Here is a 144,179-nt window from a genome sequence, read left to right on the forward strand (position 1 = left end):
CACCCTGTACACACACAGCTCCGCTACATGCTACACTGCTGCATGCACCCTGTACACACACAGCTCCGCTACATGCTACACTGCTGCATGCACCCTGTACACACACACACTCTGCTACATGCTACACTGCTGCATGCACCCTGTACACACAGCTCTGCTACATGCTACACTGCTGCATGCACCCTGTACACACACAGCGCTACATGCTACACTGCTGCATGCACCCTGTACACACACAGCTCTACATGCTACACTGCTGCATGCACCCTGTACACACACAGCTCTGCTACATGCTACACTGCTGCATGCACCCTGTACACACACAGCTCTGCTACATGCTACATGCTGCCTGCACCCTGTACACACACAGCTCCGCTACATGCTACACTGCTGCATGCACCCTGTACACACACAGCTCCTACATGCTACACTGCTGCATGCACCCTGTACACACACAGCTCCGCTACATGACACTGCTGCATGCACCCTGTACACACAGCTCCCTACATGCTACACTGCTGCATGCACCCTGTACACACACAGCTCCTACATGCTACACTGCTGCATGCACCCTGTACACACACAGCTCCGCTACATGCACTGCTGCATGCACCCTGTACACACACAGCTCCGCTACACTGCTGCATGCACCCTGTACACACAGCTCTGCTACATGCTACACTGCTGCATGCACCCTGTACACACACAGCTCCGCTACATGCTACACTGCTGCATGCACCCTGTACACACACAGCTCGCTACATGCTACACTGCTGCATGCACCCTGTACACACACAGCTCCGCTACATGCTACACTGCTGCATGCACCCTGTACACACACTCTGCTACATGCTACACTGCTGCTGCACCCTGTACACACAGCTCCGCTACACTGCTGCTGCACTGTACACTGCTGCATGCACCCTGTACACACACAGCTCTGCTACATGCTACACTGCTGCATGCACCCTGTACACACACACTGCTACATGCTACACTGCTGCCTGCACCCTGTACACACACAGCTCCGCTACATGCTACACTGCTGCATGCACCCTGTACACACACAGCTCTGCTACATGCTACACTGCTGCCTGCACCCTGTACACACACAGCTCCGCTACATGCTACACTGCTGCATGCACCCTGTACACACACAGCTCTGCTACATGCTACACTGCTGCATGCACCCTGTACACACACAGCTCCGCTACACTGCTGCTGCACCATGTAACACACTGCTGCATGCACCCTGTACACACACAGCTCCGCTACATGATACACTGCTGCATGCACCCTGTACACACACAGCCTGCTACATGCTACACTGCTGCATGCACCCTGTACACACACAGCTCCGCTACATGCTACACTGCTGCATGCACCCTGTACACACACAGCTCTGCTACATGCTACACTGCTGCATGCACCCTGTACACACAGCTCCGCTACATGCTACACTGCTGCATGCACCCTGTACACACACAGCTCCGCTACATGCTACACTGCTGCATGCACCCTGTACACACACAGCTCTGCTACATGCTACACTGCTGCCTGCACCCTGTACACACAGCTCTGCTACATGCTACACTGCTGCCTGCACCCTGTACACACACAGCTCTCTACATGCTGCATGCACCCTGTACACACACAGCTCTGCTACATGCTACACTGCTGCCTGCACCCTGTACACACACAGCTCCGCTACACTGCTGCATGCACCCTGTACACACACAGCTCTGCTACATGCTACACTGCTGCCTGCACCCTGTACACACACAGCTCCGCTACATGCTACACTGCTGCATGCACCCTGTACACACACAGCTCCCTACATGCTACACTGCTGCATGCACCCTGTACACACACAGCTCCGCTACATGCTACACTGCTGCATGCACCCTGTACACACAGCTCTGCTACATGCTACACTGCTGCCTGCACCCTGTACACACAAGCTCCGCTACATGCTACACTGCTGCATGCACCCTGTACACACACAGCTCCTACATGCTACACTGCTGCATGCACCCTGTACACACACATGCTACACTGCTGCATGCACCCTGTACACACACTCTGCTACATGCTACACTGCTGCATGCACCCTGTACACACAGCTCCGCTACATGCTACACTGCTGCATGCACCCTGTACACACACAGCTCCGCTACATGCTACACTGCTGCATGCACCCTGTACACACAGCTCCGCTACATGCTACACTGCTGCATGCACCCTGTACACACAGCTCCGCTACATGCTACACTGCTGCATGCACCCTGTACACACACGCTCCGCTACATGCTACACTGCTGCATGCACCCTGTACACACAGCTCTGCTACATGCTACACTGCTGCATGCACCCTGTACACACACAGCTCCGCTACATGCTACACTGCTGCATGCACCCTGTACACACAGCTCTGCTACATGCTACACTGCTGCATGCACCCTGTACACACAGCTCCGCTACATGCTACACTGCTGCATGCACCCTGTACACACACAGCTCCGCTACATGCTACACTGCTGCATGCACCCTGTACACACACAGCTCCGCTACACTGCTGCCTGCCTGTACACACACAGCTCTGCTACATGCTACACTGCTGCATGCACCCTGTACACACACAGCTCTGCTACATGCTACACTGCTGCATGCACCCTGTACACACACAGCTCCGCTACATGCTACACTGCTGCATGCACCCTGTACACACAGCTCTGCTACATGCTACACTGCTGCATGCACCCTGTACACACACAGCTCCGCTACATGCTACACTGCTGCATGCACCCTGTACACACAGCTCCGCTACATGCTACACTGCTGCATGCACCCTGTACACAACAGCTCCGCTACATGCTACACTGCTGCATGCACCCTGTACACACACAGCTCTGCTACATGCTACACTGCTGCATGCACCCTGTACACACAGCTCTGCTACATGCTACACTGCTGCATGCACCCTGTACACACACGCTCTGCTACATGCTGCATGCACCCTGTACACACACAGCTCTGCTACATGCTACACTGCTGCATGCACCCTGTACACACACCTCATGCTACACTGCTGCATGCACCCTGTACACACACAGCTCTGCTACATGCTACACTGCTGCCTGCACCCTGTACACACAAGCTCCGCTACATGCTACACTGCTGCATGCACCCTGTACACACACAGCTCTGCTACATGCTACATGCTGCATGCACCCTGTACACACACAGCTCCGCTACATGCTACACTGCTGCATGCACCCTGTACACACACAGCTCCGCTACATGCTACACTGCTGCATGCACCCTGTACACACACAGCTCGCTACATGCTACACTGCTGCATGCACCCTGTACACACAGCTCCTACATGCTACACTGCATGCACCCTGTACACACACAGCTCCGCTACATGCTACACTGCTGCATGCACCCTGTACACACACAGCTCCGCTACATGCTACACTGCTGCATGCACCCTGTACACACACAGCTCCGCTACACTGCTGCCTGCACCCTGTACACACACAGCTCTACATGCTACATGCTGCATGCACCCTGTACACACAGCTCCGCTACTGCTGCACATACACTGCTGCCTGCACCCTGTACACACAGCTCTGCTACATGCTACACTGCTGCATGCACCCTGTACACACACAGCTCTGCTACATGCTACACTGCTGCATGCACCCTGTACACACACAGCTCTGCTACATGCTACACTGCTGCCTGCACCCTGTACACACACAGCTCGCTACATGCTACACTGCTGCATGCACCCTGTACACACACTCTGCTACATGCTACACTGCTGCCTGCACCCTGTACACACAGCTCCGCTACATGCTACACTGCTGCATGCACCCTGTACACACAGCTCCGCTACATGCTACACTGCTGCATGCACCCTGTACACACAGCTCCGCTACATGCTACACTGCTGCATGCACCCTGTACACACACAGCTCTGCTACATGCTACACTGCTGCATGCACCCTGTACACACACAGCTCCGCTACATGCTACACTGCTGCATGCACCCTGTACACACAGCTCTGCTACATGCTACACTGCTGCATGCACCCTGTACACACACAGCTCCGCTACATGCTACACTGCTGCATGCACCCTGTACACACAGCTCTGCTACATGCTACACTGCTGCCTGCACCCTGTACACACACAGCTCCGCTACACTGCTGCATGCACCCTGTACACACACACTCCGCTACATGCTACACTGCTGCATACACTGCTGCATGCACCCTGTACACACACAACTCCGCTACATGCTACACTGCTGCATGCACCCTGTACACACACAGCTCCGCTACATGCTACACTGCTGCATGCACCCTGTACACACACAGCTCTGCTACATGCTACACTGCTGCATGCACCCTGTACACACAGCTCTGCTACATGCTACACTGCTGCATGCACCCTGTACACACACAGCTCCGCTACATGCTACACTGCTGCATGCACCCTGTACACACACAGCTCCGCTACATGCTACACTGCTGCATGCACCCTGTACACACACAGCTCTGCTACATGCTACACTGCTGCATGCACCCTGTACACACAGCTCTGCTACATGCTACACTGCTGCACCCTGTACACACACAGCTCGCTACATGCTACACTGCTGCCTGCACCCTGTACACACACAGCTCCGCTACATGCTACACTGCTGCATGCACCCTGTACACACACAGCTCTGCTACATGCTACACTGCTGCCTGCACCCTGTACACACAGCTCCGCTATACTGCTGCTGCATGTACACTGCTGCTGCACCCTGTACACACAGCTCTGCTACATGCTACACTGCTGCATGCACCCTGTACACACACAGCTCCGCTACATGCTACACTGCTGCATGCACCCTGTACACAACAGCTCTGCTACATGCTACACTGCTGCCTGCACCCTGTACACACACAGCTCTGCTACATGCTACACTGCTGCATGCACCCTGTACACACAGCTCTGCTACATGCTACACTGCTGCCTGCACCCTGTACACACACAGCTCCGCTACATGCTACACTGCTGCCTGCACCCTGTACACACACAGCTCCGCTACATGCTACACTGCTGCTGCACCCTGTACACCAGCTCGCTACATTTTACACTGCTGCATGCACCCTGTACACACACAGCTCCGCTACATGCTACACTGCTGCATGCACCCTGTACACACACAGCTATGCTACATGCTACACTGCTGCATGCACCCTGTACACACACAGCACCGCTACATGCTACACTGCTGCATGCATCCTGTACACACACAGCACTGCTACATGCTACACTGCTGCATGCACCCTGTACACACACAGCTCCGCTACATGCTACACTGCTGCATGCACCCTGTACACACAGTTCTGCTACATGCTACACTGCTGCCTGCACCCTGTACACACACAGCTCTGCTACACTGCTGCATGCACCCTGTACACACACAACTCCGCTACATGCTACACTGCTGCAGCACCCTGTACACACACAGCTCCGCTACATGCTACACTGCTGCATGCACCCTGTACACACACAGCTCTGCTACATGGTACACTGCGGCATGCACCCTGTAACCACAGCTCTGCTACATGCTACAACTGCTGCCTGCACCCTGTACACACACAGCTTCGCTACATGCTACACTGCTGCCTGCACCCTGTACACACACAGCTCCGCTACATGCTACACTGCTGCCTGCACTCTGTACACACACAGCTCTGCTACATGGTACATTGCTGCCTGCACCCTGTACACACATAGCTCCGCTATACTGCTGCCTGCACCATGTATACACACTGCTGCCTGCACCCTGTACACACAGCTCTGCTACATGCTACAACTGCTGCCTGCACCCTGTACACACACAGCTCTGCTACATGCTACACTGCTGCATGCACCCTGTACACATACAGCTCTGCTACATGGTACATTGCTGCCTACACCCTGTACACACACAGCTCTGCTACATGCTACACTGCTGCATGCACCCTGTACACACAGCTCTGCTACATGCTACACTGCTGCCTGCACCCTGTACACACACAGCTCCGCTACATGCTACACTGCTGCCTGCACCCTGTACACACACAGCTCCGCTACATGCTACACTGCTGCCTGCACCCTGTACACACAGCTCCGCTACATTTTACACTGCTTGCATGCACCCTGTACACACACAGCTCCGCTACATGCTACACTGCTGCATGCACCCTGTACACACACAGCTCCGCTACATTTTACACTGCTGCATGCACCCTGTACACACAGCTCCGCTACATGCTACACTGCTGCATGCACCCTGTACACACACAGCTCTGCTACATGCTACACTGCTGCATGCACCCTGTAGCACACAGCTCCGCTACATGCTACACTGCTGCATGCACCCTGTACACATAGCTCCGCTACATGCTACACTGCTGCCTGCACCCTGTACACACACAGCTCCGCTACATGCTACACTGCTGCATGCACCCTGTACACACAGCTCCGCTACATGCTACACTGCGCATGCACCCTGTACACACACAGCCCGCTACATGCTACACTGCTGCATGCACCCTGTACACACACAGCTTCCGCTACATGCTACACTGCTGCATGCACCCTGTACACACAGCTCTGCTACATGCTACACTGCTGCATGCACCCTGTACACACAGCTCTGCTACATGCTACACTGCTGCATAGAACCCTGTACACACACAGCTCTGCTACATGCTACACTGCTGCATGCACCCTGTACACACAGCTCTGCTACATGCTACACTGCTGCATGCACCCTGTACCACACACAGGCTCCGGCTACATGCTACACTGCTGCATGCACCCTGTACACACACAGCTCCGCTACATGCTACACTGCTGCATGCACCCTGTACACACACAGCTCTGCTACATGCTACACTGCTGCATGCACCCTGTACACACACAGCTCTGCTACATGCTGCATGCACCCTGTACACACACAGCTCGCTACATGCTACACTGCTGCATGCACCCTGTACACACAGCTCCGCTACATGCTACACTGCTGCATGCACCCTGTACACACACAGCTCTGCTACATGCTACACTGCTGCATGCACCCTGTACACACAGCTCTGCTACATGCTACACTGCTGCATGCACCCTGTACACAACAGCTCTGCTACATGACACTGCTGCCTGCACCCTGTACACACAGCTCCGCTATACTGCTGCTGCACATGTACACTGCTGCCTGCACCCTGTACACACAGCTCTGCTACATGCTACACTGCTGCACCCTGTACACACACAGCTCTGCTACATGCTACACTGCTGCATGCACCCTGTACACACCAGCTCTGCTACATGCTACACTGCTGCCTGCACCCTGTACACACACAGCTCCGCTACATGCTACACTGCTGCATGCACCCTGTACACACACAGCTCCGCTACATGCTACACTGCTGCATGCACCCTGTACACACACAGCTCCGCTACATGCTACACTGCTGCATGCACCCTGTACACACACAGCTCCGCTACATGCTACACTGCTGCATGCACCCTGTACACACACAGCTACTACATGCTACACTGCTGCATGCACCCTGTACACACACAGCTCCGCTACATGCTACACTGCTGCATGCACCCTGTACACCACAGCTGCTACATGCTACACTGCTGCATGCACCCTGTACACACACAGCTCCGCTACATGCTACACTGCTGCATGCACCCTGTACACACAGCTCTGCTACATGCTACACTGCTGCCTGCACCCTGTACACACACAGCTCTGCTACACTGCTGCATGCACCCTGTACACACACAGCTCCGCTACATGCTACCACTGCTGCATGCACCCTGTACACACAGCCCGCTACATGCTACACTGCTGCATGCACCCCTTACACACACAGCTCTGCTAAATGGTACACTGCTGCATGCACCCTGTACACACAGCTCTGCTACATGCTACACTGCTGCCTGCACCCTGTACACACACAGCTTCGCTACATGCTACACTGCTGCCTGCACCCTGTACACACACAGCTCCGCTACATGCTACACTGCTGCCTGCACCCTGTACACACACAGCTCTGCTACAGGTACATTGCTGCCTGCACCCTACACACATAGCTCCGCTATACTGCTGCCTGCACCATGTATACACACTGCTGCCTTCACCCTGTAAACACAGCTCTGCTACATGCTACACTGCTGCCTGCACCCTGTACACACACAGCTCTGCTACTGCTACACTGCTGCATGCACCCTGTACACATACAGCTCTGCTACATGGTACATTGCTGCCTACACCCTGTACACACACAGCTCTGCTACATGCTACACTGTCTGCATGCACCCTGTACACACAGCTCTGCTACATGCTACACTGCTGCCTGCACCCTGTACACACACAGCTCCGCTACATGCTACACTGCTGCCTGCACCCTTTACACACACAGCCCGCTACATGCTACACTGCTGCCGCACCCTGTACACACAGCTCCGCTACATTTTTACACTGCTGCATGCACCCTGTACACACCACAGCTCCGCTACATGCTACACTGCTGCATGCACCCTGTACACACACAGCTCCGCTACATTTTACACTGCTGCATGCACCCTGTACACACAGCTCCGCTACATGCTACACTGCTGCATGCACCCTGTACACACACAGCTCTGCTACATGGCTACACTGCTGCCTGTCACCCTGTACACACAGCTCCGCTACATGCTACACTGCTGCATGCACCCTGTACACATAGCTCCGCTACATGGTACACTGCTGCATGCACCCTGTACACACAGCTCTGCTACATGCTACACTGCTGCCTGCACCCTGTACACACACAGCTGCTACATGCTACACTGCTGCATTTACCCTGTACACACACAGCTCTGCTACATGCTACACTGCTGCATGCACCCTGTACACACAGCTCCGCTACATGCTACACTGCTGCATGCACCCTGTACACACACAGCTCCGCTACATGCTTACACTGCTGCATGCACCCTGTACACACAGCTCCGCTACATGCTACACTGCTGCATGCACCCTGTACACACACAGCTCCGCTACATGCTACACTGCTGCATGCACCCTTTACACCACAGCTCTGCTACATGCTACACTGCTGCATGCACCCTGTACACACAGCTCTGCTACATGCTACACTGCTGCATGCACCCTGTACACACAGCTCTGCTACATGCTACACTGCTGCATGCACCCTGTACACACACAGCTCCGCTACATGCTACACTGCTGCATGCACCCTGTACACACACAGCTCCGCTACATGCTACACTGCTGCATGCTACACTGCTGCCTGCACCCTGTACACACACAGCTCTGCTACATGCTGCATGCACCCTGTACACACACAGCTCTGCTACATGCTACACTGCTGCATGCACCCTGTACACACACAGCTCCGCTACATGCTACACTGCTGCATGCACCCTGTACACACAGCTCCGCTACATGCTACACTGCTGCATGCACCCTGTACACACACAGCTCCGCTACATGCTACACTGCTGCATGCACCCTGTACACACAGCTCCGCTACATGCTACACTGCTGCATGCACCCTGTACACACAGCTCTGCTACATGCTACACTGCTGCATGCACCCTGTACACACACAGCTCTGCTACATGCTACACTGCTGCATGCACCCTGTACACACAGCTCTGCTACATGCTACACTGCTGCATGCACCCTGTACACACACAGCTCCGCTACATGCTACACTGCTGCATGCACCCTGTACACACACAGCTCCGCTACATGCTACACTGCTGCATGCACCCTGTACACACACAGCTCTGCTACATGCTACACTGCTGCCTGCACCCTGTACACACACAGCTCTGCTACATGCTGCATGCACCCTGTACACACACAGCTCTGCTACATGCTACACTGCTGCATGCACCCTGTACACACACAGCTCCGCTACATGCTACACTGCTGCATGCACCCTGTACAGTACACACACAGCTCTGCTACATGCTACACTGCTGCATGCACCCTGTACACACACAGCTCCGCTACATGCTACACTGCTGCATGCACCCTGTACACACACAGCTCCGCTACATGCTACACTGCTGCATGCACCCTGTACACACACAGCTCCGCTACATGCTACACTGCTGCATGCACCCTGTACAGTACACACACAGCTCTGCTACATGCTACACTGCTGCATGCACCCTGTACACACACAGCTCCGCTACATGCTACACTGCTGCATGCACCCTGTACACACACAGCTCCGCTACATGCTACACTGCTGCATGCACCCTGTACACACACAGCTCCGCTACATGATACACTGCTGCATGCACCCTGTACACACACAGCTCTGCTACATGCTACACTGCTGCCTGCACCCTGTACACACACAGCTCTGCTACATGCTACACTGCTGCATGCACCCTGTACACACAGCTCTGCTACATGCTACACTGCTGCATGCACCCTGTACACACACAGCTCTGCTACATGCTACACTGCTGCCTGCACCCTGTACACACACAGCTCTGCTACATGCAATATTTACCCCCGTGGTCGGCTGAGAGTAATAAACTCTCAGCCTACTCCCCCTGTGCTGTGAGTCACGGCTGCTGCCTCTGATTGGTTGGAGGGCGGGGAGGGGCGGGGCTAGATCCCACTGCTTGCTGCTGCTTCTAATTGGTTGTAGGGCGGGGAGGGGCGGGGCTAGCTTCCCCTGCCTGCTGCTGATCTGACTGAGCGGCTTCACTCGGATCAGGCAGGTGAACGGACTCCTCCGGTTCAGTGATCTGAATCTATTCAAAAGAACGGTCCGTTCATGATCCGGACATCACTGCTGTGCTCCAGGATGGACCCTCAGGTGATGTGGACTTTCTAGGGAGCTCTGTCAGCCGAGCCTGGCGATGACTGGGGTCACGTCTGTCACTTACCCGTCTCCTCCGCTCTCGCCGTTGGAAGGGCTCTTCATGCAGGTAAGAGGGGCTGTCAGTCACTATCCCGGGGTCCGCCAGACCAGTATGGGGGCCCCTCCATACAGGGTGACCCCATTATCCCTCTCTGCCCAAAACCAGGCTGTCTGTATGTTCTGTATGACGCAGGAAAGTGCACTGTAATGTAGCCACGCCGGCCGGACCCACTGTGTGTGATGTCACTAATCTCCACTGTGTGTGATGTCACTAATCTCCACTGTGTGTGATGTCACTAATCTCCACTGTGTGTGATGTCACTAATCTCCACTGTGTGTGATGTCACTAATCTCCACTGTGTGTGATGTCACTAATCTCCACTGTGTGTGATGTCACTAATCTCCACTGTGTGTGATATGTCACTAATCTCCACTGTGTGTGATGTCACTAATCTCCACTGTGTGTGATATGTCACTAATCTCCACTGTGTGTGATATGTCACTAATCTCCACTGTGTGTGATATGTCACTAATCTCCACTGTGTGTGATGTCACTAATCTCCACTGTGTGTGATATGTCACTAATCTCCACTGTGTGTGATGATGTCACTAATCTCCACTGTGTGTGATATGTCACTAATCTCCACTGTGTGATGATGTCACTAATCTCCACTGTGTGTGTGATGTCACTAATCTCCACTGTGTGTGATGATGTCACTAATCTCCACTGTGTGTGATGATGTCACTAATCTCCACTGTGTGTGATATGTCACTAATCTCCACTGTGTGTGATGATGTCACTAATCTCCACTGTGTGTGATGATGTCACTAATCTCCACTGTGTGTGATGATGTCACTAATCTCCACTGTGTGTGATGATGTCACTAATCTCCACTGTGTGTGTGATGTCACTAATCTCCACTGTGTGTGATGATGTCACTAATCTCCACTGTGTGTGATGATGTCACTAATCTCCACTGTGTGTGATGATGTCACTAATCTCCACTGTGTGTGATGATGTCACTAATCTCCACTGTGTGTGATGATGTCACATAAAAAAAAAGAAAAAAAAAAAAAAATCTCCACTGTGTGTGATGATGTCCACTAATCTCCACTGTGTGTGATGATGTCACTAATCTCCACTGTGTGTGATGATGTCACTAATCTCCACTGTGTGTGATGATGTCACTAATCTCCACTGTGTGTGATGATGTCACTAATCTCCACTGTGTGTGATGATGTCACTAATCTCCACTGTGTGTGATGATGTCACTAATCTCCACTGTGTGTGATGATGTCACTAATCTCCACTGTGTGTGATGATGTCACTAATCTCCACTGTGTGTGATGATGCCACTAATCTCCAGTGTGTGTGATGTCACTAATCTCCAGTGTGTGTGATGGCGATGCCACTAATCGCCAGTGTGTGTGATGGTGATGATTGCCACTAATCTCCAGTGTGTGTGATGGCGATGCCACTAATCTCCAGTGTGTGTGATGGCGATGCCACTAATCTCCAGTGTGTGTGATGGCGATGCCACTAATCTCCAGTGTGTGTGATGGCGATGCCACTAATCTCCAGTGTGTGTGATGGCGATGCCACTAATCTCCAGTGTGTGTGATGGCGATGCCACTAATCTCCAGTGTGTGTGATGGCGATGCCACTAATCTCCAGTGTGTGTGATGGCGATGCCACTAATCTCCAGTGTGTGTGATGGCGATGCCACTAATCTCCAGTGTGTGTGATGGCGATGCCACTAATCTCCAGTGTGTGTGATGGCGATGCCACTAATCTCCAGTGTGTGTGATGGCGATGCCACTAATCTCCAGTGTGTGTGATGGCGATGCCACTAATCTCCAGTGTGTGTGATGGCGATGCCACTAATCTCCAGTGTGTGTGATGGCGATGCCACTAATCTCCAGTGTGTGTGATGGCGATGCCACTAATCTCCAGTGTGTGTGATGGCGATGCCACTAATCTCCAGTGTGTGTGATGGCGATGCCACTAATCTCAGTGTGTGTGATGGCGATGGCGATGCCACTAATCTCCAGTGTGTGTGATGGCGATGCCACTAATCTCCAGTGTGTGTTGATGGCGATGCCACTAATCTCCAGTGTGTGTGATGGCGATGCCACTAATCTCCAGTGTGGTGTGATGGCGATGCCACTAATCTCCAGTTGTGTGTGATGGCGATGCCACTAATCTCCAGTGTGTGTGATGGCGATGCCACTAATCTCCAGTGTGTGTGATGGCGATGCCACTAATCTCCAGTGTGTGTGATGGCGATGCCACTAATCTCCAGTGTGTGTGATGGCGATGCCACTAATCTCCAGTGTGTGTGATGGCGATGCCACTAATCTCCAGTGTGTGTGATGGCGATGCCACTAATCTCCACTGTGTGTGATGATGTCACTAATCTCCACTGTGTGTGATGATGTCACTAATCTCCACTGTGTGTGATGATGTCACTAATCTCCACTGTGTGTGATGATGTCACTAATCTCCACTGTGTGTGATGATGTCACTAATCTCCACTGTGTGTGATGATGTCACTAATCTCCACTGTGTGTGATGATGTCACTAATCTCCACTGTGTGTGATGATGTCACTAATCTCCACTGTGTGTGTGATGTCACTAATCTCCACTGTGTGTGATGGCGATGCCACTAATCTCCACTGTGTGTGATGGCGATGCCACTAATCTCCACTGTGTGTGATGGCGATGCCACTAATCTCCAGTGTGTGTGATGGTGATGATGATGATGATGATGTCGCTCCATCACATCTCTGTGCTATTACACCGCACAACAATCATTTTGCTATTGAGACAAAAACATGTGATTTCTACTAAAATGAGCGCTGATTCCAAAGATGAATTTGCCTGACACATCTAGATTTTAACCCCTTAACCTCAGGTACACCCTGATGTCCTGGTACTTACTGACACCTGTACGCCCTGTGTGTTTGAAATCACTGCAGCGGGCAGTGATCGTAACTGGGTGCCTGCTGAAATCAATCAGCAGGCACCCTGGGTCAATGCCGGGGGTCCTGTGTATCCCCCCGTATTGGCGATTGCTGACCGCGGCATAGAAGGGGTTTGTGTTTGAGTGAGCTCATCGAGAGGGGATCAGACCTCCAAAAGTGAACATCAGAAATAAAGTAAAGAAAATTTTTATTTTTTTTTTGATAAAATTTTATAAAGTAATAAAGTAAAAAAAGATTAAAAAAACGCCCTTTCTCCTTATTTTATAATAAAAAAACAAAACACACACATATTAGGTATCACCGCGTCCATAATAACTGGCTCTATAAATATATCACATGATCCACCCTGTCCGATAAATACCATAAAAAAAATTAAAACGGTGTAAAAAAAAAAGCCATTTTTGTCACCTTACATCACAAAAAGTGCAACACCAAGTAATCAAAAAGTCATATGCCTCCCAAAATAGTACCAATCTAACCGTCACCTCATCCCGCAAAAAATGAGCGCCTACCTGAGCCCAATAAATAAAAAAACTATGGCTCAGAATATGGAGACGCTAAAACATAATTTTTATTGTTTAAAAAATGCTGGTATTGTGTAAAACTTAAGTAAATAAAAAACATATTAGGTATCGCCGCGTCCATAAGAACCTGCTCTATAACTATATCCCATGACCTAACCCCTCAGATGAATATTGTAAAAATAATTAAATAAAAACGGTGTAAAAAAAGCTTCTTTTTTTTTTGTCACCTTACATCACAAAAAGTGTAATAGCAAGCGATCAAAAAGTCATACGCACCCCAAAATAGTGCCAATCAAACCGTCATCTCATCCCGAATAAAATGAGCCTCTACACAAGACAGTCGCCCAAAAAAATAAATAAAACTACGGCTTTCAGAATGTGGAGACACAAAAAAAATATTTTTTTTTTACAAAAATGCTTTGTTATGTAAAACTGAAACAACCAACAAAAAAAGTTGTCATATTTGGTATTGCCGCGTCCGTGACAACCTGCTCTATAAAAATGCCACATGATCTAACCTCTCAGATGAATGTTGTGAATAACAAAAAATAAAAACGCTGCCAAAACAGCTATTTCTTGTTACCTTGCCTCTCAAAAAGTGTAATATAGAGCAACCAAAAATCATATGTACCAACAAAACTGCCACCTTATCCTGTAGTTTTCAAAATGGGGTCACTTTTTGGGAGTTTCTACTCTAGGGGTGCATCAGGGGGGCTTCAAATGGGACATGTCAAAAAAAAGTATGGCGTTCCTTTCCTTCTGCGCCCTGCCGTGTGCCCATACAGCAGTTTACGACCACATATGGGGTGTTTCTATAAACGACAGAATCGGGGCTAAAAATATTTAGTTTTGTTGGGCTGTTAACCCTTGCTTTGTAACTGGTAAAAAAAATATTAAAATGGAAAATCTGTCAAAACAGTGAAATTTTGAAATTGTATCTCTATTTTCCATTCATTCTTGTGGAACACCTAAAGGGTTAACGACGTTTGTAAAATCAGCTTTGAATACCTTGAGGGGTGTCGTTTCTAGAATGGGGTCATTTTTGGGTGGTTTCTATTATGTAAGCCCCACAAAGTGAGGTCCTTAAAAAGTGGGTTTTAGAAATTTTCTGAAAAAGTTCAAGATTTGCTTCTAAACTTCTAAGCCTTGTAACATCCCCCAAAAATCAAATATCATTCCCAAAATGATCCAAACATGAAGTAGACATATGGGGAATGTAAATAATAACTATTTTAGAGGTATTACTATCTATTATAAAAGTAGAGAAATAATTTTTCCCAATTTTTGGTCAATTTGGAATTTTTTTAATAAATAACATTATTTTTTTTTTTTTTTACTCCATTTTTCCAGTGTCATGAAGTACAATATGTGACAAGAAAACAGTCTCAGAAAGGCCTGGATAAGTCAAAGCGTTTTAAAGTTATAACCACATAAAGTGACACTGGTCAGATTTGCAAAAAATGGCCAAGTCCTTAAGGTGAAAAATGGCCCGATCCTTAAGGGGTTAAGGACCCTGGGATTTTCCATTTTTGCGTTTTCGTATTTCACTCCGCGCCTTCCCATAGTCCTGCCTTTTTTATTTTTCCATTCAAATAGCCTTATGAGGGCTTATTTTTTGCGGGACAAGTTGTACTTTCTAATGGCGCCATTTACAGTTGCATACCATGTAGTAGGAAGCGGGAAAAAAATTCCAAATGGGGTAAAATTGGGAAAAAACGCAATTCTGATAAAGGTTTTTATTTTTTACACTGTACACTATGCGGTAAAATTAACCTGTTATCTTCATTCTCCAGTTCAGAACGGTTACAACGATACCACACTTGTATAATTTTTCTTGTATTTTAATACTGAAAAAAAAATTTAAACCTTTTGAGGGAAATATTTATTTTTTATAACCATATTCTGAACCCTATATCTTTTTTGAGGTTATGTGTACGTGGCTGTGTGAGGGCTCATTCTTTTCAGTGATACCAATTTGAAGTGTGTGCGACTTTTTGATCACTTATAAAAAAAAATATTGGGTAGTTGAAGTGACAAAAAATGGATAATTGGCAGGTTTTTTTTTTTTTTCCCATTACGCCATTTACCGTATGTCATTAATATTGTTATATTTTAATAGTATGGGCATTTTCGCATGTGCCGATGCCCATGATGTTTATTTTTTTATTTTAAGGAAAGGGGGGTGATTTAAACTTTTTTATTTTTTTTATTTGCAAAAACTTTTTTTTTTACTTTTTATTTTTATTTATTTTTTTATTCACCTTGGGTGACAATGGCAATCATTAGATTGGCTATTGTGTTCATTGATGTGTATATAGACACCATTGAACACTTAATTTGCACTCTACCGGGGATGCCCAACCTGTGGCTGTTGCAAAACTACAACTCCCAGCATGTCTGGACAGCCTACAGCAGAGCATGATGGGAGTTGTAGTTTTATAACAGCTGGAGGGCCGCAGGTTAAGCATCCCTGCACTATACCAATACTATGCTGCCACCTAGTGACCTGTATTGGTATAGTCATCTAATAGGCACCGAAGCCTGCTTGAGGCTTCAGCCTATTAGATCAATGTAACAGGTTCCACGATCTCAGCCGGGGAACCCTGTCACCGGAGCAGAAGTGCGCAACTTCCGCTTCCGGACTGCGCAGATGCGGTGGTTACATTTGACCTTGGCATCTGAAAGGGAAAATGTATGCGATCAGCCTTATGGCTGATCGCATACATGTGCCGTGGGTCTCTGATATTTAAAATAACAGAAACCCGTGCAAGCGGGAGCCATGTTTGGGGATCGGACTTGTACGGCGGAGGTCCTTAAAGGGTTAAGTACATGCAAAGCCTATTTAGTTATAATATTAATGCATTATATTGGAGATTCCAATGGCCATGTCCGGACGCCCTCAGGCTGATGTCAGCAGTAAGTATATAAGGCAAGCTGGACAGATTTGGATACAGTGATCTGCTATAGTGCTATCAGTTCTGAAACTTAAGATAAATACAAATGTGTTAACGATCCAGACAATTTCTGCTACATATGTGGCAAATACACTACTTATGATCAGCGCCAGAATCTGACAGAGCGAGGGCGTCTTGCAGCTCGGGATGCATTTGTGCTAGTACTTCCTTGGGAACAGACGAGCTGCAGACTCTGCTGAACTAGTGGACAACATGCTAACAGCACATGAACAACTTGGCTGCCGAATGTCATTGCATTTCTTACATTCCCATCTTGACTTTTTCCCACCCAATTTGGGACACGTAAGTGACGAACATGGAAAGCGGTTCCATAAAGATACTGGGCCTCGCTCAAGTCAGAAACTTAAGAGATCCGTTCAGGGCTCTCACAAGCGGCCCAAAACGGATCAGTTCAGCCCCAATGAATTCTGAATGGATAAGGATCCGTTCAGAAAGCATCAATTTGGCTGCGTCTCCGTTGCGTTTTTTAGACGGTCACTAAAATGCTGCTTCCAGCGTTTTGGTGACCGTCTGACGATGCGGAGCCAAACGGATCCGTCCTGACTTACAATGTAAGTCAATGGGGACGGATCCATTTTTCACTGATACAGTACAGTGCAATTGAAAACGGATCCGTCCCCCATTGACTTTCAGTGTAAGTTGAGACGGATCCATTTTGACTTAGACTTTTTTTTTTTTATGAATAATGAAAACGGATCCGTTATTAACAGATACAAGGGTTTGGATTATTGGTGCGGATCCGTTTGTGCAGATGCAAGACGGATCCGCACCGAACGCGAGTGTGAAAGTAGCCTTATTCCATTACATTTTCGTACACTGTTTACTGCGCAAGCTCTGATGTAGATCAGGAAATTGTTGGAGTAAAACTCGTTCTGTTCCATAGGATTCAACGCTTTCCAAGTGCTTCACTCCTGTAGGCGTACTAATGCAGAGCCAAATATCGTGACAGCGCGGTACCACAATTCCGGCTTCGGATATGTAATCCGCACACTCGGTTCAGTATAGGACAGATGGTTTTTGCCCAGTAGCAGACGAATACGTGTTTTTTTTTTTTTTTTTTTGCGTGGTGTTATCTTTCTACTCTTTTTGAACTTATCCTTGTAGGGTTGTAATAGGGATGTATCAGTTTTAGGAGCGGGGAACCTCCACCATCAGGGGGCAGCCCTGGGTGACTCGGACGGTTCACCATATTCCACCCCCCTGACTTCCCTATTACATATGTATATATTATTTGTTTATATATAATATTTATCTCCCCCCACCCCCTTTTTCTTTTTGTGGGAGTTTTTTGTTATAGCTATACAGCAATACGTTTTTAATACGGGCACACCTGTACCCTTACCTGATATAATAAAGGGATTTTTTTTAGACTTTCACACTCTGGTTTATAATCTCCGGTGTGTGATGATGTCACTCTGGTTTATAATCTCCGGTGTGTGATGATGTCACTTTGGTTTATAATCTCCAGGAGGCGGAGCCTGCTCTTGTGCATAGTCTGGGTCGGTGACCACTCTGCTCCTCACATGGTTGTTGATAATGGGGGTGATTGTCCGGCACATTCCTGTGATTGCGGTGATGATGAGACTTCCCGGTAATAATTCTCAGCCGCCCCGTCCACAGCGACGCCTTCCACAGTTTTTTTTTACAGAATGTGGAGAGGATTCTGTTGTTTCTCATTGGACAGCGCCAACCTCCATTTTGGCGGCCATATAGGGAGGGGGACGTTCATCCATTTCTGTGCTAGGTGTCCTGCAGGGGAGGGACTTGTGCTGCTGGTTGTCACTGAGCTCGGGTGCGACCTGCTGCAGCAGAACCTGTGATCTCATGTGGAGAATCCGCGGATCTCTGCCCCTCGTCTCAGCTTTTATAGTATGCGGGAACTTCAACTATATAAACAGGAGAATCGCCTGTCCTCACCGCGGAGGCCACAGCCTGTCCTTACAGCCTGCACACTCCCCTGCACTCAGCGCGGACGCCACAACCTGTCCTCACCGCCTGCACACTCCCCTGCACTCAGCGCGGACGCCACAACCTGTCCTCACGGCGGACGCCACAACCTGTCCTCACCGCCTGCACACTCCCCTGCACTCAGCGCGGACGCCACAACCTGTCCTCACGGCGGACGCCACAACCTGTCCTCACCGCCTGCGGAGGCCACAACCTGTCCTCACCGCCTGCACACTCCCCTGCACTCAGCGCGGACGCCACAACCTGTCCTCACGGCGGACGCCACAACCTGTCCTCACCGCCTGCACCCTTCCCGGCCTGTAACACTACTTCCATGACCTGTCCTCTCCACCAACGCTATCACCTTTCCAGAGCTGTACAGCTGTGACATCACCACCCTCTGGATGTAATTGATATTACATAGGAGGTGACATCACCGCTCTCCAGATATCAGTTATATTATACAGGAAGTGACATCACCGCTCTCCAGATATCAGTTATATTATACAGGAGGTGACATCACCGCTCTCCAGATATCAGTTATATTATACAGGAGGTGACATCACCGCCCTCCAGATATCAGTTATATTATACAGGAGGTGACATCACCGCCCTCCAGATATCAGTTATATTATACAGGAGGGGACATCACCGCTCTCCAGATATCAGTTATATTATACAGGAGGTGACATCACTGCTCTCCAGATATCAGTTATATTATACAGGAGGTGACATCACTGCTCTCCAGATATCAGTTATATTATACAGGAGGTGACATCACCGCTCTCCAGATATCATCAGTTATATTATACAGGAGGTGACATCACCGCTCTCCAGATATCATCAGTTATATTATACAGGAGGTGACATCACCGCTCTCCAGATATCATCAGTTATATTATACAGGAGGTGACATCACCGCTCTCCAGATATCATCAGTTATATTATACAGGAGGTGACATCACCGCTCTCCAGATATCAGTTATATTATACAGGAGGTGACATCACCGCTCTCCAGATATCAGTTATATTATACAGGAGGTGACATCACCAATCTCTAGATGTACATTATATTATTTAGGAGGTGACATCACAACTCTCCAGATATCATTTGACGTCACCATTCTCCATATATGTGATAATTTCTGGACTGAAGAGCTCACGCTTTGCCCCGTCATATTGAGGACATTTGTTTGCAGAGCTGAGCAGTTGTCTGAGCTTCGCCTGTGACGTTTCTGCCGCCTGCGCTGGGATGTCTGGAGGCGGCTGCTGCAGTTCTGTGGGAGGGCTCAGCATGTTAATCACCTATTAGAAGTATGCCAGACGCCAAGCACTACCTGCAGTGTACGGTGCAGAGTATTTCAGGGGAGAAGTTAGGGTAGCAGACTAGCAGCGTCATTGTGGAGGAAGCCAGGGCCCCCAGCAGTACAAAGGATTTCAGGAGATCATCCCTTGGTACTGGATGTGGGCAGTAGATTGTCTCTCGACCAGAGACTGATCGGCTGGACATTATAAAGTCTCCATTGTCCGGACGTGTCCATTCCATCAGCCCCCTATGTTGGTGTGGGCAGGAGCTGGTTAATATTACAGTACAGGAGTCGCCCCTTCATGGCATCGCCCATCGCATTGTATTCTGGTGCGCTGGCTCTGACACTTGGATGCAGCCATACATTATAACGTCAGCAGCACGTGTGACCCGTTCCCCATGTGGCCCTTGCTGCGGACAGCCCAGTACCCACAATCCATCCTCCCCGCAGTAACCTGGTGACCCCATGAGCCATGTGTACAGAAATCCCGCTGCGTTCGGCGCCATTATTTGGCATGTTATGCATGCAGGGCGCAGTGTCCAGCATGGCGGTCCGTTCTTCATGCTGCATGATACTCCTCATAGTTTCCCTGATTCCCATTCTGAGGTTTTATTTGGAGATCAGATGTGTCACCTGACCTCAGAAGGACCATTGCTGGGGTTCACATAATTATTTGTTGTCATTGCCGCCGATGCTCTTGTATGACCTCAAAGTATTGCTAGATAAGAATAGCGGGAGTTGTGTGGACTCCGTGGCCCCAGCAGCCCGTGCATCCAGACAAAGGTCTATTATCTGAAGAGTAATACTTGCCGGCCCATCCTCCACATAAGCGGATAAACCCCACCGTGTCTGGCCATCTTCACCATCTGCCGCTCTTTTGTCTGCGGATCTTCACCCAGCGTCCCAGCTGGACATCTCCAGATAACAATGGTCTCTCTGTCACTGAGATGTGAGCGAGGCGCAACGCTGTGTGCTTGAACTGGGATCTGGAGGCTAAGGGGAAGAGGAAGAAGAAAGGAGGAAGGAAAAATAGGAGGAAGAAGAAGAGGACTATGGAAAAAAAAAGAGAAAGAAGGAAATAAAAAGAAGAGGACTATGAAAAAAGAAGAGGAGGAGGAAAAAGAAAAGAATGGAAGAAAATGAAGAGGGGCAAAAAATAGAGGAGGAAGAAGAAAGGAGGAAGGAACTGAGGAGGAAAGAAGAAAAACAAGAAGAGGAATACATAAGTAAATGAAGAAGATACAGTGGGGGGAAATTGGAGGAGGAGGAAGAAGGAAAAATGAAAAGGAGGAAGATAAACAAGATGAAGAGGAGGAAGAATAAGAGAATAAAATAAAGAAGAAGAAAGACGACTAGGGTCAAGGGGAAGAAGAGGATAAAACAAAAAGAGGAGAAACAAAAGAATAACACAACAAAAAAAGTAAAGAATAGGATGAGGAGGATTGCAAAAAAGAGGAGGAAGAAGAATACGAGAGGAAAGAACAGGAAAAAGAAAGGGGAGAAGAGAAGAGGGGACAGAAAAGAGGTCGCAATTTGCAAATGAACGAGAAAAGAAAAAATGGGAGGAAGTAGAAGAAAAAGAAGACGAAGAGAAGGAGATGGGTGAGCTAGAAGGAGAGCAAAAGGGACTAGAAGAGGAAGGAAAAGAAGAGGAGGGTGAAGAATAGGGAGAAAGGGAGGATTAATAAGATAGTGAAGGAAGATTATAGGAAGGAAAACAAGAAAGGGAAAAGGGAAGGAAAAAAAGGAGATGAAGGCATTGAGGTTATAGAGCTCCGGTTACATGAAGTACATGTGATAACTCCAGTTTCTCTGGTCCCTCTAGTTTCTGTGGTTCATCCTGGGTGGTCATATCTACATTCTCCAGTTTCTCCTGAGTGTTCTCTCTGGCTCCTCCTGGGTGTTTTTTACTGATTTTGTCAGTTTCTCCCGGTTCTTTCTGAACAATTTTTTTCTCGGTACCTCTAAGCCAGTGTCTCTAGTTTCTCCTTTGTATATTTTTATTTTGGATAATTTTGTTTTGATAAGCTAAGTGTCTTCTGTGATCATAAATCCCACATTTCAGCTGTCCCATGTGTATTCCTGAATCTCTTCATTTCATGCTGGATGGTCTTTCTGGTTTCTCCGGAGTGGTGCGCCTAGTTCCCCCAATTTCTCCTGAATGGCCTCTCTGGTTCCCCCTGGGGTTTTTTTTCCATTTTTTTTTTTCCTTATTGTTGTCTCTAGCTCTTCCAGTTTCTAATGGGTGATGTCTATGGTTAGTTAGTCCCTAGTGTCATCTCTGGTTACTCCTGGGCGATTTATCTAGTTCTTCCAGTTTCTCTGGTTCCACCTGGGCGGTGTCTATGGGTACATCTGGCTTGTTTTTGGTTCCTTCAGGATGGTCTTTCATGTTTCTCCTGGTGGTTACTCTAGTTCTTTTTCTCCTAGATGTTGTCTCTGGTTACTCTATGGCGGTGTCTCTTGTTTCCCCTGGACAGCTCTGGTGGTTTCTCAAACTCTTCTAGTTTATCCTGGGCAGTGTCTCTAGTTACAGATGGGCTATGTCTTTGGTTCATTCTGTGTGGTCTCACTGGTTAGTCTTTAATTTCTCCAGTTTCTTCTGGGTGTTCTCTCTGGCTCCTCCTGGATGTCTCTCTGGTTACTTTTAAACGGTGTCTCTAGATTCTCCAGTTTCACCTTGCTGTTCTCTCTGGTTCCTCCTGGGCAGTTGCTCTGGTTCCTCCAGTTTCTCCTGGGTAGTCTGGTTATTCCAGTGTGTTCTCTCTGGTTCCTCCTGGGTGGTCTCTAAGTCCTCCAGTTTGGGTGGTGTCTCTGATTCCTTATGTGTTGTGTCTCTAGTTCTTCCAGTTTTTCTTGGGTGTTCTGTGTAGTTACTTCTGGGTTCTGTCTCTAGTTCCTTCAGTTTCTCCTCAGTTTGATGTCTTATTTCTACCAATTTTGTCTCTGGTTACTGCTGGGTGGTGTCTTTTGTTCCTCCATTTTCTCCTGGGTGTTTTCTCTGGTTACTTCTGGGTTCTGTCTTTTTTAGTTTCTTCAATTTCTCCTAGACGTTCTGTCTTATGCCCCCCACCCCCCACACACACACACTCGAGTCTCTCTAGTTACTACTGGATTGTACCTCTGGTTACTCCTGGGTTGTTTCTCTCGTTTCACCAGGGTGGTGCCTCTGGTTCCTCCTGGGCAGTCGCTTTGGTTCCCCCAATTTCTTATGGGCCGGTGTCTCTGGTTCCGCCTTGGGTCGTTTTCTTTACAATAGGTTATTTTGATAAGCTAAAAATGTCTTCCTGAATCCTAAAGCCCACATCCCCCCTCTCCAATGTGTATTCTTAGATATTTAATAGTTTTTTTTTATCTGTGTTGTAGGTTGTTTTCATGATCTCGAACATCAGGTTTACATGGACCCCATAATTTTAGTGTTATATGTATGTGATGGGTCCTGTGGTGTACATGTGTGTGGTAGGTCCTATAATGTATGTGTCATACCTATCATTTTACATGTATGAGTTGTTACGTCGTATTACATGGATGTGGTGGTTATGTTATATGTGGAGGATCTGATCGTGATGGTTTCTCACATTTCTGTAACTGCTGTACTTGGTGCTGGGGCCCTCCAGAACTGTGGCCCCTAGTTATGTGTGAGGAGCCAGTGTCTGAGGCCTAAGCCTTCTTGTCTCTTCCAGCTTGATTGTGAGAGCAGCGGCTACATCAGCAGTCAGCAGTTCTGGACCCTCCTGCAGAAGCATGGTCCTGAGCTGGACCCCCACAAGCTGGATGTCCTGCTGGCCCTAGCACACAGCAATGCAGAGGGAAAGATCTGCTACCAGGATGTCCTGAATCTGGTGAGTGCCCGCAGCGAGGGCAGCAGGACCTGGTGCCGTCAAGTGACCCCCAGCAACTGACTGGACATTAGACCGTTATAATGCTCCTTCTCTTTGTGTCTTTAGATAGGCAACAGAAGGTCTGACAGCTTCCGCCGCGCCATTCTGCAGGGAAACCGACGCCTGTGCAAGAAGACTCTTCTGGAGGAATCCAGCTTGGATCTCACGCAGCGCCTGATCCGCCATGTTGCCTATGAGACCCTGCCCCGTGAGATAGACCGGAAGTGGTTCTATGACAACTACACGGGGTGCCCCCCTCCCTGGTTCATGATCACGGTCACCATTGTGGAGGTAAGTGCCGCCGAGTTCCTGCTCTCAGACAGAACGAGCCTACACAAGACCACAAACCTCCATCTTAAAAGGGTTTTCTGAGATTTTAATACTGATCGGTGGGGGTCTGACACCCGGGGCCCTCGCCGATCAGCTTTCTCTGTGCTCACCAAGCAGAGCGCCGTATGTTTTATTGTGGCCGCCCTCAGCTCCATTCACTTCAATGAGGCTGAGCTGCTCTTAGGCCACGTGACTGATGAACGTGCTGTCCGTGACCTAGGAGAGTAGGCCACGGGCTCACAGAAGTGCCAGTGCCTTCTCAATACAGTAGACCGCTAGTTCAAAGTCGTGCCTCATAGGCAAAGGCGTTTTATTTGTGTGGGTTCAGTGACGCCTGGTGGATGATGATAGTTGCTCTATCTGTGTCGCAGGTCGCCATCTTTGTATATTATGGCCTGCTGCTGAACCGCTTCGTCCTGCAAGTGACGCATTCTCAGTACCTAAAGAAGAATCCTCTGGTGTACCACCCGCAGCTCAGGGCGCAGGCCTGGCGATACCTCAGCTACATATTCATGCATGCCGGGTGAGTAGTGCCCCCACCCATGACCATCAAAGCAACCCCTGGTACAATTACTCCCAGCTTTTGGGGGATTAATACGCCTGCTATTAACTGCATCTACATGATAACTGCCACTTGCTGAAGTCAGACCCCCCCTTTAATACTGTCTCCTGGCTCTTGCTGGGTAAGGGTCATGCAGAGGTCTCGGGGCCCCTCACCCAAAGTGGGAAGTTATGTGTGGGTTGAGCCCGCACTGTGTGATGTCATCAGTGATTAACACTGGGAGGGGGAGGGGATGTAACAGGCCGCCGCCCATCAGTGGCCCACATCATCCTCTAATATGGGGGTCGTGTCTTCCAGGATAGAGCACCTGGGGGTGAACGTCGTGCTGCAGCTGCTGGTGGGTGTCCCCCTGGAGATGGTCCACGGGGCGCTGAGGATCGGCTTTGTGTACGTTGCCGGAGTCCTGGCAGGTGAGTGTCACGTTGGCTGCTCATTGTTTCGGGGGGTCTGGAGATGTCTGATGGTTGTTCTGGTCTCTGCAGGTTCCCTCGCCGTGTCTGTGGCCGACATGACAGCTCCGGTGGTGGGATCATCGGGGGGAGTCTACGCCATTGTGTCCGCCCACCTGGCCAATATTGTTATGGTGAGCAACAGAGCCACCCAATCCCCCTGTCACTAAGGAAATGAACCCCCCCCCCATTCTCCCCGTCGGTAAGGGACTGAACCCCCCCATTCTCCCCGTCGGTAAGGGACTGAACCCCCCCCATTCTCCCCGTCGGTAAGGGACTGAACCCCCCCATTCTCCCCGTCGGTAAGGGACTGAACCCCCCCATTCTCCCCATCGGTAAGGGACTGAACCCCCCCATTCTCCCCGTCGGTAAGGGACTGAACCCCCCCATTCTCCCCGTCGGTAAGGGACTGAACCCCCCCATTCTCCCCGTCGGTGAGGGACTGAACCCCCCCCCATTCTCCCCGTCGGTGAGGGACTGAACCCCCCCCCATTCTCCCCGTCGGTGAGGGACTGAACCCCCCCCCATTCTCCCCGTCGGTGAGGGACTGAACCCCCCCCCATTCTCCCCGTCGGTGAGGGACTGAACCCCCCCCCCATTCTCCCCGTCGGTGAGGGACTGAACCCCCCCCCCATTCTCCCCGTCGGTGAGGGACTGAACCCCCCCCCATTCTCCCCGTCGGTGAGGGACTGAACCCCCCCATTCTCCCCGTCGGTGAGGGACTGAACCCCCCCCCCATTCTCCCCGTCGGTGAGGGACTGAACCCCCCCCCATTCTCCCCATCGGTGAGGGACAGAAACCCCCATTCCCCCCATCAGTGAGGGACAGAAACCCCCATTCCCCCCATCACAGTGAGGGACAGAAACCCCCATTCCCCCCATCACAGTGAGGGACAGAAACCCCCATTCCCCCCATCACAGTGAGGGACAGAAACCCCCATTCCCCCCATCACAGTGAGGGACAGAAACCCCCATTCCCCCCATCACAGTGAGGGACAGAAACCCCCATTCCCCCCATCACAGTGAGGGACAGAAACCCCCATTCCCCCCATCACAGTGAGGGACAGAAACCCCCATTCCCCCCATCACAGTGAGGGACAGAAACCCCCATTCCCCCCATCACAGTGAGGGACAGAAACCCCCATTCCCCCCATCACAGTGAGGGACAGAAACCCCCATTCCCCCCATCACAGTGAGGGACAGAAACCCCCATTCCCCCCATCACAGTGAGGGACAGAAACCCCCATTCCCCCCATCACAGTGAGGGACAGAAACCCCCATTCCCCCCATCACAGTGAGGGACAGAAACCCCCATTCCCCCCATCACAGTGAGGGACAGAAACCCCCATTCCCCCATCACAGTGAGGGACAGAAACCCCCATTCCCCCATCACAGTGAGGGACGAAACCCCCATTCCCCCCATCACAGTGAGGGACAGAAACCCCCATTCCCCCATCACAGTGAGGGACAGAAACCCCCATTCCCCCCATCACAGTGAGGGACAGAAACCCCCATTCCCCCCATCACAGTGAGGGACAGAAACCCCCATTCCCCCCATCACAGTGAGGGACAGAAACCCCCATTCCCCCATCACAGTGAGGGACAGAAACCCCCATTCCCCCCATCACAGTGAGGGACAGAAACCCCCATTCCCCCATCACAGTGAGGGACAGAAACCCCCATTCCCCCATCACAGTGAGGGACAGAAACCCCCATTCCCCCCATCACAGTGAGGGACAGAAACCCCCATTCCCCCCATCACAGTGAGGGACAGAAACCCCCATTCCCCCCATCACAGTGAGGGACAGAAAACCCCCATTCCCCCATCACAGTGAGGGACAGAAACCCCATTCCCCCCATCACAGTGAGGGACAGAAACCCCCATTCCCCCCATCACAGTGAGGGACAGAAACCCCCATTCCCCCCATCACAGTGAGGGACAGAAACCCCCATTCCCCCCATCACAGTGAGGGACAGAAACCCCCATTCCCCCCATCACAGTGAGGGACAGAAACCCCCATTCCCCCCATCACAGTGAGGGACAGAAACCCCCATTCCCCCCATCACAGTGAGGGACAGAAACCCCCATTCCCCCCATCACAGTGAGGGACAGAAACCCCCATTCCCCCCATCACAGTGAGGGACAGAAACCCCCATTCCCCCATCACAGTGAGGGACAGAAACCCCCATTCCCCCATCACAGTGAGGGACAGAAACCCCCATTCCCCCCCATCACAGTGAGGGACAGAAACCCCCATTCCCCCCCATCACAGTGAGGGACAGAAACCCCATTCCCCCCATCACAGTGAGGGACAGAACCCCCATTCCCCCCATCACAGTGAGGGACAGAAACCCCCATTCCCCCCATCACAGGAGGGACAGAAACCCCCATTCCCCCCATCACAGTGAGGACAGAAACCCCCATTCCCCCCCATCACAGTGAGGGACAGAAACCCCATTCCCCCCATCACAGTGAGGGACAGAAACCCCCATTCCCCCCATCACAGTGAGGGACAGAAACCCCCATTCCCCCATCACAGTGAGGGACAGAAACCCCCATTCCCCCCATCACAGTGAGGGACAGAAACCCCCATTCCCCCCATCACAGTGAGGGACAGAAACCCCATTCCCCCCCATCACAGTGAGGGACAGAAACCCCCATTCCCCCATCACAGTGAAGGGACAGAACCTCCACACCCCCCCCCCCCCCATAAGTGAGGGACAGAACCTCCATTCCCCCCCATCAGTGAAGGAAGTAAAGTGACCATCAGGAGTTCTGTCTGGTGCTTGGGTTTTGCGGTGGGACATGGGGGTGACTGGTGTTTTGGAGTTTGATATCTGAGGTGCCTTGGTTTTGATGTGTGGGGGTTCCAGGGGTTTTGGGGTGTGATATGTGGGGTTTCTTGGTTTTGGGGTGTGATGCACTACTCACAAAAAGTCTGGATGACCCTAAAATGCTTCTAACCTTTACAGGAGAACTAGGGGTTCTGGACTTTGTTTAAACTGATGATTTATCCTCTGGATAGATCATCAGCATCTGATCGGCGGGGGTCCGACACCCGGGACCTCTGCCAATCAGCTGTTTGAGAAGGTAGCGGCGCTCCAGCAGCACCGCGGCCTTCTCACTGTTTACTGCTGGCCGAGTGACGTCATGACTAGTATCACTGGCCTGGGCGCGGCTAAGCTCCATTCCCTTGAATGTGACGTCACTCGGCCGGCGGTAAACACCATTACTGCTTCTACGTAAATGCCCAACTTTTCTTATGTAAGCCGGAACTTCTTAAGTTTTCCTGAAATTTCACCCGAAAGCCAAATATCCCAAATATTTTGTGAGCAGTGTATGTGGGAGTTCCAAGGGTTTTGGCATGCGATGTGTGGGGTGTCCAGGAGTTTGTGGTGCTATGTGTGGGGCGTCCAGGAATTTGTGGTGCGATGTGTGTCGAGTCCAGGGGTATTGGGGTGCGATGTGTGTCGGGTCCAGGGGTATTGGGGCGTGATGTGTGGGGGGTCCAGGGGTATTGGGTTGGGATGTGTGGGGCGTCCAGGGGTATTGGGGTGCGATGTGTGAGGGGGTCTAGGAGTTTAGGGTGCGATGTGTGTGGGGTCCAGGGGTATTGGGGTGTGATGGGGGTCCAGGGATATTGGGGTGTGAGGGGGTCTAGGAGTTTGGGGTGCGATGTGTGTGGGGTCCAGGGGTATTGGGGTGTGATGGGGGTCCAGGGATATTGGGGTGCGATGTGTGGTTGGTATAGGGGTGTGATGTGTGGGGGGTCCAGGGGTATTGGGGTGTGATGTGTGGGGGGTCCAGGGGTATTGGGGTGTGATGTATGGGGGGTCCAGGGGTATGGGGGTGTGATGTGTGGGGCGTCCAGTGATGTGTGGGGCGTCCAGGGGTATGGGGGTGTGATGTGTGGGGCGTCCAGGGGTATGGGGGTGTGATGTGTGGGGGGTCCAGGGGTATGGGGGTGTGATGTGTGGGGGGTCCAGGAGTATGGGGGTGCGATGTGTGGGGTATGGGGGTGTGATGTGTGGGGGGTCCAGGGGTATGGGGGTGTGATGTGTGGGGGGTCCAGGGGTATGGGGGTGCGATGTGTGGGGGGTCCAGGGGTATGGGGGTGCGATGTGTGGGGGGTATGGGGGTGCGATGTGTGGGGGGTCCAGGGGTATGGGGGTGCGATGTGTGGGGCGTCCAGGGGTATGGGGGTGCGATGTGTGGGGCGTCCAGGTGTATGGGGGGGTGATGTGTGGGGCGTCCAGGGGTATGGGGGTGTGATGTGTGGGGGGTCCAGGGGCTTTGGGGTGCAATGTTTTGGAATGACTAATCTTTTCTTTGTCCTCAGAACTGGTCCGGGATGCGCTGTCACTTCAAGCTCCTGCGCATGTCCTTCGCCTTAATATGTAGTGAGTATGAGACACCTAAGCCCCCATGACTGCAGTTTAGGGGTCCTCCATGCACCAGGACTCTGCCCCCCGGCCTCAGCCTGTAGAACATACAGAGATTTCATCATCGTCATCTGTCAGGCGAGATAAGGAGGTGGTGAACCCCATAACTGCTTCATGTCTGACTGGCCCCTGAGGTACCTCCTGGCTGCTTACAGGGGCAGGAGCATATAGCAGAGCTGATTCCGAGCGCTCGCGGCTGCTCCTCCTGCACTGAGACCGTCAGGGATGTCCTGCACATAGTGATAAGAGGGTGCAGCTCGGGAGACGCCTCTTAAATAGACTAAAATACAATAAAAAGCCTGCAACGCCGTTCTCCTGCGCTCCACCTGCTCCTCGGACGCATCTTACTGAACCGTCCTGTGGACAGCGTTCAAAAGCCCAGAGTGGAAAGAACAGACAGTGATGATGGCGACAATGGTGCGGACTGATGGTGATGATGATGGAGACAATAGTGGTGATGATGATGGTGACAGTGGTGACTATGATGATGGTGACGGTGATGGTGACAGTGGTGGTGATGATGATGATGGTGACAGTGGTGGTGATGATGGTCACAGTGATGGTGACGATGATGATGGTGACAGTGGTGACGATGATGATGGTGACAGTGGTGGTGACTATAATGATGGTGGCTATCATGATGGTGACTGTGGTGATGGTGACAGTGGTGATGATGGTGACAGTGGTGACTATGATGATGATGGTGACAATGATGGTGATAGTGGTGACTATGATGATGGTAGTGATAATGGTGACTATGATGATGGTGGTGATGTTGACAATGGTGCGGACTGATGGTGACCATGATGGAGACAATAGTGGTGATGATGATGGTGACAGTAGTGACTATGATGATGGTGACAGTGGTGACTATGATGATGGTGACAGTGGTGGTGATGATGGTCACAGTGGTGGTGATGATGGTCAGTGATGGTGGTGAATATGATGATGATGGTGACAGTGGTGACTATGATGATGATGGTGGTGATGATGGTGACTATGATGATGATGATGGTGACAGTGGTGACTATGATGATGGTAGTGGAAATGATGGTGACAATGATGGTGGTGATGATGGTGACAATGATGATGACAGTGACTGGTGTATGAGGGAAATTGGTCAGAGGGATGAAGAATAAATAAATGCCGGATTATTTGTGTTTTCCTTTTTAACAAAAAAAGTAAGAAAAGAAGAAAACTGCTGAAAACAGTTCTAAGAAGAAGCTGAAAATCCCGTAGAATTCCGTATGGAGCAATGAATATAGAAAACTAGCAGATAAAGGTCTTGGTAGAAGAGATACTTCTGCCAAGCAGATGACTGACTTGTCCGGATGCTGGCACATGGCGTCGCCGGGCTGTGTTTTGGATGTGGCAAAAAAAAAGCTTAAAAAAAACCCTGCATGCACTTTTTGCAACAACGTCCCTACGGTTTTGGGGAGTTTCTTCCTGTAAAGGTAGAACCCAGCGACCTCGACCACCTGAGTGTAGCTCTGCCCTGAGACTAATGACATTCAGTTTTGTTGCATCATTTACTTATTTCCCCTTTGCTGGAATAAAAAGCGCCGTGACCACAGGTACGTTGTTAAAACTGCATGCCTTCTGTCAATGCTTTTTTTGCCACGTCTAAAACATAGCCCTGCCATGGGGTGGGGCAGCACCCTTAGGCCTCTGTCACATGAGTGATCCCGATTGCTTCAGGATCCGTTCAGGAAAGATCTAATGGTTTTGCACACTGGTTGAATCCGTTTTGTCTGCGATTTCTTTCCGGGTGTTTTTTTCCTGTCCGGGATTGTATCCAGATTGCAGCATTTTTCACACGTGAAGAAAAACTGAAGAATGACATCTTCCAGCAACCATCAGTGAAGAACACTGCAGTCAGATGCCTTCCATATTTCACACAGCGCCATTTAGAGCTGTGTGAGCATCTCGTAGAGCATCTCGTATAAGAACTCGTAGAGCATCTCGTATAAGAACTCGTAGAGCAACTCGTAGAGATTTGTCCTGAATGCAAACATAATGCGTGAAAAATGACTGGATGAGGATTCAGTCCGGTTCACTACATGCATTGCATCCAGATGAAGAACCTGCTTGTGTACAGCCACCCTTAGTACAGTAATAAAAAAACCGACCCAGCAATCAGGACCTGCATGCTACTCATCCAGAATAATAGTAAAAACATACCCAACAATCAGGACCTGCATGCTACTCATCCAGAATAATAGTAAAAACATACCCAACAATCAGGACCTGCATGCTACTCATCCAGAATAATAGTAAAAACATACCCAACAATCAGGACCTGCATGCTACTCATCCAGAATAATAGTAAAAACATACCCAACAATCAGGACCTGCATGCTACTCATCCAGAATAATAGTAAAAACATACCCAACAATCAGGACCTGCATGCTACTCATCCAGAATAATAGTAAAAACATACCCAACACTCAGGACCTGCATGCTACTCATCCAGAATAATAGTAAAAACATACCCAACAATCAGGACCTGCATGCTACTCATCCAGAATAATAGTAAAAACATACCCAACACTCAGGACCTGCATGCTACTCATCCAGAATAATAGTAAAAACATACCCAACAATCAGGACCTGCATGCTACTCATCCAGAATAATAGTAAAAACATACCCAACAATCAGGACCTGCATGCTACTCATCCAGAATAATAGTAAAAACATACCCAACACTCAGGACCTGCATGCTACTCATCCAGAATAATAGTAAAAACATACCCAACAATCAGGACCTGCATGCTACTCATCCAGAATAATAGTAAAAACATACCCAACAATCAGGACCTGCATGCTACTCATCCAGAATAATAGTAAAAACATACCCAACAATCAGGACCTGCATGCTACTCATCCAGAATAATAGTAAAAACATACCCAACAATCAGGACCTGCATGCTACTCATCCAGAATAATAGTAAAAACATACCCAACAATCAGGACCTGCATGCTACTCATCCAGAATAATAGTAAAAACATACCCAACAATCAGGACCTGCATGCTACTCATCCAGTGTGATAGTATAAACAGATCCATCAATCAGGACCTGCATGCCGCTCATCCTGAAGAATTGACTAATAAATGGAAAGAGGCTCAAAATAATGGCAGTGAGCAGTTAAATTAGTGGTCATTCATTCTGTGGAATAACAGGTTAATTTTGGCCTTTATTTAAGGCAGGAGCGTGGCGGATGTTGCTCATTTTGGTCATAGTGTATTTCCTTCTAAAATACTGGGGAAAATGTCTAATTGTTCTGATGAAGAACGTACCTTGATTAAAAAGTTGATCGGAGGGAAAAACATGCAGAGAAGTGCAGCAAAAGTGATTTCAGATGCTTGGAAGTGGCAACCAAAACTTAAAGATGCAGAAGGAAGTGGGGACTACTGTACAAATATATGGAAGAATAGCCAAAATGGCAACTTCTTAGCCAATGATTCCCCTCCAGAAAGACGAGAGAAGATCTTAAGTCACCAGTGAGTGCTGCTATTATCAGAAGACAATGAAGTGAAGCCAATTGTCACCTCCAGAAAGATATGAGAAGATCTGAAGTCACCAGTGAGCCCTGCTACAATCACAAGACAATGAAGTGAAGTCAATGATCCTCTCCAGAAAGATTAGAAGATCTGGTCACCAGTGAGCACTGCTATAATCAGAAGACTATGAAGTGAAGCCAATGATCACCTCCAGAAAGATTAGAAGATCTGGTCACCAGTGAGCACTGCTATAATCAGAAGACTATGAAGTGAAGCCAATGATCACCTCCAGAAAGATTAGAAGATCTGGTCACCAGTGAGCACTGCTATAATCAGAAGACGATGAAGTGAAGCCAATGATCACCTCCAGAAAGATGAGGGAAGATCTGGTCACCAGTGAGCCCTGCTATAATCAAAAGCCAATGATCCCCTCCAGAAAGATGAGGGAAGATCTGGTCACCAGTGAGCACTGCTATAATCAGAAGACGATGATGTGAAGCCAATGATCCCCTCTAGAAAGATGAGAGAAGATCTGAAGTCACCAGTGAGCACTGCTATAATCAGAAGACGATGATGTGAAGCCAATGGTCACCTCCAGAAAGATGAGAGAAGATCTGGTCACCAGTGAGCACTGCTATAATCAGAAGACGGTGATGTGAAGCCAATGATCCCCTCCAGAAAGATGAAGGAAGATCTGAAGTCACCGGTGAGTGCTGCTATAATCAGAAGACGGTGATGTGAAGCCAATGATCCCCTCCAGAAAGATGAAGGAAGATCTGAAGTCACCAGTGAGTGCTGCTATAATCAGAAGACGGTGATGTGAAGCCAATGATCCCCTCCAGAAAGATGAAGGAAGATCTGAAGTCACCAGTGAGTGCTGCTATAATCAGAAGACAAATTACCAGAAATAACTCACAGCAAAGGCCCAAAGACATGGGTCTAGTGGCCGCAGACAGTGTCAGTTGTCCCCCGAGCACTGGATTCAAGCCACAGTGCACTGTGAAGACTGTAAAGCATGGTGGGGCAGATATCCTGATATGGGGATGTGTCTCATACCATGGTGCTGGGACTATTTATCACATACAAGGAATACAGTGTGAATATATTAGAATACTGGAGGAGATCATATTGTCCTATGCTGAAGAAGAAAGGTCCTTGAAATGGGACTTTCAGCAACAATGACCCAGAACCCACCAGTGAGAGAACAATACAGACAAACAGGACTGAGGTAATGGAGCGGCCGCCCAATCCCCCAACCTGAGTCCCATATAGGATTTACAAGGAAAAACCTCAAAATGCAGAACTGTGGAATGTAGTCCAAGCCACCTAAACTGGAAGACTTGTTCAGAGGGACAGGAAGTTGGTTGACTCCATGCAATAAATCACAGAAAAAATGCATCACACGGATATGCCACTGACTATACTGGCTAGTCATAAATGCAGATATTAAAAGCTGAGACTTTTGCCAATATATTCCTGTCAGGAAGATATCGGAGCCCACATGCACCACGTCACGGCTCTCAGCATGGCAAGGGGTCCTACCACTACGCTACCTATGGTGTGAACAAGGTCTGAAGGTGATGTAATCCAGCTCACAGCCAAGCTTCCACACAACCGCCTAGCAGGACAACTAGTGCAATGTGAACAAAGCCAGACTGTGAACCACACCCATATCAGACCGTGTAATGGAGGCTACCAGGTGCAAAGGAGAGTGTTAGAATGCCAGGTGAAGGCACATACACTGCATATAAAACAAGACTGTGTTTTTGACTCCATGCAATACAAATATCAGGCAGTTTTCAGAAACTGATTTTTTTTATTTATTTTTTACGGTCACTGCTCATTATTTTTAAACTGAGAGAAGTTTGAATGTGAAGCCTGAATATAATGGGGGTTATTGGGAGCTCCAGATTTCACACCGAGTGATTTCCAACACTAGCTCACAGCGCAGGTGATAATGGAGATCCATCCAGCAGCCTATCAGGAGTCGCCCTGGATATTTGGTGGTTGCTGATCTGTGGAGATATGTGATGACACACGGAGCTGATCTGTGGGGATATATGATGACACACGGAGCTGATCTGTGGGGATATATGATGACACACGGAGCTGATCTGTGGGGATATATGATGACACACGGAGCTGATCTGTGGGGATATAGGATGACATGGAGCTGATCTGTGGAGATATATGATGACATGGAGCTGATCTGTGGGGATATATGATGACATGGAGCTGATCTGTGGAGATATAGGATGACATATGGAGCTGATCTGTGGGGATATAGGATGACATATGGAGCTGATCTGTGGGGATATAGGATGACACACAGAGCTGATCTGTGGGGATATAGGATGACATATGGAGCTGATCTGTGGAGATATAGGATGACATATGGAGCTGATCTGTGGGGATATAGGATGATATATAAAGCGATCTGTGAGATATAGGATGACATGGAGCTGATCTGTGGAGATATAGGATGATCCACAGAGCTGATCTGTGAGGATATATGATGACCTATAAAGCGATCTGTGGAGATATATGATGATACACGGAGCTGATCTGTGTGGATGTATGAGGACACAGAGCGGATCTGTGAGGATATAGGATAATGCACAGCTGATCTGTGTGGATATATGATGACATACAGAGCTGATCTGTGAGAATATGTGATGACCTATATCCTCACAGATCAGCTCTATATATCAAATATCCCCACTGATCAGCTCCGTGTCCTCATACATTCACACAGATCAGCTCCGTGTATCATCATATATCTCCACAGATCGCTTTATATGTCATCCTATATCGCCACAGATCAGCTCCATAGGATGACATGTGGATCTGATCTGTGGGGATATAGGATGATACACAGAGCTGATCTGTGGGGATTTATGAACACATATAAAGCGATCTGTGGAGATATATGATGACAGAGCTGATCTGTGAGGATATAGGATAATACATGGAGCTGATCTGTGAAGATATATGATGACATACAGAGCTGATCTGTGGGGATATAGGATGACATACAGAGCTGATCTGTGGGGATATAGGATGACATACAGAGCTGATCTGTGGGGATATATGATGACATGGAGCGGATATGTGGGGATATAGGATGACATATGGAGCTGATCTGTGGGGATATATGATGACATGGAGCGGATATGTGGGGATATAGGATGACATGGAGCTGATCTGTGGGGATATAGGATGATATATGGAGCTGATCTGTGGGGATTTATGATGACATATGGAGCGGATATGTGGGGATATAGGATGATATATGGAGCTGATCTGTGGGGATTTATGATGACTAGGGTTGAGCGAACCCGAACTGTAAAGTATGGGTTCCTACCGAACTTGATGATTTTTTTGACCCCGGACCCGAACCAAAACATTTCAGTAAAAGTTCGGTGTTCGGCAATTTAATGGCTCTTTTTGAAAAGCTGCAGAGCAGCCAATCAAGATTTATTTTTATTTTTTTGTGGGTGCAATGCAACATTTTTGTACCCTGCCCTGAGCCCAGTGACACAGAAAAATAAGTTTTATCCGTCTGTTAGGTGGGCGTCGGCGGCCATTTTGTGCACCAGCACAGCATATGTGCCAGGGGAAGGGAAAATAATATAGGGAATCGGTCTGGGAGTTCAGTGACCCAGGGGGTGACATATTCACATTTTTTTCTGTAAAGTACAACCCAAGTAAATCCATCTGTTAGATCCTGTGGGGACAAATTAATTTGTTTTCGCTAAAAAGTACATTTGCGCCCTGCACTGTATCTGTGATGGTGATAGAAAATCTGTTAAATCCATCTGTTTGAGTGTGGGTGAAAAAAATCATATTTTTTCCCCAGAAAGTACATTTGCGGCCTGCGCTGCATTTCTGACCGTCCAATACAACCAGTCACTACCGCTGTTACATTGTTGGTTGACAAATTCACATTTTTTGTGACCGTGAAGTAATTGTATAAAATTCGCCTGTCTCACTGTTGTGTGACCTGAAGAAATGTTTCCTCTCTATGACACCGGCACGGCCTTACTATCAGTAATCTTAATTGTTGACTATTGGCGGTTACATTGTCGCCTGACATAAACCATCTGTTAGTTTGGTGGATGAACGCAAAGAATAAGGAGAGCGTCAAATAAGGGACGTAGCCCAGGTCGTGGTGCTGCTGGTGGAGCTCCTGTTGCAGGGAGAGGACGTGGTCGATCTGTGCCAGCTACACGCACAAGTGAAACCCCTTCCTCAGGTGCGAGTAGGCGACAGAACCTGCAGCGGTATTTGGTCGGGCCTAATGCTGCTCTACGACTGGTGAGGCCAGAACAAGTACAGGCGATAGTAGATTGGGTTGCTGACAGTGCCTCCAGTTCCTTCATTGTCTCCCACCCAGTCTCCTGCTGAAAGATCAGAGTTGGCACCTGCAGCCCATGTCCATCAGTCTTTCACCTCACCCCCTTGGAAATCAGTAAAGCAGTCTGAGCCCCAAGTCATGCAGCAGTCTCTTCTGCTTTTTGATGACTCTGTTAGCAGGGTTTCCCAGGGCCATCTACATAGCCCTGCCCCAGAAGTGGAAGAGATTGAGTGCACGGATGCCCAACCACTTATCTTTCAAGATGAGTACATGGGAGGACCATCGCAGCACGTCTCGGATGATGACAAAACACAGGTGCCAACTGCAGGGGCTTTCGAAAGTGTTCAGACTGACAAGGAGGGCAGGGGTGAAGACTGGGTGGAAGATGATGTGGAGGACGATGAGGTCCTCAACCCCACATGGAATCAAGGTCATGTGAGTGACCTGTGTAGTTCGGAGGAAGAGGTGGTGGTCGCACAGAGCCACCAGCACAGCAGAAGAGGGAGCAGGGTGCAAAAGCGGAGCGGCCATCCCCTAGACAGTACACCTGCTACTGCCCACCGCAGCAAGGGACCGAGCACACCAACGCCAGCTCCAAGGAGTTCCCTGGCGGGGCAGTTCTTCAGACAAAGTGCTGACGACAAGACACGAGTGGTTTGCACGCTGTGTAATTAGAGCCTGAAGCGAGGCATGAACGTTCTCAACCTGAGCACAACCTGCATGACCAGTCATCCAAGTGCAAAGCACGAGCTGCAGTGGAGTAGACACCTCCAGAACCAAGAAAGGTCTCTGGCTCCTCCTGCTTCTTCTTCTGCTGCAGTCACGGCCTCTTCATCCACCTCTGGAGTGACAGTGCCACCCCGCAAACAGAGAATCTGCCAGCAACACCGCCACCTGGGTCACCAAGCATCTCCACAATGTCCCACGGAAGCGTTCAGCTCTCCATCTCCCAAAGGCTGGAGAGGAAGTACCCCCCCTAGCCACCCTCGATCCCTGGCCCTGAATGCCAGCATATGGCCTCTGAAATGCTGTCATTCCGTCTGATGGAGACGGATAGTTTTAAAGGCCTGCTGGCGGTGGCTGTCCCACAGTACGTCATGCCCAGCCGCCACTACTTTTCAAGGCGAGCCATCCCTTCCCTGCACAATGAAGTAGGGGACAAAATCGGGTTTGCACTGCGCAACGCCATCTGTGGCAAGGTGCACCTGACTACGGATACGTGGACCAGGAACAGGGCCGCCATCAGGGGGGTACAGCCAATACCCCAGTAAGGGGCCCAGACCCTGGGGGGGGCCCGGCCAGTTCCAATGTAAAAAAAAAAAAAAAAAATTTTTTTATTTATTTATTTTTTTTTAAAAATTTTTTTTTTACCCCTTCTCATTTGTCAGTGACTTGAGTTGAACTTTATTGCATCGCTAGAGGGGGGCAATTGATCATTCCTTGCTAGTGATGTCCAGTTCATGAACGAATCATTCATTTGAATCGATTCAGTTCACTGAACCGATCCGTGTGAAGCCGCTCAGTCTCAGTCAGTGAGTCACACAGCACAGAATAGCAGAGCCGCCGGCAGCAGAGAGGGACTCGGGAGGAGTGTAATCTGATCCTAGAGTGGAAGCTGCTTCTGCCAGCCCCTCCCCTCCCCGCCCACCAACCAATCAGAGCTGAGTCAGTGAGTCACAGCACACAATAGCAGAGCCGCCGGCAGCAGGGAGGGGAGGGACTCGGGAGGAGTGTAATCTGATCCTAGAGTGGAAGCTGCTTCTGCCAGCCCCTCCCCTCCCCGCCCACCAACCAATCAGAGCTGAGTCAGTGAGTCACAGCACACAATAGCAGAGCCGCTGGCAGCAGGGAGGGGAGGGGCTCGGGAGGAGTGTAATCTGATCCTAGAGTGGAAGCTGCTTCTGCCAGCCCCTCCCCACCCCGCCCACCAACCAATCAGAGCTGAGTCAGTGAGTCACAGCACACAATAGCAGAGCCGCAGGCAGCAGGGAGGGGAGGGACTCGGGAGGAGTGTAATCTGATCCTAGAGTGGAAGCTGCTTCTGCCAGCCCCTCCCCATCCCGCCCACCAACCAATCAGAGCTGAGTCAGTGAGTCACACAGCACACAATAGCAGAGCCGGCCGCTGGCAGCAGGGAGGGGAGGGACTCGGGAGGAGTGTAATCTGATCCTAGAGTGGAAGCTGCTTCTGCCAGCCCCTCCCCTCCCCGCCCACCAACCAATCAGAGCTGAGGCAAGGCAAGCACTAGCAGCTCTGAGTCTGAGTCACTGACACAAGTGCATGGAGTCTGAGAAAGAATCGGATGAGTCACAGGTTAAAGGGTTTCTACCACATCGTTTTGACATAATTAGCTATCAGACACTAGCGATCCGCTAGTGTCTGCTCTACCAAACAATCCTAATATAATAGCTTTTGTGCAGCCGTTTCCATAAAAAACTAACATTTATTGATATGCTAATGAGCCTCTAGGTGCTATGGGGGCTTCTTTTCAGCACCTAGAGGCTCGGTCTGCCTTCACAAAATGCCGCCCAGCGCGTCCCTCCAGCCCGCCCATCTCCTCTGGAATGTGATCCTACCTCTGTCTTCGGTGCATCTGTCTTTGGCGCAGGCGCAGTGAATGTCTGACCGCTGCCTGCACAGACATCTCGGTCATCGGCGCAGGCGCAGTGGAGATGTCTGTGCAGGGAGCGGTCAGACATTCACTGCGCCTGCTCCGATGACCGAGATGTCTGTGCAGGCAGCGGTCAGACATTTACTGCTCCGAAGACAGACGCGCACGGCGCAGGCGCGAGAATTCGTCCGCTGACTCAGAGGTAGGATCGCATTCCAGAGGAGATGGGCGGGCTGGAGGGACGCGCTGGGCGGCATTTTGTGAAGGCAGACCGAGCCTCTAGGTGCTGAAAAGACGCCCCCATAGCACCTAGAGGCTCATTAGCATATCAATAAATGTTCGTTTTTTATGGAAACGGCTGCACAAAAAGCTATTATATTAGGATTGTTTGGTAGAGCAGACACTAGCGGACAGCTAAATTTGTCAAAATGATGTGGTAGAAACCCTTTAAAAGAATCTAAAGATCAGACTTAGAAAGAGACTCATTCGATTCTTTGAGTTAAAAGAGCCGCGAGTCACTAGAACAGTTTACACTGAGGCTGAGGCTTTTGTGGCAGCAGTGATAACATTAAAGGGGTTGTCCGGGTTCAGAGCTGAACCCGGACATACCCTTATTTTCACCCCGGCAGCTCTCCTGAGCCTGGCATCGGAGCATCTCATGCTCTGATGCGCTCCAGTGCCCTGCGCTAGATCGCGCAGGGCACAGGCTCTTGTGTTTTCAATAACACACGGCCGGGCGGTAACTTCCGCCCAGCAGTGTGTTCGGTGACGTCACCGGCTCTGAGGGGCGGGCTTTAGCTCTGCCCTAGCCGTTTTACTGGCTAGGGCAGAGCCAAATCCCGCCCATCAGTGCCGGTGACGTCACCGGGGTTCCTGTCAGCCCCATGGAGAGCCCGGTACGTCACCGGAACTCAGAAAAATGCCTTTGCCCTGCGCGATTTAGCGCAGGGCAAAGGAGAGCATCGGAGCATGAACTGCTCCGATGCTCATGTCAGGGGGGCTGCCGGGGTGAAAATGGAGGGATGTCCAGGTTCAGCTCTGAACCCGGACAACCCCTTTAAGGGACAGGAGCAGAGAGATAAGAGAAGGGACAGGTGACTGTGAAGACCACGCGATCTGTTGCTCAGAAGCCATGAGATTGTAAGGCTACTTTCACACTAGCGGCAGGACGGATCCGACAGGCTGTTCACCCTGTCGGATCCGTCCTGCCGTTATTTCGCCGGACCACCGCTCCGTCCCCATTGACTATAATGGGGGCGGGGGCGGAGCTCCGGCCCAGCACGGCAGTGCACGGCGAAAGGCCGCCGGACTAAAAGTACTACATGTCCAACTTGTTGTGTGGTCTTTGCTCAGGGGTAAAATGCAAAGCTGTTTTCTGGATTATCCCACAGGGCCATGATGTTATTAACCCCTCCCTTGCCAGCCCACCCAGCCCTATTTAGCTTTGTGTTCAGCTTTGAAAAAAATGTTTAGGCCATGAAGGGGTTAATTAAGTGTTGGAGGGGGTGGGGGGTGTTATTGTGCATATTGAGTTTGTGATCCATTTAACAAGTTTGACCAGTTGGGTTTGAGAGTGGTTGAGTGTCATCCACAGATCCCTCATAACAGTGCATCACCCACAGATCCCCCATAACAATGTGTCATCCACAGATCCCCCATAACAGTGTGTCATCCCACAGATCCTCATAACAGTGTCATCCACAGATTCCCCCCATAACAGTGTCCATCCACAGATCCCCCATAACAGTGTCACCCACAGATCCCCCATAACAATGTGTCATCCACAGATCCCCATAACAGTGTGTCATCCACAGATCCTCATACAGTGTCATCCACAGATCCCCCCATAAACAGTGTCATCCACAGATCCCCCATAACAGTGTCATCCACAGATCCCCCATAACAGTGTGTCATCCACAGATCCCCCCATAACAGTGTCATCCACAGATCCTCATAACAGTGCGTCATCCAGAGATTCCTCATAACAGTGTGTCATCCACAGATTCCCCTATAACAGTGTGTCATCCACAGATCCCCATAACAGTGTCATCCACAGATCCTCATAACAGTGTCATCCACAGATCCCCCCATAACAGTGTCATCCACAGATTCCTCATAACAGTGCGTCATCCAGAGATTCCTCATAACAGTGTCATCCACAGATCCCCCATAACAGTGTGCATCCACAGATCCCCATAACAGTGTCATCCACAGATCCCCCTAACAGTGTCATCCACAGATCCCTCATAACAGTGTCATCCACAGATCCCCATAACAGTGTCATCCACAGATCCCCCATAACGTGTGTCATCCAGAGATCCCCCATAACAGTGTCATCCACAATCCCCCATAACAGTGTGTCATCCACAGATCCCCCATAACATTGTCACCACAAGTCCTCATAACAAGTGTCATCCACAGATCCCCCCATAACAGGTGTCATCCACAGATCCCCATAACAGTGTCATCCACAGATCCCCCATAACAGTGTCATCCACAGATCCCCATAACATGTGTCGTCATCCAAGATCCCCCATAACAGGGTGTCATCCACAGATCCCTCATAACAGTGGTCACCCACAGATCCCCATAACAATGTGTCATCCACAGATTCCCCATAACAGTGTGTCATCCACAGATCCCCCATAACATGTGTCATCCACAGATCCCCCATAACAGTGTGTCATCCACAGATCCCCCATAACAGTGTGTCATCCACAGATCCCCCATAACGTGTCATCCACAGATCCCTCATAACAGGTGTCATCCCCAGATCCCATCCACAGATTCCCCCATAACAGTGTGTCATCCACAGATCCCCCATAACAGTGTGTCATCCACAGATCCCCCATAACAGTGTGTCATCCACAGATCCCCATAACAGTGTGTCATCCACAGATCCCCCATAACAGTGTGTCATCCACAGATCCCCCATAACAGTGTGTCATCCACAGATCCCCCATAACAGTGTGTCATCCACAGATCCCCCATAACAGTGTCATCCACAGATCCATAACAGTGTCATCCACAGATCCTCATAACAGTGTCATCCACAGATCCCCCATAACAGTGTCATCCACAGATCCCCCATAACAGTGTGTCATCCACAGATCCCCCATAACAGTGTCATCCACAGATCCCCCATAACAGTGTGTCATCCACAGATCCCCCATAACAGTGTCATCCACAGATCCCCCATAACAGTGTCATCCACAGATCCCCCATAACAGTGTCATCCACAGATCCCCCATAACAGTGTGTCATCCACAGATCCCCCATAGTGTCTATCCACAGATCCCCCCATAACAGTGTGTCATCCACAGATCCCCATAACAGTGTGTCATCCACAAGATCCCCATAAACAGTGTGTCATCCACAGATCCCCCATAACAGTGTCATCCACAGATTTCCCCATAACAGTGTCATCCACAGATTTCCCCATAACAGTGTGTCACCCACAGATCCCCCATAACAGTGTGTCATCCACATATTCCCCCCATAAGAGTAAGTCCTCCACAGATTCCCCCCATAACAGTACGTCATCCACAGATCCCCCATAACACTGTAACAGTAAACCTTGTGTTTTTTTTTTTTTTTTTTTTTATGTGCAAGGGGAAGATTGCTGGGGCAGATTAGAACAGGTAGTGCAGTTAATGTTAGTGGAGGGTCCTGCTTAAAAGAGTCTACCTTGTCGTGGTAGCATTCTTCATATTATTTGGTCAAAAATGAATTCCTTACTGAAATCACTGATTATCACTTTTTACTGTCTTTGTAGTTGTAAAAAAATTATGAAATTTGGGGGTAGATCCTTGGGGGTGGAGGGGAGGTGGAGTCAGGATGGATTCTAAAGGGGCGGGGTAGGAGGGGGGGCCCAGGCCTTGAGCTGTGTAAGGGGCCCCAAAATTTCTGATGGCAGCCCTGACCAGGAAGCATGGTCAGGGACGCTATATCTCCATAACAGCACACTGGGTAAATGCAGTGGCGGCTGGGCCTGAGGCGGATAGCAGTTTGCCGCATGTCCTTCCACCACGGAGGATTGCAGGGCGCTTCAGTTTGACTCCTGTTGCTTCCTACTCCGCATCCTCTACCAGCTCCTCATCCGGTCAGCGTAACACCTTCACCACCAACTTCAGCACAGCCAGGGGTAAACGACAGCAGGCAGTTTTATAACTTATCTGTTTGGAGGACAAACCCCACACCGCGCAGTAGCTGTGGACGGGCCTTGAACAACAGACCGATGAGTGGTTGGTGCCAGTGAGCCTCAAGCCCGTCCTGGTGGTGTCCGATAATGGTTAAAATCTCGTAGCAGCTCTGGGACTAGCCTGGCGCATGTGCTGAATTTGGTGGTGAAGAGATTCCTTAAAAATTACCCCGACATGTCAGAGCTGCTGCATAAAGTGCGGGCCGTCTGTGCCCGCTTTTGGTGTTCTCACCCTGCTGCTGCTCACCTGTCAGCGCTGCAGCGTAACTTCGGCCTTCCCGCTCACCGCCTCATATGCGACGTGCCCACCAGGTGGAACTCCACCTTGCACATGCTGGACAGACTGTGCGAGCAGCAGCAGGCGATAGTGGAGTTTCAGCTGCAGCACGCACGGGTCAGTCGCACTACAGAACAGCACCACTTCACCACCAATGACTGGGCCTCCATGCGAGACCTGTGTGCCTTGTTGCGCTGTTTCGAGTACTCCACCAACATGGCCAGTGCCGATGACTCAGTTCTCACAGTTACTATCCCACTTCTATGACTCCTTGTAAAAACGCTGCTGGTGATGATGGAAGAGGATGTGGCACAGGAGGAGGAGGAGGAAGAGCGATCATTTCGTAGGGCTTAGGCCAGTCATTCACAAGTGGCTCAGAGGGTGGGTTCCTGCACCCACAAACGCCAGGTACACTATTGTCCAGACAGGGCACAGTTCTGGAGGATGACGAGATGGAGGAGGAGGAGGAACCTTGTTCACAGCTCATGGCCATCACTGGTGTGTGGCTGGGGGGATACAGAGGACACGGACGATACATCTCCCACAGAGGACAGCTTTTCGTTGCCTCTGGGCAGCCTGGCACACATTAGTGATTATATTCTGCAGTGTCTGCAACGACCGCCGAGTTGCCCACATTCTAACTTGTGCTGATTACTGGGTGGCCACGCTGCTGGATCCCCGTTACAAGGACAACCTACCGTCCTTAATTCTGTCACTGGAGCGTGATCGTAAGATGCGCAAGTACAAGCGCACGCTGGTAGACGCGCTGCTGGTGGCATTCCCACCTAACAGCGGGGGCACAGTGGAAGCACAAGGCGAAGGCAGAGGAAGAGGTCGCCAACGCAGCTGGGGCGCCGCCAGCACCTCAGAAGGCAGGGTTAGCATGGCCGAAATGTGGAAAAGCTTTGTCAGCACGCCACAACAACCAGCACCACCAGCTGATATGGAACGTCTTAGCAGGAGGCAGCATTTCAGCAACATGGTGGAGCAGTATGTGTGCACACGCCTACACGTACTGCATGACGGGTCTGCCCCCTTCAACTTCTGGGTCTCCAAATTGGGCACATGGCCTGAGCTTGCCCTTTACGCCTTGGAGGTGCAGGCCTACACTGCAGCCAGTGTATTATGTGAACGTGTGTTTAGCACGGCAGGGGGCACTATCACAGACAAGTGCAGCCGCCTGTACACAGCCGATGTGGACAATCTCACGTTCATTAAAATGAACCAGGCATGGATCCCACAGGACTTGTCCGTACCTTGTGCAGAATAGACATGTATACCGGCCTTACCCAGCCATTGTTATACTGCAGCGCACTTTGTGTTTGTTTTATTTTTTATATTTCCCATTTGTGGGGATATATGATGACACATGGAGCTGATCTGTGGGGATATAGGATGACACACGGATCTGATCTGTGGGGATATAGGATGACATGTGGAGCTGCTCTGTGGGGATATAGGATGACACGTGGAGCTGATCTGTGGGGATAAGGGATGACACGTGGAGCTGCTCTGTGGGGCTATAGGATGACACGTGGAGCTGCTCTGTGGGGCTATAGGATGACACGTGGAGCTGATCTGTGGGGATATAGGATGACATGTGGAGCTGAGCTGTGAGAATATATGAAGACATGTGGAGCTGCTCTGTGGGGCTATAGGATGACATACGGAGCTAATCTGTGGGGATATAGGATGACATACGGAGCTAATCTGTGGGGATATAGGATGACACACGGAGCTGATCTGTGGGGATATAGGATGACACACGGAGCTGATCTGTGGGGATATAGGATGACATACGGAGCTGATCTGTGGGGATATAGGATGACATACGGAGCTGATCTGTGGGGATATAGGATGACACACGGAGCTGATCTGTGGGGATATAGGATGACATGTGGAGCTGATCTGTGAGAATATATGATGACACACGGAGCTGATCTGTGGGGATATAGGATGACACACGGAGCTGATCTGTGGGGATATAGGATGACATACGGAGCTGATCTGTGGGGATATAGGATGACATACGGAGCTGATCTGTGGGGATATAGGATGACACACGGAGCTGATCTGTGGGGATATAGGATGACATGTGGAGCTGATCTGTGAGAATATATGATGACACACGGATCTGATCTGTGGGGATATAGGATGACATGTGGAGCTGCTCTGTGGGGATATAGGATGACACGTGGAGCTGATCTGTGGGGATAAGGGATGACACGTGGAGCTGCTCTGTGGGGCTATAGGATGACACGTGGAGCTGCTCTGTGGGGCTATAGGATGACACGTGGAGCTGATCTGTGGGGATATAGGATGACATGTGGAGCTGAGCTGTGAGAATATATGAAGACATGTGGAGCTGCTCTGTGGGGCTATAGGATGACATACGGAGCTAATCTGTGGGGATATAGGATGACATACGGAGCTAATCTGTGGGGATATAGGATGACACACGGAGCTGATCTGTGGGGATATAGGATGACACACGGAGCTGATCTGTGGGGATATAGGATGACATACGGAGCTGATCTGTGGGGATATAGGATGACATACGGAGCTGATCTGTGGGGATATAGGATGACACACGGAGCTGATCTGTGGGGATATAGGATGACGTGGAGCTGATCTGTGAGAATATATGATGACACACGGAGCTGATCTGTGGGGATATAGGATGACACACGGAGCTGATCTGTGGGGATATAGGATGACATACGGAGCTGATCTGTGGGGATATAGGATGACATACGGAGCTGATCTGTGGGGATATAGGATGACAATCGGAGCTGATCTGTGGGGATATAGGATGACATGTGGAGCTGATCTGTGAGAATATATGATGACACACGGATCTGAACTGTGGGGATATAGGATGACACGTGGAGCTGATCTGTGGGGATATAGGATGACATACGGAGCTGATCTGTGGGGATATAGGATGACATACGGAGCTGATCTGTGGGGATATAGGATGACACACGGAGCTGATCTGTGGGGATATAGGATGACGTGGAGCTGATCTGTGAGAATATATGATGACACACGGAGCTGATCTGTGGGGATATAGGATGACACACGGAGCTGATCTGTGGGGATATAGGATGACATACGGAGCTGATCTGTGGGGATAGAGGATGACATACGGAGCTGATCTGTGGGGATATAGGATGACACACGGAGCTGATCTGTGGGGATATAGGATGACATGTGGAGCTGATCTGTGAGAATATATGATGACACACGGATCTGAACTGTGGGGATATAGGATGACACGTGGAGCTGATCTGTGGGGATATAGGATGACATGTGGAGCTGATCTGTGGGGATATAGGATGACATGTGGAGCTGCTCTGTGGGGATAAGGGATGACACGTGGAGCTGCTCTGTGGGGCTATAGGATGACACGTGGAGCTGCTCTGTGGGGCTATAGGATGACATGTGGAGCTGAGCTGTGAGAATATATGAAGACATATGGAGCTGATCTGTGGGGATATAGGATGACACGTGGAGCTGATCTGTGGGGATATAGGATGACACACGGATCTGATCTGTGGGGATATAGGATGACATACTGAGCTGATCTGTGGGGATATAGGATGACGTGGAGCTGATCTGTGGGGATATAGGATGACATGTGGAGCTGCTCTGTGGGGATATAGGATGACGTGGAGCTGATCTGTGGGGATATAGGATGACATGTGGAGCTGCTCTGTGGGGCTATAGGATGACATACGGAGTTAATCTGTGGGGATATAGGATGACATACGGAGCTAATCTGTGGGGATATAGGATGACACACGGAGCTGATCTGTGGGGATATAGGATGACATGTGGAGCTGATCTGTGAGAATATATGATGACACACGGAGCTGATCTGTGGGGATATAGGATGACATACGGAGCTGATCTGTGGGGATATAGGATGACACACGGAGCTGATCTGTGGGGATATAGGATGACATGTGGAGCTGCTCTGTGGGGATATAGGATGACGTGGAGCTGATCTGTGGGGATATAGGATGACATGTGGAGCTGCTCTGTGGGGCTATAGGATGACATACGGAGTTAATCTGTGGGGATATAGGATGACATACGGAGCTAATCTGTGGGGATATAGGATGACACACGGAGCTGATCTGTGGGGATATAGGATGACATGTGGAGCTGATCTGTGAGAATATATGATGACACACGGAGCTGATCTGTGGGGATATAGGATGACATACGGAGCTGATCTGTGGGGATATAGGATGACACACGGAGCTGATCTGTGGGGATATAGGATGACATACGGAGCTGAACTGTGGGGATATAGGATGACACGTGGAGCTGAACTGTGGGGATATAGGATGACATGTGGAGCTGATCTGTGGGGATAAGGGATGACACGTGGAGCTGCTCTGTGGGGCTATAGGATGACACGTGGAGCTGCTCTGTGGGGCTATAGGATGACACGTGGAGCTGATCTGTGGGGATATAGGATGACATGTGGAGCTGAGCTGTGAGAATATATGAAGACATGTGGAGCTGCTCTGTGGGGCTATAGGATGACATACGGAGCTTATCTGTGGGGATATAGGATGACATACGGAGCTAATCTGTGGGGATATAGGATGACACACGGAGCTGATCTGTGGGGATATAGGATGACACACGGAGCTGATCTGTGGGGATATAGGATGACATACGGAGCTGATCTGTGGGGATATAGGATGACATACGGAGCTGATCTGTGGGGATATAGGATGACACACGGAGCTGATCTGTGGGGATATAGGATGACATGTGGAGCTGATCTGTGAGAATATAGGATGACATGTGGAGCTGCTCTGTGGGGATAAGGGATGACACGTGGAGCTGCTCTGTGGGGCTATAGGATGACACGTGGAGCTGCTCTGTGGGGCTATAGGATGACATGTGGAGCTGAGCTGTGAGAATATATGAAGACATATGGAGCTGATCTGTGGGGATATAGGATGACACGTGGAGCTGATCTGTGGGGATATAGGATGACACACGGATCTGATCTGTGGGGATATAGGATGACATACTGAGCTGATCTGTGGGGATATAGGATGACGTGGAGCTGATCTGTGGGGATATAGGATGACATGTGGAGCTGCTCTGTGGGGATAAGGGATGACACGTGGAGCTGCTCTGTGGGGCTATAGGATGACACGTGGAGCTGCTCTGTGGGGCTATAGGATGACATGTGGAGCTGAGCTGTGAGAATATATGAAGACATATGGAGCTGATCTGTGGGGATATAGGATGACACGTGGAGCTGATCTGTGGGGATATAGGATGACACACGGATCTGATCTGTGGGGATATAGGATGACATACTGAGCTGATCTGTGGGGATATAGGATGACGTGGAGCTGATCTGTGGGGATATAGGATGACACACGGAGCTGATCTGTGGGGATATAGGATGACATACTGAGCTGATCTGTGGGGATATATGGGAAATTTTATGTGGAGAAATATTTGTGAAAATAAGGAGAGACAAACTGCGGTCGTGCGTTTATTCCGTCTCTCCTCGTATTAGGAACTTTCCGTACTTCACACTCTTTCTTAGTCATCCATTACTCCATTTGGAATTTTGTTATTTTTTTCAGCAATTTCCTGTTGTTGCTTTTTCTTTCTTCGTTAATTCTTCAATCAACACAAAGTAAGAAACTAATTTTTGGCATTTATTTATAAATTATCCTGTCTGATTTCCCTCATACAGCAGTCATCACCATCATTTCATCACGTTCTCCTCGGGGTCCCTTCGTCTTTTTCCTCTACAAGGTCGGGCGAGGTCGGTTCAGTCGGAGGCGCAGCACTGGAGAAATGAGGGTGCAGGTTTTTTACTCTGCGTATTTTAAATATTTTAGATGTGGAGCTGCATTGTTCCCCCTTATATCATAACTTGCTGTGGGATTTATCCCCCCCCCCAGCAAGGCAAGGGCATTACCGCAGACCAAACACACATCCAAAGGTCGCCCCCTGCTGGCCTCTACATGAATGACAGGAGCTGAAAGCACAGCAGTGCTAGAGAAGGATGGTGGAACAATCTGCAGATCTCTAGAGGTGTAATAATCTGCAGGATGTATCGCTGTGTAGCTGTGAGGAGGTAGAGAGGACAGCACAATGCTCTGCAGATCGAGATGTCATAATCTGCAGGAGATAAAGACCTGCAGAATGCCTCTGTTGTCTTGGTCTCTGAGCACTGTAATGTTCTGCAGAACTCTGGTGTGATGTAATGCTCTGCAGGTCTCTGGTGTGATGTAATGCTTTGCGGGTGACCCCCGTCTATTCTCTCGTTGCAGTGAGTCTGGAGTTCGGCAGGGCGGTCTGGCTCCGGTTTTACCCCTCCTCGTACGCCCCGTGCCCTCACCCCAGTTTTGTGGCACACCTGGGAGGAGTTGTGGTGGGGATCACGCTGGGAGTTGTGATCCTCAGGAACTTCGAGCAGCGGCTCCGGGATCGAGCGATCTGGTGGATCCTCCTCGGCAGCTTCCTGCTCTTTGTGATTTTCGCAGTCTTCTGGAACGTGTTTGCATTCAGCATGGCCGGTCTGCAGCTACCACCCCCGCCTTAACGGGGGAGGGGGTGACATGACGAGGCTGACACACAAGGGGCGATGTCATGCGAAGAGGCTGACACGGGGTGGGGGGTGTCACACAACGAGGCTGATACACGCGGGGTCTTCACAAGATGAGGCTGTCACACAACAAGGCTGACCATGGGGTGGGGGGGTGTCACACAACAAGGCTGACCACGGGGAGGGGGGGGTTTGGTGGCCCATGACGAGGCTACACACGGGGGTGTCACATGATCTGCAGTCCTGGCGTCTCCTCACTAAAGTGACCTTTGCTGGCCGCCATCTTGGGATTCTGTTCATGTTCTGGACACAGTGTAAAGGAGAAATCTAAGCTCCACCCCCGAGAACAGCGATAAGACTCTTGGCGGCCCCTTATCTCACCTCCCCAGTGCTTCAGTCTCCATAAACATATTTATTACCAGTTTCAAGATCTCTGCTTGCTGTCAGGGAATAGAAACTTACTTGTTTACATCCAGAAGGTGGAAAATCCATCCTGAATGGGTTGTGCTCACAGCTGAGGATTTGTTACAGTGTATCTGTGCAGATATAATGCATCAGTCTGGAGTCCATGACACTTGCCTAGACAGGTCACATTGCAACAAACCCTCAACCGTAAGAGCAGAAATGGCTCAGAACAGGTTTCCACTCAGTGACAGCAAGCAGGGGTCTTAAGAAAGCATTAATTATTCTAGTTAGGGATGAGCGAATCAGCTTCGGGTGAAACATCCGAAGCCGATTCCCATAAAACGTAGTTTCAATACTGTACGGCGCGAGCGCTCCATGCAGTATTAGAATGTATTGGCTCCGATGAGCCGAGACTTCGCAGAATAACTTCAGAAATTGATTTATACTGTAAAAAAAAATCCCGAACTTGGGTTTAGGAAATGTTTTTTTACAGTATAAATCAATTTCTGAAGTTATTCTGCGAAGTCTCGGCTCATTGGAGCCAATACATTCTAATACTGCATGGAGCGCTCGCGCCGTACAGTATTGAAACTTAAGTTTTATGCAAATTGACTTTGGATGTTTCATCTGAAATCGAGTCGCTCATCCCCAATTCTAGTACGCTGCTGGCAAATAGAATAGCCCCCCATGAATATTAACCCTCTAGTAGGAGAGCTCCAGACCCACAGAGCACCAGTTCAACTTCATATGATATGCTGATCCCCGCCCCAGCCATGATGTATAGCAGTATTTTTCTATGATGTTTGTTTTATAAAAGTGTTGTTTCTAGAAAATACGTGTCCGCTTATCTGCTTCCTGACAACTGGCGCCTCATGCGCCATTACACCTCCTGACGACTAGCGGTGCCGCGTCCACTCATCCGCCATTACACCTCCTGACGACTAGCGGTGCCGCGTCCACTCATCCGCCATTACACCTCCTGACGACTAGCGGTGCCGCGTCCACTCATCCGGCATTACACCTCCTGACGACTAGCGGTGCCGCGTCCACTCATCCGGCATTACACCTCCTGACGACTAGCGGTGCCGCGTCCACTCATCCGCCATTACACCTCCTGACGACTAGCGGTGCCGCGTCCACTCATCCGCCATTACACCTCCTGGACAGGCGGTGCCGCGTCCACTCACCCGCCATTACACCTCCTGACGACTAGCGGTGCCGCATCCACTCATCCGCCATTACACCTCCTGACGACTAGCGGTGCCGCGTCCACTCATCCGCCATTACACCACCTGACGACTAGCGGTGCCGCGTCCACTCATCCGCCATTACACCACCTGACGACTAGCGGTGCCGCGTCCACTCATCCGCCATTACACCTCCTGACGACTAGCGGTGCCGCGTCCACTCATCCGCCATTACACCTCCTGACGACTAGCGGTGCCGCGTCCACTCATCCGCCATTACACCTCCTGACGACTAGCGGTGCCGCGTCCACTCATCCGCCATTACACCTCCTGACGACTAGCGGTGCCGCGTCCACTCATCCGCCATTACACCTCCTGACGACTAGCGGTGCCGCGTCCACTCATCCGCCATTACACCTCCTGACGACTAGCGGTGCCGCGTCCACTCATCCGCCATTACACCTCCTGACGACTAGCGAGGCCGCATCCACTCATCCGCCATTACACCTCCTGACGACTAGCGAGGCCGCATCCACTCATCCGCCATTACACCTCCTGACGACTAGCGAGGCCGCATCCACTCATCCGCCATTACACCTCCTGACGACTAGCGAGGCCGCATCCACTCATCCGCCATTACACCTCCTGACGACTAGCGAGGCCGCATCCACTCATCCGCCATTACACCTCCTGACGACTAGCGAGGCCGCATCCACTCATCCGCCATTACACCTCCTGACGACTAGCGGTGCCGCGGCCACTCATCCGCCATTACACCTCCTGACGACTAGCGAGGCCGCATCCACTCATCCGCCATTACACCTCCTGACGACTAGCGAGGCCGCGGCCACTCATCCGCCATTACACCTCCTGACGACAAGTGGTGCGGCGTCCACTCATCCGCCATTACACCTCCTGACGACTAGCGGTGCCGCGTCCCCTCATCCGCCATTACCCCTCCTGGACAGGCGGTGCCGCGTCCACTCACCCGCCATTACACCTCCTGACTACTAGCGGTGCCGCGTCCACTCATCCACCATTACACCTCCTGACGACTAGCGGTGCCGCGTCCCCTCATCCGCCATTACACCTCCTGGACAGGCGGTGCCGCGTCCACTCACCCGCCATTACACCTCCTGGCGACTAGCGGTGCCGCGTCCACTCATCCGCCATTACACCTCCTGACGACTAGCAGTGCCGCGTCCACTCATCCGCCATTACACCTCCTGACGACTAGCGGTGCCGCGTCCACTCATCCGCCATTACACCTCCTGACGACTAGCGGTGCCGCGTCCACTCATCCGCCATTACACCTCCTGACGACTAGCGGTGCCGCGTCCACTCATCCGCCATTACACCTCCTGACGACTAGCGAGGCCGCATCCACTCATCCGCCATTACACCTCCTGACGACTAGCGAGGCCGCATCCACTCATCCGCCATTACACCTCCTGACGACTAGCGAGGCCGCATCCACTCATCCGCCATTACACCTCCTGACGACTAGCGAGGCCGCATCCACTCATCCGCCATTACACCTCCTGACGACTAGCGAGGCCGCATCCACTCATCCGCCATTACACCTCCTGACGACTAGCGAGGCCGCATCCACTCATCCGCCATTACACCTCCTGACGACTAGCGGTGCCGCGGCCACTCATCCGCCATTACACCTCCTGACGACTAGCGAGGCCGCATCCACTCATCCGCCATTACACCTCCTGACGACTAGCGAGGCCGCGGCCACTCATCCGCCATTACACCTCCTGACGACAAGTGGTGCGGCGTCCACTCATCCGCCATTACACCTCCTGACGACTAGCGGTGCCGCGTCCCCTCATCCGCCATTACACCTCCTGGACAGGCGGTGCCGCGTCCACTCACCCGCCATTACACCTCCTGACTACTAGCGGTGCCGCGTCCCCTCATCCGCCATTACACCTCCTGGACAGGCGGTGCCGCGTCCACTCACCCGCCATTACACCTCCTGGCGACTAGCGGTGCCGCGTCCACTCATCCGCCATTACACCTCCTGACGACTAGCAGTGCCGCGTCCACTCATCCGCCATTACACCTCCTGACGACTAGCGGTGCCGCGTCCACTCATCCGCCATTACACCTCCTGACGACTAGCGGTGCCGCGTCCACTCATCCGCCATTACACCTCCTGACGACTAGCGAGGCCGCATCCACTCATCCGCCATTACACCTCCTGACGACTAGCGAGGCCGCATCCACTCATCCGCCATTACACCTCCTGACGACTAGCGAGGCCGCATCCACTCATCCGCCATTACACCTCCTGACGACTAGCGGTGCCGCGGCCACTCATCCGCCATTACACCTCCTGACGACTAGCGAGGCCGCATCCACTCATCCGCCATTACACCTCCTGACGACTAGCGAGGCCGCGGCCACTCATCCGCCATTACACCTCCTGACGACAAGTGGTGCGGCGTCCACTCATCCGCCATTACACCTCCTGACGACTAGCGGTGCCGCGTCCCCTCATCTGCTATTGCATTACGCTCCCAGCAGCAGTCACTAGGGGGAGCGGTGGCCACCAAGGTTCTCCAGCTGCTCCCCCTAGTGGCTGCCTGGTGTTGTGACCGTCTCCATGACAACACTGCACCTCACAGGAGACCCGTCAGTAGTGCAGCCCACAATGATGAGACTGCACTACAGCGTGTGAAGAACATTACATCCGTGTGCAGCCAGCAGCAAGACCACCGACAGGACATGGATGGGACATGATCTGGAAACCACTTCAGCCTAAGGAAGTCAATAGACGTGTGAATGAGGCCTTACTGAAAAGAAGCTGCTGATTTATACGTAAAGGGTTATTCCTTCCTCATCCTGTCCAAATATCTCATTAAGTCACATCCAGAGCTGCAATCACAATTCTGCTGCATGAGATTATATTCTGCAAGTAGCCATCACCCCTCCTCCAGACCTTTCCACGCGTCTCTACCCCTGAGGCCTTCTCCAGACTCCTCCGTCCGCCAGCAATGGCGTTTCTTCTATGGGGCCAAATGGGTAAAACAAACAGCAGCCCCCCCTCCTCCCCTGCCACTGACTGCTGCTGGCCAGTCCACGAAATGGAGCAGCATCGGGGAGGTAATTATTGTGACTTTTAACCCATTCTGCCTCCCTTTCTTACTATAATAATGCGGCTGAGCCCCGAGTTCCCACAATGCACTGCTAACAGCGTTGTGACTGCAACTCTCAGATTCGACATGACGCAGCAACCCACAGCAGCCGCGCTCAGGTAACACTGGTGCCCACTGAGCCCAGCTCCAAGGAGTAACACTCCCAGCCTCCTCAGTCCCACAAGCTTCATGTGCACACGACCGAACCGGGCGCATGGCACCAAGCAAGTCACATGACCAGTCAGTATACCATACTGGGACAGGGGCACACGTGCCCACTGAGCCAGCTGCATGGGTGCGCAGTCATTGCACCCTCAGATGTTCCCAGACTAACCCCCAGCCTCAGCAGAGACTGCACGGATGATGGGAGTGTGAGCCCAGTGTCAGTCCAGCACAGCAGCTTTATTAATACAGAGCACAGGGCAGTAGTACTGAGGCGGCTGGACAGCAGTAGTGCAGTCTATCACACACTGAGGGGGGCAGGGGACCCCTGAAATGTCTGGAGGATAAAGTGTCTGAGTACAGGGGAAGGAGCGGGTAATGATGGGGGGTGAATTCATTCCACCTCCTCTCTGCCGTGTAGATGACGGCTTTATTCCCCCCCATTACACCTCTGGGCACAACTACAGGGTGGTGGCCACAGCGGGGATGGGGCCACGTGTAAACCGGCCTGATTAAACCTAAAAACGGCCACAGAAATGATTGGGGGGGGGGGGGGGGGGCACAGACAGGACTGTAAACCACAAACAAAGTGCCGAGTGGGGGGATGGCAGAGCCCTGACCACCACATGCGGAGGGCGGGGGTCTCGTAGGTCAGAATTAATGGCATCAGGGGGCAGGACTGTAAACCACACACACTCCTGGGGGTCAGGAGTCACGGACGGGGAAGCCTTCCTCACGAATGAACTCCTCCAGCACCCTCACCACGCTCCGGGCCTCGGGCAGCTCGGCGTGCTCCACCGCCACGATCTGCAGCAGGAGGTCGCCATTCCCACAGTTCTTCAGGAAGTTGTAGCAGCGGAACAGGGCGTAATGGCTGCTCTCCGCCTGGCGGATCAGGCGCTTCAGATTGTTCATGTCTTGAATGACCTGTGAGGAGAGACAGAATGAAACAGCAGCTGGGCTCAGGCTCTGTCCGTCATGCTTTACACTGCGGCTCACATACATTATACTGCACTAGAGAGGCACAAGGTCCGCAGGATTCATTCTTACCTTCAGCTTGAAGTTCTCCAGCTTCTGGCGGAAGAGAAAGGGGCTGCCCCCGTCGTAGGTGTTGATGAAGACCTGCATCCAGTCCTCACAGAAGCGGTTACTGACTGCAGGAGAAGAGCAGCAAAGTCAGCAAACCCCCACCCCAAATCCTGAGGGGTGGTCAATGAGCGGGTGTCACGGGGCAGGGGTCCGCTGGTAGAGGTGCCACACATACAACATGGGGGGGGGGGGGGGGGGGGGGAGGTCTGCTGGTAGAGGTGCCACACACAGAGGGGTCTATATTCCCTCCCCCCTCCAGTTGGCAGTATTCCCTCAGGTTCTCACCTGCATTACCCAGCTGCGGTTGACCGTCACCGGCGTCCACGGTCACAGATCGCTGCTGCTGCAGCTCAGTCATTGCCAGGCACAGGGATGTCATGGTGCCCTCCTGGACTAAGCCCTGCAGACTGGCCGAGGTCAGGAACCTACAGCAGAGTACAAGGGTCAGGCAGGACCCCACTGAGGGGTGCGCGCACAGCGGTGGTCACTTACCTACTGATATCGTTCTGCGTCTGCTCAGTGGAGTTCACAACTTCCACAGGGGTGTAGCTCAGCGCCTACACAAAGGGCGAGACATACAGGAACCATAGGTGAGTGAGCTGGGGGTTATACTCCATACATGTAGAACAGGATGCCCTCTTCCCTATAACCTACACCTTTCATGGTGAAAGCAGCAGAAGGCTGGGGGTTCCAGGAGACACAACGCTCTGCTGGTGCACACTCATGAGGAGAACGTTATCTATAGTTACTCAGGAAACAGTCCTCATTGTCCAAACACTATATTATAACCCCCAGTATCTCACCGCATACAGCAAATAAGCCAGCTTCTCCTGAAAGAGGTTCACCACCCGATGTATGGGCAACACTGAATCTTCAAACCAGGCAACGAGATATGGCCGAATCTCCAATTCCAGGTAACCCATCTATAAGGAGGAGAACAAAGATGACAGAACCGGAGATTATAACCACACGGAGGACATTGTAAGGAGAGAACACTGAAGACTAGAACCGGAGCAGAGGGGACATTGTAAAGAGGACACGGAGGACTAGAACTGGAGGAGAGCAGACAAGGAGGACTAGAACCGGAGCAGAGGGGACATTGTAAGGAGAGAACACGGAAGACTAGAACCGGAGGAGAGGGGACAAGGAGGACTAGAACCGGAGCAGAGGGGACATTGTAAAGAGGACACGGAGGACTAGAACTGGAGGAGAGCAGACAAGGAGGACTAGAACCGGAGGAGAGTGGACATTGTAAGGAGAGAACACGGAGGACTAGAACCGGAGAAGAGCGGACATTATAAGGAGAGGACACAGACTATAACCGGAGCAGAGGGGACATTGTAAAGAGAGAACACGGAGGACTAGAACCGGAGGAGAGGGGACATTATAAGTAGAGGACAATGAGGACTAGAACCGGAGGAAAGCGGACAATGAGCGGACATTATAAGGAGAGGACACGGAGGACTAGAACCGGAGGAGAGGGGACATTATAAGTAGAGGACACGGAGGACTAGAACCGGAGGAGAGGGGACGTTACTCATATCATGAAGGCTTTGGATCTGGTTCTCACCTTTAATTTGCTCTTCAGGCCGTCCACATAATGATCCAGCTCAAGTCTGAAGGTGACAAATTAAGGAAACCTAGGAGGTGACAATACTGGACGGACCAGAGCAGCCATCATCAGTCATCACCTTCATGATGCAGACAGTAGCTCTGGTTTATCGGATATGGGGAGGGGGGACCTCAAAACACAAAATGCTGCCTCCAGTGGAGGAGGATGAACCCCATGATATTATTCTGTAGCATCTTCTACAGAAAGGATAGAATTACATATCTTATACTACAGAGATGGGGGGCACTGGGGTAACAGGGAGGACACAGCCATCTACACAGGGTAATGTGGGGGGCACTGGGATAACAGGGAGGACACAGCCATCTACACAGGGTAATGTGGGGGGCACTGGGATAACAGGGAGGACACAGCCATCTACACAGGGTAATGTGGGGGGCACTGGGATAACAGGGAGGACACAGCCATCTACACAGGGTAATGTGGGGGGCACTGGGATAACAGGGAGGACACAGCCATCTACACAGGGTAATGTGGGGGGCACTGGGATAACAGGGAGGACACAGCCATCTACACAGGGTAATGTGGGGGGCACTGGGATAACAGGGAGGACACAGCCATCTACACAGGGTAATGTGGGGGGCACTGGGGTAACAGGGAGGACACAGCCATCTACACAGGGTAATGTGGGGGGCACTGGGGTAACAGGGAGGACACAGCCATCTACACAGGGTAATGTGGGGGGCACTGGGGTAACAGGGAGGACACAGCGATCTACACAGGGTAATGTGGGGGGCACTGGGGTAACAGGGAGGACACAGCCATCTACACAGGGTAATGTGGGGGGCACTGGAGGTATACTCTGGGTGCACCATCTTAGGCTTTATATACTAGACACTAATGCCTAGGTGTGTACAATGCCAAGTACAGGCATATGAAGGATATAGATCCAGGCCTTTCTCGCTGCCCCCCAGGAAGCAGATGATGTGTTCCGGGGGCGCAGTCGCGCTGCACTCCTCTGCTTTACCTTGTATCAGGCAGTAGTAACAGCCCAGCACATAGTCAGGAGAGCTGGAAAGAGAGGAACACCACAAACATGGTCACACAGCCAGAGACCTGGGGGCCCCTGCAATGCATCATGGTCACACAGCCATCAGAGACCTGGGGCCCCTGCAATGCAGCATGGTCACACACACACGAGACCTGGGGCCACTGCAATGCATCATGGTCACACACACACGAGACCTGGGGCCCCTGCAATGCATCATGGTCACACAGCCATCAGAGACCTGGGGCCCCTGCAATGCATCATGGTCACACAGCCATCAGAGACCTGGGGCCCCTGCAATGCATCATGGTCACACACAAGTTCTTACACAGTGAAGTGACGCTGCTGGTGCGCCCTCCGCTCTGCGCTCAGGACCCTCACTAATCAGGCGACACTTCTGTGTTTCCAAAATGTAAAATTGACACCTGCGCTCCCACTAAGTATTGTGGTGCTCGCGGGGGCTCAGCCAATCAGATGCTTTATTACACACAACTTTAATACGTGACTATCGTATTCAACACCTATCTGTTCTGCCGGAGCGCAGAGGACTTGCAGGGGGTTGTCCTGGTTCAGAACTGAACCTGGACATACCCTCATTTTCACCACAGAAGCCTCCACCTAGCAGTCCCTACGGAGAGCCCAGTCTGTCACCGGATCTCTGACAGCCCAGGGCAAAGAAGAGCATTGGAGGATGAAATGCTCTGATGCTCATATACAGGTGGGAAAGGGGGCATGTCCGGGTTCAGCCCCTTTAACTGTTCTGCCGAGCTGAGGGGGGAGGCCTTCTTCCCCCCCCCCCCCCGATATCTTCTGAATGGTAGCAGCTAGAGGATTGCAACAGGTCTCGTTTAAAAGCTGGCATTCCAAAATGAGAGCATTAGTCCAAGCTAAACAGGAGATATCACTGTTAGAAATCGAGTCAGGAATTATTGCCAGTAAAACCTGCTTTGACGTTCAGCTGTGTTCACAGCACCCCGATTTCTAACAGTGATATCTTCCCATGTACTGAAGATATTGCTGTCATTCGGGTATTGTATGTTATTGGAATGTCAGCTTTCAAACAATATAAAGCCCAGATCTCTAGCTGGTACCAAACCAGAGATATGAGCAGCTACAGCAACCGCCCCCCTCCATGTCAGTCTGGAGGAGGAGGGTGGGCAGAGCTGACAGCCTGCAGGAGGAAAGGAAAAAATCCTGGCGCTCTCATCACTGTAGGGACCCACATAATGAAATTATGGTACTTTTACCACAGTGAACGCCGTAAATAAAGTCCACAAAATAAAAGGGAAAAAATGTATTTATTTTTCCTAATAAAAATAAGAATACAAATTATTTAATACACTATATATACAGTTGCAAGAAAAAGTTTGTGAACCCTTTGGAATGATCTGGATTTCTGTACAAATTGGTCATAAAATGTGATCTGATCTTCATCTAAGTCACAACAATAGACAATCACAGTCTGCTTAACCTAATAACACACAAAGAGTTAAGTGTTACCATGGTTTTATTGAGCACACCATGTAAACATTCACAGTGCAGGTAGAAAAAGTATGTGAACCCTTGGATTTAATAACTGGTTGAACCTCCTTTGGCAGCAATAACTTCAACCAAACGTTCCCTGTAGTTGCAGATCAGACGTGCACAACGGTCAGGAGTAATTCTTGACCATTCCTCTACAGAACTGTTTCAGTTCAGCAATGTTCTTGGGATGTCTGGTGTGAATCGCTTTCTTGAGGTCCTGCCACAGCATCTCCATCGGGTTGAGGTCAGGACTCTGACTGGGTGACTCCAGAAGGCGTATTGTCTTCTGTTTAAGCCATTCTGTTGTTGATTTACTTCTATGCTTTGGGTCGTTGTCCTGTTGCAGCACCCATCTTCTGTGGAGCTTCAGCTGGTGGACAGATGGCCTCAAGTTCTCCTGCAAAATATCTTGATAAACTTGGGAATTCATTTTTCTTTCGATGACAGCAATCCGTCCAGGCCCTGACGCAGCAAAGCAGCCCCAAACCATGATGCCCCCACCACCATACTTCACAGTTGGCATGAGGTTTTGATGTTGGTGTGCTGTGCCTCTTTTTCTCCACACATAGTGTTGTGTGTTTCTTCCAAACAACTCCGCTTTGTTTTCATCTGTCCACAGAATATTTTGCCAGTCCTGCTGTGGAACATCCAGGTGCTCTTGTGCAAACTGTAAACGTGCAGCAATGTTCTTTTTGGACAGCAGCGGCTTCCTCTGTGGTATCCTCCCATGAAATCCATTCTTGTTTAGTGTTTTACGTATCGTAGATTCGCTAACAGGGATGTCAGCATATGCCAGAGACTTCTGTAAGTCTCTAGCTGACACTCTAGGATTCTTCTTCACCTCATTGAGCAGTCTGCGCTGTGCTCTTGCAGTCATCTTTACAGGACGGCCACTCCTAGGGAGAGTAGTAGCAGTGCTGAACTTTCTCCATTTATAGACAATTTGTCTTACCGTGGACTGATGGACAGCAAGGCTTTTGGAGATACTTTTATAACCCTTTCCAGCTTTATGCAAGTCAACAATTCTTAATCGTAGGTCTTCTGAGAGCTCGTTTGTGCGAGGCATCACTCACATCAGGCAATGCTTCTTGTGAAAAGCAAACCCAGAACTGGTGTGTGTTTTTTATAGGGCAGGGCAGCTGTAACCACCACCTCCAATCTCATCTCATTGATTGGACTCCAGTTGGCCGACACCTCACTCCAATTAGCTCCTGGAGATGTCATTAGTCTAGGGGTTCACATACTTTTTCCACCTGCACTGTGAATGTTTACATGGTGTGTTCAATAAAAACATGGTAACATTTAACTTTGTGTGTTATTAGTTTAAGCAGATTGTGATGGTCTATGGATGTGACTTAGATGAAGATCAGATCACATTTTATGACCAATTTGTGCAGAAATAAAAAAAATATAAAAAAATGTTATGACTACTGGAACACAAAAGGGGGAAATATTATTAGTCCTTAAAGAGGACCTTTCACTCGTATACAAACTAAAAACTAACTATACCTGTGGGCAGAGCGGCGCCCAGGGGTCCCCCTGCACTTACTAGTATGCCTGGGCGCCGCTCTGTTCGCCCGGTATAGGCTCCGGTGTCTCAGCTCCGTCTGTTGTATTGGACTGATTTTTTGTAGGAGGCGTGTCCCTTGCTGCAATGCTGGCCAATCGCAGCACACAGCTCATAGACTGGCTATGAGCTGTGCGCTGCGATTGGCCAGTGCTGCAGCAAGGGACACGCCTCCTACAAAAAATCAGTCCAATACAACAGACGGAGCTGAGACACCGGAGCCTATACCGGGCGAACAGAGCGGCGCCCAGGCATACTAGTAAGTGCAGGGGGACCCCTGGGCGCCGCTCTGCCCACAGATAGAGTTAGTTTTTAGTTTGTATACGAGTGAAAGGTCCTCTTTAACCACTTCAGCCCCGCTAGGTGAAACCCCCTTCATGACCAGAGCAGACCTTTTTACACTTCTGCACTACACTATTTTCACCGTTTATCGCTCGGTCATGCAACTTACCACCCAAATGAATTTTACCTCCTTTTCTTCTCACTAATAGAGCTTTCATTTGGTGGTATTTCATTGCTGCTGGCATTTTTACTTTTTTTGTTATTAATCAAAATGTAACGATTTTTTTGCAAAAAAATGACATTTTTCACTTTCAGCTGTAAAATTTTGCAAAAAAAAAAAGACATCCATATATAAATTTTTCGCCAAATTTATTGTTCTACATGTCTTTGATAAAAAAAAAAATGTTTGGGCAAAAAAAAAAATGGTTTGGGTAAAAGTTATAGCATTTACAAACTATGGTACAAAAATGTGAATTTCCGCTTTTTGAAACAGCTCTGACTTTCTGAGCACCTGTCATGATTCCTGAGGTTCTACAATGCCCAGACAGTAGAAACACCCCACAAATGACCCCATTTCGGAAAGTAGACACCCTAAGGTATTCGCTGATGGGCATAGTGAGTTCATAGAACTTTTTATTTTTTGTCACAAGTTAGCGGAAAATGATGATGATTTTTTATTTTATTTTTTTTTCTTACAAAGTCTCATATTCCACTAACTTGCGACAAAAAATAAAAAATTCTAGGAACTCGCCATGCCCCTCACGGAATACCTTGGGGTGTCTTCTTTCCAAAATGGGGTCACTTGTGGCGTAGTTATACTGCCCTGGCAATTTAGGGGCCCATATGTGTGAGAAGTACTTTGCAATCAAAATCGGTAAAAAATGACCGGTGAAATCCGAAAGGTGCACTTTGGAATATGTGCCCCTTTGCCCACCTTGGCAGCAAAAAAGTGTGACACATCTGGTATCGCCGTACTCAGGAGAAGTTGGGGAATGTGTTTTGGGGTGTCATTTTACATATACCCATGCTGGGTGAGAAAAATATCTTGGTCAAATGCCAACTTTGTATAAAAAAAAGGGGAAAGTGTGGCGAAGTGCGTTATACTTCCGGAAACACTCTCCAAAGCATAGGGCAGGGTGGTCCGGACAGTCAGGACAGAAATAGCGGGTGTCACGCCTTATTCCACTCCTGCTACAGACACGACATCTTTTTCGGGGTGACTGTTGGGTTGAGGTACCAGGAACGACATTGGGGAAATGTCGCTCGTGTAGACGGCTAACTACACTGGTGGTTGGGGCCACGGAACCTCCTGGGTACAGGAGGTTCTCGATGATCTCTTCCTGAAATTTGAGGAAGGATCCAGTTCTCCCAGCCTTACTGTAGAGAACAAAACTATTGTACAGAGCCAATTGAATTAAATATACAGACACCTTCTTATACCAGCGTCTGGTGCGTCGGGAAACTAAATACGGAGACAACATCTGGTCATTGAAGTCCACCCCTCCCATGTGGAGGTTATAGTCGTGGACTGAGAGGGGCTTTTCAATGACACGGGTTGCTCGCTCAATTTGTATTGTCGTGTCTGCGTGAATGGAGGAGAGCATGTAAACGTCACGCTTGTCTCTCCATTTCACCGCGAGCAGTTCTTCGTTACACAGTGCGGCCCTCTGCCCCCTTGCAAGACGGGTGCTAACGAGCCGTTGGGGGAAGCCCGCGCGACTAGTTCGCGCGGTACCACAGTCGCCAATCCGTTCTAGAAACAAATGCCTAAAGAGGGCCACACTTGTGTAGAAATTGTCCACATAAAGATGGTACCCCTTGCCGAATAAGGGTGACACCAAGTCCCAAACTGTCTTCCCACTGCTCCCCAGGTAGTCAGGGCAACCGACCGGCTCCAGGGTCTGATCTTTTCCCTCATAGATCCGAAATTTGTGGGTATAGCCTGTGGCCCTTTCACAGAGCTTATACAATTTGACCCCATACCGGGCGCGCTTGCTTGGGATGTATTGTTTGAAGCCAAGGCGCCCGGTAAAATGTATCAGGGACTCGTCTATGCAGATGTTTTGCTCTGGGGTATAAATATCTGCAAATTTCTGGTTGAAATGGTCTATGAGGGGCCGAATTTTGTGGAGCCGGTCAAAAGCAGGGTGGCCCCTGGGACGGGAGGCGGTGTTGTCACTAAAGTGCAGGAACCGCAGGATGGCCTCAAAACGTGCCCTGGACATGGCAGCAGAGAACATGGGCATGTGATAATTCGGGTTCGTGGACCAATATGACCGCAATTCATGCTTTTTTGTCAGGCCCATGTTGAGGAGGAGGCCCAAAAAAGTTTTAAGTTCGGAAACTTGGACTGGTTTCCACCGGAAAGGCTGGGCATAAAATCTTCCCGGGTTAGCGGTGATAAATTGTGTGGCATACCTGTTTGCTTCGGCCACAACTATGTCTAAAAGCTCCGCAGTCAAGAACAGCTCAAAAAATCCCAGGGCCGAACCGATCTGAGCCGTCTCAACCCGAACTCCAGACTGGGCAGTGAAAGGGAAAACTACAGGTGCGGCTGAAGTTGGGGACTGCCAATCAGGGTTTGCCAGCACCTCTGGGATTCTAGGGGCTCTACGGGCACGTCTTTGCGGTGGCTGCGACGGGGTCACTACTGCACGTGCCACCGTACCAGCTTCAACTGCCCTTCTGGTGCTCGCTACTTCACCAGGTTGTACGGCAGTGCTGGTACTAGGTCCAGGGAGGGCTGGGCTGCTGGTGTATGCCTCACCACGTAATCCGACAGCACCAGCCCCACTCTGCTGCTCTTGAAGCGGATCCTGCGGTCTAGCGACACGGGGCCGGGTACGCCTGGTGGTATCAGGGACCTCAGCCTCCTCGTCCGAACTTTGGGTCAGAGAGCCACTGCTTTCTACAGGTTCGTATTCTGACCCGCTGGATTCATCAGATGAGGGTTCCCACTCCTCATCCGACTGGGTCAGAAGCCTGTAGGCCTCTTCAGAGGAATACCCCCTGTTAGACATGTGGGCAACTAAATTTAGGGGTATTCCCTGAGTCTACCCAAGAAAAAAAAAGCAAGCCGGTCTTACAAAGGGGAGGCTAGCGAAGTACCGGAGGCCGCTGCGGTTGATAAAAAATATCAAAACTGATTTTTTTATCGCCGCAGTGCGTGTAAAGTGAATGTGCAGTGATCAAAAAAAAATTTTTTTTTTGTCACTGCGGTGGGGCGGGTGTTGGCGAACGCACGTGTGGGCGACCGATCAGGCCTGATCGGGCAAACACTGCGTTTTGGGTGGAGGGCGAACTAAAGTGACACTAATACAATTATAGATCTGACCGTGATCAGTTTTGATCACTTCCAGATACTATAAAAGTACAAATGCTGATTAGCGATACGCTAATCAGCGAATAACGGACTGCGGTGCGGTGGGCTGGGCGCTAACTGATCGCTAACTACCTAACCAAGGGACCTAAACTATACCTAAAACCTAACGGTCAATAACAGTGAAAAAAAAAAGTGACAGTTTGCACTGATCACTTTTTTCACTTGTGATTGACAGGGGTGATCAAAGGGGTGATCAAAGGGTTAATTGGGGTTCAGGGGGGTGATCAGGGGCTATAGTGTAGTGTTTGGTGTACTCACTGTGTAGCCTGCTCCTCTGCTGGATCCCAGCAGACGTGTCTTCAATGCTAATAGAATTTATTTTGCAAGTAGCAATATGTCCATGAATAGGACGCGTTTCGGCTCAATAGCCTTTCTCAACAGATCTGTTGAGAAAGGCTATTGAGCCGAAACGCGTCCTATTCATGGACATATTGCTACTTGCAAAATAAATTCTATTAGCATTGAAGACACGTCTGCTGGGATTTTCTTTCTACTACATGTGGTAATTATCCTATCCCGTGCGGCGTGCAACCCTGCGTGTGCCGGCCACACTTCCTTCTACCTCTGCTGGATCCAACCGACGAAAAGAACCAGCAGAGGAGCAGGCAGCCATATAACAGATCATATTTACAAATATGATCTGCTATCTGGCACTTTGATTGGATTTTTAAAAAATCAGCAACCTGCCAGCCACGATCATTGGCTGGCAGGTTGCTGACGAAATACTTCTGTGCGAAATGCCGGCGCGAACTGCGCATGCGCGCGCGCATAGTCGCGTCATCTCGCGTCTCGCGAGATGACGCATATATGCGTGACTGTGCGCAGCGCTGCCACCTCCGGAACACACATGTGCGTTAGGCGGTCCGGAGGTGGTTAAGGCTAAAATTAATTCTGTCACTAAGGGGTTAAAAATGCAATAGTGTCCCCGGAGTTGTCCGCCAGCAAGATTTATTGCAGAAACATTAAAAATCTACAAGAACAAAAAAAGTTTTTGGGAAGGTTTACTCCAATTTTACCAGGACTGTTAGGAAATTAAATCACAAGCACAGAGGAAGGACTGGAAATCTGGACGTCACGGTCACAGGGACTTCATCAGCAAATGAGAGCAGAGGAGTACTACAGCATGGCCGTCAGCTAGTGTGTAGAGGTAAGATGGCTCCAGTAATGTGCAATGAACCGTCAGACTGGACGAGAAGATAATCCGTTAAAGAACAGGGACTAATACTCTGCAGGAGCCTGGTTCTTTAGGACAGCCCCCTAGATAGTATTAGTCCCTGCTCTATCACTGCTCCTCTGCTGTACATGCAGGACATGGTGCGGTTCTATAGGACAGCCTCCTGTACGGTATTAGTCCCTGCTCTATCACTGGACCTCTGCTGTACATGTAGGACATGGTGCGGTTCTATAGGACAGCCTCCTGTACGGTATTAGTCCCTGCTCTATCACTGGACCTCTGCTGTACATGCAGGACATGGTGCGGTTCTTTAGGACAGCATCCTGTACGGTATTAGTCCCTGCTCTATCACTGGACCTCTGCTGTACATGTAGGACATGGTGCGGATCTATAGGACAGCATCCTGTACGGTATTAGTCCCTGCTTTATCACTGGACCTCTGCTGTACATGCAGGACATGGTGCGGATCTATAGGACAGCCTCCTGTACGGTATTAGTCCCTGCGCTATCACTGGACCTCTGCTGTACATGCAGGACATGGTGCGGATCTATAGGACAGCCTCCTGTACGGTATTAGTCCCTGCTCTATCACTGGACCTCTGCTGTACATGCAGGACATGGTGCGGATCTATAGGACAGCCTCCTGTACGGTATTAGTCCCTGCTCTATCACTGGACCTCTGCTCCTCTGCTGTACATGCAGGACATGGTGTGGTTCTATAGGACAGCCTCCTGTACGGTATTAGTCCCTGCTCTATCACTGGACCTCTGCTGTACATGCAGGACATGGTGCGGATCTATAGGACAGCCTCCTGTACGGTATTAGTCCCTGCTCTATCACTGGACCTCTGCTGTACATGCAGGACATGGTGTGGTTCTATAGGACAGCCTCCTGTACGGTATTAGTCCCTGCTCTATCACTGGACCTCTGCTGTACATGCAGGACATGGTGTGGTTCTATAGGACAGCCTCCTGTACGGTATTAGTCCCTGCTCTATCACTGGACCTCTGCTGTACATGCAGGACATGGTGCGGATCTATAGGACAGCCTCCTGTACGGTATTAGTCCCTGCTCTATCACTGGACCTCTGCTGTACATGCAGGACATGGTGCGGTTCTTTAGGACAGCCTCCTGTACGGTATTAGTCCCTGCTGTATCACTGGACCTCTGCTGTACATGTAGGACATGGTGCGGTTCTATAGTACAGCCTCCTGTACGGTATTAGTCCCTGTTCTATCACTGGACCTCTGCTGTACATGCAGGACATGGTGTGGTTCTATAGGACACCCTCCTGTACGGTATTAGTCCCTGCTGTATCACTGGACCTCTGCTGTACATGTAGGACATGGTGTGGATCTATAGGACAGCCTCCTGTACGGTATTAGTCCCTGCTGTATCACTGGACCTCTGCTGTACATGCAGGACATGGTGCGGCTCTTTAGGACAGCCCCCTAGATAGTATTAGTCCCTGCTGTATCACTGGACCTCTGCTGTACATGCAGGACATGGTGCGGCTCTTTAGGACAGCCCCCTAGATAGTATTAGTCCCTGCTCTATCACTGGATCTCTGCTGTACATGTAGGACAGCCTCCTGTACGGTATTAGTCCCTGCTCTATCACTGGACCTCTGCTGTACATGCAGGACATGGTGCGGATCTATAGGACAGCATCCTGTACGGTATTAGTCCCTGCTTTATCACTGGACCTCTGCTGTACATGCAGGACATGGTGCGGATCTATAGGACAGCCTCCTGTACGGTATTAGTCCCTGCTGTATCACTGGACCTCTGCTGTACATGCAGGACATGGTGCGGCTCTTTAGGACAGCCCCCTAGATAGTATTAGTCCCTGCTGTATCACTGGACCTCTGCTGTACATGCAGGACATGGTGCGGCTCTTTAGGACAGCCCCCTAGATAGTATTAGTCCCTGCTCTATCACTGGATCTCTGCTGTACATGTAGGACAGCCTCCTGTACGGTATTAGTCCCTGCTCTATCACTGGACCTCTGCTGTACATGCAGGACATGGTGCGGATCTATAGGACAGCATCCTGTACGGTATTAGTCCCTGCTTTATCACTGGACCTCTGCTGTACATGCAGGACATGGTGCGGATCTATAGGACAGCCTCCTGTACGGTATTAGTCCCTGCTCTATCACTGGACCTCTGCTGTACATGCAGGACATGGTGCGGTTCTATAGGACAGCCCCCTGTACGGTATTAGTCCCTGCTCTATCACTGGACCTCTGCTGTACATGCAGGACATGGTGCGGATCTATAGGACAGTCTCCTGTACGGTATTAGTCCCTGCTCTATCACTGGACCTCTGCTGTACATGCAGGACATGGTGCGGTTCTATAGGACAGCCCCCTGTACGGTATTAGTCCCTGCTCTATCACTGGACCTCTGCTGTACATGCAGGACATGGTGCGGTTCTATAGGACAGCCTCCTGTACGGTATTAGTCCCTGCTCTATCACTGGACCTCTGCTGTACATGCAGGACATGGTGCGGATCTATAGGACAGCCTCCTGTACGGTATTAGTCCCTGCTCTATCACTGGACCTCTGCTGTACATGTAGGACATGGTGCAGTTCTATAGGACAGCCTCCTGTACGGTATTAGTCCCTGCTCTATCACTGGACCTCTGCTGTACATGCAGGACATGGTGCGGTTCTATAGGACAGCCTCCTGTACGGTATTAGTCCCTGCTCTATCACTGGACCTCTGCTGTACATGCAGGACATGGTGCGGATCTATAGGACAGCCTCCTGTACGGTATTAGTCCCTGCTCTATCACTGGACCTCTGCTGTACATGCAGGACATGGTGCGGATCTATAGGACAGCCTCCTGTACGGTATTAGTCCCTGCTCTATCACTGGACCTCTGCTGTACATGCAGGACATGGTGCGGTTCTATAGGACAGCATCCTGTACGGTATTAGTCCCTGCTCTCTCACTATTTTATGAGTCCAGCCTGACTGTTCTGAGCAGATTTCTGGAGCCATCTTACGTCTAAACACCTCCCAGCTCGGTACATACCCCAGGAGTCATATCCCCGCTATATGCTGTATACACAGGAGCTCGCCTCATTGTCTCCCTCTTCAGGTGTTGGTTCACATCACTTTTCCTTTCTCATGGACTTACTTCATGGTCCTCCTCTTTCCGTGTTTTTTTGGATGATAGTGTGGTCGCGGTTTGTGCGCGTACTGCCCTGATTGGCGAGGTTTGTCGGCCCAGTGTGACCGTTTTCCTTACTCACTGGCGGCCATGCCATAGTCTTCCTCTGCGCTCATTTGCTGATGAAGGCCTTGCAGATCGGGGCGTCCAGGTTTCCACACGTCATTTCTCTGTTATGATATAAATCGGTGGACTCATCTGGGACACTGGTGGCAAATCACTAGACTATGCCACCAATGTCAGATTGGGGGGGGTCCCACCGCTGAGACCCGCACCCAACTCTAGAACAGGAAGGACAGCAGGCAGGGGCTGTATGCTCTGCATCATTTTCTATGGAAGGACATGAATAGAGGGTGGCTATAGGAGTCTATGGTAGATTGAAATCTACCTCTGGTCACATCAGAGGCGCCATGCTTTATACTGCTCCCATGCTCTATTAAGACACAGCTATCATCAGTGAGTGTAGCTGAGCTGCAGTGTCCATGGGGGATATGTACACCCCTCCAGTCTTATCGGTGGCTCAGGCAGCTTCTTCCACCATGCTTTACACTGCATTCACACCTTCAGACCAACATTAATATGGGTGATCAGAGAGGGTTACTTACCCAAGGTCCACAGATGACACGTTCCCCACACCCTCAAACAAGGCTCCTCGGGACAAGCGCTTTGCTATGAACGTCCGGAGCTCGGGCTCGGCCTCAGCAGCGAGGTTAGTGTCTACCAGAGACAGGCTGTACAGAGAAGCACAGAGACGTCAGCAGAGCAGGAGACTTATAACGGGGGGGTCATGATACACAGAGGACATCACCTGAAATCTTCTCCACATAGGGTGTCTGCAGCACCACTCTCATCATCCTCACCATCTCTATGCTGGGAGTCGCTGCAAGAGAGAATCACATGTCAGCAAAAGAGGTAACAGGGAAAATCACAGATATTGGGGGCTCCTCTCACCCCCCGGCCTGCTGGTACAGGTAGTAGTAGTGATATAGGGGGTATAATAGATATTGGGGGCTCCTCTCACCCCCCCCCCCGGCCTGCTGGTACAGGTAGTAGTAGTGATATAGGGGGTATAAGATATTGGGGGCTCCTCTCACCCCCCGGCCTGCTGGTACAGGTAGTAGTAGTGATACAGGGGGTATAATAGATATTGGGGGCTCCTCTCTCCCCCGGCCTGCAGGTACAGGTAGTTGTAGTGATATAGGGGGTATAATAGATATTGGGGGCTCCTCTCCCCCCGGCCTGCAGGTACAGGTAGTTGTAGTGATATAGGGGGTATAATAGATATTGGGGGCTCCTCTCACCCCCCGGCCTGCTGGTACAGGTAGTAGTAGTGATATAGGGGGTATAATAGATATTGGGGGCTCCTCTCACCCCCGGCCTGCTGGTACAGGTAGTAATAGTGATATAGGGGGTATAATAGATATTGGGGGCTCCTCTCACCCCCCAGCCTGCTGGTACAGGTAGTAGTAGTGATACAGGGGGTATAATAGATATTAGGGGCTCCTCTCACCCCCGGCCTGCTGGTACAGGTAGTAGTAGTGATACAGGGGGTATAATAGATATTGGGGGCTCCTCTCACCCCCCGGCCTGCTGGTACAGGTAGTAGTAGTGATATAGGGGGTATAATAGATATTGGGGGCTCCTCTCACCCCCCGGCCTGCTGGAACAGGTAGTAGTAGTGATACAGGGGGTATAATAGATATTAGGGGCTCCTCTCACCCCCCGGCCTGCTGGTACAGGTAGTAGTAGTGATATAGGGGGTATAATAGATATTGGGGGCTCCTCTCACCCCCCGGCCTGCTGGTACAGGTAGTAGTAGTGATATAGGGGGTATAATAGATATTGGGGGCTCCTCTCACCCCCCGGCCTGCTGGTACACGTAGTAGTAGTGATATAGGGGGTATAATAGATATTGGGGGCTCCTCTCACCCCCTCGGCCTGCTGGTACAGGTACTAGTAGTGATATAGGGGGTATAATAGATATTGGGGGCTCCTCTCACCCCCCGGCCTGCTGGTACAGGTAGTAGTAGTGATATAGGGGGTATAATAGATATTGGGGGCTCCTCTCACCCCCCGGCCTGCTGGTACAGGTAGTAGTAGTGATATAGGGGGTATAATAGATATTGGGGGCTCCTCTCACCCCCCGGCCTGCAGGTACAGGTAGTAGTAGTGATATAGGGGGTATAATAGATATTGGGGGCTCCTCTCACCCCCTGGCCTGCAGGTACAGGTAGTTGTAATGATATAGGGGGTATAATAGATATTGGGGGCTCCTCTCCCCCCGGCCTGCAGGTACAGGTGGTAGTAGTGATATAGGGGGTATAATAGATATTGGGGGCTCCTCTCACCCCCCGGCCTGCTGGTACAGGTACAGGCAGTAGTAATGGCCGCCGGGCCGCTCTCCCTTCCTCTCGTCGCCGCCATCCTCGCTTCTCACATCGTCACCGTCCACGGACTCGGCCAGAGAGCTCTGCGCCGGTAACATCACCACGAATGACAGATCAGCGGTCCGTCTTCATTACCAGTCCCCTAGAGACTCACACAACAGTTCCGCGAAAAAAAAAGGTTCCGACCTTTACAAAGCTGCAAAGACCTGACGTCACCCGGAGACCGGAAGCGGACGGACCCGGGCCTGCGGACGGCCAGGAAGACCCCTGAGCTGTATGACGTCAAACCTAATGAGAAGGAACACTGTGTGCACAAGAGTTCTGCACTAGGCCACGCCCATAACTCCGCCCAAAACATAACTACACACCTAATCCCATTAGTCTAAATCCCCCCTCATGGTAATTAACCCACTTTATGCCCTGATATGTGCCCCTCACAGTAGTTATACCAGATATGTGCCCCCTCACAGTAGTTATTACCAGATATGTGCCCCTCACAGTAGTTATTACCAGATATGTGCCCCTCACAGTAGTTATTACCAGATATGTGCCCCTCACAGTAGTTATACCAGATATGTGCCCCTCACAGTAGTTTATACCAGATATGTGCCTCACAGTAGTATGACCGGTGCACAGTAGTTATACCAGATATGTGCCCCTCACAGTAGTTATTACCAGATATGTGCCCCTCACAGTAGTTATTACCAGATATGTGCCCCCTCACAGTAGTTATTACCAGATATGTGCCCCTCACAGTAGTTATTACCAGATATGTGCCCCCTCACAGTAGTTATTACCAGATATGTGCCCCTCACAGTAGTTATTACCAGATATGTGCCCCTCACAGTAGTTATTACCAGATATGTGCCCCTCACAGTAGTTATTACCAGATATGTGCCCCTCACAGTAGTTATTACCAGATATGTGCCCCTCACAGTAGTTATTACCAGATATGTGCCCCTCACAGTAGTTATACCAGATATGTGCCCCTCACAGTAGTTATTACCAGATATGTGCCCCTCACAGTAGTTATACCAGATATGTGCCCCTCACAGTAGTTATTACCAGATATGTGCCCCTCACAGTAGTTATTACCAGATATGTGCCCCTCACAGTAGTTATTACCAGATATGTGCCCCTCACAGTAGTTATACCAGATATGTGCCCCTCACAGTAGTTATTACCAGATATGTGCCCCTCACAGTAGTTATTACCAGATATGTGCCCCTCACAGTAGTTATACCAGATATGTGCCCCTCACAGTAGTTATACCAGATATGTGCCCCTCACAGTAGTTATACCAGATATGTGCCCCTCACAGTAGTTATACCAGATATGTGCCCTCACAGTAGTTATACCAGATATGTGCCCCCTCACAGTAGTTATTACCAGATATGTGCCCCTCACAGTAGTTATTACGAGATATGTGCCCCCTCACAGTAGTTATTACCAGATATGTGCCCCCTCACAGTAGTTATTACCAGATATGTGCCCCTCACAGTAGTTATTACCAGATATGTGCCCCTCACAGTAGTTATTACCAGATATGTGCCCCTCACAGTAGTTATTACCAGATATGTGCCCCTCACAGTAGTTATTACCAGATATGTGCCCCTCACAGTAGTTATTACCAGATATGTGCCCCTCACAGTAGTTATTACCAGATATGTGCCCCTCACAGTAGTTATTACCAGATATGTGCCCCCTCACAGTAGTTATTACCAGATATGTGCCCCTCACAGTAGTTATTACCAGATATGTGCCCCTCACAGTAGTTATACCAGATATGTGCCCCTCACAGTAGTTATACCAGATATGTGCCCCTCACAGTAGTTATACCAGATATGTGCCCCTCACAGTAGTTATACCAGATATGTGCCCCTCACAGTAGTTATTACCAGATATGTGCCCCTCACAGTAGTTATTACCAGATATGTGCCCCCTCACAGTAGTTATACCAGATATGTGCCCCTCACAGTAGTTATACCAGATATGTGCCCCTCACAGTAGTTATACCAGATATGTGCCCCTCACAGTAGTTATTACAGATATGTGCCCCTCACAGTAGTTATTACCAGATATGTGCCCCTCACAGTAGTTATACCAGATATGTGCCCCTCACAGTAGTTATACCAGATATGTGCCCCTCACAGTAGTTATACCAGATATGTGCCCCTCACAGTAGTTATTACCAGATATGTGCCCCTCACAGTAGTTATTACCAGATATGTGCCCCTCACAGTAGTTATTACCAGATATGTGCCCCCTCACAGTAGTTATTACCAGATATGTGCCCTCACAGTAGTTATACCAGATATGTGCCCCTCACAGTAGTTATACCAGATATGTGCCCCTCACAGTAGTTATTACCAGATATGTGCCCCTCACAGTAGTTATTACCAGATATGTGCCCCTCACAGTAGTTATTACCAGATATGTGCCCCTCACAGTAGTTATACAGATATGTGCCCCCTCACAGTAGTTATTACCAGATATGTGCCCCTCACAGTAGTTATACCAGATATGTTGCCCCCTCACAGTAGTTATTACCAGATATGTGCCCCTCACACAGTAGTTATACCAGATATGTGCCCCCTCACAGTAGTTATTACCCAGATATGTGCTCCCCTCACAGTAGTTATTACCAGATATGTGCCCCTCACAGTAGTTATTACCAGATATGTGCCCCTCAACAGTAGTATTACCAGATATGTGCCCCTCACAGTAGTTATTACCAGATATGTGCCCCTCACAGTAGTTATTACCGATATGTGCCCCTCACAGTAGTTATACCAGATATGTGCCCCCTCACCAGTAGTTATACCAGATAGTGCCCCTCACAGTAGTTATTACAGATATTTCCCTTACGTCCTAACCAGCAGCACATGTGGGGTTTATCCGCCCCAGTGAAACTGGTAGGACAGACAGAATATTTAATGAAGTAAAGTAATCAAATAAATCCACGCCCCCATTACCTCACTATAACAGGCCAAACTCCCCCCCCCCCCCATACATCAGTGTGTTTTTTTCTGTCCTTGGGACTGCAGGACAGACGGGGGCAGCCATTTGGCTGCCGTACTCTTAGATTTCATGCTAACCTTGTGTTTTTCTTTCAGGGTTGCAGCTTATCTGATGGAAGCTGGTACTGCCGTGCGGCGTGGTGGAGGCAGACAAGCTCCTGCTAGGCACGGAGCTCCTGCATTCAGCTTCCTGTTTGGTTTCCTCACATCTCCTGCAGGAGCTTGTGTGCCAGCGCCCTCTGGTGGTCTGTCGGTGAACAACAATGATTAAAGTTTGTTAAAAACCTGGAGTCTAACATCATTCTGGGCGCCAAATTTGAATATATAAAGCCTCCAGTCCTTCCAGGCTGTGCTGTTGCAGCCTTGGGTTGGTTACTGAGGCAGACTACTTTAGTTACCAGCTTTCCTGTGTCTGGTAGGTTTGCTGCTTCTTTGTTTAGCTAATGAATAGACATTGTTCATTCATTTTAACTCTTTCTCTGCAAATAATGTCCTCTGTCGGTGATGGGGATTGGGCTGGGCGCAAGACGTCATCCAAGCGCAAGCATTTGGCGTGTAGGGATTGTGACACCCCTCTAGCGGACTCCTATGAATTTAATAGGTGTCCCTCTTGCCGTCCTCCTCCTCTGCCTCCTGATACGGAGCCTACCATACGGGACGTAGTAGTCTGGGTAAAGGACTTTGTGGAGTCCTCAATGAAAACCCTAAGGGATTCCGTGTCATCCAGAAGATCCGGTGTCCGATCTCCTCTGAGACCCACTCCTGTGCAGGAGGAAGCCTACCATACCGTGGACGAAGTCCATTCCTCTGAGTCTAGCGGGGAGGAAGAAGAGGCTGTAAGGTACTTCTTTCCTGTAGAGAAGACCCAGAGGTTACTTAGATCCATCCGGTCGGGGGACCAGGATGTTGATCCCGGGGAAGCTTCAGAGTCCACCTCTAGGGGGCCAAGGGCCTTCAAAGTGGACGAGACTCTGTCTCGGTTAATGAAGCTAGAATGAAAACATCCTGAGAAGGCAGCGGTCATCTCAAAGCACTTCAAGTCCATGTTCCCGATTGTGACATCCCAATTAGACCAGAGGGGCACTGTGCCCAAAGTTGATTTGGCAATTGCAAAATTGTCTAAGAGGACTCTTGTCCCGGCTGAAGACAGCTCCAACTTACAGGACCCGATGGACAGGCGGGTAGAATGCACCTTGAGAAGATCTTACTCCACCGCTGCTGCTGCATCTGTGGCTATATCCTCTACAGAGGTAGCCGTCTTCCTCCAAAGACGCCTCCGACAGGTGCAGTCGGATATCGACTCTGGCATATCCCGTGATGACATCCTGGCGCAGTTTAAGTCCATTCTACATGCCATGGAATTTCTGTGTGACTCCGGCCCACAGGAGTTAAAATTAGCCTCTAAAGCTATGGCCCTCTCTTCAGCAGGTAGGAGGCCACTATGGCTAAAACCTTGGGTGGCAGAAAATGCCTCCAAGTATAATTTATGCAGCCTCCCTTACGAGCCAGGAAGGCTTTTTGGGGCTGAACTGGACCGCATTATGGAGGGTCTTGCCGATAAAAAAGGTAAATGCCTCCCTCAAACCCATAGGGGTAGGCAGGGTAGAGGGCCCAGACCCTTTCAGGGCCAATCCAGGCCTCAGCGAGGCCGTGGGTTCAGGAGGGGAGGATCATATAGTTCCGGTGGGAACAAAAACAATAAAGCTGACCAGTGACGGCCCTCCCCTTCCGTCAGATCCAGTCATAAATTTGACTCCTATTCTTTCAGACCTCCCAGTCGGAGGCCGTTTAACTTTTTTTCTAAATACCTGGACAGAGTTTGTTCCAGATCCCTGGGTCCTGAATATAATAAGGACAGGGTACAGGATAGAATTTTTATCTGTTCCCCCATAAAAATTTCTTTTGACAAGATTACTTCCACGCGAGAAGCAAACGGTGTTGGACGAGTCTATACTGGAATACAGGCGGAAAGGGGCCTTGGAGGAGGTTCCTCCAGAAGATATTGGATCTGGCGTTTATTCGCCAGTTTTCCTTGTTCCCAAAGCCACAGGAGGTTGACGCATGATCATAGATCTCCGCTACCTTAACCGATTCATAAAGAAAAGGCGGTTCCGGATGGAAACCATCAAATCGGTAATCAGCATCCTGAGCCCAGGGGACCTGATGGTTACACTAGATCTAAGGAATGCCTATCTCCACATTTCTGTGTGCCAGGCCCACAGGAAGTATCTACGAGTGGCAGTGAGTTTCAGGGGGACGGTGAAACATTTTCAGTTTGCCGCGCTTCCCTTCGGCATCACAACCGCGCCTTACATCTTCACCAAAATGGTGATAGCTGTAGTAGCGCCCCTCAGATTGAGAGGCCTGGAGATCATTCCATATCTGGACGATTGGCTTCTAAAAGCCCACTCGGTAGAGACTCTTCATCTTCTGCAGGCTCAGTCCTTCCTCCAGCGCTTGGGCTGGATTATCAATTGGCAGAAGTCAGAGATTTCTCCCTCCACTACCAGGAGGTTTCTAGGGTTCATAATAGATTCTGCCAACATGACGCTCTACCTTTCTCCGGGAAGGAAGTTACGCATTTCCAAGACTGCAGATCAACTCATGGTTCCCCGCCGGGTAACTCAGAGTATTGATGAGGATGTTAGACCTAATGTCAGCAGCCGTGGATGCGGTTCCTTGGGCCTTGTGGCATATTCGCCCTCTTCTAGCGGAAGTTCTGCGTCTATGGGATCGAACTCCCAGAGGGCTAGAGACAAAGTGCTCCCTGTCATCTCAAGCTCGCCACTCACTGAAGTGGTGGAAACAGGTCAAAGATGGGATGTCCTTGATCCAACCTTGTTGGATCCTGTTGACGACAGATGCATCCCTTCTAGGCTGGGGTGCTCATCTAGAGGAACTTCAAGTTCAAGGATCCTGGAGCCCTCAAGGGCGTTTGATGTCATCCAATCTGAGAGAACTCAGAGCAATCCGGATGGCTCTCTTTCATTTTTTTCCCCCCTTATCAGAAACAAGGCTGTAAGGGTTCGCTCAGACAATTCTACTGCGGTATCTTACATCAACAAACAGGGAGGCACTAGGTCTCAGAGTCTACTCTCAGAAGTAGGTCTAATTCTGTCTTGGGCAGATCAGAATCTTTCCCACCTTTCAGCAGTCCACATTCGGGGGTCCCTGAATGTGTTGCGGACCAGCTCAGCAGAGGAGTCCCAGCTCTGGGAGAAATGTCTCTGAATCAGGAGATCTTTCATCAGATCACTCTCCGGTGGGGTCGCCCAGACATAGATCTCATGGCGACAAGATTCAATGCCAAAGTGGAAACATTCTGTTCCCTGTATCGGGAGGACAATCCCTTGGCAGTAGATGCTCTGTCAATTCCATGGGAGTTCAGGCTGGCCTACATCTTTCCTCCCATCGCCATTATACCCAGGGTATTGATGAAGATTCGGCAGGACCAAGCCTCAGTAATAGCCGTGATTCCATTCTGGCCCAGGAGGTCTTGGTTTACCCTGCTCATGCAGATGAGCAGAGGGCAATATTGGAAGCTTCCCCCAATGCAGAACCTGGTGTCCCGGGGCACTCAGCTCTTCCTGGATCCATCCAGACTCAATCTGACAGCCTGGAGATTGATGAGTCCCTTCTAGAGCCTGAAGGGCTATCAGCAGCGGTCTTAAGAACGATGTCTCATTCCAGAGCTCCTGCGACTGTCAAGGCCTACGCCAGGGTAAAGCGCATTTTTCTTCTATGGTGTGCATCTCATCAAGTACCATCTCAGGATCCTACAGTATCAGCTATTCTCCAGTTCATGCAGGAAGGACTAGATAAGGGCCTCAGCCCTTCTACACTCAAGGTACAGATCTCTGCTCTGTCAGCCGCCTTTGGCAGATCTTTACATCAAGACCCTCTGATTAAGAGGTTCCTTAAAGGAGCTGTACATCTTAAGCCTAGCATTTCAAGACCTATACCGCAGTGGGATCTCTCAGTGGTGCTTAAAGGGTTGAGTGGTCCCCCCTTTGAACCCTTGGAAGAAGTGGACTTTAAGATTTTATCCTGGAAGGTAACCTTTTTGTTGGCCGTAACTTCGGCCAAACGCATTTCAGAGTTTCAGGCTTTTTTTACCGGACAGAGTCCTTTTACGTTTTTTACCCACCTTTTTGCCTAAGGTGCCCTCTGTGCACAACATTAATCAAGTTGTGTCTTTGCCTGTGTTATGTTCCTCTTCTTCCTCTGCAGAAGAAAGTTCCCTCCATACTCTGGATGTGGCCAGATGTTTAAAAATCTACATTGAGAGATACCGCGAGTTCAGAGGGTGGGAGAATCTTCTTATCCTGTTTTTTGGCAGAAATAAAGGGAAGAAGGCTTCTAAGCCTACTCTAAGTAGATGGATCAGAGAGGCCATCAGAGAAGCTTCGCTTCCCAGAATAGACCTCCTCCTGCCTTTGTCACTGCTCACTCCACCCGAGCAGTTTCTACTAGTTGGGCCGAAAGGTCTCTTATTCCTCTGGAACAGATCTGTTCCGCGGCCTCCTGGAGCTAACATTCTACCTTTTTGAGCCATTATAGACTCAACCTCAGGGGTTCAGAAGACACTGCCTTTGGGCGGTCTGTTTTGAATTCTATTCAGCATTGAAATCCCTACCCTTTAGGCTAACTTCTTGCTAAGTCCCCACATGTGCTGCTTGTTAGGACGTAAGGGAAGCGTTAATTTCTTAACGATAATTTGTTTTCCCTTAGTCCTAACAGCAGCACACAAATATCCCTCCCTTTGTTTGTTTTTTGAGAGTTTCTTGTTATGACATGTTCAACTGGATCGACACAGCCTTGTATGCAAACAGGGGTGTACCTCCTTAATATATATATCAACAGAAGAGAGCTGGTACTGTTTAATACCCAATAAAATAAATCTTTATTTTGACATAAAAACATAGACAAAAATACATAGATGTAGAGACCATGCAGAGTGCCTACAGAGAGCAGTCCACAATAAACACTGTGGTCACAGATGGCAGATCATTTAGTATTCTACAATTATCGTGTGAGATTCTGCATGTAAAATATATCTAGGTCAGCATATACTTATATAAGCTGTCTCTAGCTGTAAATGCAGTTATCTCTCACTATAAGTGCATCTAGTATAACTGTGACAGGGGTATGGATGGCATCTATATTCAGTGGTTTGTGCCGTATATATATCACAGCATATCGCATAGAGCCTATTGTATTAGCACCAAACCGATCTAAGTTCCTCTCTTACCCGATATCCAGTGATTTTGATGTGGGCTGTCTCTGACTGGCGTGATCCTCGACGCACGTTTCGCTATTGCTTCATCAGGAGGATTTGTTATGACACACTGATGTATGGGGGGTTTGGCCTCTTTTAGTGAGGTAATAGGGGCGTGGATTTATTTGATTACTTTACTTAATTAAATATTCCGTCTGTCCTACCAGTTTCACTGGGACGGATAAACCCCCACATGTGCTGCTGTTAGGACTAAGGGAAAACAAATTATCGTTAAGAAATTAACGCGTGCCCCTCACAGTAGTTATTACCAGATATGTGCCCCTCACAGTAGTTATTACCAGATATGTGCCCCTCACAGTAGTTATTACCAGATATGTGCCCCTCACAGTAGTTATACCAGATATGTGCCCCTCACAGTAGTTATACCAGATATGTGCCCCTCACAGTAGTTATACCAGATATGTGCCCCTCACAGTAGTTATTACCAGATATGTGCCCCCTCACAGTAGTTATACCAGATATGTGCCCCTCACAGTAGTTATTACCAGATATGTGCCCCTCACAGTAGTTATTACCAGATATGTGCCCCCTCACAGTAGTTATTACCAGATATGTGCCCCTCACAGTAGTTATTACCAGATATATGCCCCCTCACAGTAGTTATTACCAGATATGTGCCCCTCACAGTAGTTATTACCAGATATATGCCCCTCACAGTAGTTATTACCAGATATGTGCCCCCTCACAGTAGTTATTACCAGATATATGCCCCCTCACAGTAGTTATTACCAGATATGTGCCCCCTCACAGTAGTTATTACCAGATATATGCCCCCTCACAGTAGTTATTACCAGATATATGCCCCCTCACAGTAGTTATTACCAGATATGTGCCCCCTCACAGTAGTTATTACCAGATATGTGCCCCTCACAGTAGTTATTACCAGATATGTGCCCCCTCACAGTAGTTATTACCAGATATGTGCCCCCTCACAGTAGTTATTACCAGATATGTGCCCCCTCACAGTAGTTATTACCAGATATGTGCCCCTCACAGTAGTTATTACCAGATATGTGCCCCCTCACAGTATGGATAATGAAGCAAAAGAAGGCAGCACTCCAGATGATTGTGAAAGAGTGGACGGTTTATTCACTCATCAGCAACGTTTCAGCTCTCTCTATGGAGCCTTTTTCCAGCTCCATAGAGAGAGCTGAAACGTTGCTGATGAGTGAATAAACCGTCCACTCTTTCACAATCATCTGGAGTGCTGCCTTCTTTTGCTTCATTATCCATACTTGGGACCTTGGTCGCAGGTCCCCTAGGAGGATTTTTTTACACCCACACGTTTTCTTTTTGTGTGCTGCTTCTCTTTTTTCTATTTTGCCCCTTACAGTAGTTATTACCAGATATGTGCCCCCTTCACAGTAGTTATTACCAGATATGTGCCCCCCTCACAGTAGTTATACCAAATATGTGCCCCCTCACTGTAATTATGTCCAGATATGTGCCCCTCACAGTATTACCGTATTTCTCGCCCTATAAGACGCACCGGCCCGTAAGACACACCTTGGTTTTTGTGGAGGAAAATAAGAAAAAATTTTTTTTAACCAAAAGGTGTCTTTTTGGTGGGTTTTTAACTAATGGTGACCTGTGGATGACGCACTGTTATGGAGAGGATCTGTGGATGGCACTGTTATAGGGGGACCTGTGAATGACACTGTTATGGGGGGATCTGTGGATGGCACTGTTATGGGGAGGATCTGTGGATGGCACTGTTATGGAGGGGATCTGTGGATGGCACTGTTATGGAGGGGGATCTGTGGATGGCACTGTTATGGAGGGGGATCTGTGGATGGCACTGTTATGGAGGGGGATCTGTGGATGGCACTGTTATGGAGGGGGATCTGTGGATGGCACTGTTATGGAGGGGATCTGTGGATGGCACTGTTATGGGGGATCTGTGGATGACACTGTTATGGGGGATCTGTGGATGGCACTGTTATGGAGGGGGATCTGTGGATGGCACTGTTATGGGGGATCTGTGGATGGCACTGTTATGGGGGGATCTGTGGATGGCACTGAAGAGTTCTATTACAGTCCAAAGTCTATTTCTTATATAAGCTTATATTCCATCACTATCTATACATTAGTACATCACGCACAGGAACACATAGGGGGCAAAGAGTTCTTGGAAAACTATTACTAAGTGGTTTTGCTCACATATAGCCTTGGACTAAAAGATAAGATAACTGAAATGTGTAGCTGGCTAAGACGTGTGTTACTGGTTAACTTAAACATCATGTCATTAGATTAGGACTATATATGTCTCACGAGATCAATAAAAACGCAGAGTGACTTTGAACTACACAGAAGTGTGTCTTGTGTCAACGTTGCTCTCTCTGGCGCGAGATAAGAATCAAATCAAGCTGAATACTGAAGTCTTGTACCAGGGGTACAAATAAGGGGGAACGAAAAGAATATTCCTTACAACTTGGGGGCTCTTTTCCGGGATCGAGAAGGTCATCCTCGGGTCTGGTGAGAAGAGGCACCTGTCCTCTCGCCAATCCGAGGGCACTGGCCACGTCTCGATTCAAGTAAGTACATAAGGGACCCTTAGATAGACTTCGGGTGAAGTACTGTGTCAGGGATACAGTAAGCATAACTCAGGGAGTTTTGCCTTAGGACTCAGGGAAGTCTAGTAACAAGGAACATGCACTTCAGAGGGCTCAGGGAGTCCCGTAAAAAATCTGTTCAGGGAACAGAAGGTTTTACAGCTTGATTTGATTCTTAATAAGATAATTGTCGAAGTTTTGCATGATAAGTTGTTTTGTCTAACACAGTTATATAAGGGGAACTGACAGGCTGGGTCGTAGGTGTACAGCTGTCATCCCAAGACTTAAAGGGGTTCTCCCACTTTGCTGTTTCAATCTTACTAGCAGTAAATGTCCTGATAACTTCCTGGTTTGGCTCCAGTTGAGTGAAGGCCGGCCACGCCTCCTCATGACTCACCCTCAGAGCTCAGTCCTTGCGTGCTCGTTCATGTGGATGAGTCATCAGTCTGGCAGCCTGCAGAGTATGTAAAGCCCATCCCCCTGCTGGGGAATCACTCAGTGACCACTGACCAATGCTAGTGAACTAATGTAGTAACTTGTGGCTGTCCTGCATTCTAATACACTTTTACACATAAAACCTGTGTTACAAACCCATTCTGTGCAGCAAAAACAATAAATCACTACAGCCCAAATGCATGTTAGCTAGTAGCCATATGATCTGTGCTAGATATAGATAGATATATTCACTGACTTATTACCCAGCTTTCCCGATGTCTGATATTATCACTGACTTATTACCCAGCTTTCCCGGTGTACAATAATATTACAGACTTATTACCCAGCTTTCCCGGTGTACAATATTATCACTGACTTATTACCCAGCTTTCCCGGTGTACAATATTATCACTGACTTATTACCCAGCTTTCCCGGTATCAGATATTATCACTGGGGAAACTGATTAACACTTGGGGAAACTGATTAACAGCAATTAATGAAATGGGACAACCCCTTTAACATTCTGTTTTGTTTTTTGCTATTACTGTTTTGAGTTCTTTTTGTAAGAAAATAAGTTTTGATAATGGGTAGTAAAAAATCTAAGACAGAATACCCTTAACCAGAACCAGGAGAAACATGTAAACAATATGTTGCCCGAGTCAGTCCTACAAAGTATTACCTTGTTAACCCATGGGTAGATAATTTGGCAGGGTGGACAGAGGCAATGGAAGCGGTAGACCCCTTTCCCAGGGAAGGAGACAATAGCATATATCACATGGACATGGTCAAGAGTCTATGCTTAGGCGACACTGCCGCCTGGCCGTATTTTGACCTGACCCTTTATGGGATATGGAATTATGCAGAATAAGTGATGTTATATGTGTAACAATCCAGCTTTTAACAACAATTATTATATACAGGTCCTTCTCAAAAAATTAGCATACTGTGATAAAGTTCATAATTTTCTGTAATGTACTGAGAAACATTAGACTTTCATATATTTTAGATTCATTACACACAACTGAAGTAGTTCAAGCCTTTTATTGTTTTAATATTGATGATTTTGGCCACAGCTCATGAAAACCCAAATTTCCTATCTAAAAAAATTAGCATATTTCATCCGACCAATAAAAGAAAAGTGTTTTTAATACAAAAAAAGTCAACCTTCAAATAATTATGTTCAGTTCTGCACTCAATACTTGGTCGGGAATCCTTTTGCAGAAATGACTGCTTCAATGCGGTGTGGCATGGAGGCAATCAGCCTGTGGCACTGCTGAGGTGTTATGGAGGCCCAGGAGGCTTCACTGCGGCGTGGCATGGAGGCAATCAGCCTGTGGCACTGCTGAGGTGTTATGGAGGCCCAGGATGCTTCACTGCGGCGTGGCATGGAGGCAATCAGCCTGTGGCACTGCTGAGGTGTTATGGAGGCCCAGGAGGCTTCACTGCGGCGTGGCATGGAGGCAATCAGCCTGTGGCACTGCTGAGGTGTTATGGAGGCCCAGGATGCTTCACTGCGGCGTGGCATGGAGGCAATCAGCCTGTGGCACTGCTGAGGTGTTATGGAGGCCCAGGATGCTTCAATGCGGCGTGGCATGGAGGCAATCAGCCTGTGGCACTGCTGAGGTGTTATGGAGGCCCAGGATGCTTCACTGCGGCGTGGCATGGAGGCAATCAGCCTGTGGCACTGCTGAGGTGTTATGGAGGCCCAGGAGGCTTCAATGCGGCGTGGCATGGAGGCAATCAGCCTGTGGCACTGCTGAGGTGTTATGGAGGCCCAGGATGCTTCAATGCGGCGTGGCATGGAGGCAATCAGCCTGTGGCACTGCTGAGGTGTTATGGAGGCCCAGGATGCTGCAATGCGGCGTGGCATGGAGGCAATCAGCCTGTGGCACTGCTGAGGTGTTATGGAGGCCCAGGATGCTTCAATGCGGCGTGGCATGGAGGCAATCAGCCTGTGGCACTGCTGAGGTGTTATGGAGGCCCAGGAGGCTTCACTGCGGCGTGGCATGGAGGCAATCAGCCTGTGGCACTGCTGAGGTGTTATGGAGGCCCAGGATGCTTCGATAGCGGCCTTAAGCTCATCCAGAGTGTTGGGTCTTGCATCTCTCAACTTTCTCTTCCCAATATCCCACAGATTCTCTATGGGGTTCAGGTCAGGAGAGTTGGCAGCCAATTGAGCCCAGTAATACCATGGTCAGTAAACCATTTACCAGTGGTGTTGGCACTGTGAGCAGGTGCCAGGTCGTGCTGAAAAATGAAATCTTCATCTCCATAAAGCTTTTCAGCAGATGGAAGCATGAAGTGCTCCAAAATCTCCTGATAGCGGCTGCATTGACCCTGCCCTTGATAAAACACAGTGGACCAACACCAGCAGCTGACATGGCACCCCAGACCATCACTGACTGTGGGGACTTGACACTGGACTTCAGGCATTTTGGCATTTCCCTCTCCCCAGTCTTCCTCCAGACTCTGGCACCTTGATTTCTGAATGACATGCAACAGTCCAGTGCTGCTTCTCTGTAGCCCAGGTCAGGCGCTTCTGCCGCTGTTTCTGGGGAATGCGGCACCTGTAGCCTATTTCCTGCACACGCCTGTACACGGGGGCTCTGGATGTTTCTACTCCAGACTCAGTCCACTGCTTCCGCAGGTCCCCCAAGGTCTGGAATCGGTCCTTCTCCACAATCTTCCTCAGGGTCCGGTCACCTCTTCTCGTTGTGCAGCGTTTTCTGCCACACTTTTTCCTTCCCACAGACTTCCCACTGAGGGGCCTTGATACAGCACTCTGGGAACAGCCTATTCGTTCAGACATGTCTTTCTGTGTCTTACCCTCTTGCTTGAGGGGTCAATGATGGCCTTCTGGACAGCAGTCAGGTCGGCAGTCTTACCCATGATTGCGGTTTTGAGTAATGAACCAGGCTGGGAGTATTTAAAAGCCTCAGGAATCTTTTGCAGGTGTTTAGAGTTAATTAGTTGATTCAGATGATTAGGTTAATAGCTCGTTTAGAGAACTTTTTCATGATATGCTAATTTTATGAGATAGGAAATTTGGGTTTCATGAGCTGTGGCCAAAATCATCAATATTAAAACAATAAAAGGCTTGAACTACTTCAGTTGGTGTGTAATGAATCTAAAATATATGAAAGTCTAATGTTTATTAGTACATTACAGAAAATGATGAACTTTATCACAATATGCTAATTTTTTGAGAAGGACCTGTATATGCAAACACTAACTAAGACCACCTGGCATATAAGATGATTTGGGTTTAGCAAAATGACTGTATGATTATAACATGTATATTGTCTTCTTATAAGAGTTTATTAATCACAGAGTGAAGACCAGAAGACATTGGAAAAAGCAGCACAGTGACAGACCATTAGCGATTCTGGGTGTGGTGTGGTTAGTTATCTGTTTCCAGGAAAGCTGTGTTTGTCTGTGCTGAAAGTTTTGAAATGAAACAAAGAAATTGTGTGAATAGGTTGGAAGATACATGATTCAGTGGAATGTGAATGGGTGTGGCTTTGAGTTGTAGTGGAGTTAAAAATATAAGAGCAGAGCTGTGTGTGCAATTCAGTTTTTATGTATGAGGGCAAGGTTATGAGCTGTTTGTGAAAATGAATACATGTGAATGTGTATGGAGTACAATATTTGTTTTCATATAATATGCGCATTGAGAATTTAATTTTATTTTTCTTGGAAGTTTTTGGTTTTTATTGGTGCCAACAGCATTGATCAAGCTGTGCATTTATTTTTATTGAAGTCAATGAAAAGTTTCTTATGGGTCCTTTGTGTGTTCATGTCTGTATTGTCCGATCTGTTTGTTTCAATGTTTGGAGTTATGTGTTATATGCTAAGTGTTGTGCTTAACATCAGAGCTCTGTTCTCATGGGCAGCTGGGATACTACTGACAGACCGAAGGAGGACCGCAGCGTCCGACTAAAAGGGGTGGACTTAGATGACTAAAGAGTGGCAGGAAAGAGAATCTGGGCCTTCTATGTGAATTAATGGGGTTTTGACAAAACCTTTCAAAACTGACTCACTACCACTCGAGACCATAGACAGGGAATACATCACAGATCATGTATTTAGCATTATACTAGATTGCCCAGTCAGCCTATTAGGGAGAGATTTGTTAATTAAGCTTGACTTGCAGGTATCAGCAAAGAATCAGGGCATAAGAGTACACTCAGGTCTCATTCCAATCTCTACACCGGGGCCATTGATTCTTGCAAACATACAGGACCACCCAGAATGTAACAACATTAACCCTGCATTATGGTCTTCGAATGAATATGACACAGGATTCATAGATTACACACCTTACAAAGCTACTGTGAAACCAGGTGTCATCTCAGTATATCAGAAACAATACCCGCTGTCAAAAGAGAAACTTGATGGACTTAGGCCAATGATAGAAGAATTCCTATAAAAGGGAATCCTGGAAGAGGTGATTTAACCCTACAGCATGCCCGTGAATCCAGTGACAAAGGCAGATGGTACTACCCGCTTTGTACAGGATTTAAGGGCCATCAACAACATCATTGTGCCTATAGCCCCTGTTGTACCTGATGTCACTCAATTATTAGCTGCCATTCCAGCGGACGCTGTTTGGTTCAGTGTGATAGATCTGAAAAATGCTTTCTTTTCTATCCCAGTTGATAAGATAACCAGACTACTTTTTGCTTTTTCCTTTGACAGATGTCAACTGACCTGGTGCAGAATGCCCCAGGAATATGCTGATTCACCTGTAGTGTACAGCATAGTCCTCCAAGCCACGTTAAAACCATGGTACCCCCCCCCCCCAAGGTTCTGTGCTGCTGCAATATGTTGATGTTTTGTTACTGTGTAGCATGTCAGCGAAGGCCAGCATTCAGGATGGTTTATCACTGTTATAATGATTGTCAGGATGTGGTCACAAAGTGACACTTGAGAAAATGCGATGGTGTAAAATGCAGGTTGAATACTTGGGCTTTGTCCTCACAAAAGGTGAAAGGAGAATCAGCATAGAAAGAGTCCAGTCTATTGCGGGTCTGGTCACCCCGCACACCAAGAAAGAAATGTTGTCTTTCCTTGGTATGATAAACTACTGTAGACAATGGATTCCTGATTGCTCCTATTATGACAATGTTTTGAGGCAAGCCACTCTGGACGAAAATCCAGATTTGATTAAATGGTCTTCTGAAATGTACAATGCATTTGATTATCTGAAATGTTCACTCATGTCGAGTCCAGGGCTGGACCTCCCTGACTATAATATGCCCTTCCACATGTTTGCACGCCAAAATTGTAAAACCATGGCGGGGGTACTGACACAAGAACACGGAGGCAAGTTGCGTCCTTGTGTATTTTTTTCTCAAAGGTAATGCCCACCCCTGTTCAAGGGATGCCGACCTGTCTGTGTTCTCCTGCAGCCTGTGCTATGATGGTAGAATTGGCAACTCTTTTCACAATGTGACATTACACCATTTTGGACACCACTCATGATGTTGTGGGCCTACTCAAGGGCATCCACACTCAATACAGCAGGCAGCTGAGCTCATGGCACTCACTAGGGCATGTATTCTACATACTGATAGACCTGTCACCATTTATACTGAGAGTAGGTACACACATGGGGTAGTGTGGGACCGTGGTGTGATTAGGCAGAGGAGAGGATTCACGGCAGCAGATGGTAAGGATCATGTCTCACAGGGCAATGCGCTGGCAGATAAGGTGGCGAAACGAGTGGCCAAATGCAACCTCACAGGTTTGTGTAACCATTGGGAGATGCCATGTCTGGCACCTCCAACCCCTGAGATGTTGCAAATGCTTACTGATCTTCAGTGGTAAGCCACTGAACAGGAACAGTAAGACTGGTGTTATCCAGTATAGATTAGTCTGCGAAGAGGGGAAGCTATGCATTCCCCAACACAGTGCTTCCATCTTAATAGCACATTTCCACGGAGTAGGACATAACAGCATTGAGATACTCATAGGGAGGCCTTTCCCCACCCCCTGGGTCCAATGATAGTGCAGTGAGGAAACCTTGATTTAATAAGGGAAGACTATGTCACCAAATTGATACAGGTACTTAACTAAACTGAGGAAAAAGTTGCTTGTAAGTCTCCCTCTCTTCCACAGGAACCCACCCACCCATACAGGATGGAGGATGAGGTGGTGGTTGAAACACTGAAGAAAGGAAGAGCTCAAGGTGATTTCGTATATGGCCCACCTACTACCGTGGTTGCAGTAACCAGAACAGCTGTGCTGACTGAACAATCTCCAATTTGGATCCACGCCACCCGAGTGAAGCTTGTGAGAGAAAGAGAGGAGGCAGGAAACGGAGGCAGACAGCCTTGGCCTTGAAGAAGGACAAGAGGTACTAACGGGGGCAGACAGCCCTGACCTCCAACAAGGCCTAGAGGTACTAACGGAGGCAGACAGTCTTGACCTCGAAGAAGATACAGAAGGGGTACTAACGGAGGCAGACAGCCTTGACCTCGAGGAAGATACAGAAGGGGTACTAACGGAGGCAGACAGCCTTGACCCCCAACGAGATGACGCAGTTGGGAGATTCCTCGAGATGGATGAGATGTAGGGCCTTAATAATTGCAATTTTGCATCTCCTGCTTACTGTCCCACGGCTGTGGAACAGACAGACATACCTGAAAGGAGAATGCAGAGGGGAAGACAATCTGTGGAAGACAAAGGAGAACTTATGGCTGTACCTGGCCAAAACTCTGAACTTAACTGATTTCTGTCTCCGAACCACTTTATCTGCATCCAACATTTTGGAGACATGTCTGGTAGCAGCCCCCACCCCAGTAGATGTATGGACGGGGCTCCTACATTCCCAATGGAATGACACAGATTTGCAGGATCATGATGTTAAATATGGATATGTAAATCCTTATCATGCTTGTTATGACTGTCCTACATATGAGACTCTACAAAGTAATATGATAAGAAATAATCACAGGTCTTGTTACAGCAGCAGAAATATGTTATAATTTCACCTGTGATGAGACATTATTGCCTCCCTGCATACAAGCAAAAATGCAGAACAAGACTAAGCCAAATATTTGCAAGAGAAATATAAGTAGCTGTGAAAAGATAGTATCAGGAAAGAATATGCAATGTAACATTACAAAAACAGTACCATCCCTGGACAAACATGTGCCTCTACCAGCAGGATGGGTATTGGCCTGTGGAAATACTAGTTACACGTACATACCAGCCAATATTACAGAGGGACCCTGTACAATAGCTAGGCTGACATTAGCAATGATACCACTAGTCCCAGCAATGCAGACACGACACACGAGAGACACTTCCCTACAGCTACCAGACAATTGTGATTATAATGTGAATCTCCTCTCTAGATCGGAATACATGAGTTTAGGGATGTCTTTGATAGGGGTACCAGGGTTGGCCATATATAACCACAGGACAATATCAAAACTTGCCTGTTTTATGGTAAAACAGATAAATGTCACTGGTGCAATTCTGCAAGATATGCTGCTGGATATACAATCATATAAAAAGGCGATCTTGCAGAATAGGGCAACTATTGACTATTTATTGCTTCAACATGGTATAGGACAGTGGTCGGCAAAGTGCGGCTCGCGAGCCACAAGCGGCTCTTTTTATCCTTGAATGCGGCTCTTTGGTGTGAGCTGGCGGGTGGGTGGCCGCGCAGCCATATCGCGCCGCTCAAGCTTGCAAAATGTCCGTCATGCGCCTCCTGCCCCGTCTGTCTGCTCCTTCCACTTTATGAATGAAGCAGGCAGGCGGGGCAGGAGGCGCATGACGGAGGGTGAGATGTCACGCTGCGCACAGCAGCAGAAGGGCGGGCAGCCGCGGACTTTCAGCAGAACACCGGCCATGTGAGGCGTGGTGAAGAGGCCGCCACTCAGGTCCAGGAGGAGCGAAATGTCCTGCAGCAGAAAGGTAGGAGCTGCCCCCGGTGCGGGCACTGCACCGGCCCCGCCGCAAGTGTCCCTGCCTCCTCCCTTCCCCCCACTAATACATTACTTACTGGAGGGCACTTATGGGGGATATCTGTGGATGACGCACTTATGGGGGATATCTGTGGATGACGCACTTATGGGGGATATCTGTGGAGGGCACTTATGGGGGATATCTGTGGAGGGCACTTATGGGGGATATCTGTGGAGGGCACTTATGGGGGATATCTGTGGAGGGCACTTATATAGCATCTTATGCTATATATGTGTTAGCCACAGATATCCCCCATAAGTGCCCTCCACAGATATCCCCCATAAGTGCCCTCCACAGATATCCCCCATAAGTGCGTCATCCACAGATATCCCCCATAAGTGCGTCATCCACAGATATCCCCCATAAGTGCGTCATCCACAGATATCCCGCATAAGTGCGTCATTCACAGATATCCCGCATAAGTGCGTCATTCACAGATATCCCCCATAAGTGCGTCATTCACAGATATCCCCCATAAGTGCGTCATCCACATTACATCCACATCTGTAGACAAGTTTAATAAAAGTAAAAAATGCCCACGAATGTAAGGGCGCCGTGCCTGTGCTGCGGACCGCAAATAGCAGTCCGCAATGCACGGACACAGACCGTGGTTTTGGCGATATTTGGCTCAGTTGACAAAAAAGTTTGCCCACCACTGGTATAGGATGCTCAGCGTTCACAGGGAGGTGTTGCTTTAATTTATCAGATCACTCCCGTGGAATAAAAGATAAAATAGGCCAACTAGAAGAAATGATCAAACATATAAAACAAGATGTTGACCAAGGATGGTGGGACTGGCTTTTTGGCTGGATACCTGACTTTGGTCAAATAAGGTATGTCTTAGGAGTGGTACTCGCCGTGGTCACTGCAATAGTGCGTCTCTGCTGTTGTTTACAGTGTGTGCCCTCCCTTCTTGCCATATGTCAAAATGTGGCCGAAAGAGGGGTACACTCAACAGTCCTCTATACTCCGGTAGAGGTAGAAGAGGTAAACACAACCCCAACAAAGCCTGAGGATTATACTCCTGAAGGGTATATGGAATACCTAAAGGCTTACAAGCAAACAAGAAAGGAACACAATTAAAAAACCACATTATATAGAAATATGTAGATGGTTTTTAAGAGGGGTTGAAGGGGGCGTGGCCGGATGCCGGGAGGAGAGGTCGCATAGTGCCAGAGCTCCGGTTGTGGAACTCCGACAGCGGCACAAAGCAGCTAAAATTCAAAAGATTTGGGGATACTTACCTGCCCCAGAACGGACCTTGCTCCAGCACTTCTTCCGATGATGACCAGAGGAAGGAAGAAGGGATCGCAGCCTCAGAAGATGACGGCATTCTTCCATCCAGCTCCTGGGTCTTCACAAGATGGCGCCGGTTCCCGCCACACAGAGGGAGCGCCCTGCCCGTCCTCTGCAGCGGCGCTCATTCAGCGTTCACCAGGGTCTCCCTCTTCAGCAGGATCCGACTCTCCTTCTTCACAGGAACCTAAAAAACAAAAGAGGGTGAGTGAACAGCAGCCATACAGTCCTCCCCTTGATACTTACCCTGCGTCACCAGGCATAGATCCTGGATTAACAGTCAATGCAATGCAGGACATGCTGTCAGATCTAAAACGATCTATTCATGGCGACTTTAAAGAGACAATCTCTGTTATTCATGCAGACATAGTCGCTATAGGAGAAAGAACCGCACATTTGGAAGAAAAAATGGAGGAATTTGTCGCAGCGCATAACTCACTAGTTGATAATCATAATGCGGTTGAAGATGACATAGCCTCCATGAAACTTAAAATCGCTGATCTGGAGGATCGCTCCAGAAGAAACAACATTAGATTCAGAGGCATTCCTGAAAGTGTTCTGGACTCTCAGTTGCAGGATTTTATTGCGGACCTCATAGTGGCATATCTGCCAGACACTCCAGGGCCAGAGCTGATATTAGACCGGGTTCACCGGGTTCCCAAACCCAAAGCTCTTCCAGCCTCTATTCCCAGAGATGTTCTTGCCAGAATACACTTTTATCATCTGAAAGACTCCCTAATGAGAGAAGCTCAAAAAAAGAGGACGGATATCCCTGAAAGATTTTGTAATGTCCTCCTATTCACTGACTTATCACCAGCGACGCTGAGCAGGAGACGCGAGTTCCAAGTATACACCAAAGCACTAAGGGATAACAATATTCCTTACAAATGGGGTTTCCCTGTCAAGCTGATTGTGAGATACCAAAATTCATCAAATGTCCTAGTTTCTCCACAGGAAGCGTCAGCAGCTTTTGCCAAATGGAACATCTCTGTGCCACCGGAGGGCGCCAAAGCCAAAGATAAAGACAAAGAAAGAGACAAAGCAATGAACTCTCCTTCTAATAGACCTTCCTCTGATAGAAGCCACCTTAACCTAACTCCAGAATGGACCAAAGTGGGAAGAAATCCTCCGTGAAACTTATGCTGGACAGTTCTATGATACCATAAGTATCCTTCCATGTTATACTTGTTTAGTTATACTACTATTATGCTATTCTTATGGGGTTCCACACCCTGATGCTCTACCTCTGAGAACACATATTACATCTCTGTGTTCACATTCCCTAATCCACTGTTTTTCCAACGCCTCCCATACTAAGTGAGATACATCACTACTTCTGGTCACTGTTAGACCATTGTTATGTTTCTGTTATTTATTAATCCTTTTTTTTTCTATGTTTTATCTTATTGTTTTACAAGGTTACACAAAAAAGGTCTACCTCAAACAAAGGAAGTCAAAGATTCAAATCTACGTTCCCCACAATTTCTTCACGGTAACTTAGGTGTACTTCACTATTTCACTCACACACTAATAATTAATCATCTCAGGTTAGAAATATTAGCATATTGCATTAGAAATCAATATGGCTAGTAAAGGTATAAAAATCTTCTCTGCAAATGTTAAGGGTCTTAATAGCCCATTTAAGCGGTCAGCATGTTGGAATGAGGTGAGGAAACAAGGAGCTGACATTATCTGTATTCAAGAGTCCCACCTTAATAAGGAAGACTCCTACAGATTTTATCACCCCTCCTTTCCACACATCTTTTTCTCATCAGCTTCAAATAAAAGAAAAGGTGTGATTATAGGTTTTAAAAATTCTGTTGCCTTCCAGTGTCATAACACAATAATTGATGAAGAGGGCAGATACATCATCATTATATGCGATATAAACAACTCTAGATACACAATAGTTAATTTATATGCCCCTAATGCTGATCAGATCAATTTTATCAAACGTACAGTCAAATTAGCTCAGGACTCTAAGCAAGGCTCTCTATTGTTTTGTGGCGACTTCAACATGTGTCCTGACTCCTCAATTGATAGACTGCCCTCTCCTCTTCCCTCTCAAAAGAATTCACACCTCAGAGATTTCTTATTCCAGGAGGGTCTTCTGGATATATGGAGGGTTCACCATGCTAATGAAAAAGATTTTACTTTTTTTTCACACCCACACAATACTTACTCTAGAATTGACCTCTTTGTATCAGATAAATGGCTCCTTCAAAAAGTGTTAGAAGTATCAATCTCTAATATAACATGGTCTGACCATGCGTTTATCACTCTTACTCTGGATGATAAGTATAGTAATAGAATATATTCCCCATGGAGACTCAATAACTCCTTACTCCAAAATTCTTCCATTCGTACAGAAGTAGAAAATTCATTAAATGAATATTTTAAATCCAATGACAATAAGCTGGTATCAGATATTACATTATGGAGCGCGCACAAGGCATTTATAAGGGGTGTTTTGTTAAAACATGCGGCTATCCAAAAGAAGAATAGACGGAAAACTCTTGATAAATTACTAGCTGATATTAAAAACCTAGAGGATACTTCTAAGATTTCGTTAGACCCTAAAATTATCAGCAAATTAAAAACAGCCAGACACCATTTATATCTTCATTTACACGAAAAACATGAATTCCACCTGCGTAAACTTAATTCAGACCACTACTCTCAAGGTAATAAAGCGTCCAAAATTTTAGCTAATAGAATTAAAAAAAGAGAAATTAAATCAAGAATCCCCTTCTTATATGACAGTCAGGACCAGAAATTATATAATCCCAAGCATATAGCAGAGGAATTCGCCAAATATTATGAAAATTTATATAATCTGGAGAATGCGCCTGACATTGTCCAACCGAATACTGAATATATTAATGATTTTCTTACTGGTATATCACTTCCTTCCATAACTCCAGCCCAAAACCAATCCCTTAACTCTAAAATCACATATCAGGAAATTTCTGAAGCAATACATTCTCTTAAAAACAATAAATCTCCTGGTCCGGACGGACTTACAAATGAATATTATAAAATTTTCTCACACATTCTAAACCCCTTTTTGAATAGATCCTTCAACTTAATAGCAGAACAGGAGTCGATCCCCAAAGATATGTTAAACGCACTGATAATTACGCTCCCCAAACCTGGTAAATCTGCAGATAAGCCGGCTAACTTCAGGCCTATATCACTACTAAACTCAGATATAAAGATTTTCGCGAAAATTCTGGCAAAAAGATTATCTGGTATCCTCCCTACATTAATAGCTAATGATCAAATTGGTTTTGTCCCCAACAGGCAATCATCAGATGGCACTAGGAGGTTTATAGACCTTTTGGATGTAGCATACTCTACACGAACGCCTTCTCTGCTCCTCTCCTTGGACGCGGAGAAGGCGTTTGATAGGATACATTGGAAATACATTCACGCAACCTTGAAAAAATTTGGATTTGGTGATTTTTTCCTGTCTGCGGTAATGTCCTTATATTCCAACCCTAGCGCCTCTATTTACTCATCTAGTTTCTTATCTGCTCCATTCAATATTAAGAATGGAACTAGACAAGGGTGCCCCATGTCCCCTTTAATATTTGCCCTTGCAATGGAACCCTTTGCGGAGCATATTAGATCCTCCCCTCTCATTAAAGGGTTAACGGTGGGGAACACAGATCATCGCATAGGCCTTTTTGCAGATGATGTGTTAATCTTAACTTCAAATCCTGCAACTGCATTAAATGCTATTAACAATATAATTACTAAATTTGGCAAAGCGTCCTTCTATAAAGTTAATATCAACAAGTCCCAAATTCTCGACCTGGGTTTATCCAGAACTACCAAAAACTTAATCTCCAACTCATACAAATACCCCTGGGCTGTAGAGTCATTGACATACCTAGGCATTCAGCTTGCATTCCCTACTAGTAAGTTATTCAAAGTTAATTTTTGGCCACTATATAATAAGATAAGTGATTCCTTAAACAACCTAAGAATGGACTCTCTTTCATGGTTAGGGAGAATAGCAGCAATTAAAATGATGATATTACCCAAAATTATTTATATGTTTCGTAATATCCCAATTACCATTCCCAAAGGATACTTATCAAAACTACAATCCTTACTCAACCGACATATATGGGGGAAATTTAAGCCCAGAGTGAAAGGTCTCATCCTTCAAAGAACACTTAAAACAGGCGGACTCAACACCCCTTCTATTAAACACTACTATGCCTCTTCTATACTTGATCAAATGAGATATTTGATTAAAAATGATACCTCTAAAAAATGGGTTGTACTGGAGAAAAATATAATGGGTGCCCATGACTTAAACTTATGGCTCTCAGCCACAGCGGTCTTCGGTATCAAACATGTCTCTGCACTATCAACCCTGAATGCAATCTTTAGCATCTGGTATGTCATTGCTAGAACAGAAAAACTAGTTACTTCTTCTATCTCCTCCCTACCTCTAGAAATATGTGAATTAGCCATACCAGACCTTCAGATTGGTAACTGGATATCCTCCGGTATTACAGATATTGGTCAATTGAGAATTGATGAAGTTTTTGTTGACTTTGCTTATCTTCATAGAGAATTCAGTATTCCCAACTCAGATTTCTATAAATACCTTAGAATAAGACATCTACTTCAATCCCCAAGAAACTTTCAATTTACCTCACAAAACTGTTCGCTAATGGACTGGATCCATATGACACATAGACTAGATAAAGGTATCACGAAAGGATATCAATTACTAAAAGAATCTAGCACAAATCCATTACAACACATCATGGACTTGTGGAACTCTGAGTTGGGCTCTGTTCTCACAGAAGCGGAATGGGGGGAAGCCTTCAACTCTGTATCTAAACTTTCCAAATGCTCAGACCATTTAGAAGGAGCGAGAAAAATACTGTATAGATGGTACAGAACCCCTATGTACTTGAATAAAATATTTCCTGAAATGTCGCAAACATGTTGGAGATGTGGTAATGCCCCTGGTACATACCTACACATGTGGTGGGATTGCCCATCGGTTAGTTGCTTATGGATCTCAATTTTTGAATTAATATCTTATCTAGCAGGCTCACAAATCGCTCCCTCTCCTAAGATGGCTCTTTTATCTGTAGGCCTTATGGAACTCCCTCAAGATTATAGATCCATTGTCAGCCATCTGATATTTGTTACCCGCCTAAAAATTGCTGCCTGCTGGAAAGCCGGTGATCTCCCCAATATCAAGAGAATTCTTAGAACGCTAGATAATTGTTGTTTATATGAAGGAATTTGGGCGTCTTCTAGAAACTCGAAACTTACCTTTCTAAAGAACTGGGATATGTGGCTGAACGACAATAAGTGCAAGATACCTCCCAATGCGTCCATTAGGTTATAACATTTCAATCGTGTTGCATTACCTGTACACTAATATTTTGCTAGGTGAAGTACCTGTGATGTCATTTATTATTACTTGTATCAGTTTATCTGTCTTATGAAGTGTAATTTCTAATGTTCTAAAAGAAGTTTCACAAGTGCCTAAAAATACTTCTGCTAAGAATGTATTCATGTGATTGTATTCATGCAATTGTAACCTTTTTATTTTTTTTTATTTTATGTAAATCTTAATAAAAAACTATTGTTCAAAAAAAAAAAAAAAAGAGGGGTTGAAGAGTTCTATTACAGTCCAAAGTCTATTTCTTATATAAGCTTATATTCCATCACTATCTATACATTAGTACATCACGCACAGGAACACATAGGGGGCAAAGAGTTCTTGGAAAACTATTACTAAGTGGTTTTGCTCACATATCACATATAGCCTTGGCCTCTAATAAAAGATAAGATAACTGAAATGTGTAGCTGGCTAAGACGTGTGTTACTGGTGAACTTAAACATCATGTCATTAGATTAGGACTATATATGTCTCATGAGATCAATAAAAACGCAGAGTGACTGAACTGCACAGAAGTGTCTTGTGTCAACGTTGCTCTCTCTGGCGCCAGATAAGAATCAAATCAAGCTGAATACTGAAGTCTTGTACCAGGGGTACAAATAAGAGGGAACGTAAAGAATATTCCTTACAGGCACTGTTATGGGGGATCTGTGGATGGCACTGTTCTGGGGGACCTGTGGATGGCACTGTTCTGGGGGATCTGTGGATGGCACTGTTATGGGGGATCTGTGGATGGCACTGTTATGGGGGATCTGTGGATGGCACTGTTATGGGGGATCTGTGGATGGCACTGTTATGGGGGATCTGTGGATGGCACTGTTATGGGGGATCTGTGGATGGCACTGTTATGGGGGATCTGTGGATGGCACTGTTATGGGGGATCTGTGGATGGCACTGTTATGGGGGATCTGTGGATGGCACTGTTATGGGGGGGTCTGTGGATGACACTGTTATAGGGGGAACTGTGGATGGCACTGTTATGGGGGGATCTGTGGATGACACTGTTATAGGGGGATCTGTGGATGACACTGTTATAGGGGGAACTGTGGATGACACTGTTATGGGGGGGTCTGTGGATGACACTGTTATAGGGGGATCTGTGGATGGCACTGTTATAGGGGGATCTGTGGATGACACTGTTATGGGGGGGATCTGTGGATGACACTGTTATGGGGGGGATCTGTGGATGGCACTGTTATGGGGGGGATCTGTGGATAGCACTGTTATGGGGGGGATCTGTGGATGGCACTGTTATGGGGGGGATCTGTGGATGGCACTGTTATGGGGGATCTGTGGATAGCACTGTTATGGGGGGGATCTGTGGATGGCACTGTTATGGGGGGGATCTGTGGATGGCACTGTTATGGGGGATCTGTGAATAGCACTGTTATGGGGGGATCTGTGAATGGCACTGTTATGGGGGGATCTGTGGATGACACTGTTAAGGGGGGATCTGTGGATGACACTGTTATAGGGGGAACTGTGGATGACACTGTTATGGGGGGGGGGGTCTGTGGATGACACTGTTATAGGGGGATCTGTGGATGACACTGTTATGGGGGGGTCTGTGGATGACACTGTTATAGGGGGAACTGTGGATGGCACTGTTATGGGGGGATCTGTGGATGACACTGTTATAGGGGGATCTGTGGATGACACTGTTATAGGGGGAACTGTGGATGACACTGTTATGGGGGGGTCTGTGGATGACACTGTTATAGGGGGATCTGTGGATGGCACTGTTATAGGGGGATCTGTGGATGACACTGTTATGGGGGGGATCTGTGGATGGCACTGTTATGGGGGGATCTGTGGATGGCACTGTTATGGGGAAGATCTGTGGATGGCACTGTTATGGGGGGGATCTGTGGATGGCACTGTTATGGGGGATCTGTGGCTAGCACTGTTATGGGGGATCTGTGGATAGCACTGTTATGGGGGGATCTGTGAATGGCACTGTTATGGGGGGATCTGTGGATGACACTGTTATGGGGGGATCTGTGGATGACACTGTTATAGGGGGATCTGTGGATGACACTGTTATAGGGGGAACTGTGGATGACACTGTTATGGGGGGGTCTGTGGATGACACTGTTATAGGGGGAACTGTGAATGACACTGTTATGGGGGGTCTGTGGATGACACTGTTATAGGGGGAACTGTGGATGGCACTGTTATGGGGGGATCTGTGGATGGCACTGTTATGGGGGGATCTGTGGATGACACTGTTATAGGGGGATCTGTGGATGACACTGTTATAGGGGGAACTGTGGATGACACTGTTATGGGGGGGGTCTGTGGATGACACTGTTATAGGGGGATCTGTGGATGGCACTGTTATAGGGGAATCTGTGGATGACACTGTTATGGGGGGATCTGTGGATGGCACTGTTATGGGGGGATCTGTGGATGACACTGCTATAGGGGGATCTGTGGATGGCACTGTTATGGGGGGATCTGTGGATGGTACTGTTATGGGGGGATCTGTGGATGGCACTGTTATGGGGGGATCTGTGGATGACACTGCTATGGGGGGATCTGTGGATGGCACTGTTATGGGGGGGATCTGTGGATGGCACTGTTATGGGGGATCTGTGGATAGCACTGTTATGGGGGGATCTGTGGATAGCACTGTTATGGGGGGATCTGTGGATGGCACTGTTATGGGGGGATCTGTGGATGACACTGTTATAGGGGGATCTGTGGATGACACTGTTATGGGGGGGTCTGTGGATGACACTGTTATAGGGGGATCTGTGGATGGCACTGTTATAGGGGGATCTGTGGATGACACTGTTATGGGGGGGGGGTCTGTGGATGGCACTGTTTTGGGGGGGATCTGTGGATGACACTGTTATAGGGGGATCTGTGGATGACACTGGTATAGGGGGAACTGTGGATGACACTATTATGGGGGGTCTGTGGATGACACTGTTATAGGGGGATCTGTGGATGGCACTGTTATAGGGGTATCTGTGGATGACACTGTTATGGGGGGGATCTGTGGATGGCACTGTTATGGGGGGATCTGTGGATGACACTGCTATAGGGGGGTCTATGGATGGCACTGTTATGGGGGGATCTGTGGATGGCACTGTTATAGGAGGATCTGTGGATGGCACTGTTATAGGAGGATCTGTGGATGGCACTGTTATAGGGGGATCTGTGGATGACACTGCTATAGGGGGGTCTGTGAATGGCACTGTTATGGGGGGATCTGAGGATGGCACTGTTATAGGGGGATCTGTGGATGACACTGTTATGGGGGGATCTGTGGATGGCACTGTTATGGGAGGATCTGTGGATGACACTGCTATAGGGGGGTCTGTGGATGACACTGTTATGGGGGGATCTGTGGATGGCACTGTTATAGGGGGATCTGTGGATGGCACTGTTATGGGGGGATCTGTGGATGACACTGCTATACGGGGGTCTGTGGATGGCACTGTTATGGGGGGATCTGTGGATGGCACTGTTATAGGAGGATCTGTGGATGGCACTGTTATAGGGGGATCTGTGGATGACACTGCTATAGGGAGATCTGTGGATGGCACTGTTATGGGGGGATCTGTGGATGGCACTGTTATAGGGGGATCTGTGGATGGCACTGTTATAGGGGGATCTGTGGATGACACTGCTATAGGGGGATCTGTGGATAACACTGTTATGGGGGGATCTGTGGATGGCACTGTTATGGAGGGGGATCTGTGGATGGCACTGTTATAGGGGGATCTGTGGATGACACTGTTATGGGGGGGATATGTGGATGGCACTGTTATGGGGGGGATCTGTGGATGACACTGTTATAGGGGGATCTGTGGATGACACTGTTATAGGGGGAACTGTGGATGACACTGTTATGGGGGGTCTGTGGATAACACTGTTATAGGGGGGTCTGTGGATGGCACTGTTATAGGGAGATCTGTGGATGACACTGTTATGGGGATCTGTGGATGGCACTGTTATGGGGGGATCTGTGGATGACACTGCTATAGGGGGGTCTGTGGATGGCACTGTTATGGGGGATCTGTGGATGGCACTGTTATGGGGGATCTGTGGATGGCACTGTTATAGGGGGATCTGTGGATGACACTGCTATAGGGAGATCTGTGGATGGCACTGTTATGGGGGGATCTGTGGATGGCACTGTTATGGGGGGATCTGTGGATGGCACTATTATAGGGGAATCAGTGGATGACACTGCTATAGGGGGATCTGTGGATGACACTGTTATGGGGATCTGTGGATGGCACTGTTATGGAGGGGGATCTGTGGATGGCACTGTTATGGAGGGGGATCTGTGGATGGCACTGTTATGGAGGGGGATCTGTGGATGGCACTGTTATGGGGGGGATCTGTGGATGGCACTGTTATGGGGATCTGTGGATAGCACTGTTATGGGGGGATCTGTGGATGGCACTGTTATGGGGGGATCTGTGGATGACACTGTTATGGAGGGGGATCTGTGGATGACACTGCTATAGGGGGATCTGTGGATGACACTGTTATAAGGGGATCTGTGGATGGCACTGTTATAGGGGGATCTGTGGATGACACTGCTATAGGGGGATCTGTGGATGGCACTGTTATGGAGGGGGATCTGTGGATGGCACTGTTATGGGGGGGATCTGTGGATGGCACTGTTATGGGGAGGAGGATCTGTGGATGGCACTGTTATGGGGGGATCTGTTGATGGCACTGTTATGGGGGATCTGTGGATGGCACTGTTATGGGAGGATCTGTGGATGGCACTGTTATGGAGGGGGATCTGTGGATGGCACTGTTATGGGGGGGATCTGTGGATGGCACTGTTATGGGGATCTGTGGATAGCACTGTTATGGGGGGATCTGTGGATGGCACTGTTATGGGGGGATCTGTGGATGACACTGTTATAGGGGGATCTGTGGATGACACTGGTATAGGGGGAACTGTGGATGACACTGTTATGGGGGGGTCTGTGGATGACACTGTTATAGGGGGATCTGTGGATGGCACTGTTATAGGGGGATCTGTGGATGACACTGTTATGGGGGGGATCTGTGGATGGCACTGTTATGGGGGGATCTGTGGATGACACTGCTATAGGGGGGTCTATGTATGGCACTGTTATGGGGGGATCTGTGGATGGCACTGTTATAGGAGGATCTGTGGATGGCACTGTTATAGGAGGATCTGTGGATGGCATTGTTATAGGAGGATCTGTGGATGGCACTGTTATAGGGGGATCTCTGGATGACACTGCTATAGGGGGGTCTGTGGATGGCACTGTTATGGGGGGATCTGTGGATGGCACTGTTATAGGGGGATCTGTGGATGACACTGTTATGGGGGGATCTGTGGATGGCACTGTTATGGGGGGATCTGTGGATGACACTGCTATAGGGGGTCTTTGGATGACACTGTTATGGGGGGATCTGTGGATGGCACTGTTATAGGGGGATCTGTGGATGGCACTGTTATGGGGGGATCTGTGGATGACACTGCTATAGGGGGGTCTGTGGATGGCACTGTTATGGGGGATCTGTGGATGGCACTGTTATAGGAGGATCTGTGGATGGCACTGTTATAGGGGGATCTGTGGATGACACTGCTATAGGGAGATCTGTGGATGGCACTGTTATGGGGGATCTGTGGATGGCACTGTTATGGGGGATCTGTGGATGGCACTGTTATAGGGGGATCTGTGGATGGCACTGTTATAGGGGGATCTGTGGATGACACTGCTATAGGGGGATCTGTGGATAACACTGTTATGGGGGATCTGTGGATGGCACTGTTATGGAGGGGGATCTGTGGATGGCACTGTTATAGGGGGATCTGTAGATTACACTGTTATGGGGGGATATGTGGATGGCACTGTTATGGGGGGATCTGTGGATGACACTGTTATAGGGGGATCTGTGGATGACACTGTTATAGGGGGAACTGTGGATGACACTGTTATGGGGGTCTGTGGATAACACTGTTATAGGGGGGTCTGTGGATGGCACTGTTATAGGGGGATCTGTGGATGACACTGTTATGGGGATCTGTGGATGGCACTGTTATGGGGGGGGATCTGTGGATGACACTGCTATAGTGGGGTCTGTGGATGGCACTGTTATGGGGGATCTGTGGATGGCACTGTTATAGGAGGATCTGTGGATGGCACTGTTATAGGGGGATCTGTGGATGACACTGCTATAGGGAGATCTGTGGATGGCACTGTTATGGGGGGATCTGTGGATGGCACTGTTATGGGGGGATCTGTGGATGGCACTGTTATAGGGGAATCAGTGGATGACACTGCTATGGAGGGGGATCTGTGGATGGCACTGTTATGGAGGGGGATCTGTGGATGGCACTGTTATGGAGGGGGATCTTTGGATGGCACTGTTATGGAGGGGGATCTGTGGATGGCACTGTTATGGAGGGGGATCTGTGGATGGCACTGTTATGGAGGGGGATCTGTGGATGGCACTGTTATGGGGGGATCTGTAGATGGCACTGTTATGGGGGGATCTGTGGATGGCACTGTTATGGAGGGGGATCTGTGGATGGCACTGTTATGGAGGGGGATCTGTGGATGACACTGCTATAGGGGGATCTGTGGATGACACTGTTATAAGGGGATCTGTGGATGGCACTGTTATAGGGGGATCTGTGGATGACACTGATATAGGGGGATCTGTGGATGGCACTGTTATGGAGGGGGATCTGTGGATGGCACTGTTATGGGGGATCTGTGGATGGCACTGTTATGGAGGGGGATCTGTGGATGGCACTGTTATGGGGGATCTGTGGATGGCACTGTTATTGGGGTGGATCTGTGGGTGGCACTGTTATGGGGGTGGATCTGTGGGTGGCACTGTTATGGGGGTGGATCTGTGGGTGGCACTGCTATATATGTGTCATCCACAGATCCCCCACCCCATAATAGTGGCATCCACAGATGCCCTAAAATACCGTAGCTAAACCTGGGGGAGGGAGGAGGGACCGATGTAATGCAAATGCCGCGGGGCCGGTGCGGTCACTGTACCCCGGCCCCGCCGCTCACTCACTGCTTTATTGCCTAAACCTTTTATAATAATAACTTTAATTGAAGTTCTGATCCCCAGCCCCACCTGTACTACTTACTAAATGTCCTGTAGCAAGCAGAGCCGGGCGGCCGGATCTCAATGATGTCACGTGCCTGCGCCGCCTACTTCATTCATAAAGTAGGCGGCGCAGGCACGTGATGTCAGTGAGTTCCGGCCGCCCGGCTCTGCCTGCTACAGGACATTTAGTAAGTAGTACAGATGGGGCTGGGGATCAGAACTTCAATTAAAGTTATTATTATAAAAGGTTTAGGCAATAAAGCAGTGAGTGAGGGGCGGGGCCGGGGTACAGTGACCGCAACGGCCCCGCAGCATTTGCATGACACCGGCCCCTCCTCCCTCCCCCCTCCAGCTGATACATCACAGTCTGCCATGTAAAAAGGCAGCATTCGCCCCATAAGACGCAGAGGAATTTCCCCCCACTTTTGGGTGGAAAAAGTGTGTCTTATGGGGCGAAAAATACGGTATATCCAAATATGTGCCCGCTCACAGTATTATGTCCAGATATATGCCCCCTCACAGTAGTTATGCCCTGATATGTGCCCGCTCACAGTATTATGCCCAGATATGTGCCCCTCACAGTAGTTATGCCCAGTAGTTAGTCATAGATATCTGCTCCATCACAGTAGTTATGCCCAGATATGTGCGCCCTTAGGCCTCTTTCACACGAGCGTGTCCTGATGCGTTGCGGCAAACCCGCGCGAGTAGGTACGCAATTGCAGTCAGTGTTGACTGCGATTGCGTTCCGTTGTTCAGTTTTTATTGCATGGATGCAATACGTTTTGCACACGCGTGATAAAAAACTGAATGTGGTACCCAGACCCGAACTTCTTCACAGGTTGTGTATATTGTATTATTTCCCCTTATAACATGATTATAAGGGAAAATAATAGCATTCTGAATACAGAATGCATAGTACAATAGGGCTGGAGGGGTTAAAAAATATATTTTTTTAACTCATCTTAATCCACCTGTTCACGCAGCCGGCATCTCTTCTGTCTTCTGTGAGGAATAGGACCTTTGATGACGTCACTGTGCTCATCACATGGTCCATCACATGATCTTTTACCATGGTGATGGACCATGTGATGAGCGCAGTGACGTCATCAAAGGTCCTATTCCTCACAGAACAAGACAGAAGAGAAGCCGGCTGCGCGATCAAGTGGATTAAGATTAGTTAAATTATTATTATTCTTTTTTTAACCCCTCCAGCGCTATTGTACTATGCATTCTGTATTCAGAATGCTATTATTTTCCCTTATAATCATGTTATAAGGGAAAATAAAACTGATCGGGTCTCCATCCCGATCATCTCCTAGCAACTGTGCGTGAAAATCGCACCGCATCCGCACTTGCTTGCGGATGCTTGTGATTTTCACGCAGCCCCATTCACTTCTATGGGGCCTGTGTTGCGTGAAAAAAAGCACAAATAGAGCATGCTGCGATTTCACGCAACGCACAAGTGATGCATGAAAATCACCGCTCATGTGCACAGCCCCATAGAAATGAATGGGTCCGGATTCAGTGCGGGTGCAATGCGTTCACCTCGCGCATCGCATCCGCGCGGAATACTCGCCCGTGTGAAAGGGGCCTAACAGTATTATTCCCAGATATCTGTCCCCTCACAGTAGGTTTGCCTAGATATGTGCCCCCCTCAGAGAATTATTTCCAGATATGTGCCCCCTCACAGAATTATGCCCAGATATGTGCCCCTCACAGTAGTTATACCAGATATGTGCCCCTCACAGTAGTTATGGACAGATATGTGCCTCCTTATAGTATTTTTCCAGATATGTGCCCTTTTACTGTAGTTACGGCATATATGTTCCCTCTCACAGTTGTTATGCCCAAATATGTGCCCCCTCACAGTAGCTATGCTTTGATATGTGCCCCCTCACAGTATTATTCTTAGATATGTGCCCCCCTCACAGTAATACACCCAGCTGTGCCCCCTCACAGTAATACACCCAGCTGTGCCCCCTCACAGTAATATACCCAGATGTGCCCCATCACAGTAATATACCCAGATGTGCCCCTCACAGTAATATACCCAGATGTGCCCCATCACAGTAATATACCCAGATGTGCCCCATCACAGTAATATACCCAGATGTGCCCCCTCACAGTAATATGCCCAGCTGTGCCCCCTCACAGTAATATACCCAGATGTGCCCCCTCACAGTAATACACCCAGATGTGCCCCCTCACAGTAATATACCCAGCTGTGCCCCCTCACAGTAATATACCCAGATGTGCCCCATCACAGTAATATACCCAGATGTGCTCCATCACAGTAATATACCCAGATGTGCCCCATCACAGTAATATACCCAGATGTGCCCCATCACAGTAATATACCCAGATGTGCCCCATCACAGTAATATACCCAGATGTGCCCCATCACAGTAATATACCCAGATGTGCCCCCTCACAGTAATATACCCAGATGTGCCCCATCACAGTAATATCCCCAGATGTGCCCCCTCACAGTAATATACCCAGATGTGCCCCCTCACAGTAATACACACAGCTGTGCCCCCTCACAGTAATACACCCAGATGTGCCCCCTCACAGTAATACACCCAGATGTGCCCCATCACAGTAATATACCCAGCTGTGCCCCCTCACAGTAATATACCCAGATGTGCCCCATCACAGTAATATACCCAGATGTGCTCCATCACAGTAATATACCCAGATGTGCCCCATCACAGTAATATACCCAGATGTGCCCTGTGACGAAACCAACCTCGCCACGGTTTTTTGGAGGGGGCTGGTTGCTAGCCTCTTGCCTCAGGATTATGGCCCATACTAACTTTAAAGAAAACAGACCGGCCGCACAGCTTAAATCTGTCTGTAGAATTGTATTTTATGTTATTATGCGTTTGGTTAAATTGTATGTTATGTGAGGGCACCCAGATAGCTAATATTATTGTATTCGTGTATTCTGAGTGCCATTCACCTAATAATATGCACTCAGAGTTGAGCTATCTGGGGATATGTTAAATGTCTGTGTTTGCTGTGGGGGTGTGCCATTGTGTGTTTGGGTGGTGATTCCTGTCCTGTTGTCTCCACATGTGTATTGGTGTTTTCCCTTTGTCCTGAGACATAATTGGATTGCTCCTCGGGTGTCGCCAGGCAGAGAGGAGGAAACCATGATGCATTGTGGGGATGTGTTGTGTCTGTGTATCCTGAATTTCTGCATATCTGTCCTGTGTCGCAGTCTCCATTCTGGTCCCCTGGGGGCGTGTCCACCAGATGGGGACCTGCATAAATACGGGTGGGTAGCCCTCAATAAAGTGTTCCTGTTTTATCCTTCATCATGTTGAGACTGGTGTTTGGATAACTGATCAAACTGGGGGATTGCTATACGCTGAAGATTTGCTATACTCCCCCTGCATAACTACTAGCTCTTGTAAGAGCTGTTCCTGCTCTCTGGCTGTAGGAGAGGTTCATCCACTGGAGCCTGGAGCCTTGTCGTAGGTCCAGCGTGGGTGGAGGACGGTGAGACCCCAACCAAGCTACGGCGGTTCGTGGGGTCTGCAGGGCGTACGGTGTCAAGTGGGGTGCTTGGAGTCCTCGGAAAGCACTAGGAGCATCTATCGACGGAGGTACTCGGTCGGGGTGCTAGGAAATCCGTTACAGTGGTGGCAGCAGTGGGATGGCGTCCTAGTGTGAGGAGAAGCAGCTCGGAGACACCGTTCGTGGAGTATATTGAGGGCAACGCTAGTATCCGTACAGCGCCCCTGGCTACAGCAGGATGGAATCGGCTAGTCTTCGAACAGCGTTCCACTACGAGGAGGATGATGACCCGGACTGGAGGGATGCAGTCCGGAAAGGCGTCTGGCACGAGGCCCTGGAAGATGTACAGCGTCGGCGGGGCGAGTTTCTCCCCAGTGAGGAGCAGCAGTTGCGGATGCGAGTGGCCCTGCGAATGCCCCTTCTGGGAGAGGATCCCCTGAATGAGTGGGTGACAGAACTGGAGAGCCTGGTATGGAAGGAGCTTTGGCTAGATGACGCCTACCAGGCACTCTGGTGGTATGTGATTCGGCACTCTCCCTGGATGGCTGAGCACGACAGACCCGAGAGTGAGGATTATGATGGCCCTGGCCTGTTGTTTGAGGCCTTCGCAGAACCGGAGTTCGGAGATGCTGGAGGCTCCCGGTTCTGGGATATCTATGACTACAGAGAGGCTATGCATGATTGGGCTACAGCGAGAGAGGTGAGACAAGACCTGGCATCTCTAGTGACAAAGGAGTGGGAGCTGGAGCAGGACTACCAATACTTCTTCAGCTCAATTCGGTCCCAATATACACTGCCAGAGAGCTGGGTGGCAGTCCCAGACCTACAACCCTACAGCTGGGAAGACCCGACTGAAGTATCCCCGGCTTCAGTACCAGCTACAGAGGTAGGGGTCCTCATAGACTGGTCCTGTGAGGAACCACAACAGGCAGGTGGAGACGGGACCGAGGGCTCTCCACCGGGATGCTGGGATGCTGGCCCAGACCCTCAGCAGCAGCCGGAGTTGCCAGGTGTGGACGCAGGTGATCCTGACTCGCAAATGTTGAGGGACCTCACAGACTGGTCCTGGGAGGACCCACAGATGGCAGGTGGAGATGGGACCGAGGTCTCTCTACTGGCCCTACAGGGATGCTGGGCCGCCTGCCCGGATCTCCAGCGGCAGTGCATATCACAGGGAGAGGAGACAACCGGTCTCTCTCCCCAGCGGCAACCTGAGTTCCAGGGGGAGGAGATGCGGGGTCCCTCTGCCTTACAGCAACCAGAGTCCTGGGGAGGAGAGGCAACCGGCCTCACCTTCCACCAGCAGCCGGAGATACCGGGAAAAGGGGAACACAAGCCCCTCTGCATGGGCGCAGATGAGACCGCGGGCTCGGTGCCAGTCCTACAGGGATGCTGGACAGTCGGTCCAGATCCCCATCCATCTTCGCAGGGATACCAGGAGGAGGAGGTAAGCGAGCCCTCCCCTTCCCAGCTACTTCCCAACAGAGTTCTGGGGGCAGGGGATGAGCCTGCGCTACCCACTGATTTCTTCCCAGCGGAAGAGCTGGCATCAGGGCAGAGCGCAGTCGGCCTCTGCCCTCCTCTATCCTCTTCTCCAGAGCCGGACATCCCACAGGCTACCCCAGCGGAAGTGCTGGCATCTGGGCAGAGTGCAGTCGGCCTCTGCCCTCCCCTATCCTCTTCTCCAGAGCCGGACTCCCCATCGGCTACCCCAGCGGAAGAGCTGGCATCTGGGCAGAGCGCAGTCGGCTTCTGCCCTCCCCTATCCTCTTCTCCAGAGCCGGACTCCCCACCGGCTACCCCAGCGGAAGGGCTGGCATCTGGGCAGAGCGCAGTCGGCCTCTGCCCTCCCCTACCCTCTTCTTCAGAGCCGGACTTTCCACAGGCTACCCCCGCGGAAGAGCTGGCATCTGGGCAGAGCGCAGTCGGCCTCTGCCCACCAAGGAGTCGCAGATGCCCACTCAACAGCTGGGGACATACGGAACAGAGCCAGGCCCCAAAATTCAACAGGTCCAGTATGGGGTTGTGGGTGGGCTGCCAGACTAACTCAGGTACTGACCGTGAGGTCAGGTATCTGGTTAGTCTTCCCTGGAAGGGGGAGATGTGTGACGAAACCAACCTCGCCACGGTGTTTTGGAGGGGGCTGGTTGCTAGCCTCTTGCCTCAGGATTATGGCCCATACTAACTTTAAAGAAAACAGACCGGCCGCACAGCTTAAATCTGTCTGTAGAATTGTATTTTATGTTATTATGCGTTCGGTTAAATTGTATGTTATGTGAGGGCACCCAGATAGCTAATATTATTGTATTCGTGTATTCTGAGTGCCATTCACCTAATGATATGCACTCAGACTTGAGCTATCTGGGGATATGTTAAATGTCTGTGTTTGCTGTGGGGGTGTGCCATTGTGTGTTTGGGTGGTGATTCCTGTCCTGTTGTCTCCACATGTGTATTGGTGTTTTCCCTTTGTCCTGAGACATAATTGGATTGCTCCTCGGGTGTCGCCAGGCAGAGAGGAGGAAACCATGATGCATTGTGGGGATGTGTTGTGTCTGTGTATCCTGAATTTCTGCATATCTGTCCTGTGTCGCAGTCTCCATTCTGGTCCCCTGGGGGCGTGTCCACCAGATGGGGACCTGCATAAATACGGGTGGGTAGCCCTCAATAAAGTGTTCCTGTTTTATCCTTCATCATGTTGAGACTGGTGTTTGGATAACTGATCAAACTGGGGGATTGCTATACGCTGAAGATTTGCTATACTCCCCCTGCATAACTACTAGCTCTTGTAAGAGCTGTTCCTGCTCTCTGGCTGTAGGAGAGGTTCACCCACTGGAGCCTGGAGCCTTGTCGTAGGTCCAGCGTGGGTGGAGGACGGTGAGACCCCAACCAAGCTACGGCGGTTCGTGGGGTCTGCAGGGCGTACGGTGTCAAGTGGAGTGCTTGGAGTCCTCGGAAAGCACTAGGAGCATCTATCGACGGAGGTACCCGGTCGGGGTGCCAGGCGTTCCGTTACATGCCCCATCACAGTAATATACCCAGATGTGCCCCATCACAGTAATATACCCAGATGTGCCCCCTCACAGTAATATACCCAGATGTGCCCCATCACAGTAATATCCCCAGATGTGCCCCCTCACAGTAATATACCCAGATGTGCCCCCTCACAGTAATACACACAGCTGTGCCCCCTCACAGTAATACACCCAGATGTGCCCCCTCACAGTAATACACCCAGATGTGCCCCATCACAGTAATATACCCAGATGTGCCCCCTCACAGTAATAGGCCCAGATTTGCCCCCTCACAGTAATACGCCCAGATGTGCCCCCTCACAGTAATACGCCCAGATGTGCCCCCTCACAGTAATATACCCAGATGTGCCCCCTCACAGTAATACACCTAGCTGTGCCCCCTCACAGTAATACACCCAGATGTGCCCCCTCACAGTAATACGCCCAGCTGTGCCCCCTCACAGTAATACGCCCAGATGTGCCCCCTCACAGAAATATACCCAGATGTGCCCCCTCACAGTAATACACCCAGATGTGCCCCCTCACAGTAATATACCCAGATGTGCCCCCTCACAATAATACGCCCAGATGTGCCCCCTCACAGGAATACGCCCACATGTGCCCCCTCACAGTAATACACCCAGATGTGCCCCATCACAGTAATACACCCAGGTGTGCCCCCTCACAGTAATATACCCAGATGTGCCCCCTCACAGTAATACACCCAGCTGCGTCCCATCACAGTAATATACCCAGCTGTGCCCCCTCACAGTAATATACCCAGCTGTGCCCCCTCACAGTAATACACCCAGCTGTGCCCCCTCACAGTAATACACCCAGATGTGCCACCTCACAGTAATATACCCAGATGTGCCCCCTCACAGTAATATGCCCAGATGTGCCCCCTCACAGTAATACGCCCAGATGTGCCCCTCACAGTAATATACCCAGATGTGCCCCCTCACAGTAATATACCCAGATGTGCCCCATCACAGTAATATACCCAGATGTGCCCCATCACAGTATTATACCCAGATGTGCACCCTCACAATAATACGCCCAGATGTGCCCCATCACAGTAATATACCCAGATGTGCCCCCTCACAGTAATACACCCAGATGTGCCCCCTCACAGTAATACACCCAGATGTGCCTCCTCACAGTAATACACCCAGATGTGCCCCCTCACAGTAATACACCCAGATGTGCCCCCTCACAGTAATACACCCAGATGTGCCCCCTCACAGTAATATACCCAGATGTGCCCCCTCACAGTAATATACCCAGATGTGCCCCATCACAGTAATATACCCAGATGTGCCCCCTCACAGAAATACACCCAGATGTGCCCCCTCACAGTAATACACCCAGATGTGCCCCCTCACAGTAATATACCCAGATGTGTCCCCTCACAGTAATATACCCAGATGTGCCCCCTAACAGTAATATACCCAGATGTGCCCCCTAACAGTAATATACCCAGATGTGCCCCCTAACAGTAATATACCCAGATGTGCCCCCTAACAGTAATACACCCAGATGTGCCCCCTCACAGTAATATACCCAGATGTGCCCCCTCACAGTAATACACCCAGATGTGCCCCATCACAGTAATATACCCAGATGTGCCCCATCACAGTAATATACCCAGATGTGCCCCATCATAGTAATATACCCAGACGTGCCCCATCACAGTAATATCCCCAGATGTGCCCCATCACAGTAATACGCCCAGATGTGCCCCCTCACAGTAATATACCCAGATGTGCCCCATCACAGTAATACGCCCAGGATTGTGACCCCTCTAAGTAAAACAAAAATATGTTCCCCAGTAGTAGCAGCAGGATAGAGGGAGCTTACGGCCGGCCCCGCCCCCTGCCCAGACCTGCAGTGCGGAGCGCAGACAGGGGGAGGAATGATGGAGCAGGGAGCGGACGGACTTCTCTCTGTTTCATCATTACAGCAGCCATCTCTGCTTCCTAGAGTGCGGGACATACCTCCCTCATACCGGGACTGTGGACAGTCACTGTAATCCGAGACTGTTCCGCCGGGTCTGGGACGGTTGGGAGGTATAAGAGCTGTAGATCTCTGTGAGGATATATAACAGTATTATCTCCTGTAGGGCTCTGTAAGGGTATATAATAGTATTATCTACTGTAGGGCTCTGTAAGGGTATATAATAGTATTATCTACTGTAGGGCTCTGTGAGGGTATATAATAGTATTATCTACTGTAGGGCTCTGTAAGGGTATATAATAGTATTATCTACTGTAGGGCTCTGTAAGGGTATATAATAGTATTATCTACTGTAGGGCTCTGTAAGGGTATATAATAGTATTATCTACTGTAGGGCTCTGTGAGGGTATATAATAGCATTATCTACTGTAGGGCTCTGTAAGGGTATATAATAGTATTATCTCCTGTAGAGCTCTGTGAGGGTATATAATAGTATTATCTCCTGTAGAGCTCTGTGAGGGTATATAATATTATTATCTCCTGTAGAGCTCTGTGAGGGTATATAATAGTATTATCTACTGTAGGGCTCTGTAAGTGTATATAATAGTATTATCTACTGTAGAGCTCTGTGAGGATATATAATAGTATTATCTACTGTAGGGCTCTGTAAGGGTATATAATAGTATTATCTACTGTAGGGCTCTGTAAGGGTATATAATAGTATTATCTACTGTAGGGCTCTGTGGGGGTATATAATAGCATTATCTACTGTAGGGCTCTGTAAAAGTATATAATAGTATTATCTACTGTAGAGCTCTGTGAGGGTATATAATAGTATTATCTACTGTAGGGCTCTGTGAGGGTATATAATAGTATTATCTCCTATTGAGCTCTGTGAGGATATATAATAGTATTATCTACTGTAGGGCTCTGTGAGGGTATATAATAGTATTATCTCCTGTAGGGCTCTGTAAGGGTATATAATAGTATTATCTCCTGTAGGGCTCTGTGAGGGTATATAATAGTATTATCTCCTGTAGAGCTCTGTGAGGATATATAATAGTATTATCTCCTGTAGAGCTCTGTGAGGATATATAATAGTATTATCTCCTGTAGAGCTCTGTGAGGGTATATAATAGCATTATCTCCTGTAGAGCTCTGTAAGGGTATATAATAGTATTATCTCCTGTAGAGCTCTGTGAGGGCATATAATAGTATTATCTCCTGTAGAGCTCTGTGAGGGTATATAATAGTATTATCTCCTGTAGAGCTCTGTGAGGGTATATAATAGTATTATCTCCTGTAAAGCTCTGTGAGGGTATATAATAGTATTATCTACTGTAGGGCTCTGTAAGGGTATATAATAGTATTATCTCCTGTAGAGCTCTGTGAGGGCATATAATAGTATTATCTCCTGTAGAGCTCTGTGAGGGTATATAATAGTATTATCTACTGTAGGGCTCTGTGAGGGTATATAATAGTATTATCTCCTGTAGGGCTCTGTGAGGGTATATAATAGTATTATCTCCTGTAAAGCTCTGTGAGGGTATATAATAGTATTATCTACTGTAGGGCTCTGTAAGGGTATATAATAGTATTATCTACTGTAGGGCTCTGTGAGGGTATATAATAGTATTATCTCCTGTAGAGCTCTGTGAGGGTATATAATAGCATTATCTACTGTAGGGCTCTGTAAGGGTATATAATAGTATTATCTACTGTAGGGCTCTGTGAGGGTATATAATAGTATTATCTCCTGTAGAGCTCTGTGGGGGTATATAATAGCATTATCTACTGTAGGGCTCTGTAAAGGTATATAATAGTATTATCTACTGTAGAGCTCTGTGAGGGTATATAATAGTATTATCTACTGTAGGGCTCTGTGAGGGTATATAATAGTATTATCTCCTATTGAGCTCTGTGAGGATATATAATAGTATTATCTACTGTAGGGCTCTGTGAGGGTATATAATAGTATTATCTCCTGTAGGGCTCTGTAAGGGTATATAATAGTATTATCTCCTGTAGAGCTCTGTGAGGGTATATAATAGTATTATCTCCTGTAGAGCTCTGTGAGGATATATAATAGTATTATCTCCTGTAGAGCTCTGTGAGGGTATATAATAGTATTATCTCCTGTAGAGCTCTGTGAGGGCATATATTAGTATTATCTCCTGTAGAGCTCTGTGAGGGTATATAATAGTATTATCTCCTGTAGAGCTCTGTGAGGGTATATAAGAGTATTATCTCCTGTAGAGCTCTGTAAGGGTATATAATAGTATTATCTACTGTAGGGCTCTGTGAGGGTATATAATAGTATTATCTCCTGTAAAGCTCTGTGAGGGTATCTAATAGTATTATCTAATGTAGGGCTCTGTAAGGGTATATAATAGTATTATCTACTGTAGGGCTCTGTGAGGGTATATAATAGTATTATCTCCTGTAGAGCTCTGTGAGGGTATATAATAGTATTATCTCCTGTAGAGCTCTGTGAGGGTATATAAGAGTATTATCTCCTGTAAAGCTCTGTAAGGGTATATAATAGTATTATCTACTGTAGGGCTCTGTGAGGGTATATAATAGTATTATCTCCTGTAAAGCTCTGTGAGGGTATATAATAGTATTATCTACTGTAGGGCTCTGTAAGGGTATATAATAGTATTATCTACTGTAGAGCTCTGTGAGGGTATATAATAGTATTATCTCCTGTAGAGCTCTGTAAGGGTATATAATAGTATTATCTACTGTAGAGCTCTGTGAGGGTATATAATAGTATTATCTACTGTAGGGCTCTGTGAGGGTATATAATAGTATTATCTCCTGTAAAGCTCTGTGAGGGTATATAATAGTATTATCTACTGTAGGGCTCTGTAAGGGTATATAATAGTATTATCTACTGTAGGGCTCTGTGAGGGTATATAATAGTATTATCTCCTGTAGAGCTCTGTAAGGGTATATAATAGTATTATCTACTGTAGAGCTCTGTGAGGGTATATAATAGTATTATCTACTGTAGGGCTCTGTGAGGGTATATAATAGTATTATCTCCTGTAGGGCTCTGTAAGGGTATATAATAATATTATCTACTATAGGGCTCTGTGAGGGTATATAATAGCATTATCTCCTGTAGAGCTCTGTGAGGGTATATAATAGTATTATCTCCTGTAGAGCTCTGTGAGGGTATATAATAGTATTATCTACTGTAGATCTCTGTGAGGGTATATAATAGTATTATCTCCTGTAGAGCTCTGTGAGGATATATAATAGTATTATCTACTGTAGAGCTCTGTGAGGGTATATAATAGTATTATCTACTATAGGGCTCTGTGAGGGTATATAATAGTATTATCTCCTGTAGAGCTCTGTAAGGGTATATAATAGTATTATGTCCTGTAGGGCTCTGTGAGAGTATATAATAGTATTATCTCCTGTGGAGCTCTGTGAGGGTATATAACAGTATTATCTACTGTAGGGCTCTGTGAGGGTATATAATAGTATTATCTACTGTAGGCTCTGTGAGGGTATATAATAGTATTATCTCCTGTAGGGCTCTGTAAGGGTATATTATAGTATTATCTACTATAGGGCTCTGTGAGGGTATATAATAGTATTATCTACTGTAGGCTCTGTGAGGGTATATAATAGTATTATCTCCTGTAGGGCTCTGTAAGGGTATATTATAGTATTATCTACTATAGGGCTCTTTGAGGGTATATAATAGTATTATCTACTGTAGAGCTCTGTGAGGGTATATAATAGCATTATCTCCTGTAGAGCTCTGTGAGGATATATAATAGTATTATCTACTGTAGAGCTCTGTGAGGGTATATAATAGTATTATCTACTATAGGGCTCTGTGAGGGTATATAATAGTATTATCTCCTGTAGAGCTCTGTAAGGGTATATAATAGTATTATCTCCTGTAGAGCTCTATGAGGGCATATAAAAGTCTTATCTCCTGTAGAGCTCTGTAAGGGTATATAATAGTATTATCTTCTGTAGAGCTCTGTGAGGGTATATAATAGTATTATCTCCTGTAGAGCTCTGTGAGGGTATATAATAGTATTATCTACTGTAGAGCTCTGTGAGGGCATATAATAGTAGTATCTTCTGTAGAGCTCTGTGAGGGTATATAATAGTATTATCTCCTGTAGAGCTCTGTAAGGGTATATAATAGTATTATCTCCTGTAGGGCTCTGTGAGGGTATATAATAGCATTATCTCCTGTAGAGCTCTGTGAGGATATATAATAGTATTATCTACTGTAGAGCTCTGTGAGGGTATATAATAGTATTATCTACTATAGGGCTCTGTGAAGGTATATAATAGTGTTATCTCCTGTAGAGCTCTGTAAGGGTATATAATAGTATTATCTCCTGTAGAGCTCTGTGAGGGTTTATAATAGTATTATCTTCTGTAGAGCTCTGTGAGGGTATATAATAGTATCATCTCCTGTAGAGCTCTGTGAGGGTATATAATAGTATTATCTACTGTAGGGCTCTGTGAGGATATATAATAGTATTATCTACTGTAGAGCTGTCACAACCAGACAGCTGAGAAGCTCTGACAGAGGCCTTTCAGAACCTCCTCCTTGAGTTCTCTTTGTTGTGCTGTTCAGTTCCTCATCTCGTTAGCCTCTCTCAGCTGTCATGGAGTTGGACTGATTGCTTCCCTTTAAATCCCTCCCCATGGTGCATTACTGGGCGGCTTATACTTCCTCCTGGAGTGTGTGTGCATACTGACCTTATTTTCCTGTCTGCTACAAAGTTAAGTGCTGTACATTTATCTGTTATTTTCTGTTTGCTGGATCCCAGGTGACCCTGACTCCCTCCGTGTCTGGTGTAGGGAGCCGGTGGTCGTGTCCCCTCACTATTGTAGGGTGTTCAGGGGTTATATAGTCGAGGTACGTGGATATGCAAACCTCCAACTTTCGGATCTTTGCATAGGCTGAGCAGCCAGGGATAGTCTCAGGTCTTGTGCAGGGGTCTCCCTTTTGGTTCCTTAGCTTTGGATCCACTCAGTCATATATGCATGTTGCTTTGTCTTGTTTCCTGTACACCGTCCGTGACAAGAGCTCTGTAAGGGTATATAATAGTATTATCTACTGTAGGGCTCTGTGAGGATATATAATAGTATTATCTCCTGTAGAGCTCTGTGAGGGTATATATTAGTATTATCTACTGTAGGGCTCTGTGAGGATATATAATAGTATTATCTCCTGTAGAGCTCTGTGAGGGTATATAATAGTATTATGTCCTGTAGGGCTCTGTGAGGGTATATGATAGTATTATCTCCTGTGGAGCTCTGTGAGGGTATATAATAGCATTATTTACTGTAGGGCTCTGTGAGGGTATATAATAGTATTATCTCCTGTAGGGCTCTGTAAGGGTATATAATAGTATTATCTACTATAGGGCTCTGTGAGGGTATATAATAGTATTATCTACTGTAGAGCTCTGTGAGGGTATATAATAGCATTATCTCCTGTAGAGCTCTGTGAGGATATATAATAGTATTATCTCCTGTAGAGCTCTGTGAGGGTATATAATAGTATTATCTCCTGTAGGGCTCTGTGAGGGTATATAATAGTATTATCTCCTGTAGAGCTCTGTGAGGGTATATAATATTATTATCTCCTGTAGAGCTCTGTGAGGGTATATAATAGTATTATCTACTGTAGATCTCTGTGAGGGTATACAATAGTATTATCTCCTGTAGAGCTCTGTGAGGGTATACAATAGTATTATCTCCTGTAGAGCTCTGTGAGGATATATAATAGTATTATCTCCTGTAGAGCTCTGTGAGGGTATATAATAGTATTATCTCCTGTAGAGCTCTGTGAGGGTATATAATATTATTATCTCCTGTAGAGCTCTGTGAGGGTATATAATAGTATTATCTCCTGTAGAGCTCTGTGAGGATATATAATAGCATTATCTACTGTAGGGCTCTGTGAGGGTATATAATAGTATTATCTCCTGTAGGGCTCTGTGAGGGTATATAATAGCATTATCTACTGTAGGGCTCTGTGAGGGTATATAATAGTATTATCTCCTGTAGGGCTCTGTAAGGGTATATAATAGTATTATCTCCTGTAGGCTCTGTAAGGGTATATAAAAGTATTATCTCCTGTAGAGCTCTGTGAGGGTATATAATAGTATTATCTCCTGTAGAGCTCTGTAAGGGTATATAATAGTATTATCTCCTGTAGAGCTCTGTGAGGATATATAATAGTATTATCTCCTGTAGAGCTCTGTGAGGGTATATAATAGTATTATCTCCTGTAGAGCTCTGTGAGGATATATAATAGTATTATCTACTGTAGAGCTCTGTGAGGGTATATAATAGTATTATCTCCTGTAGAGCTCTGTGAGGGTATATAATAGTATTATCTCCTGTAGAGCTCTGTGAGGGTATATAATAGTATTATCTCCTGTAGAGCTCTGTGAGGATATATAATAGTATTATCTACTGTAGGGCTCTGTGAGGATATATAATAGCATTATCTACTGTAGGGCTCTGTGAGGGTATATAATAGTATTATCTCCTGTAGGGCTCTGTGAGGGTATATAATAGTATTATCTACTGTAGGGCTCTGTGAGGGTATATAATAGTATTATCTCCTGTAGGGCTCTGTAAGGGTATATAATAGTATTATCTCCTGTAGGGCTCTGTGAGGGTATATAATAGTATTATCTCCTGCAGGGCTCTGTAAGTGGCATATATAGTATTATCTCCTGCCAGGGCTCTGTGAGGTATATAATAGTATTATCTCCTGTAGGGCTCTGTAAGGGTATATAAAAGTATTATCTCCTGTAGAGCTCTGTGAGGGTATATAATAGTATTATCTCCTGTAGAGCTCTGTAAGGGCATATAATAGTATTATCTCCTGCAGGGCTCTGTGAGGGTATATAATAGTATTATCTCCTGTAGAGCTCTGTAAGGGTATATAATAGTATTATCTACTGTAGGGCTCTGTGAGGATATATAATAGTATTATCTCCTGTAGAGCTCTGTGAGGGTATATAATAGTATTATCTCCTGTAGAGCTCTGTAAGGGTATATAATAGTATTATCTCCTGTAGGGCTCTGTGAGGGCATATAATAGTATTATCTCCTGCAGGGCTCTGTAAGGGTATATAATAGTATTATCTCCTGTAGGGCTCTGTAAGGGTATATAAAAGTATTATCTCCTGTAGAGCTCTGTGGGGGTATATAATAGTATTATCTCCTGCAGGGCTCTGTAAGGGTATATAATAGTATTATCTTCCTGTAGGGCTCTGTGAGGGTATATAATAGTATTATCTCCTGTAGGGCTCTGTAAGGGTATATAAAAGTATTATCTCCTGTAGAGCTCTGTGGGGGTATATAATAGCATTATCTCCTGTAGAGCTCTGTGAGGGTATATAATAGTATTATCTACTGCAGGGCTCTGTAAGGGTATATAAAAGTATTATCTCCTGTAGGGCTCTGTGAGGGCATATAATAGTATTATCTCCTGCAGGGCTCTGTAAGGGTATATCATAGTATTATCTCCTGTAGGGCTCTGTAAGGGTATATAAAAGTATTATCTCCTGTAGAGCTCTGTGGGGGTATATAATAGCATTATCTCCTGTAGAGCTCTGTGAGGGTATATAATAGTATTATCTACTGCAGGGCTCTGTGAGGGTATATAATAGCATTATCTCCTGTAGGGCTCTGTAAGGGTATATAATAGTATTATCTCCTGTAGAGCTCTGTAAGGGCATATAATAGTATTATCTCCTGCAGGGCTCTGTAAGGGCATATAATAGTATTATCTCCTGTAGGGCTCTGTAAGGGTATATAATAGTATTATCTCCTGCAGGGCTCTGTAAGGGCATATAATAGTATTATCTCCTGTAGAGCTCTGTGAGGGTATATAATAGTATTATCTCCTGCAGGGCTCTGTAAGGGCATATAATAGTATTATCTCCTGCAGGGCTCTGTAAGGGTATATAATAGTATTATCTCCTGTAGAGCTCTGTGGGGGTATATAATAGCATTATCTCCTGTAGAGCTCTGTGAGGGTATATAATAGTATTATCTACTGCAGGGCTCTGTAAGGGTATATAATAGTATTATCTCCTGTAGAGCTCTGTGAGGGTATATAATAGCATTATCTCCTGTAGGGCTCTGTAAGGGTATATAATAGTATTATCTCCTGTAGAGCTCTGTGAGGGCATAGAATAGTATTATCTCCTGCAGGGCTCTGTAAGGGCATATAATAGTATTATCTCCTGTAGGGCTCTGTAAGGGTATATAATAGTATTATCTCCTGTAGGGCTCTGTAAGGGTATATAATAGTATTATCTCCTGTAGGGCTCTGTAAGGGTATATAAAAGTATTATCTCCTGTAGAGCTCTGTGGGGGTATATAATAGCATTATCTCCTGTAGAGCTCTGTGAGGGTATATAATAGTATTATCTACTGTAGGCAGTGGCGTAGGGATCGCCATAGCAACCATAGCAGTGGCTATGGGGCCCTACGCCACTGGGGGCCCGTCCGGGCCGCCTTCTGTTGATTTTTTTTTATTTTTTTTATTTACACACACACACAAAGGGAGCCAGGCCCGATCCGCAGACCGCCCGCCCACTACACAAGTGTAGTAGGCGCGGGCGGTCCGCGGCTCGGGCCTGGCTGGGGAGAAGGAGTCAGGACTGGAGCAGGGCGCACGCAGGGCCGGGCCGACACAGAGGCTGGGGAGGCTCCAGCCAGGCCACTGAGTAACTCAGAAGATCCGATCATATTCTAACCCCCAGGCGTTCCCATGGTGACGGGGACGCTTGCCTGGGGGTTAGAATATACAGGGCCACGCCGCTCACAGGAGCACATTTATAAACTAATCAGTAACTTTAACTTTAATCATTGATATTGGGGGGCGTGGCTAGCAGCCGGCATGGACGGTCGCACCTAATCTGAGCTCCAGCTCCCAATAATTATCCTGAGCCATCCTGAGTGCCACTGCAGCCGTTCAACCTAATCCAGAGGCATACGGTTGATTGCTCCTTCATAGCAACTGGAGATGGGACCCAGCAAAGCCCAGGCTGCCGCTGACAGGCTGAAAGAGTTTGCGCGCCAAGAAAATCATAATGGCGCTGCGGCAGCCGGCTCACCACGCACGCAGCATACCCGCGGGCAGGCGGCACAACAAGCGGCTGCTGAGGAACCGGAGGCGGCTGATCTCTCCCTGAAGGAGGCTCATGAGCAGCTGATGTCGGCGATACTAGCCTGCCAAACATCCCTCACCACCAAGATAGAGGAGGTACGTGTGTATGTCGGCCTGCTCAGGCATGATGTGCAGCAACTCAGAGAAAGAGTGCGGGGGACGGAGGAGAGGATCTCTGAGCTGGAGGACCTCACTCGCCCCATACCTGCTAAACTACAGGCCCTGGAAGGTTCCGTCTCCTTATGGCAGCAGAAATGCGATGATTTGGAGAACAGGGCTAGGAGAAATAACGTGCGCATCCTGGGCCTACCTGAAAGAACAGAGGGACGCGATCCTGCAACTTTCCTGGAGGCCTGGTTTAGGTCGACTTTTTGTAATGACCGGCAACACGCACAGGGAGGAAAAAGGGAAAGCCCTGCCCAAGGGAGAGGGAAAGGTGGTGACCCCTAACTCTCCTTGCGGCTGGCACCTGACTGCCCTGACGTCCCTAGACGGGTTCCTCACCCGTGCGGCGATCACGTGCCTAAACCCTGGCTTTCCCTGAAATGAACCCTAGATAATGAACGGGCCGGTGGGATCGCTAGTCCTCACCACTGCACTAAGAGGGAAACACCAGGGAGAGGACAGACAAACACAGACAAACACAAACACCCAGGTGGACGACAACAACTGTCCACAAAGGTCCAACAGGGATCCGGAGGGTAGCGTTCTACAGCAACAATCAGAGAACGCAGCAACACAGCTCCAGTGGGTCAGAATAGATGTCCAGGCAGGAAGCTCTATATCTGGCAACCAGAGAAGTGTGAGAGGGGAATATAAGGAGGATTGGGAGTGCTGGACAAGGAACAGCTGAGAGAAGGAGCTACGGATCCCTGAGTGAGCCAAAAGGGTTTGCAAGGCAAACCCAGAAAGCTACAATAAGGAAACATCCCTATCTGACATAGAGCGTGCAGCCAACCGCTGCGACCTCCTGACCCCGGGTACAACGGAGTCAGGCGTGGCTCTTGACACCCTCGTGACAGTACCCCCCTCTCTACGAGGGGCCTCCGGACACTCAGGACCAGGTCTCTCAGGATGAGAGGCATGAAAAATCCGAACTAGCCTGTCGGCGTTTACCTCAGACGCAGGAACCCACATTCTTTCCTCGGGACCGTAACCTCTCCAGTGCACCAGATATTGGAGAGAGCGGCGGACCCGACGAGAATTAATAATTTTGGATATCTGAAATTCTAAATTACCATCCACGACAACAGGAGGGGGTGGCAGCGGTGACGGTTCTAGAGGTGGAACATATTTTTTGAGTAACGACTTATGAAAGACATTATGGATTTTAAAAGTCTGAGGTAACTCCAGGCGAAAAGCCACGGGGTTGATGATGGCTACAATCTTGTAAGGACCAATAAACCTAGGACCCAGTTTCCAAGAGGGAACCTTCAATTTGATATTCCTAGTAGATAACCACACATAGTCATTGACTACTAGGTCCGGACCTGGCGACCGTCTCTTATCAGCCATGCATTTGTATTTACCTCCCATATTTTTCAAGTTAGCTTGCACCTTCTGCCATACTGATGAAAGAGATGACGAAAAGCGTTCCTCTTCGGGAACCCCAGAAGACCCCCCCTCTTTGAAAGTACAGAATTGGGGATGAAAACCATATGCACCAAGAAATGGTGACTTGCCAGTGGATTCCTGACGGCGATTATTTATGGCAAACTCAGCTAACGGTAAATATGATGACCACAACTCTTGGTTTTCAGACACAAAACATCTTAGATATGTCTCCAGGCTTTGGTTGGTACGCTCAGTCTGTCCATTCGACTGAGGATGGAAAGCTGAGGAAAAGGACAAGTGAACCCCCAAACGGGAACAAAAAGCTTTCCAAAATTTTGAAATAAACTGGGTTCCCCGATCCGAAACAACATCGGAGGGGACCCCAAGAAGCTTCACGATCTCACTGACGAATACCTGAGCAAGAGTCTTAGCATTAGGTAGTGCGGGTAACGCAATGAAGTGTGCCATTTTGCTAAACCTGTCCACTACTACCAAAATAACTGTTTTACCCGCAGACAAAGGTAAGTCAGTGATAAAATCCATAGACAGATGTGTCCATGGCCTATTGGGAATGACGAGTGGTAATAGAGACCCTGCTGGACGTGTATGAGAGCCTTTTGCGCGCGCACAGGTAGAACAAGAAGACACAAAATCCAATACATCCTGACGCAACCTTGGCCACCAAAAACGACGAGACAATAGCTCCAAGGTTGCTTTACTACCCGGGTGCCCAGCAAGTGCCGAATTATGATGTTCCTTTAATAATTCGAGACGTAGGTTCAACGGTACAAACAATTTCTCTGAGGGGCAAGAGACCGGGGCGTCCCCCTGGGCCTCTAACACCTTCCCCTCCAAAGCAGAGTGTACCGCAGAGACAACCACTCCTCTTTGAAGAATGGGCACCGGATCACTCACATTACCCCCTCCAGGGAAACAACGAGATAATGCATCAGCCTTGGTATTTTTTGCCCCAGGACGATAGGTAATCACAAAGTTAAACCTGGTAAAAAATAGCGACCACCTAGCCTGTCTAGGGGTGAGACGCTTAGCTGATTCGAGGTACAGCAGATTTTTGTGGTCCGTAAACACAGTGACGGGGTGGACTGCCCCCTCTAAGAAGTGACGCCACTCCTCAAACGCAAGTTTAACAGCTAACAGTTCCCTATTGCCAATGTCGTAGTTCTGTTCTGCTGCAGATAGTTTTTTAGAAAAGAAAGCACAAGGACGCAATTTGCCAGGAGACGGACCCTGAGACAGCACAGCCCCCACTCCCACCTCTGATGCATCGTCTTCAACAATAAAAGGCTGGGAGACATCAGGTTGGACTAGTACAGGTGCTGAGGTAAACCTCTCTTTTAGAGAGGAAAAAGCAACTTTAGCGGCGTCAGACCATTTAGAAAAATCAGTCCCCTTCCTAGTCATGTCAGTAAGGGGTTTTACGATCACCGAATAATTTTTAATGAATTTCCTATAGAAATTCGCGAAGCCCAAGAACCGTTGTAGTGCTTTGAGGTTCTCAGGAAGATCCCAATCCAAAATTGCCTGGACCTTCCTAGGATCCATACGGAAACCTGACGCAGATAAATAATAACCTAGGAATTGTATCTCCTGAACGGCAAAAACACATTTTTCAATCTTAGCATATAATTCATTCGTCCGTAGGACCTGCAGTACTTGTCTGACATGCTCCTTATGTGTTCTCAAATCAGACGAATAAATTAAGATATCATCTAGGTATATTACCACAAACCTGCCGATTAGATGACTAAAAATGTCATTAACGAAATGTTGGAAGACGGCAGGAGCATTGGTCAGGCCGAAAGGCATAACTAGATTTTCATAATGCCCCTCAGGGGTGTTAAAAGCTGTCTTCCACTCATCCCCCTCCTTGATACGAATCAGATTGGAGGCCCCCCTAAGATCGAGTTTGGAGAACCACCTAGCACCCGCAATCTGGTTAAACAGGTCAGGAATGAGAGGAAGAGGGTATGGGTCTCGGATGGTTATCCGGTTTAGCTCACGGAAATCTAGGCAAGGACGCAGGCCCCCATCTTTCTTTTTAACAAAGAAAAACCCTGCAGCCACGGGTGAAGAAGAGGGTCTGATGTGTCCCTTAGCCAAACTCCCGGAGATATAATCCTTCATGGCTTGTCTCTCTGGACCTGAAAGATTATATAACCTGGTCTTGGGTAATTTTGCGCCGGGAATAAGGTTAACCGGGCAATCATAAGGACGATGAGGTGGTAACTTCTGACAACCCTTTTCAGAAAAAACGTCCTCAAAGTCCGAAACAAATGTAGGTAGGGTAGCTATGGAGGCGACTAAGCAATTGCTATTTAAGCAATTTTCTCTGCACGGCTCACTCCACTCCAATATCTCCCTGGCCTGCCAATCCACCACTGGATTGTGCGCTACCAACCAGGGAAGACCCAATACCACAGGAGAGGGAAGGCCCTCCAGAACGTAACATGAGAGCATCTCGTTATGGTGGTCCCCTACCCGAAGGTGTAAATTATGAACCATGTGGGTGAGATTTCTCTGAGACAGAGGAGCAGAATCAATAGCAAATATGGGAATAGGTCTCCGTAGTGTACAGAGAGACAAACCCATAGTGCGGGCAAAATGGGCATCTATCAAATTTACCCCTGCTCCACTGTCTAGAAAGAAAGAAATAGACTCCGTCTTAACACCAAAAACAATAACCGCTGGCAACACAAATTGTGATGTACGTATGGAGGAAACGTATACCCCCCGGCTGACATCCTCCACACAGCCTGGGGTTAGTAGTTTTCCGACGGTTTTTTGTTTCTGAGGAAGGAAGGACAGACATTAATGAAATGACCCCTCTCCCCACAAAAAAAACAAACCCCACGCCTACGGCGAACCACAGGAGGACGGACCTGACGAGTAGTTCCTCCTAGCTGCATAGGCTCGTCTAAGTCCGTACAGACTAACTGCTGCTTGGGAGGGGTTACCAATGGCTCCGGTTTTTTCAACCTGTCCCTAAGGCATCTATCTATACGGATAGAAAGGGACATAACTGCATCAAGGGAAAAGGGGGTCTCATACAATGCAAGCGCATCCTTAACCCTTTCGGATAACCCAGAGCAGAACTGACTCCTGAGAGCCGGGTCGTTCCATTGGGTATCCGTAGCCCACCTACGGAAGTCAGAGCAATACTCCTCTACCGGCCGCTCTCCTTGTAGGAGTCTCCGTAATTTTGATTCCGCCAGTGCGACTCGGTCAGGGTCGTCATATATGAGACCCAAGGCCCCGAAAAACTCATCCACTGACCGAAGCGCCTGAGAATCAGTAGGTAAAGAGAACGCCCAGGACTGCGGGTCCCCCTGCAGCAGGGAAATAACAACCCCCACCCGCTGTTCTTCATTACCAGAGGAGTAGGGGCGCAGTTTAAAGTATAATTTACAGGCCTCACGGAAAGTCAAAAACTTGTCCCTTCCCCCAGAAAATCTGTCAGGGAGAGGGACCTTGGGTTCCGCAACAACCTGGTTATCAGTAGCAACCGCTGGGCTTACGGTCTGTTGTAATTGCTGCTGTTGCTGGAGGACCGACGCCTTCAATCCTGCCACCTCCAAAGACAGGCCATGAAATTGTTCGGACAGAGCAGCAATAGGATCCATACTGGATTCTAAGTAGGTAAAAAAAAAAAATTTTTTTTTTTTTTACCTACACAAAAATAAGGGCCAGATATAATGTAATGACCGGCAACACACACAGGGAGGAAAAAGGGAAAGCCCTGCCCAAGGGAGAGGGAAAGGTGGTGACCCCTAACTCTCCTTGCGGCTGGCACCTGACTGCCCTGACGTCCCTAGACGGGTTCCTCACCCGTGCGGCGATCACGTGCCTAAACCCTGGCTTTCCCTGAAATGAACCCTAGATAATGAACGGGCCGGTGGGATCGCTAGTCCGCACCACTGCACTAAGAGGGAAACACCAGGGAGAGGACAGACAAACACAGACAAACACAAACACCCAGGTGGACGACAACAACTGTCCACAAAGGTCCAACAGGGATCCGGAGGGTAGCGTTCTAAGGCAACACTCAGAGAACGCAGCAACACAGCTCCAGTGGGTCAGAATAGATGTCCAGGCAGGAAGCTCTATATCTGGCAACCAGAGAAGTGTGAGAGGGGAATATAAGGAGGATTGGGAGTGCTGGACAAGGAACAGCTGAGAGAAGGAGCTACGGATCCCTGAGTGAGCCAAAAGGGTTTGTAAAGCAAACCCAGAAAGCTACAATAAGGAAACATCCCTATCTTACATAGAGCGCGCAGCCAACCGCTGCGACCTCCTGACCCCGGGTACAACGGAGTCAGGCGTGGCTCTTGACACCCTCGTGACACTTTTCCTGAGGCGTCTTTCTCTATGGCGTATGCAGTGGAGCGGGCTCATAGAGTCCCGGCCCGACCGCCACCTCCAGGGGCACCGCCCAGGCCGCTCCTAGCCCGCATGTTAAACTGGAAAGACCGCGACATAATTCTCACCCAAGCAAGAAAGATGCAGACCGTCATGCATGAAAACGCCAAGGTGTCCTTGTTCCCTGATTTCTCCGCCGAGCTTCAGAAGAAACGGGCGACTTTTGTGGCCGTCAAAAAGAGACTCAGGGACATGAACTTACCGTATTCCATGGCCTATCCCGCCAGGCTGAGAGTGGTGGATGGAGAGAGATCTCATTTCTTCACGGATCCCAGAGAAGCGGATGAGTGGGCCACAAGAAAATCGCGGAGATTGCCGCCACCTCCTTGAAATATATTACCGAGTCAGCAATCCGGCTTTCATTTTTGTCCGGACCCTGGCGGATGATCCGCGTTGGTGGCGATACCAGCGCGGCGTTTTCACTTGCACCGGGCGCCTGTTTGATGCTCTGTACTTGGCGTGAGTTTTGCCGTTTATAATGTACACAGAAGATTTGCTGCAGGCACGACGTGTATCGTGCTAAGGGAGCTGGTCGGATACCGGCATATTCTTTTTACACCTGGTAATATGCTGGTCCCTGACTACGTAGCCACTGAGGCATTCTTGCCTGATTTTTGGCATTGTGCTATATGTCTTCATGTTAATTCACAGCATAATTGGTTCAGATTTCAATGTTTGTATTATGTTTTGGCACTGTATGGTATAACAATGCATGCAGACAGCAGCGTATATGTACTGGGAAGGATGGGGGGATGCAGAAGCTGGAGGAACCGGAGGGAGAATGGCCTTATGCATAGATCAATGATATGGGTCCAATGGCTGACATAGTGTTAATGTCATGGAATGTGAGGGGATTGGGGGATCCGGGTAAAAGAATATCTGTCTTTGCTCATGTCCGTAGATATAACCCGCACATACTTAGCTTGCAGGAGACCCATCTCACAGCCGAAACTGCGGGGAGGTTACAGAAACCATGGGTCCAGTGGTCTGGCCACTCGTTTGGTACTTCTCACTCTAAGGGAGTGTCGCTAGTAATTAACCGCTCCATTAGATGGGAACCACACGCAGTTGAGACTGACACGGACGGCAGGTATATATTTGTGCATGCACATGTGAATAATGTCCCGTTTGTGATTCTGAACATTTACTGTCCCCCTCCTGCAAATATGTCAGTCCTTCAAACCGCAGGCACTTTTGCAGCCCAATATCCGCATGCTAGGTTGCTGTGCATAGGGGATTTGAACATGATTATGAACCCACAGACAAACCGGTTCCATGCTAATCCTGCACCCCCGACTCCTAGTCCGCCCAGCTTATTAGCGGCATGGATCGGGGAGATGGGATGGTTGGACTTGTGGAGGGAAAAACACCCGGACTCCACTGAGTACTCCTGTTTTACTCCCTCTTCAGGAGCAATGTCTAGAATTGACTACATGTTTGGCTCCCCAGAAATATACAGTCATGTGAAAAAATTAGGACACCCTTTGAAAGCATGTGGTTTTTTGTAACATTTTAAATAAAAGGTTATTTCATCTCCGTTTCAACAATACAGAGAGATTAAAGTAATCCAACTAAACAAAGAAAACTGAAGAAAAGTCTTTTCAAGATCTTCTGTAAATGTCATTCTACAAAAATGCCTATTCTAACTGAGGAAAAAGATAGGACACCCTCACATGTATTCCCTCTTAAATTGGCTCAGATCTCACACAGGTATATCACACCAGGTGCACATAATTAGTAGATCGTTACTCTGCATGTTGAATGAGGCTTGCCCTATTTAAACCTCAGACATTTAGTTTGGTGTGCTCCTGACTGTTGAAGTGAGAGTGAGCACCATGGTGAGAGCAAAAGAGCTGTCAGAGGACTTCAGAAAAAAGATTGTAGCAGCCTATGAGTCTGGGAAGGGATTTAAAAAGATCTCAAAAGATTTTGAAATCAGCCATTCCACTGTCCGGAAGATAGTCTACAAGTGGAGGGCTTTCAAAACAACCGCCAACATGCCCAGGACTGGTCGCCCCAGCAAGTTCACCCCAAGAGCAGACCGCAAGATGCTAAAAGAGGTCTCCAAAAACCCTAAAGTGTCATCTCGAGAACTACAGCAGGCTCTGGCTACTGTTGATGTAGAAGTACATGCCTCTACAATCAGAAAGAGACTGTACAAGTTTAACTTGCATGGGAGGTGTGCAAGGAGGAAACCTTTGCTTTCCAAGAGAAACATCGAGGCCAGACTGACATTTGCCAGAGATAAAGTTGACAAAGACCAGGACTTCTGGAATAATGTTCTTTGGACAGATGAGTCCAAAATTGAATTATTTGGACACAACAGCAGAGGACATGTTTGGCGTAAACCAAACACAGCATTCCAAGAAAAGAACCTCATACCAACTGTGAAGCATGGAGGTGGAAGTGTCATGGTTTGGGGCTGCTTTGCTGCAGCAGGACCTGGTCAGCTCACCATCATAGAATCCACGATGAATTCTACTGTGTATCAGAAGGTGCTTGAAGAACATGTGAGACCATCAGTTAGAAAATTAAAGCTGAAGCGGAACTGGACCATGCAACATGACAATGACCCAAAACATACTAGTAAATCAACCAAAGATTGGCTGAAAAAGAAGAAATGGAGAGTCCTGGAATGGCCAAGTCAAAGTCCAGATTTGAATCCCATTGAGATGCTGTGGGGTGACTTGAAAAGGGCTGTACGTGCAAGAAACCCCTCAAACATCTCACAGCTGAAAAAGTTCTGCATTGAGGAGTGGGGTAAAATTTCCTCAGACCGATGTCGAAGACTGGTAGATGGCTACAAGAACCGTCTCACTGCAGTTATTTCAGCCAAAGGAGGTAACACTCGCTATTAGGGGCAAGGGTGTCCTATCTTTTTCCTCAGTTAGAATAGGCATTTTTGTAGAATGACATTTACAGAAGATCTTGAAAAGACTTTTCTTCAGTTTTCTTTGTTTAGTCGGATTACTTTAATCTCTCTGTATTGTTGAAACGGAGATGAAATAACCTTTTATTAAAAATGTTACAAAAAACCACATGCTTTCAAAGGGTGTCCTAATTTTTTCACATGACTGTACCTGGAGCTGGCAGATATCACGCATGGCCCTCAGAGTGTTTCAGATCATGCGCCATAGATAGCGAGGTTCAATTACACACAGGGATGTAGGTCCAATGCTAGGACGAGAATACACCCATTTTGGCTTACTCTCCTGAAAGAACAGGATAGGATCCCTGATCAATTGCAAATGTTTCTAGAGGTGCAGGACGCAGATACTAACCCTCTGCTGCTGTGGGATACGCTGAAGGCTTATCTTAGAGGGTGTCTTAAGTCATCCATCTCCTTTATTAAGAGGGACACTAGGAAGAAAGAGGACTCTCTCAATGAATGTGTTAGGGAGGCTGAGGCAAGGTTTGTGTTAGATCCATCTGAAGCAAATAGGCAGGATTGGATGCGGAAAGGCAGGATGTATTTGGTTCACCTACAGGAAAAAAGCAATCGTAAAGTGTTCTTTTACAAACAACAGGCTTTTGAGATGGGAGATAAGGCAGGGCGAGTACTGGCGCATATTGTCCATAAGAATTCCTCAGCTCCGCCAGTTTTGAGGATACGTACCCCGGACGGTGAGATTAGGGATTCTGTGCCAGATATTTTATCATGCTTCGCTGATTTTTATCAGAGCTTATATCTCACCACGGTGGAATACTCGGAAGTAGACCTTGAGCACTATCTGAATGAAGTGGAGCACCCGAGTTTATCACTGGCAGACCGCAATAGGTTAGAGGAAGATATAACTGTAGAAGAGATTCAGGAGGCTATTAGCGATCTGGCGAATGGGAAAGCCCCTGGCCCGGACGGCCTGCCCTTAGAAATATACTCCAAGTATGCAGATAAGCTAGTACCTCAACTTAAAGCAATGTTTCAGGAAGCCTGGCGGCTGGGTAGATTACCAGACTCCCTTTACGAAGCAACCATAGTGGTACTCCTGAAGCCGGATAAGGACCCTTTAGATTGTGCATCCTATCGGCCGATTTCTTTGTTAAACCTAGATTACAAGATTCTGACAAAGATCTTCGCCAATAGGTTGAACAAAATAATTACTAGTATTTTACACAGTGAACAAACGGGGTTTATGCCTGGACGCTCGACCTCTGGTAATATTCGTAGGAGTCAAGTTATAGCCCAGATTGGTACCCATCATGACAGACATTGGGCCCTGGCCTCACTAGATACGGCTAAGGCCTTTGACTCACTGGAGTGGCCGTTTTTGATGAGAGTCATGGGAAGGTTCGGCTTTGGGCCTAGGTTCCTGCAGTGGATCCGGATACTATATAGAAGCCCTAGAGCTAGCATCCTAGTGAATGGTACGACTTCAGCTTACTTTAACTTACAGAGAGGCACGAGGCAGGGATGTCCCCTCTCCCCCCTCTTGTTTGCCATTGCCATTGAACACCTGGCCATTCGGATTCGCCAAGATCTAATATATTCTGGAGTTAGTATGGGCGGGAGGGAAGACAGAGTAGGCCTCTATGCGGATGACCTCATACTATTCCTCGATAGACTGGATATCTCTCTACCACGGGCGATCGCTATTATAGAATTGTTTGGGAAGTTTTCCGGGCTGCTCATCAATTGGTCCAAGTCAGCACAAATGCCACTATGGAACTCTGACTGGCCCGATGTCTGTCATAACCTCAAGATAGTGGACCATTTTAAATATTTGGGGGTTTATATTACTAGAGAGCCGAGGGAGGCCTACACTAAAAATATTGCCCCGTTAGAATCTGTCTTCTCGGGTAAATTCAAAATTTGGAGAACACTTCCTATCGATCATGGGAAGAATCAACTTGATAAAGATGATCCTTCTACCTAAGGGGCTATACCTACTGGAACATGCTTGCACTCCGATACCTCGGAGTTTTTTTTGATCGTCTTCACTCATTAATGGGTCAGTTCATTTGGGGCAGGGCTAGACATAAACTCGCCTTAAACACTTTGCAGCGCTCTAAATTACAGGGTGGTGCAGCGCTACCAGACTTCCATTTATACTTTCTTGCAGGCCAGATGAGATTTTTGGCTAATTGGGGAGGCCTCTACTGAACATGGAATATTACTTACAATACTATTTGGAACAGTCGAATCTATGGCCGGTGCTGGAAGGAGCTGAGTCTGTATCTGGGAAACTGCTACAGATCCATAGGTTGGCACAGCAGGTCTGGAGGGATGCCAAATTGCATCAATATCAGGATTGGCCAGATGATATCCCCTTATGGGATAATTCATTATTCCCGCACTTGCAGTCTATAGAGGGCACTCACACTTGGGTATCTGCAGGTATAACTGCGCTGAGAGACTTGTATAAGGATGGCATTCTCTATTCCTTCTCCCAAATTCAGGAGAAATTTGGGTTGGAGCGTACTCAATTCTTTAAATATCTGCAGATCAGACACGCCTTACAAGACCAATTTCGGGACCGGAACAGGGTCATCTCCTCCTATCCTTTGATCGGAGTCATAAAATCGCAGGGGCCTAAGGGCATAATCTCAGCTTTGTATACTTACCTGCTGGGTTTACGGATGGCCTCACAGCCCATACTGGCTGAGACTAGATGGAAAGGGAACATTCCCCATCTTACTGCAGAAGAATGGTCGGATGCACTGGAGGCTGTGATTCATGTGTCACCCTCGGTTAATAATAGGCTCATCCAATTGTTTATGCTGCACCGAAGTTACCTGACTCCTACCAGGCTGCATAAGATGGGGAGGATGTCTCAGCCGGACTGCCTAAGATGTGCTCACAGTAATGCCGACTTCTGGCATATGATGTGGGAATGCGGCCACATCAGATCATACTGGCGTGATGTGCTTGCAATTTTATCATCCCTAGGAATGGGCCCTATACCTCTATGTCCCAAGGTTTGTCTGCTGGGTATTTTGGATAATGATGGGTGGACTCACTATAATAAAATACTCCTGAGCGAATCCCTTTTTATGGCCCGCAAAGTGATTGCCATTAAGTGGATGGCAGAGGAATTCCCTACAGTAGGCATATGGAAGAAACTAGTAAACCAGGTCATACCTTTTGAAAAAGTACTTTATGTGAACAGAAAATGTCCTGAGAAATTTAAAAAAGTGTGGGGTTTGTGGTGTGACTCTAACCTGACTACCTCGCCTGGTTCTGCAGTCTCTGTGGATTCTTGAAATGTTATGCTGGGGAATGGTACGCGCTCCTCCTGAGTCTCATAGATTGCACTCTTTATCGAGAATGTATGCGTGTCCTATATGACGAACTTAGTGTAAATAATTTTGGAATACTGTAATCTAATGTACCTATGTCAGAAATAATTGATGTTCTTGTCACTGTATGCTGCATGCAAAATACTTTGTATACATATGTCTGTACCATGTAAGTGCCTTGTTACTCTTTTTCAATAAAACGAGTTAAAAAAATAAATAAATCATTGATATTGCTGATCTCTTTACTTGGATTGGATTTGGATACCTTACTCTGTCTTAGCTCCGGTAACAGCAGGCAGTGCGGGCAGCGCTCACTCACTGACGTCACGCGACCAGGCCGCCTAGTGGGAGGAGCAGGCGCTTGAGGTCAGTGAGTGAGCGCCGCCCGCACTGCCTGCTGTTACCGGAGCTAAGACAGAGTAGGGTATCCAAATCCAATCCAAGTAAAGAGATCAGCGACGTCAATGATTAAATTATTAAAGTTACTGATTAGTTTATAAATGTGCTCCTGTGAGCGTCAGGGAGGGGGATCTGTGGTGGATGGCACTATTTAGGGGAGGGGGATCTGTATCTGTGGATGGCACTGTTTAGGGGAGGGGGATCTGTGGATGGCACTATTTAGGGGAGGGGGATCTGTGGATGGCACTGCTTAGGGGAGGGGGATCTGTGGATGGCACTGTTTAGGGGAGGGGGATCTGTGGATGGCACTGTTTAGGGGAGGGGGATCTGTGGATGGCACTGTTTAGGGGAGGGGGATCAGTGGATGGCACTGTTTAGGGGAGGGGGATCTGTGGTGGATGGCACTATTTAGGGGAGGGGGATCTGTGGATGGCACTAGGGGGGGGGCATCAAATTATTTTTGCTATGGGGCCCATGCATTTCTAGCTACGCCCCTGCCTGTAGGGCTCTGTAAGGGTATATAATAGTATTATCTCCTGCAGGGCTCTGTGAGGGCATATAATAGTATTATCTCCTGCAGAGCTCTGTAAGGGTATATAATAGTATTATCTCCTGTAGCGCTCTGTGAGGGTATATAATAGTATTATCTCCTGTGGAGCTCTGTGGGGGTATATAACAGTATTATCTACTATAGGGCTCTGTGAGGGTATATAATAGCATTATCTACTGTAGGGCTCTGTGAGGGTATATAATAGTATTATCTACTGTAGGGCTCTGTGAGGGTATATAATAGTATTATCTCCTGTAGAGCTCTGTGAGGGTATATAATAGTATTATCTCCTGTAGAGCTCTGTGAGGGTATATAATAGTATTATCTCCTGTAGAGCTCTGTGAGGGTATATAATAGTATTATCTACTGTAGGGCTCTGTGAGGGTATATAATAGTATTATCTACTGTAGAGCTCTGTGAGGGTATATAATAGTATTATCTCCTGTAGAGCTCTGTGAGGGTATATAATAGTATTATCTCCTGTAGAGCTCTGTAAGGGTATATAATAGCATTATCTCCTGTAGAGCTCTGTGAGGGTATATAATAGTATTATCTACTGTAGGGCTCTGTAAGGGTATATAATAGTATTATCTCCTGTAGAGCTCTGTGAGGGTATATAATAGTATTATCTCCTGTAGAGCTCTGTGAGGGTATATAATAGTATTATCTCCTGTAGGGCTCTGTGAGGGTATATAATAGTATTATCTTCTGTAGAGCTTTGTGAGGGTATATAATAGTATTATCTTCTATGGAGCTTTGTGAGGGTATATAATAGTATTATCTTCTGTAGAGCTTTGTGAGGGTATATAATAGCATTATTTTCTATAGAGCTTTGTGAGGGTATATAATAGTACTATCTTCTGTAGAGCTCTGAGAGGGTATATAATAGTATTATCTCCTGTAGAGCTCTGTGAGGATATATAATAGCATTATCTCCTGTAGAGCTCTATGAGGGTATATAATAGTATTATCTCCTGTAGAGCTCTGTAAGGGTATATAATAGTATTATCTCCTGTAGAGCTCTGTGAGGGTATATAATAGCATTATCTCCTGTAGAGCTCTGTGAGGGTATATAATAGTATTATCTTCTGTGGAGCTTTGTGAGGGTATATAATAGTATTATCTTCTGTAGAGCTTTGTGAGGGTATATAATAGTATTATCTTCTATAGAGCTTTGTGAGGGTATATAATAGTACTATCTTCTGTAGAGCTCTGAGAGGGTATATAATAGTATTATCTCCTGTAGGGCTCTGTGAGGGTATATAATAGTATTATCTTCTGTAGAGCTTTGTGAGGGTATATAATAGTATTATCTTCTATGGAGCTTTGTGAGGGTATATAATAGTATTATCTTCTGTAGAGCTTTGTGAGGGTATATAATAGTATTATTTTCTATAGAGCTTTGTGAGGGTATATAATAGTACTATCTTCTGTAGAGCTCTGAGAGGGTATATAATAGTATTATCTCCTGTAGGGCTCTGTGAGGGTATATAATAGCATTATCTCCTATAGAGCTCTGTGAGGGTATATAATAGTATTATCTCATGTAGAGCTCTGTGAGGGTATATAATAGTATTATCTCCTGTAGGGCTCTGTGAGGGTATATAATAGCATTATCTCCTGTAGGGCTCTGTGAGGGTATACAATAGTATTATCTCCTATAGAGCTCTGTGAGGGTATATAATAGTATTATCTCATGTAGAGCTCTGTGAGGGTATATAATAGTATTATCTCCTGTAGGGCTCTGTGAGGGTATATAATAGCATTATCTCCTGTAGGGCTCTGTGAGGGTATATAATAGCATTATCTCCTATAGAGCTCTGTGAGGGTATATAATAGTATTATCTCATGTAGAGCTCTGTGAGGGTATATAATAGTATTATCTCCTGTAGGGCTCTGTGAGGGTATATAATAGCATTATCTCCTGTAGGGCTCTGTGAGGGTATACAATAGTATTATCTCCTATAGAGCTCTGTGAGGGTATATAATAGTATTATCTCATGTAGAGCTTTGTGAGGGTATATAATAGTATTATCTCATGTAGAGCTCTGTGGGGGTATTTAATAGTATTAATCCTCCCTCTGTAGATATGTACTAGTATTATTCCTCTCCCTGTAGATATGTTATACTAACGCTCCTCCTCCTGTAGATATGTAATAGTATTATTCCTTCTTCTGTTTATTTGTAATAGTATTACTCCTCCCTCTGTAGATATGTAATAGTATTATTACTCCCTCTGTAGATATATAATAGTAACGCTCCTCCTCCTCTAGATATGTATTAGTATTATTCCTTCTTCTGTTTATATGTAATAGTATTACTCCTCCATCTGTAGATATGTAATAGTATTATTCCTCCCTCTGTAGATATGTAATAGTAACGCTCCTCCTCCTATAGATATGTAATAGTATTATTCCTCTCCCTGTAGATATGTAATAGTATTATTCCTTCCCCTGTAGATATGTAATATTATTACTCCTTGTAACGGATCTCCTGGCACACTGACTGGGTACCTCCATTGATGGATGCTCCTAGTGCTTCCCGAGGGCTCCTAGCACTGCGCTCTACACCGTAAGCACTGCCGACCCCACGAACCGCCGCAGCTTGGTTGGGATCTCACCGTCTTCTACCCACCCAGGATCTATGACAAGGCTTTCAGGATCCAATGTGTGAACTTCTTTTCCTTTAGAGAGCGATGCAGGAACAGGAACAGCTCTTTCAAGAGCTAGGGATTATACTCTGGAGAGTATAATGATTATTGCAATCCCCAGAGTGTATTTCTCCAATCCCCCAAACATGAGTCCAGACTTCATGAAGGGTAGAACAGGACACTTTAATGGGGCAACATGTCAGCCTTTTATGCAGGTCTTCCAGCAAGGGACACTCCCCATGGGGGACTTTGTGGAAGACTGAGACCGTTTTTACATAAACAAATCACATGCAGTTACAGGCAAAAAACACACACATGTGACACAATTAATCAACACAATGGGACAACGTAATCATTTACAGGCAGACAACACCCACCTGTGATACAATTAACCAACACAATGGGATAACGTAATCACTCACAGGCAGACAACACCCACCTGTGATTGTCACGGAATGTGTACAGGAAACCAGACAATGCAAAATGAATGTATGACTCACTGGATCCAAAACTAAGGAACAAAAAGGGAGACCCCTGCATCAGACCTGGCTCTCTCCCTTACTGCTCAGCCTATGCAATAATCCCAATGGTGGATGATCGCATATCCTCGTACCTCGACTATATAACACCTGAACACCCTACAACAGTGGAGGGACACGACCACCGGCTCCCTACACTAGACACGGAGGGAGTCAGGGTCACCTGAGATCCAGCAAACAGAAAATCACAAATGAATGTACGACATTTAACTTGTAGAAGACTGGGAAATAGGATCAGCATGCACACACTCCAGGAAGCTGTATAAACCGCACACTAATGCATTATGGGGAGGAATTTAAAGGGATGCAATCAATCCAACTACATGACCGCTGAGAGAGGCTAACGAGATGAGGAACTGAAAACCAAAAACAAAGAAAACTCAAGGAGAAGGTTCTGAAAGGCTTCTGTCAGAGCTTCTCAGCTGTCTGGTTGTGACAGTACCCCTCCCTCTACGAGTGGATTCCGGACACTCAGAGCCCACCTTCTCAGGATGGGACCTATGGAAAGCCCTGATGAGACGAGTGGCCTTAATGTCCGTCACTGGGACCCACATCCTCTCCTCAGGACCATAACCCTCCCAATGAACGAGGTACTGGAGAGAACCGTGGACAAGACGAGAATCCACAATCCTAGAGACCTGAAATTCAAGATTCCCATCAACCATAATCGGAGGAGGAGGCAAAGGCGAGGGTACAATGGGTTGAACATAAGGTTTCAATAAGGACTTATGAAAAACATTATGGATCTTCCAAGTCTGAGGAAGATCAAGACGGTAGGCAACAGGATTGATGACAGACAGGATTTTGTAAGGCCCAATAAACCTAGGACCCAACTTCCAGGAGGGAACCTTCAATTTGATATTCTTGGTAGACAACCACACCAGATCACCAACATTCAGGTCCGGACCAGGCACACGTCTCTTATCTGCCACACGCTTATATCTCTCACTCATGCTCTTTAGATTATCCTGAATCTTTTGCCAAATAGATGACAAAGACGAGGAGAATCTGTCCTCATCAGGTAAACCAGAAGACCCCTCTCCCGAGAAAGTCCCAAACTGCGGATGAAACCCATATGCACCAAAAATGGTGACTTATCAGAGGACTCCTGACGATGGTTATTTAAAGCAAACTCAGCAAGGGACAAAAAGAACACCAATCCTCCTGATTCTCCGCCACAAAACAGCGCAGATATGTCTCCAGATTCTGATTGACGCGCTCCGTCTGGCCATTCGACTGCGGGTGGAAGGCAGAAGAGAATGACAACCGAACCCCCAAGCGAGAACAGAAAGCCTTCCAGAATCTGGAAACAAACTGCGTGCCCCTATCAGAGACTACGTCTGAAGGAATACCATGCAATTTGACAATGTGATCAATAAATGCCTGCGCCAGCATCTTAGCATTGGGCAAACCAGGAAAAGGGATGAAATGCACCATTTTGCTAAAACGGTCCACCACCACCAGAATCACAGTCTTCCCCGAGGAACGAGGCAGGTCCGTTATGAAGTCCATGGACAGATGTGGGTAAGGGAAGGAGAGGACCTGATGGCCGTGAATGAGGGACTTTGGCACGAGCGCAAGTCTCGCAGGCTGCCACAAAAACCTCAACCGACTTACGAAGCGCAGGCCACCAGAATCTCCGAGCGATGAGATCCACTGTGGCTCTTGCCCCCGGGTGCCCAGCAAGGACCGTATCGTTGTGTTCCTTAAAAATCTTGTGTCTTAAAGCGAGAGGCACAAACAACCTCCCAGGAGGACAAAGATCAGGAGCCTCTGACTGGGCTGCCTGCACCTCTGCCTCCAATTCAGGAAAAAGAGCAGAGACCACCACACCTTCAGCCAAAATGGGACCCGGGTCTTCAAAATTCCCACCTCTCGGAAAACAACGTGACAGGGCATCCGCCTTCACATTCTTAACTCCAGGGCGGAACGTGACAACAAAATTAAACCTTGAAAAGAACAAAGACCATCTGGCCTGTCTCGGGTTCAGACGCTTGGCTGACTCCAAGTAGGCCAGATTTTTATGGTCCGTAAACACGGTAATAGGGTGTCTGGCTCCCTCTAGCCAATGGCGCCATTCCTCAAAAGCCAACTTGATGGCCAACAATTCCCTATCTCCCACATCGTAATTTCTCTCTGCGGAGGAGAGTTTTTTCGAGAAAAAGGCACACGGTCGCCATTTGGCAGGAGACAAGACCGCACCCACCTCAGAAGCATCAACCTCAACTATGAAGGGTAGAGAAATATCAGGTTGTACCAAGATGGGAGCAGAAGCAAAACTCTCCTTGATATTAGAAAAGGCCTTACGCGCCTCTACCGACCAGGAAGAAAAATCAACCCCCTTTCTGGTCATATCAGTGAGTGGTTTAACAATAGAGGAATAATTCTAAATAAACTTCCTGTAATAATTGGCAAAGCCTAAAAAACGCATCAGCGCCTTCTGATTCTCAGGAAGCTCCCACTCAAGCACAGCGCGGACCTTCTCGGGGTCCATGAGAAAACCAGAAGCGGAGAGAAGAAACCCCAGAAATTGAATTTCTGGAACCGCAAACACACATTTTTCCAGTTTCGCGTATAATTTATTCTCCCGCAGGATGAGCAAGACCTGACGTAAGTGTTCCTTATGAGTTTTGAAATCAGGAGAAAAAATCAAAATGTCATCCAAATACACTAATACAAATTTCCCCATTAAATGATAAAAAATGCTGTTCACAAAATGCTGAAAAACGGCTGGGGCATTCATCAAACCAAAAGGCATAACCAAATTCTCAAAATGGCCCTCAGGGATATTGAAGGCCGTCTTCCATTCGTCTCCTTCTCTGACCCTGACCAGGTTGTATGCCCCTCTTAGATCTAACTTGGAAAAGACTTTAGCCCCAACAATCTGGTTAAACAGGTCCGGGATCAGAGGAAGCGGATAAGGGTCACGAATAGTGATACTGTTCAGCTCCCTGAAATCCAGACAAGGTCTTAAAGAACCATCTTTTTTCTTAACAAAGAAAAAACCAGCGGCAAC

General features: G+C 48.2%; 2 protein-coding genes across 2 annotated transcripts; one reads left to right on the forward strand and one right to left on the reverse strand.

Annotated features, from left to right (window-relative positions):
• Positions 1-10,818: 10,818 nt before the first annotated feature.
• On the forward strand, positions 10,819-52,643 carry LOC122922565 (rhomboid-related protein 3-like). Its single transcript, XM_044273220.1, has 8 exons — positions 10,819-11,031; positions 24,387-24,545; positions 24,651-24,875; positions 25,286-25,437; positions 25,774-25,886; positions 25,959-26,059; positions 30,265-30,325; positions 51,641-52,643. Exons 1-8 carry the CDS (start codon positions 10,963-10,965, stop codon positions 51,910-51,912), a joined length of 1,152 nt encoding a protein of 383 aa, XP_044129155.1. The 5' UTR covers positions 10,819-10,962; the 3' UTR covers positions 51,913-52,643.
• Positions 52,644-57,037: 4,394 nt separating this feature from the next.
• LOC122922564 (protein Njmu-R1-like) lies at positions 57,038-74,279 on the reverse strand. The gene is made up of 10 exons (XM_044273219.1): positions 73,983-74,279; positions 72,443-72,514; positions 72,240-72,365; positions 60,423-60,548; positions 59,478-59,529; positions 58,711-58,830; positions 58,400-58,464; positions 58,193-58,332; positions 57,869-57,972; positions 57,038-57,745 (listed from the first exon to the last, which is right to left on the reverse strand). The coding sequence occupies exons 1-10, from the start codon at positions 74,117-74,119 to the stop codon at positions 57,524-57,526; spliced, it is 1,164 nt and encodes a 387-aa protein (XP_044129154.1). The 5' UTR covers positions 74,120-74,279; the 3' UTR covers positions 57,038-57,523.
• Between the last annotated feature and the right edge of the window lie 69,900 nt (positions 74,280-144,179).

The sequence above is a fragment of the Bufo gargarizans genome, unplaced genomic scaffold, assembly GCF_014858855.1.
Source record: "Bufo gargarizans isolate SCDJY-AF-19 unplaced genomic scaffold, ASM1485885v1 fragScaff_scaffold_483_pilon, whole genome shotgun sequence".
Classification (NCBI taxonomy): Eukaryota; Metazoa; Chordata; class Amphibia; order Anura; family Bufonidae; genus Bufo; species Bufo gargarizans.

Bases quoted from the DNA above. Each gene is read 5' to 3' on its own strand.
- LOC122922564 (XM_044273219.1), bottom strand. From the start codon at position 74,119: ATGTTACCGGCGCAGAGCTCTCTGGCCGAGTCCGTGGACGGTGACGAT. The intron at 57,973-58,192 runs GTGAGAACCTGA...CTTCTCCTGCAG, and splicing joins ACCGCAGCTGGGTAATGCAG to TCAGTAACCGCTTCTGTGAG. The intron at 57,746-57,868 runs GTAAGAATGAAT...CTCTCCTCACAG, and splicing joins TGGAGAACTTCAAGCTGAAG to GTCATTCAAGACATGAACAA.
- LOC122922565 (XM_044273220.1), top strand. From the start codon at position 10,963: ATGACTGGGGTCACGTCTGTCACTTACCCGTCTCCTCCGCTCTCGCCG. The intron at 11,032-24,386 runs GTAAGAGGGGCT...TGTCTCTTCCAG, and splicing joins TGGAAGGGCTCTTCATGCAG to CTTGATTGTGAGAGCAGCGG. The intron at 25,887-25,958 runs GTGAGTGTCACG...TGGTCTCTGCAG, and splicing joins CGTTGCCGGAGTCCTGGCAG to GTTCCCTCGCCGTGTCTGTG.